Here is a 144,179-nt window from a genome sequence, read left to right as displayed (position 1 = left end):
TCAACATTTAGGAGAAATGAAATCCACTTATTAAAATATCAAATGGAACATTTACCGCTAATCCTTTTCTAATCTTATTTTTTAACCTTATATTTGTTTTCCAAATATGACCATGACTTAAAGATTAACTAGGCCATTACTAACTGTGTCACCTTAGAAAGTCTTTTAACCTCTCTGAATTTCCCATTTGTAAAATAGGAATAATCATACATCAAAATGTTGTTGGGAGTATTAAATAACATTCTACATATAAATTGTCTGGTAAATAGTCAACAATAAATAAATGATAATTATTATCATTAATTGTAAAGTTCTGTCTAGTCTCTTAATTTTGCAATTCTTTAATTCTGCAGCCTGCTAGGAAACCCAAGTCATCAGGTCAGTTTTAGTGATATTTGGGTGTATCATCACGGCATAGCCCATTTTCCTAGTTATGTTGGAAAATTTGGTGCTGTGTCTGTCCTTTGTCATGGTGCCAGTTTGTTTTATCCCAGTGCTAAGAAGAGAGGAGCAAGGTCAATAAAGTCTCTTCAATACCCTCAAGCTATTCACCATAATGAGCAATTAATTTCCACTCTTGAATGTTTTCTTATTAAGTCTTCATTGGACATGAAAATAGCATAAAATGTAAACTTGAAATGTTAGCTACTAAAAAGTCTAAATAAATATACATCTACAGGCAACATAGATTGTATCCCCTCTTTTAAATTCATATTTATAATTTTTATTTTAATGGAGATTGACGTGGCCTCGATTATTGATATTATTTAAGTAGTTTTATCGTTGTGAGAGATAATTGTCTTTAAGATACTTTAGTACAATTATATCAAACACATTTTAGCTAACTAGCTTTTACACATGGTCTAACAAAGGCAAAATTAATCACAACATGTTCCATTCTCAGTACTGCCTATCCTTTGTTCATACAACCAAGTATTTTTAAAGTTCTGTTTTATTACCGCCGTGTCTATTTAACTCAGTTGGTTAGCACATGCTGCTAATGAAGCCGAGGGCATGGGTGACATCCGTTTTCAGGCCAATTAGTTTTATTCTGTCCACAGACCATAACCCTAACCTAAGGCAAATTGTGCTAAAATTGAATGCCCTCCATTACAAGGCAGCCAGCACAGGGAAATACATGATTCTTTTGGCCCAAATGGAAAAACAATTTCGTGTCCATGTCTGTACAAGTCAAATCACTGTAGTCTTACATAAACAATGCACATTATTATTTTTTAATTATCTTTTCATGTATAAGTTCTTGCTTTTTTTTCTCAGATGCTTTTGAAACAAATTAGTTCATTGATATTCAAATCCTTTTATTTTTATTAACCTGCATATATACTCCAAATCACAGAGAGAGGAATGGTAATTCTTACTATGGGTATTCTATCTGGATTTAGAGTTACCATCTTACAAAAATAGTTTCAACTGTGATTTTATTCTCCATGAGTCCACAAATAAAAACATTATTTGAACTTTTCGGTCAGTTTCTGTTTCAGCATTAAGTTTGATTGATGACTTCTATTCATAGCAGTGGTGTGAGTTAGTTTTATGATTCCCATAGGGGTTTTGAGCCTTTAGCACCGCACACATACCTCTTACCATTAGTTAGCCCCTAAAAGTGTAGCTGAACATTTTAAAACAGCTTATAAATCATTACAATTAACAACTTTCAAACTGCCCATCCAAAGCAACTGGCTTGACATACCATCTGTTATTTTTCCTTTAAAACCCTCCAGTCTGTTTATCTAAGGCAGTCATTTAATATTTAAAATGATGTTCCTTTTTAAGGTGTGTGATGGGCTGATGAAGACAAGCTTTTGTTTTAATTATCAACAATTTCTGTGATGCGATATAATTTTTGCAGTGCTCAGGGCCCTTTACAAATCAAAAGAAATCCAACTAAAACAGTAATTAATGTCAAATGACTAGTCACAAAAGGCTCTATTTAATTAAAAAGTTCTAATCTTTGATTAAAGCTCATCACACATTCTCCTGATTGCAAACTGTTGTTTGAAAAAGAAGTGTAATTGGGTATATAGTCTGTTGTTTTTATAAAATGACACCTGCAAATTATGTAAAATGACTATGGTTTGCCTAAAAGTTGAAAATCATTCTTAAGTCATATTTTCATACTGATTGTTTTTCTCTTTTTGCCACTATAATTGGAAGCCTTGTTTTTCATTAAATAATATAGCAGCTAAAAAATAGAAAGAGTCAAGTAAATTTACCTATGATTTATTAAAAGTCTGTTAATAAGGATATTTTGGACCAACTGTATTTTTTGAAATTGAAATTAAAGAGAGTAACCTTATTCTTATAAAATCAATAGAAAAGCTGTATGAAAATGCAATTTTGGGTCAAATCATTATGGCATATTTTGTGCTTATATTTAGAAATATTTCAAAATTTAAATGATTTTTTAAAAATGCCCACATCTTTTTTTTAATACTTCTCATGTTCTAAGGCATATTGTCTTATATTGCATATTGAATCATTGATTGTTAATTTAGTTTTTTTCTATATATATGGGTTTCCACTGCACTTATTTTGTGATCATAGTGTTAGATTTAATTATAGTTCTCCTAAGTTTCAACATAGATAATGTGTTATTTTAATTAGGTCATTAAAAAATAGGTATAATCCTAAATGGACACAAAGACAAAAGCTTGTTGGCATATTTTGAGCAGTACTTAATGCCATGTTTTTTCTTTATTTTGCTGGTAAAGATCTAAACCACATGTAATCCAATAATACAATGCTTATTAAGGTTTAATATTATTGGTTGATAAATTGATCTTTAATACAGTGATTATTTTATTGTTATGGTTCAACCCACATTGTCACTGTTTTTATCCATATCCAACCAACTTTATGCCAATCTTACATACGACTTTAACCTAACCTGTGTCATTCTAACCATTTCTATTGTTCTAAATGAATGAATAAGGTGTAGGGAAGGAAGAAATTTTCCGCTACTCTTCTTAGGTTCTTCTGGCTGGCCTAAGAATTAAATTGACATGAGACAGAACAACAGAAGAAAATCAAACAAAGTTTAATAACATGTAAACATGAGAGAAGCCCAGGAAAACTGAGTAACTCACCAAAATGGCCAAAGAGATCACCTTAAATACCATCTTCTGCTAAAGACAAAAGAAAATCTTGAGAATAGTGGTTTGGGACTCAAAGGGGAGGAAGGCAATTCACATGGAGAAGGAAAAGCAAATGGTTGGTAAACAAATGTTTGCCATGACTTGCAGAGACAATGGGACATGGAGAGGACTTTGATCAAATAGGCCTTGCTAGGTTCCTCCCTGTCTACCATAGCTAGTTCATATTATACTATAGTTATCTATGGTGATAGCTACTTCCTGGAACAGACACCTTCTATCTTAAATTCTTTTAGATAGTTAGGGGAAGGTCAAATTTTCTTCCTGAGTCTTTCGTCTTAAAAATACTCAGCCCCAAATAATCCTCAATCCAAAGAGACATATTTTGGGATGGCAAATTTTGCTCCCTTACAAAGGGAAGGATTTAAGTAAAGGTAAGGAGAGGAAGATCAAAAACATTCATTCTGTGCCTAGTACTACCCTATATGTGACATTTAAGGTAGATCATTTCATTTAATCTACCAAACAAATCATCCACTATCTATACTTTAAGTAAAAACTTATTTTGTATATTTGTCATGTGGAATGTGTATAAAAATAGAATATGTAAATATTTTTTCATTATATTGATTAAAACCATATAAAATGTAACTAAAACTTTAATGGCAAGCTGTTGTGCTTATGACAATTTGGTATCTCATAAATTATTTTAATTCTAAGATCAAGCTAAGGACTAAAGAAATAGAAATGTTTTCTTGAGCCTTCATTTTAAAGCAGAATTAAGTCTTTGATTAATTATCATAACACATCTTAAACTATAGCATCAAGTCATTTATATGTATGACTTATATGAGTAAAGTAGTTTGCTAAAATTTGTGGATCTGACACTTCAATAAAAAATGGAATTAACTTAATAAGGATAATTGAAACAATAAAGCAAGTTAAAAGACATATCATAAAATTATTCCAAAATTAATCCTGTCAAGTATTTAACATATGATGTCAAAATTGATAAACTATCTGTTTAAAATGAAAATATAAATATAAATTCTTATTGAATTTTGATGACTCTCTCTTGAAAACTTAACAGACTACTATAATTCTTTTATATCCAGTAATGTAATAAATTCTCTAATTCTGGAGTTAATTTCTATCATAAGATGTATAAAAGAAAAATTCCACCAGACCTGTTAAACAGACAATGAAGACTTTATCCAAGACTGATAGGAGAGAAAGATTGAACTCAACTCCCCTGAAAAAAAAGGCAGGAGAGTTTTTAAATGCTGGAGTGAGCTAGCATAAAAGTTCTAAAAGACATTAGCAGTGAGATTTGTCCAATGTTGTTATCTGTATTTGCTAATTGTCACTTGTGGAAGTCAGACTCTATTTTCCTACAGAGACTGGAAGATAGGGGCCCTATCTTTCTAGATGATTATATTTCAACAAGATGGCTCCCAAGTTCTTGAGAAAGATATTTCTTGGTTGTAGAAGATTTACATCTCAAAGGGCCAGGGAAAGAATTTACCATTGCAAGTTTTCTAAAATAAATGCTCTAAGAAAAGGGAGATCAGGGGCCTAGAGTCAGGAAGAAGGCTGTCTGAAGTTTAGTCAAGCTGAGGGGAACATTAGGGCCATCTTGGTCAGGTGATCTGTTTCACCTTTCACTTAAAATGAACATTTTGTGAAGAGGTGGGGCATGATACTAATAATAGTTTCTTGGTTTTTCTACTGTTCACTTTCAATTCCAATGAGTCTCTCTTAATTACTAATACATCTTAAATACCAGGATTTTAAAAATATTAGGCCTCTTCCAATTGTGACTCCTACAACACCAGCACTGAACTAGATCATGTGTTATAACCACCTGTCGTAGACTCATTTAATCTTCACAACAACACCCTGAGGTAGATATTTCCATTATCTCCACTTTATAGTTGAGGAAATGGAAGTATAGAGCCATTTATAAGTAACTTGCCCAAGGTCAAACATCTAACACTTGCTTGAGCTGAGATACAAACCCAGGTAGTCCAAGAAAACAAATACATTTCTGGATTAATTGTAGAAGAATCATTCAAATGATGAAATTAGCATCAACTGTGAAAAGAATTGGGGTTTTGTCTTTGTTTTTCATCTTGGAAAACAGAAGCAGAGAACTAAACAGCACTCTTTATGCATAACTTTTTCCCCTTGTATTAATTTGACATATTGCATTAGGTCGTGTCGTGTACTTTTCCTCACAAGGTGATACATATGATGACGATGATGAAAACTGAACTTATTATTATAGGTCCCGGGCTAGGTAATTTACCTTCAATAGCTGATTTAACCCTTATATATTGTAATGAGCTATTTTTTTCCCAGTGATGTTGATTTGATTTATTTCATTAGACCAATGCCATTTACTTTTATTTTAAATCATAATAATAGTAATAATAAAAACATTTATTTGGCACTTATTACCTGTCAAGACTTGGATCAAGACTTTTATATCTATTAGCTCCTTAACTACATAAGAACATACTGGCACAGACAGAATAAGAAAATCGCCTACAGTAACATAGCAAGTAAACGGTGGAACCAGGATTTGAACTGAGGAAATCTGACTTTGTAGCCTTTACTGTGAAACACAAAGCCCAGTTGCCTCATCAAGTATTCCCAGCTTTATATTATTAGTACACAGTAAAGAAAAATAAAATAGATTCAAAAAATCATGAATCTTTTGGTTATATTAGCTAAGTAATACTTCTTGAATGCAGTTCTATCTCTGCCTTCTATTAGCACTGTGACCCTGGGAAAGTTATTTGATCTCTTTGATCCTCAGTTTCCTCTTTGAAAAATGAGAATGATAATTTCTGACATGCCTATTTCAGATGGGTATTGCATAATTAAAATAAAATAAGTATAGAAGTGTTTTATAAACTGCAAGGTAGAATACAAATTCTGGCTAATATTATATTTGTCATTATCTTTACCTCCAAATAAGTATATAAATAAATATTAGGCCACTAGACCAAGAAAGTTGCAACTTAACCCCTTATTTTCCATGGGGGAAGAAATGCTTTGTTTTGGTTTTAAGAAGTGAATAAGTGTACTCAAACATATATTTGTTAAATTAACCTATTTTTTTAAACTTTTAAAGTTTTTCCACATTTATTTCATGGGTTTTAACTCAATAAATTACATTTATTGGTGTATAAGCAAAGCATTTGATTTAGGCTGTGTTTTTCTGCTTTATCAAAGTATTTTCAGTCTCACACAGACAAACTTTTTGCAAAACAAAAGTCAAGCTTCCTAAAAATCAAGCATATAATTGATGATTGATGCATGTCTTCGTATATAAAAATACAAATTGTTAATAATCAATCTATAATTTTTCATTTGTCAGTTTGGCAATGAAGAAGAATATTTTATGATATCCACTAAAGGGACAGTATGCAGAAATAAACATTGAATACATTGTAGTGAGGTTCTAATCTACTCTTGCTTTATTTCTACAAATTTTATTTTGACAGTTTCAAATGCAAAGAATAATTGCAAGAATAGTGCAAAGAACTACCATGTACCCTTCATCCAGTAAGCCTAGGTTTGTCAGTAAAGTCCTTAGTAGTAAAAGATCCAATCCAGAATCACCATTGTAATTCGTTATGTGTCACTGTCCCAATTGGGAACAGTCCCTCAGTTTCTCTTTGACTTTCCCAAATTTGGCATGTTTGAATATTATAAGTCAATCATTTTTTAGATTGCCCTTATATCAGTTTCTTTTTGCTGCTCTAACAAATTACCACAAGGGTAGTGGCTTAACGCAACACAAATTTAGTATTTACAGTTCTGGAGGTCAGAACCAAATAGGTCTCACTGGGCTAAAATCAACGTGCCATCTGGCTGTATTTCTCCAGAGGCTCTGGAAGAGACTCTGTTTTCTTTCATTTTTGAACTAGGAGCCACTCTCATTTCCTGGTGTGTGGTCCAATTCCTCCATCTTTGAAGACAGCAACACTGAGCTGTGTTCTCATGCTACCCCTTCTCTAGTTCCCTCTCTTCTGACTCCCTTTTCCACTTATAAGAACCCTTATGATTACACTGGTACCACTGAAATAATTCAGAATAATCTCTCCAACTCAAGGTCATATGATTAGCAACCTTAATTCCATCTGGAACCTTAATTCTCCTTTGCCATGGAACCAAACATCTTGACAGATTCTGGGGATTAGAATACGGACATCTTTGGGGAGGCCGTTATTCTGATTATCACAGCCTCTCATTTTCGGTTCTTCCCCTGTTTCCTCAAGTATTTTCAGCAGGAATATTACAGATGCTGTTTCTTTTCATTACATCCCAATGAGTATCACACAATGTCTATTTGTCTCTTTATTGGTGGTGTTAACTTTAATCATGTGAGGAGAACAGATCAGCCAGGTTTTTCTACTGTGATGTTACTTATTCCCCCTTTGTAATTAATAACTCTTTTAGTGATGAGATTTTTGAAATTATGTAAATATCCCATCGTCATTCCCACTTTCAGTCAAAGCTTTTAGGATCCATTGATGTTTCGTGCCTGAACGGATGATCATTCAGAAAAGTACGAAATAATGATTTTCAACACCGTCGTTTCTTCCATATTTATTGATTGGCTTTCTAATCTAAGTAGCACTTTCTCTTCTCCTTATTCATATATTTGTATCAGTGTGTATGTGCAATTTCCTATTTTATTCAATCGGTTATAATCTACTACTGTGATTATTTTGATACACTAATGTGTCAATATGGCCAGCGGAAATGTTTTCAAGTTGGCTTTTATGTCTTTTTTACTAGATCTTTATCATTCCTTGAGCATCTCTTTACTTTCTTACAAAACAAGATTTCTCAGGCTTATCTTACTTTTTTCTCTATCCTAGCCCTAGAATCAATAATTTCTTCAAGGATTCCTGGTTCCTTATTTGGAGAGTGACATGAAAAGCAAGTGGTGACTAGGAGAGCTTATTGCTACTACATTGTCAGTCGTGCCAGGCTCTTTCAGTGGAAAAAGCCAGAAAATGTTATATGTACATGCATACACATACATCCTTATTTATTTCTATATCTATGAGTGTGTGTCGATAACCATGAGTACGTACCAGTACTCCCAATTCCACTGCAAAACTACGGAGTTCACACTACCTCTACCCAGTTCCAAATTTGTGCCTTCCTTGGTGGAGCGTGAAATATGGCTCTCATCATCTCAATCCTCTTGATGTAGCCAGTGTCCCATTGCTGCTGGGCTGCTGCACCTCTTCAGGGTGTCCCCTACACTGACTAAAGCCTGCCTAAGCCCGCCCCGGACTGCCTACTTCATTTGAGTTTGCCTAATGCATTTTTGGCAATGGAAGTAAGGAACGAAGGAGAACAATAGAGGGAAGAAAGTGGTAAATACTGGCTAAAGGAGAGGGAAGGAGAAAAAAGAGGAATAGTTTGTCCTGCTTTTGTGAGAGCAATTTGTAAAAGCCTATTGACTTTTATAACTTTTACTTAGAAATAATTCGAAACTTATAGAAAATTTGTAACAATAACAGTAGTACAAAGAGCACCTATAAATCCTTTACTAGATTTACCTTTTGGAAACACTTTGCCACATTTGCTTTTTCATTCTCTCTCTCTTTCATCTTCTCTATATGGCACATGTGTGCAAACGTGTGCATCTATGTAAGCATCTATGTATATACATATGAATCTGTGTATACACACACATTTTTTTCTTAATCATTTGAAAGTAAGTTTCATATACCTTGGCCATTTACTCCTAAATATTTTAATGTATATTTCTTCAAAATAAGAATATTGTCTTATAAAGACCCCAGTATAGTTACTGGCATCAAAAATGTAACATTGATACATTTTTTGTCTAATCAACTACATGTATTCCAATTTTATCACTTTATCTAGTAATGTCCTGTACAACATTTTTAAAATTCAGTACAGAATTCTGTCTAGGATCAGGCATTACAATTAATTGTCGTGTCTCTTTAGTCTCCTTTAATCTGAAATATTTCCACATCCTTTCTTAGTCTTTTATGAAATTGATGTTTATGAAAAATATAGTTCCTCAGTTTTTAGATGGATATATCTGTTAATATAATATGCATTTCTTTTGAGATAGATAATTAATTTCTCATAAATTAATTTCATGTGAAAAATATTTCCACACTTATATAAAAATATGTTAATAATTGTGTCAATTTCAACACGTTAAAAATAAAACCTGGAAAGCAATCTATATGCCTATTAAGAAGCAATTAGTTATATACATGATTATGTATCTACACAATGAAATCCTACATATTTATTCAAAAGCATATCTGGTATAGAAAGATGTGCTTGATTTATAATTACTGGGAGAAAAATACATTATGGAAAAGGTGATTAGTACTCTAATCACATATATACCCTTCTTATGTGGTATACCCTACCAACGCGAGAGAGTATTGCTGCTTTTATATATACTATGACTGAAACACACTTTGAAAATTTTATATTAATATTATTTTGTACTAAATAGTATATCATATCAAACACACAAATTTAGAATATTATTCAAATTATATTTTAATACTAATATAAATAATTTAAACTTCTCCTATTAAAAATTTTAGAAATTTTACTATTCAGTATTCTGACATTACATATGTATAAGAATTTTAGTGACATCTAAAAATATTATTATAACCTCAAGTATTTTATTCAGTATAAGATGTCTAATAGCAAATTCTCTTTACAAAATCAGAAAAGCAGTATCCACTTGTGTTTTGGAATATGTAAGATTATTATTAATTAATTTAAGTAATAATTTTTGGTAATATGTCTAGTATATAGTCAGATTACATGCCAAAGCTAAATGTATATGTATCAAATAACTATCTAAATAAAGCGTAAAAGTTATCTCTTGAATCAATTTTTAGACATTCAGCAGAGAAAGCCCCACGTAGAAATGTCCTCTACGCAGTCAACAGGTGTGTCAATCGCCTCCCAAATCATGCAATAGGCAGCAGAATATTGCTGCTAATTGGTATATTTTTTTTTCTAGAAGTGAAAATTCTAACCTTTTAGTTGACAGATGTTTGGGTAAAGTGCCATGTAACATTTTGAGAGCTTATCTGCACTTTTTACAGTTGTGTTTATGCTGCCACACATTCAGAAGCAAACAAGGAAAAAGTAAACAAAAGTAAAAATATGAACTAGTTAGCTGTTTATAGATAAACATATAAATCAAAAGCAAGTTAATTTCAAATATGTAAAATATTTCATAGATTAATCAAATAAAATATCAACCTAGAAAGCAATTTCTAAACATTTGGAACATTTGACAACAAATACCATTTAGGATGATCAAGAGATTAGTAATTACAAATAAATATGATTATAGTATTTTTTTTAAAACAAATTTATAATTCTTAAATGTTCACTATACCCATTTTTGTCATAATTTATCTATAAATGGACTAATACAATAATAGTGACAACTGTTCTTTAGAGTTGGCAAAATCCTTCTCAAATATCATCTGGTCCCCACAAATTTGAGAGGAAGGAACATTAGATATTTTATCAGTATTTTTGAGATGATAAAATTTAGTTGCTGGAAAGTTAACTAACTTGCCTACTGGTCTGGATGAAACCAAGATCTTCCAATAACATTTTCAACATCATTGAAGACACCTCCTATCTTGAACAACCTACTCTTGCCCCACACCAAAACTGCCAGAAACTTTTAGCACAATTAAGACTGCCAATAATCCTATGCATTTTATTATATACTATGATTATATATGCTTTGTTGAATAAATTTACTAATGCTTTTGTTGAAAATGCTAAGTCCACATAAACCAATTAGGTTTGTTTAGTTCTTGTGTCATAGATATCTTAAATCTATTAGGATGAATGATAACTGTATTCATTTGGACAGAAATGAAGTCAACTGTGAGTTTGAGTTAATCCACACTTTAATGCGAACGATAGTATTTCATTAATATGGCACTAAACTAATTGATTCACTAAAGAAACCCATCAGATATTGGACCCTACATATACAACAATATTGAAACATAGCAATTTAGTATGCCTTATCTAAAGAGTTAAGTCTTGTAAATAAATGTAGGAAGTACTAATAAATATTTTCATTTGAAATATTAAGTTACAGTATACCAAGTCAATGAGCTCTTATTTCATTTACCTATAAATTAGTTCCTCACTTTAGCATTGACTGGTTTCCCAACAATGCACTACAATAAAAAGGAATGTTAGTCATGGACTACACCAAGGACTCTGCTATTTTACTTCGGGGATAAAGTATTTACTACAAACTTTAACAACGGAAAACAAGAGAAAGTAGTTATAAGCAATGAATTGTTTCTTGTGGAACTCTAGTACTTTAAAAACCTAAGTGATCTTTATGAAAAAGAGACTTGCCCAGAGGGAGGAAGAACAAAAACAAACATGGAAATTAATATTGCTTATGTGAGAAATAGTGAAGTGATTGAAATGAAGGTATTGGCGAGAAGAAATGGTACTACTAGGTTATTTTCTTTAGCATAAATTATTATGTGTTCATAATAGAAAATTTGCAAAATTGAAGATATTAAGAAATCACCTACCACCCTGCCACTGAGACATGAATGCTTATGGTATATCCTCATAAATGCTTGATGCTCATCTCCCGGCTTCTTATTTTATGTACAAATGCGAATACACAAGTTATAAGAAAGTTCTAATATTGCATACTCTGCTTTTATTAAATACTTTTTAATGTAAATTTTTTAATATTTTCCATTTTATGCATTTTTCTTATATTAACATTTGGACAGAATACTAACATATAGCTCTTCTAAACCTTATTTATCCAATCCCTTAGTGATAGGCAGAATGCTGCCCCCAAAAATGTCCACATCCTAATCCCTGGAATCTGCAAACATGTTACAGTACGTGAAAAAAGGGACCTCACAGATGTAAATAAAGCTGTTGTTAGTGCCTGCCAAATCAATTCCAACTCCTAGTGACCCTGTGGACAGCAGAGCAGAACCTTGCCTGGTTTTTTGCACCATCCTCTCACCTTCCGATGCTCTATCAGACAATGCTCTGCTGCTCTTCATAGGGTTTTCCTGGCCAATTTTTTCAGAAGTGGGTGGTCAGGTCCTTCTTCCTTCTCTGTCTTAGTCTGGAAGCTCTGCTGAAACTGGTCCACCATGGGTGACCCCACCAGTATGCAAAATACCGATGGCATAGCTCTCAGCATCACAACAAGATGCAACACAGTCTGACCATCGACAGACGGGTAGTGTGTTTCCCTGACTTGGAAAAGAACCCGGCCATGGCAGTAAGAGCAGTGAATCTTAACCACTAGACCACCAGGGCTGGCTATAAATGAGGTTACAGACTTTAATTTAGGGAGATTCTCCTGAGTTATCTAAGTGGACCCGATCTAATAACATGAGATCTTAAAAGCAGAGAATTTTCCCCAGTGGAGGCAAAAGAGATGCAGCAGAAGGGGAATGCAGAGAGAAGCGGTTTAAGAAGGAGCCGCCTTTGCCAGTTTGAAGATGGAGAGGACAACATGACAAGGAACGCAGACAGCCTTAAAAAGCTGAGAAAATCTTGTGGCTGACAACCAGCAAGGAAATCGGACCTCATTCCTCCAGTCACACAAAACTGAATTTGGCCAACAAGCCTGGATCAAGGATGAAGGCCTTTCTTGTCTGCCTGTTCACTATTATAAATCCAGAACCTAAAATGTACATCTCATTTGCTAAATCAATGAATGAATGAATTATATTTCTGCTTTTGTAGATCGTTCTTTAATATCACTTGTACAGTTTTTTGTTGTTGTTTCTTGAGACATGAATTCATGTTTCTTGATTTGTATGAGTTACACGTTCTGTATTAAATTTGTAGTATTGTTAGGATGAGAAATTTAGAAGAGGAATCTATTTTATAAGAGGAAAGGAATGCACCAAAGTGAGTTACTAGAAATAAAAAGAATTAATTCAGTAAAATCAGGAAAACACTATATTGTTCGACTAATCCTACGGAAAGAGAAACAGAATAGGGAGAAGCAACACGCAGAACTGTGGAAATGGTCCATTACTCTGGTGCAGGACTGGAAAGAACCAAGAATACAGAAGGACTTTGAGTACACGGAGTCAAGGTTTTATTGAAGACTAAAGCACCAAGGACCAGCCACATGGCCTAGTGATTCAGTATGGCATGCTTCACTTTGGTGGCTGGGGTTTGGTTCCTGGGTATGGACCTACACCACTCGTCGGTGGCCATGTGTGGTGGCAACCCACATACAAAATGAAGGAAGATTGGCACAGATGTTAGCTTAGGGCGAATCCTCCTCACGCAAAAAGAGGTAGATTGGCAAAAGATGTTGGCTCAGGGAAAATCTTCCTCAGCAAAAAAAAAAAACGACTAAAGCACCACTCCTGGTTCCAGGGAGGAGTGTAGAATGAGTTTGTGCCACAAATGAAGTCATGAGAGGAGAAATGTGTATTACTCATAAAAACTTAAATTGAGTCCATATCCTGCAGAGCTTCTGGAGACTGTAGAACTGTGGTTTCTTCTGTGGTTTAGGCACAGTGGTTTGCCTACAAGTCAAGCAATTTAGTTTCCATACTGTCTTGCTCTTCTTCCCATCAGCATTGCTCCCTGAAAATGTGATTTGTCCTGGAAATGGTAGAAGCCCACTTTTATGCTGACCAGCGGGTTTGGGACTTGAACAAACATAACAGGCTGCTGCCATCCTGCTTTCTCTGCCCACTGGGTGCAACATACCCAGAGCAGAACTGGGGAGCATAGCTTGGAGTTAACATTTAACAATACTTTTTCATCATCCTTGAAATTCAAAAATCAAGGGACTATTTCTGTGCTGGGTTTTACATGTTGCCTGGTAATCAACGAGCTATTTTAATTAACAAACCTGGGCCTTTTTCATCCCCCCAAATTTTTTACTCATATTTTTATGGTTATAAATTTTCCTCATTCTAATTGGTTCTCTGTTTTTCATAATTTCTATTATTTATTACTATGTTCTATTAATGGATATCCTTCACCTGTCATTGTGTTTCTTTTTCTCTGATTTTGTTTACCTCTAAACTTGCCCCTTTGCTCTCAGTTATAGGAAAATAGCTAAACTTTTTCGTGTATTTCTCTAAGTTTTCTGCTATCGACTGCACCTACTGTAGTTTTGCATTTCACAGTCATGAGTTATTAAACTTTATATTATTTCCTTTTCATGGCCACCTCTTCAAGTTTCTTGGATTCACTATCTCCAAAAATATTTTTGAGAACATGAACTAGAATTTTGGAAAGACTTTCCTCTGTTTCTGAATTAATTCCATTTCACAAGAGAATAAATTCTTTGTTTCCTCCATGTGGTCCTGAAATCCTCATCTGCAGTACCTATTTTTCAGAATGATACATTTACCCTGTTTATCTTCACACTGGGAGATCATTGAAGGTAGGCAGTTTCCGTGAGAGACTGTGCAGATTTTGATCAGATCCAGACAAAAGTAAAGGCTCAGTCATCTGGTGCACTTCCCAGAACTCCTGATAAAACAAAATATGCAACCACCCTCTCCCCACAGCCTACTCTTTTGGCTTCTTCTCTTTAGGGTACATGATATTTACATTTTTCTAGATCTTTTCCTCTTATTCCCGGGAAAGTGGCTCTGGGGAGTTAAGACTTGAGAAGTTTCCTTCAATCTAGTCCAAACTCAACTATATCTATAAAATAACTTTAATTATTCAAATATATCCTTATTGTTCTTTCCAAAATAATGCACAATTTTCTTTATTTTTCTAATGATATTTTCTCTTTTTTGCTGAGGAAGATTCACCCTGAGCTAACATCCATTGCCAATCTTTCTCTTTTTTCCTTTCTTTTTTTCATGTGGGCCACTGCCACAGCATGGCCGCTAACAGACGAGTGGTGTAGGTTCATGCTTGGGATCCGAACCCAGGCTACCAAAGCAGAGAGCACCAAACTTAACCACTAGGCCACCAAGGGCTGGCCCTCTAATGATATTTTCAGTGACAATTTAGCAAGATTTGAGGGAAGGGAGGAATAAGTGACATTTACACATCACCAATTCACTTTGAAACTATGACAAGATTTTAGACTTCAGTTAATTGTAACTATTTATTTCTTTTAATGTATGTATTTAAAACCAAGTATTTCAGTTTCCTTTTCTTAAATGTTTTTATTCTTTCCCTAAACTACTCTGGGTGCTATGCTACCCAGAGTGCTCAAGATTCTTCTAATGGGGTGTCCATGGAGCACAAGGGTTTCCACAGGTTGCTTCTTCACAAATCCTCCCTTAAAAACTATGTAATATTTTAAATGTATGTTTTTATATGCAAATGTATTGGAAATAAGTTCCAAAGCATTCTGCAGATTCTTGGAAGGAGCCATGACTCAAGAGTCTAGTTATCCCTTTTAGAATATTGTTAATTTATACTTGTTCAAATGGCTGAGCCATAAAATAAACTTTTTAATCCTCACCATTTTTATGCCCTTCTCTGACTGCTCTTGTCTGCACATCAGCAGTGCCCTTTACTTCTAACTAGACAGAATTTTATGTCCATCTTTCACCAGTCAGAGTGAGAAAGATCTCTGTCTCTCAATGGACTTGTTGCTGCTAAACGCGAACAGTAAGTGAGAAGGCTGCTCCCTGGGCAATCTTTTACTTCCCTGATGGTTGTGAAATTCACTTGTATCGCGATAATTATAATCAATTAGGCTTCCCACTGCAAATGAAGCTTCTGATCAAAGTACAGGAAGCTTTTTCTTTTAAAAAATGGGTTTTTCAATTATTAAAATATATCTCATGTAGTGCAGTACATCACACAAATTCATCTCACTTCTCTTAAAAATTTAATATTAGCAGAGCAAAGCTGTTTTTTGATAATTTTCCAAAACAGAGTTACTTCAATGTTTGTACACAATGAGTATGCTAATCAAGTATATACAATTCTTACAAGTGTTCATGAAAATATTTGTACAAACTGAATTTATAGATCACCATCAAATTTATTGGAAAGGGGTTCTGTAGCATTCAGCAGATTCTTGAAAGGATCCTTGTCACAAAAGAGTTTAATTACCACTATTCCATATTGATATACCTTCAGAATATTGTTAATTTATATTTATATAAGTGGCTGAGCAGTACAATAAATTTTAAATTCTTCCTTTTCTATGTTTTTATTTGATTCCTATGCCTCAATCAAATCATTTAGAAGGTGAAAATAGATCTTCCCAACTCATCTAATTATTATAGCCAATATGTTTCAGAATTTAATCTGTTTTTCTAAGATGACTTGGCCAATATATAAATAAGCGCTCAAGCATCTACATTCTTTTTGTTTAATACCATATTTATGGTTGTCACATATCAAATGTATACTACAATAACCGCTTTTGGTGAGAAATCAAGATATATCACTCATTTACTACTCAAGTTAGACTTACGTTCTTTAATGTTTAATTAAAATATTATGTCATTTATTTCTATTTTAGTATTGGCAATTTGTAAATGACCATGGCCTTTTTTCTGCATATTCTGCTCCCATCTTTTCTAGAAACATGTGACACTGATTCAGAAACCTGTGGACGCTCTCTAAGAGTCTGAGGTTAGAAATTAGGTTTCAGTAGCTCCACAAATCAATCCAACCATGATAATTTTAAAGATGATTCATTCCAGTGATTCTCTTTATTTAACATTTAACATGATTTCAAAAACATCACTTGAGTAAGAACAGAAATAATTTTATTGGATGTGTACTTGTTTATGTATGTTTAGGGGGGAAAAACTAAACAAAAGTGCTTTACCTAAAACAAAAGTGTGCTATTTCCGGGGTGACAGACAATAGCTGTTTAACAACACTTGGTTTTCAATTCAACTGCTCCGAATTTTTAAAAGATAAGAGGAAATAATATGCCTAGCTCACTGAAAAGAGGAATTTACATAAGTAGAACATAATTATCCAAGTAAGACCTTGTCGCTGAGACTTGGGAGGGTTAATGATTATGATGATAATTAAAATACAGAGGATTTGTAGAGCACTTATTTGCTTTCTAAAGAGCTCAGTGTACTTCCCGTATATTCACGTTGATCTCTGGGAGATAGCTACATAACAGGACATTTAAATATCTCAGAATGATGGGAAGAAATGTGTGACCTGTTATAACCATAAGTGATTATAAGCTTTTGGGTTTTGCCTCACCTGAAAGGCAGGACCTCCAGTGACACGGCTTTTTGAAACATTTCAGGTCATCATAGCAAAACTGACTCTGAGGAAAGAGTGCCACCTACTGAATCAAATTTCCCAGGTTCTCTCCAAGGGCTGGTCTGGCAGCTTTAGAATTGTCCTAACAGGTTTAAACTATAAGAACTAATGGGATTTCTGCACCATGCATGAAATATTTATTATCTTTGTGTCTCCAGCTTCAGCCACTTTATCTTAACGATCTAGCAGACACATCTATAAATTAACTATTTCATTCATAAGCTTTTCATTCGTTTTAAAAAGTGGTATACAAAAATAGAACAAACCTAATTTTCTTATGAAGGAAATTTCCAAAACAAATGTCTGAATGTGTCTCTTTGTTGTGAAAGTGCCCACAAGGGGGAGCAAGCATGTAACTTCTCATGGGGCAGGAGAGTTGAGGTTTCAAAATTAGCTGAACCCTTTTATTTCTGGCTAAGTCAGTTGAAGACATAAATATGTCATTTGGAATTTATGAAGCTCAAGACAATTTTTCTCAGAATTACATTTTGCACAGTGTAATCCAACTCCCATTTTTTAATATATGCTAATCCATTGGATATAATGTAAGATATATTTTTTCATCCGACAATCCTTGTTTCTATATGGTTTCTCTCTCAAGTACTCTATACACAACACAGTTAATTTAAACCACGTGAAATAACCTTCAGTTGTAAAAATTAAATATAAAAATCTTAAGTTACCTTTTATTTTGTCTCAATACTTTAAAATAAACGTCCTGATACGTGTCACTCTTCAAAGGTTGATCACTGGCAGCTAATTTATGAATATTTCCTTCCGACTTACATACTTAAGAGTATATGTAAAATACATGGACACCAGTTGTAAATTTGTTTCATTTATTGTGTGAATTTCAAATTAATACAACTGCATGTTTTCATTGGGTTAATCCTGTAACTTTATTTTTGACTGTTCATTGGGAATGCACTTCCTATGTGCGGGAGGATGGCACATATATATGTGTATGTTATCATATGGTAACATAACATATACACATAATTCAGAAAAAACCTGACAAATATTTTTCCAAAAGCAAGATTTAATAATTTTAATAAAAATTAGAAAAAATTAATAACCAATTTAAAATACTAATTATTTATGGAGCTATTTTACACTTATTTTATTGTTACGGAGAGATTGAGTTCTTAAAAACTTTTAAAATTATAAAATATTTTCCCTGAAGCTTGAAAATTATAGTTAATTTGCTTTATTATAATTCATATTTATCATAATGGAAAAAGATATGTTTTAGTGGTTGTCCTGTTAGTAGTATGAATCTGTCATTTGTTACAAGGTAAAGCTTTGATTAAAAGTCAGCAAATGGCCAATAGCTGTGTTAGACATGAGCCGCAGATATCTGTAAAGACAATGGAAATTAGGAGAACCAGCTATGAATGAAATACTATCATTCATTTTAGTATTTAAATAGTATATGGAAACTTCTGATAATTATTATATCTAAAACAGTTTAGTTAAGTTTATTTCTGAAAATTGTCTGTTAACAGATAAAAATATTTGAAACCAGGTAGTGAAATAATGGTAAAAGTGATAGAGAAGGAAATAGAGAGAGAATTTTTCATTCATATTAACACTGACTGTGTTGAAAATATCAGCATCAAAAGCTTCTCTTAAGGGGCCAGCCCCATGGTACAGTGGTTAAGTGCCTACCCTCTGCTGCTGGCTGCCAGGGTTCAGATCCCAGGAGCGCACCGATGCACCACTTGTCAGGCCATGCTGTGGTGGCATTCCATATAAAGTGGAGGAAGATGGGCATGGATGTTAGCCCAGGGCCAGTCTTCTTCGTCAAAAAAAAAAAAGAGGAGGATTGGCATGGATGTTAGCTCAGGGCTGATCTTCCTCACAAAAAAAAAAAAAGTTTCTCTTAAGAACTGTACCTTATTGAACACGAACACAGCAAGTAGAACAAGTTTTTGAAGAATGTTATAACTGCTGCGATTATGGCTGCATGAATAAACAAATGTAGTTTTTTAATATTGTAATAAATACGAATTTTAAAGAGTCTCTAAGAGGCAAAATTAAGTAACTTAACATAAAATTTCATAAAAAAGCATCTTTAAGATTATTCCTTAATAATAATGATATTAATTCAATTATCAATTTAATGTAGCAGTATTAATCAGTCTTTATCAGTCTATAAAAACAGACCTTAATACTCCTCTGTTTGAAGCTTTTCCAACATAATGATCAATTTATTTTAAAATTCACCTAGACTAGCATAACATCTTATTAATAAATGTTATGTTTATATAAATCTTTCCAAGTACTTTTTCTCAACGAATGTGCACACATATATATTTTAATTAAACATCATGGGATCTTTGGATGTTCAATGTATGTGTAATAAAAAAGGAATAATATAATTTTGGTTTAAGGTTGAGACTGTCATTTGTCATTATAAATCATGATTATCAACCAGTCTCTCCCTGAGAAATGTGAGATTGTAGGTGTCTTTAGTTATGCACAAGACTACTCTCTTCTAGATTCCTCAACTACATCTCATGTGTCCATAGCCTACTATGGTACAAAAACCAATAGGATTTTGAACTGTTTAACCATATTTATATCCACTCTTTTTTAAAAAATTGAGCTCAATATTTTAAGCATAGTTAAAAAGAAACTCCTTATTAACTATATCATAAGTATAAAAAAATATTTGGGGAAAAAAGAACTTAGGAGATGGTTAAAAATTAGAAGTGATTATAGTTTAAAAAATTGCCTCTGACTAAAGAGAAGGCAAACAATTGGAAATATTAGTTGATTCTATTTCCTTCAAAAATAAAATAGGGATGAGACATAGGATGAAAATTAATTACTTTAGGTACATGTCAGTCTTTAACAACAGAACTCAATATGTACTACAAATAAGATGTCCGATATAGTTCTATTTTGCTCCCTTTGGCAGATGCCCTGTGGTCTTCACCATAAGCTTGGTAGTTCTCTTTCTATACACTAGGGGGAGGTATGACATAATTACTCTGGAGGGGTGGTGGGCAAGTTGATGTCTACAAAGATGTATTTCCTATCACTGTTCTCTTAGATATTGTGTTCTTCCCCTCATTTGCATAACAGCACACTTAAGGCTAATCAATAAACCGTATTACCTTTTCCTTGGAATATTTTCTTTTTTTTTTTTTGTGAGGAAGATCAGTCCTGAGCTAACATCCATGCCAATCCTCCTCTTTTTTTTTTTGCTGAGGAAGACTGGCTCTGAGCTAACATCTATTGCCAATCCTTCTCCTTTTTTTTTTTTCCCCCCAAAGCCCCAGTAGATAGTTATATGTCATAGTTGCACATCCTTCTAGTTGCTGTATGTGGGACGCGGCCTCAGCATGGCCGGAGAAGCGGTGCATTGGTGTGCGCCCGGGATCCGAACCCCGGCCACCAGTAGTGGAGTGCAGGCACTTAACCGCTAAGCCACAGAGCCGGCCCTCCTTGGAATATTTTCATTCTCTTGTTTTTGCCTTATCACAAACCTCAAGTAAGGATATTTTATGACTTTCCTTGAATTAGTGGGCAATGCAAAATAGCCATAGATTTGTCGTATTAAAAAAGTAATGATTAATAAATGTGTGTCATCACCACTCTTTCTTTAAGTTAGCTGCTGCTTTTAAAGCCTCAAAGCCTCAACTTCCGAGGTACATGTGTTGAGACAGAGGTACTAACTCCAAAGAGATGTAAAGGTGAGGTTTCACAAGGCAGCATGGTTAGGCACCCACTCAGCAAAACAATCCAGATTTCTACAAAGCTCTAACTCCCCTGTTTAGCAAAGGTATATGCGTGACAAACTACCTCTTTAGAAAATACAAAGATATTTCAGGATCTGCAAGTCTGTCTGTAAAGAGCTCCTCTTTTGAGTTTTTAAACTGTTAAAGATAGTCTCTTAAGGGAATGGTGAATGTGGATCCAGATCAGCATTCAAATTCAGACTCTAGGTTATCTCATGGAGTCCTCTGGGAAATAAATAGCTCCTTTACCTGAATCTTTTAGCAATTATCCCATCAACAATCATCAGAACTTTCTTGTAATTGCCCTGGATTTGATTTTCTTTGAATCCTGAATGATTCATGTTACAGACTTGTATGTTAGTCATTCACAATTTATAAACAGCAACTTAACTTTAGTATTTATGAATGCAATCAATACTCTAGCAATCACAACACGCACCTTTTCTATTTCTATACTTCAATTTTCTTTTTTGTTTTTAATTCTTTCCCAGAATGACGGCTCGAACACGAACAAACCAGTCCTTGCTTGCGGATGTTTGTGATAATAGTTTGGGAAGAAAGAATCTCTGAGATTAGGAACTGGAGACGGAGAAGTAAAAGAATCAGGTGCCTCTCCTCTCTCTCTCTCTCTCTCTCTCTCTCTCTCTCTCTCTCTCTCTCTCTGTGTATGTGTGTGTGTGTGGTGGTGGTGGCGTTGCTTACAAGACATGAATCCTAACAGATCTCCCACTGATCTGCCTTCACGTTTCGGTTCCGCTTCTACACATAGGAGCTTTAGCAATGTGGTTATCAACACATTTGATATTAAAGAGATAAAATTGAAATGGCCATATGGAACTGTAATAAGAAGACGGAGGTGAACAAAACACCAAAACTGTTGTGGTTGGGTGGGTGGATGTCTGTCTTACCTTAACTCTGGGCTGAGATTCGGGTGACTGAAAAGGGTAGAGCCCTAAGTATTATTTAGCCAGATTTGAGTTTTAACAAGCTACAAAGCTTGAATTGACAGCGAGCCTTTCTCCTTAAAGGAGAGGCGCTTTTCCTCTGGGGATACTCGGCCTCTCTTTCACTGGCCTTCTGTTTTTCTTCTGAAACACTTTCATAATCAAGTGGCTTTCCTTGCATGGGTGCCTGGGGACAGCTGATTTTTCTCAGAGGATAAAGAAAGTTACATATTGATTGCTGTTGCTCGCGGTGTGTTTGCACCAGCGCGGGCAGAAGCGGGCGCGCGAGCGCCCTCGCATTCACACACACTGACTGAAATACACATCACTGTCCCCCCCCGAAACACACACACTCACACACACACATATACACATCCCTCTGCATCTCATTCAGATGGGTCCAGGAGCAGGCAGAAGATTTGTGCCTCCCGTGGCATGGGTGTGTGTACGGTGCCAGTGTGTGCCTGTGTGTGTGTGTGTGTGCGGAAACCCATCCGGAAGACCGCAGCTACGTTATTTTGCAAGCACGCTGCAATTCCGATTCCTGTGTACACCAGACAAAAAATAAATAAATAAATACATCGCTGTCAAACTTTTTTCTCCTTTTAATTCTCACTTTTCCAGAGGATTACGACGGAGGAGCTCCTCCCGGTAGTTAAACACTTAGGAGCCCGGCGGCGAGGCTCTGGGCTCCTCCGGCACAGCGGAGCGCTGGGCTCAGCTAGCACCACCGGTCTCCCATCTAACTGATCTAATCAATGACTCTGAAGCAGTGGCGCTTCTGGCTCCGCCCCCGCCGGTTTCTTCTCCTCCTCCCATTGGGCGCGGGCCGAAGAGGCAGGGCCTTGCTCCTCACGCGGATTGGCTGGCAGGGAATCAGTATCAATGTTTAAGCGGCGGCGTGAGGTGAATAGAGTCAGTCAGCAAGAGGCGCTGGGGAGAGAGCAGGGACTGCGAGCCCCGCGGATGCGGCAGCGGCGGAGGGCGGCTGGGGAGACGCTACTCCAACTGTTGAATTGAATTTTCGCCTTTCATTTCCTCGGATGGGAGATGGATTTACTTGCTTTGAAATCCGCACGTCTTTCGCAGGCTGTGAGCTGATCCTCACAGGCACCAGATTGAAAGAGACCACCCGTGACAGAAAAGGAGGAAAAAAAAAAAAAAACCCTCCACAACGGACTGCACAATTAACTATGCACACCGGTGCTAGACTTTGTGAATAGAGAGCATTGACAGGAACATCGTGGACTATGATGCGGGGCTAAGCTGTGAACAGTCCCTGGAATCCTGATTGTTTTCTTTTCTTTCCAAGACTCTGAAAGATTTTGGGGTTCCTCACGCCTTAACCAAAAGGAAAGGTTTTTTTTTTTTTTAAATAAATAAATAAATAAATATACCTAGCAAAACAGACGCCTTGTTTTCCAGAGCCTCGGACTCCGGCAAACAGAGGTAGAGTAAAAGTGCTGCTGGATTCAGCTCCACCTTCCTCTTTCCCTGCTTCCCTTTCCCTTGCTTTTTCTTTTTCTCCAAAACATGAATCTGGCTTTTCTTTCTAGAGAGTGAGTCAGAGAAAGCGTTAGGAGGAAGCCGCAACTAATATCTGTGAAGGCAGGACCGTGAGGCGAGAGTGAATACGATTCGTTCCGCTGCTTCTGACTCATCGGGCAGATCGGAACACCTGCATTTCTGGATGTGTCATTCCCGTATGTCGAGGCGCCTGGAGAACCCGAAATAACGTGTAGACAGACCTGTGCCTAACATCCCCTCGCAGGTAGCTCCCCGGGGTGGGTCCCCTGGCTGGACCGCCGCGGCCGCAGCTCCTCACCCCCTGCCCTCCCCGAGTCGCCCAGAGAGACTGTGAGAGCGAGACTGCAGAATGCATCACGCCAAACCTTGATGTGTTTCTTTTATCCAGCCCACTCCTCCTACTTTAAAAAAAATTGAAGGAAAAAGAGAAACCGCACTTTATTCGCTTCAAATATTCACCACTTTTATTCCTCGCCAAGGTTTTCCTTTCTAGATGAAGAGGACTGGGAGGCAGGGCCATTGGAAGGAGATGCTGAATAGAAAGAAAAGAGAGGCACTTGACAGCCCAGCCCTGTGAATGCAGAGACTGTTTCCCTTCTAGCGAGAGACAGGGAGAGTGTGTGTGCGAGGACTGGGAGGGTGGCTCCCCCTTCTTTTTTATTCCGCCTCCCCCTCCAGCTTCAAATCTGCACATCCCACCATGAGTTGCCTGTTGATTTCCTTTCGCCTGGGAAGAAAAGCAAACTGGAATTAAACTGCATCGAGAGAAGTCCTTGCTCTCGGGGAGAGAATGGGATGGTAGCGGCGGCTACTAGCTTGGCGTAGAGAAATCACAGAGTGTGTGCTCTACGAGCAGAGGCGGAGAGATAGCTATAAATTTTCCCCCTCCCAATAGACTCACACCGCATACGCTGATCGGGCTGTAGCTTTCTTGACTTCGGGGGAGAGCCTTTTCCTAGGAAGAGAGGGAGGAGCCTGGCGGAGGGAGGAAACTACAAATCCGGACACTAGTTCTTTGCGCTGCATTTCCTCCCCTCCCTTTGGCTGCTCGGAAAGGAGAAAAAAAAAAAAAAAATACGCTTGGCTGGGAGATGCAGTCCGCCGCCGCCGCTGCCTCAGCCAGCAATGCGAGATTAGATCTCTAAATGCAGCAAAACACTGCCTGAAAACAGACCAGCCCGCGAAGCAAGCAGACATTTCACAAGGCTCCGGGAAAGCTTCAAATATATCTGACTCTCTCTTCGTTGCTCCTCATCCCCATCAATTTCATCACAGGAGAGGAGAAACAAGTAAGGATTTCACTTTCCGATCTGCCTAGAGACACACCTCCCCGCTCCCTCCCCCACCCAATGTGAAGAGTATTCGAGAGGCTACGGGCGGGAGTGGATTTGCAGCGCCCTAGCGGGAGCGAGGAAAACCAACGGATTCTTTAGCTCATTATCATCCCTCCTAGGCGCGATTTCCTTCTTATCCCCGGCCTCATCGCTCAAGTTTGAGTCGCCCGAAGTCCCGGCGGGAGAGACAAAGCCCCAGGCTCGCCCCCAGCCGCAGGGAGCCGCCGCCTTGCTCCGTGCCCCTGCAGCTCCGCTGCGCCGCTGCTTCTCGCCCAGTGCGGATGCTGTAGATCAACAGGTTCGGGGAACTTGAGCGGAATAAGGAGAGACCGCCCGGTGCCGCAGCCCAGGAGCGGAGCTAAGGAAGGACCCAAAGACTTGTGACTCCCGCGCGCACGCTGCGCCCGGGCTCCAGGCTGGCGCGCACCCATCCGCTCGCCCCTCCAGTCCGGCTCCTGCCCCCACCCCACCGGTCTGGGATGTACCTTTCCATCTGTTGCTGTTTCCTCCTATGGGCCCCTGCCCTGACGCTCAAAAACCTCAACTATTCCGTGCCGGAGGAGCAAGGGGCCGGCACAGTGATCGGCAACATCGGCAAGGATGCTCGACTGCAGCCAGGGCTTCCACCCGCAGAGCGCGGCGGCGGTGGCGGCGGCGGGCGCAGCAAGTCGGGTAGCTACCGGGTGCTGGAGAACTCGGCTCCGTACCTGCTGGACGTGGACGCCGACAGCGGGCTCCTCTACACCAAGCAGCGCATCGACCGCGAGTCCCTGTGCCGCCACAACGCCAAGTGCCAGCTGTCCCTCGAGGTGTTCGCCAACGACAAGGAGATCTGCATGATCAAGGTGGAGATCCAGGACATTAACGACAATGCGCCCTCCTTCCCCTCGGACCAGATTGAGATGGACATCTCAGAGAACGCGGCCCCCGGCACCCGCTTCCCTCTCACCAGTGCTCACGACCCCGACGCCGGCGAGAACGGGCTCCGCACCTATCTGCTCACGCGCGACGACCACGGCCTCTTCGCGCTGGACGTCAAGTCCCGTGGCGACGGCACCAAGTTCCCAGAGCTGGTTATCCAGAAGGCACTGGACCGCGAGCAGCAGAACCACCACACGCTGGTGCTGACCGCCCTGGATGGCGGCGAGCCGCCGCGCTCGGCCACCGTGCAGATCAATGTGAAGGTGATCGACTCTAACGACAACAGCCCGGTCTTCGAGGCGCCCTCCTACCTGGTGGAGCTTCCCGAGAACGCCCCGCTGGGCACCGTGGTCATTGATCTGAACGCCACCGACGCCGACGAGGGTCCCAACGGCGAAGTGCTCTACTCCTTCAGCAGCTATGTGCCCGACCGCGTGCGGGAGCTCTTCTCCATCGACCCCAAGACAGGCCTGATCCGTGTCAAGGGAAACCTGGACTATGAAGAGAATGGGATGCTGGAGATCGACGTGCAGGCCCGGGACCTGGGACCCAACCCCATCCCGGCCCACTGTAAGGTCACTGTCAAACTCATCGACCGCAACGACAACGCGCCGTCCATCGGTTTCGTCTCCGTGCGCCAGGGGGCGCTGAGCGAGGCCGCCCCGCCCGGCACCGTCATCGCCCTGGTGCGGGTGACTGACCGCGACTCCGGCAAGAACGGACAGCTGCAGTGCCGGGTCCTGGGTGGAGGGGGAACTGGCGGCGGCGGTCTGGGCGGGTCGGGAGGTTCTGTGCCCTTCAAGCTTGAGGAGAACTATGACAACTTCTACACGGTGGTGACTGACCGCCCGCTGGACCGCGAGACACAGGACGAGTATAACGTGACAATCGTGGCGCGGGACGGGGGCTCACCTCCACTCAACTCCACCAAGTCGTTCGCCGTCAAGATTCTGGACGAGAATGACAATCCGCCTCGTTTCACCAAGGGACTCTACGTGCTGCAGGTGCACGAGAATAACATCCCAGGAGAGTATCTGGGCTCGGTTCTGGCCCAGGACCCCGACTTGGGCCAAAACGGCACAGTGTCCTACTCCATCCTGCCCTCGCACATCGGCGACGTGTCCATCTACACCTATGTGTCTGTGAACCCCACTAACGGGGCCATCTACGCCCTGCGCTCCTTTAACTACGAGCAGACCAAGGCTTTTGAGTTCAAGGTGCTTGCTAAAGACTCGGGGGCGCCCGCGCATTTGGAGAGCAACGCCACTGTGAGGGTGACAGTACTAGACGTGAATGACAACGCGCCGGTGATCGTGCTGCCCACGCTGCAGAACGACACGGCTGAGCTTCAGGTACCGCGCAACGCTGGCCTGGGCTACCTGGTGAGCACCGTGCGCGCCCTTGACAGCGACTTCGGCGAGAGCGGACGCCTCACATATGAGATCGTAGACGGTAACGACGACCACCTGTTTGAAATCGATCCATCCAGCGGCGAGATCCGCACGTTGCACCCTTTCTGGGAGGACGTGACGCCTGTGGTGGAGCTGGTAGTGAAGGTGACTGACCATGGCAAGCCCACCCTGTCCGCGGTGGCCAAGCTCATCATCCGCTCGGTGAGCGGCTCCCTGCCCGAGGGGGTTCCCCGGGTGAACGGCGAGCAGCACCACTGGGACATGTCGCTGCCGCTCATCGTGACTCTCAGCACTATCTCCATCATCCTCCTAGCGGCCATGATCACCATCGCCGTCAAGTGCAAGCGCGAGAACAAGGAGATCCGCACTTACAACTGCCGCATCGCGGAGTACAGCCACCCGCAGCTGGGTGGGGGCAAGGGCAAGAAGAAGAAGATCAACAAAAATGATATCATGCTGGTGCAGAGCGAGGTGGAGGAGAGGAACGCCATGAACGTCATGAACGTGGTGAGCAGCCCCTCCCTGGCCACCTCCCCCATGTACTTCGACTACCAGACCCGCCTGCCCCTCAGCTCGCCCCGGTCGGAGGTGATGTATCTCAAACCGGCCTCCAACAACCTGACTGTCCCTCAGGGGCACGCGGGCTGCCACACCAGCTTCACTGGACAAGGGACTAATGCGAGCGAGACCCCGGCCACTCGGATGTCCATAATTCAGGTAGGAGACTTTTAGCATAACTGGGACTTCACTTGATGGCTGGTTTTGGAGCTGTCCTGAAACCTTTGAAACAGGACAAGCCACACGGCCAACAGCAGTGAGAGGGGAAATTTTTTTTTAAATGAAAATGGTTTACACTTTGCCACTGTGTGTACCACATATTCTATACATAACCCCTCCCATGTAAATGGTCCAAAATCTACAAGATGTAAATGTCCTACTTTTGTTGCATTTTTAAAGTTTATTTTTATAGGTTGAAAAATGTTAGCAATGCTCAGTATTCAAAGTTTATTTTACTTTATTTTTATTTCTTGGTCTACATTTCTTTCCATAACAAAGGATTCTCAGAATAGAAAAAAAATTGTTTTAGTTAGCTCACTCTAAAAGTTTTTAATTTCATTTTTACAAACCTGATGCCAAAAATGAAAGAAATGTACACCCAAATATTAAGAAGTTAACTACTTGAAGTACAACATAGCAACCAGTCAGAATTCCAGAGCCTAAATCAGTTAGAGCTAAGTTTTTACCCCCAAAAAAGTCAGCTTTATATTTAAAAAGTGTTTTAAAGGACGTGAATCTCGTTTATTCTTCAGCTGAAACTGCAGCGTAATGCATTGTGTAGCTTAAGCTTTGGAAATCTGTGCTCTGAAGATCTTCCAAAAGTTTGAATAAATATAGGCTCTGGATAATGACTAGTAACTATCTAGGAAAAGTTTATATTTATTTTGTCCTGTGGTTTTCCTGATCCGTTTCTTGGAGTCATTGAAGAATGAACAGAGAACATCAGAGGGTCACAGACTAATTTTGTGCTGTTGAAAACAGGAGGCAAAGTTGCACTAAAGGCATTTGTGCCAAACAGAATTCCAGGATGCATTTAGTTTGCCTACGGTGTGTTTTCAGTATATCTAAGTGATATTTAATATATATTAGACAGTATAGTTCAAAGTTATTGGTATAAGAAAAAAACTAACTGACTTAGCATGGGCATGGATTCTAACAGCAAGTGACCATACTGTGTCTAGTCACTGCCTAGTTTCTTTAATCCACTATTGAGTTGTGTCACAGAAAAACTGAATTCTTGCTTATTATGAATTCATGTTGCTACAAATTACTCTGGAATAGCAGTACTTGAAATTCAAAATTGAGTTGAACTAAAAGTGACATTTGGGAGGAAGATTAGTTTGGGGCAAATGAAAATAATTTGTTCATCATTTAATGCTTTGAAAAGCAAATACCTTTTAAAGACACTTGACTCGGTAATGGTTTTATTATTAAAATAGAGTAGTAAAATTTCATAATCTTATCCTCTCTAACGTAAGTGTAAAAGATACTAAAACTTGGCAAAATATTTTTCTTATAATAGCATAATGTCCTTGCAAACCAGACTCTTGTACTTCATGCTACTGAATACTAAAATATCAATTGTAGTATTAAAGTCCACTTTTTATAGTGTTTATTCTATACCAATAATCATGATTTTTATTTTGAGGTTTATATAAAACTAAACAAGAAATTCCTCCCTTAAAAAAATTGTGGTTTCTATGAAAGTCTTTCAGTGACTGTGTAAAACTGGTATTTATGATAATCAATTTCTTTAGAGGGAGATATGTGAAAATATATATCGATAGATCTTCTGCAGGCATTTTATAAGTACACATATATTATATACCTTTCTTATATTTTTTACCATTGACCCTTACAGAGACATCACAGAGGGTTAATGCTTAATCTTTCAGTTCAAGTGCTATGAGTTGAATTCTTATTTAGGGTCCCGTAAAAATGAAGGTGGTGCAGTAGAATTCTCAGTAAGCCTGATTCCTTGGTCAGATTAGTGAGGAACAGTCTTGGATGGAAGTATCCAGATGGTTTTGAGGGACAGGGGTGCATATTTACACCATGCTGTTCTTGAAGCTGGTCATTGCTCAAGGGATGATGGTGATGAGGATGATGATTCCTCTCATTAGCGGTAAAACTTGAGCTAAAGCAAATCGCACACACACCCGGGAAGAGAGATGGAGAAATAGTTTAGACAGAAAACAAAGGACAAACTTCATTGTCATTCCCTTTCTTCTACAATCTTAATCTATGCTATAAAGACACAGAAAAAATTAAAGTTCTTGAAATTTTTTCCAAAGTGGCTCAATTTCCCATATTGCTCCTACCCTGGAAATATCCTCAGTACAATTTGTTAAAATAGGCTCTTTTTTTTTTTTCTACTGAGTTTTTGCAATCCTATAAGGGATACTTTGTAAATTCCTAATATGTTAATTTCTTTTTAAATGTATCAGGTTTTTCTCAATACTTATTAGGGAATACTGAGTAAATTGACTACAGTGACCGTCCTTTATTCTTTCATTTTAAACTAGTGTGCTGCAAACACTTGTGCTGAAGTGACATGCTTAAATTAAAGTGTGCAGGTATCCCATAATCTTGTTTCAAGTGCGTTTATTACTGTGTGTGTTTAACACAGCCTGCTGATGAAACACACTATTAATCTCACATGTATATCTGAAGGAAGAATTTTAATCCACAGAGTGCACTTGGACTAGCAGCAACTAGGTCTGGTGTATCTTTATTTTCCAGCATCTTGTGTGCTGTTTAGAAGGTGCACAGTGTATTTCTGTTGATGGAATGAAAAGAATTTCATAATTGTTTTGAGATACACTGGTAAAGAGAGTTGATAAGAAATTGAGAAACTTTAGAATTTATGAGACATGTTTCAGCTCAAATTAAGATTTAAGTATGAAAAGATTTTGTGTGGGTCACAGAGTTTAAAATTCTAAAGTTAAGATCTGTAGGTTCTTGGGCATAAGAGTATTTCTGTTGAATATGGATGCAGAACAATCATGTAAGCTGGTGTAGAAAGAGTGGTTTGTGGGAAGAGATTTTATTTCAGGTCCTCAAGGTCCTCAGCAGAAGTAAAGTCAGTCTATGAAGTTTTTAAACAATAGAATAATCATTAAAATATCCTTAGTAGTGCGAATCATAACACAGCATTGTCAGAGTGAAATATTTTATTCATTTTAAAGCTTGAAACTGATTTTGAAAAATAAGAACAGATTTTGTGGTAGGTAAGGCAGATAGATTGTTATACAAATGTATAAAAAGCACTTTTCATAAGAGCAATTTCCATGTGAGTTATTTCATATGTTAATATGAGAATCTAAAATCAAGTAGAGATCATTACTAATTGTCACAGGTAACTGCTAATCGTGGCTTATCAAGAATTATTTGTTAAATCTCAGGGTAACTGCTCAACAGGTGTTTTCAATGTAGGCCTGGCTGAGAAGAGGCAAAGAGGCTGGGGACTTCTCACTGGTGGGAGAATTTCCAGTCTTGTTTGAACATCTGTGTTTTCAGCTTTTTTTTTTGTAGCACGACGACAAGTCATTTTAATATGCTGTCACAGAAGAAAATATATTGAGCCAGCAGAATAAGTTCTACCAAAATAAATTTTTTAAAGGAATACATTCTTACACAGTGTTTTACAGTTCAATTTTAAAAGATTCACATTAGGATTGAGTTGAGACTCTTTATGCTGGAAGAGAAAATCCTTTTTATATACATGCATGGCCTTTTCAATAAAAGGGAATTAAACACATGGTAAATACTTACACTCAATCCAAAATATATAAAAATGAGATTGAGGCATAGAAGACTAAAGTATCATAGTGTAGACAATAAATCAGTATTTTAGAATGAAAAGGTGAAAGAAAAAGAATATCTTTATGGGCAACACTATCCACTGTCTGCCTTTATTTCCACTTCTCTAATACAAGAGATTCTTGACTATAGGGACTCAGATGAGTTCCCAAGATCATGGTCTTCAAAACTTCATACTCTAGTGTGTTAGTGACTTCAGGAACAAGTACAAAGGGTGTGAACAGTTTCTTTCTTCGTTTATAATTTTGAAGATATTTTTCTGCAATGTTATTCTAAGATGGCACAATTTGGTTACTTACATGCATTCATTTCCATTAACTTTATATACATCTCTATTTATAGGTGTTATGGTGGGCTGAGTAGGAAGAGAATGTCCCTTTCTTACTGCCTCCAGGAGTGTCTTGTACACTTGTCTCTTTTTTAAAGATTTTTAGAAGATAGAAGGATTAATCCCTACTTTAAATTAACATAAGTATACAATCATAAAATATTTTTTTCTGTTTTACCGTACATTAAAAGTAGTACAAATAAACTTAAGAAGATCATCAGCCATTGAGGTGTTTTGAGTTTCTTTGGAGAAGAGTTTAAAATCCAAATTATCATCATTCTTAACATATTGTTACTTTTATTCTGTTTTGTGTGCACCCATGAAAATCAGCCCCAACGTAAATCTGTGTGCATTCTCTATTTTATAGAGAATGTTTTAATGAAAACACAAAGAGCATAATTTTTATTATGTGAACTAGAAACTTGAGAATCTTATTTTTAATATTAGTTGATATAACTACTCATACAGTAATAACTTTTTTATCTATTAGTTTTTAGTTTTCAATAGAATTTTCAAAATACGGGCTAGGTAATACTTTAATCATCCTTACACTGAGGTGATAATTCATCATTCTTTTAAAAATGTAGGAGTAAGATAATTTTTAATTTTACTTGAGTTCTATAATTTTACTTGAGTTCCATGAGTGAATTCTGTAATTTTACTTGAGTTCTATGAGTCAGTTCTATTTCAACAAGTATTATCATACAAAGTCTACACGAAGGATTTTGGAATTTTATTCTTGACATCTTCATGTTATTTAAGGCTGTGTGTGATCATGAAAGGTATCAGATCGTAGAAAAGTACGCCCTAAAATTTCTATCTCAACTGCTTGAACATACTTTTTAGTAAAAAAAAAATTTGCATGTTCTAAAACATTATCGCCTGTGACTATATTGATCAAGCCAGGCCAAAAAATAATATTAAAAAAACAAAAAAACACATTTTCCAGAAACTTTTCTCTATAAAGTTGATGTTATAATACATATTATTCACTTTTTTACAGGGCATAGATACAGGTTTACATATGAGGTTAAAATATATTAATTATTCTTGAAATAATCTCAAATATCATCTGTATTAAAGGACTAAGAAATATACATATTTTAAAAGAAAAGAAACCTTCAAAATCTCCAGATAATTATTTAATACTATTTAAAAATATAATATTTATAATTTATAGTGTTTCACTACCATTGTTAGGTTTCAAATTTTTCACTGTTATTGCTGCTTGTGTAGTATAATGCAATAGAAATATATCTATAAAAATAAAAGTAAATTAAGAAATTATTTTATGTTTTTTAAGATTAATAAAGGTTTACATGCATTTATTGCAGTGAAGGTTGGCTCTGCCTATATTTATGAAAATGTGAACAATAAAACTTCTTGGCAAAATTAAAGTATGTGCGTACATGTATATATGTCTGTATTTTCAGTATAATGTGTGTATACTCAAGCACAAATATTAGCCCATTTTTATACTTTTTTAGTTCAAAGGCAATTCTCTTTTTAAGGATGAACTCAAACCTTTATTTTTCTTTGAAAATATGTTGGAATTTGATGATTTTACTGTTTTAAAACTTCAAACATTTTGAAGTTCCTTAGAGTAGAACCAGTCATTGTAGAGCAGAGAAGAAGTTAAGGATCAGTTGGCCTTCAGTGGACAATAGGTTGGAGTTTATGCAGATTAAGAGGAAAAAAAATCTCATTCGTTTCTGATTCTTCTGGGAGGATGGTAGGACGGCTGGAGACATTGTGAGAATATGCGCTGTGAGCCTGATGATGACACAAAAGGAGGAAGATGAAGCCACTAGAACTGGGCTCATGCCGGTTAGGAAGTAAAACTTAACTCCCTTATGCTGAGAAGTCTTGCAATACACTCAATAGTGGGTAAATTCTTACAAATGCACCTGTTAATTATGATATTAGTCATTGCTCCAGAATGTATTCCCTTCAGTGATACATCTGTTTAATAAATCCCACAGGGCTTTATCTTAAAGTCATATTTTAGTAAAGCTGTTAGGGAAGGATTTTTTTTTTTTTTTTTTTGGTACTGAATTCCTTCAACCAATGACTTGTATATTTGTTAGAGAATAGCATAAAGTTCATTTTGATGTATCAATTTGAAGACAGTGTGACTTCTGCCACCCACCTACAAAACACTTTGAAAGTTCATCAGACCTATACTGATCTATTGTCAACCTATTTTAGTAAAGGAACCGTTGACAAGAATTTCCTTCAACGGCACACAGTATTTTACAGTTAGTCATAGCTTTCACTACCAGCTTTGACAGTGATATATTGCTATCCTTTGGTCTCCTGAAATAAATTATCTATAATAAAGAAGTCCTTAATGACATCAACATGTCCTGCTGTGACTAAGCAGAAGCTTGCTTGTGCTTCCTTGCTACTGCAGAAGTATAAGTTTTATATTTTTAAGGTAAAGCAAAAAAAAAAAAAAAAGAATCATAACAAAACACAGATACAAAATTGTGGCTGTGTGGGTGGCATCATTCGCTTGTATGCACCAAGTTCTTCCAGTGATAGATTGTAAAATTGGTTTCAGACAGCGTTTGAGAGAATCTATTGATATACATGTGACACGCTTCTATTTGTCTGTGCTGGTCCTAGTGACATTCTGATTACTGGTATTTGTAGGCCTTGCCCTGGATCTATTCCAGGCAGTTTTTTTGTAGTGAAATGGCTCATACAGTTCATTGAGCATCTAGCATAACTGTGCTGAATATGATTGGCACGTTTGCATATATTTATTCAAAAAATAAGGCAGTTAAACAGCATAATTACGGGAAAACGAATCATAACAATAAAAGACCATTTAAGTTAACAAGCTTTGTGATCAAAAGATAAATACAGGTTGGATAAATGAGACTTTAGCTGTAACTAATCTACATAAATAGACTTTGGTCTGATTAGAGGAATGGAATATATTAAAATAATTTAATAGTATTAGAAATGCTTTTTATTTCAGTCATTTTGAAATATTTAAAGACCTATGTTATTTTCATTATGTTTCTATTCAATGATATAGTCATGAACCATATTTATGTTGGATGAAAAATGGGCAAGGTAAAGATAAATACAATCTTATAAGCTTCTGTTTGATTCTGGAATACACGCTGCCTGGACAATATTTATTATTTTTTAAACTTGTAATGTTTTCGATTGACTCTTAATTAGTGGAACACATTAAAGGGACCATTTAAAGGACAGTTTCTTGTTTACTCTCTTTATCAGCTAGAAGCAGCCTTTGTGGAACTTGAAAGTGAGAGTATTACAATTCTATTTCAAGTTTTCAAAGCTATACATTCATAATTGTTCTGTAGATATATACTGTTTTTAAGAGACAATGGGTACATCTTTGTAAATTGCGTGATGGGGATAATGACTTTATATTCAGGAAGGTTCTAATGCTATTTTGGTAGCATATGTATTTTTAAATAACAGATTTAACTTACAATATGACTAAATAACTAATTTCTTTCCAACAACTGTGGTGCTTTAGATATATTTTCTTCAGCTTCTTTTCGTGATAACTTTTAAAAAATGTAACGTAGGCATAAGTCATAAATTGATATACTTCTTTATAATAATTCTACTTGAATCCTTAATAATCATTGCAAAGCAATGATTGGATTATATTTATACCTAAATTTTCATGTCCTCCAATCCAATAAAACTCAAATTGAAATATACAAGTATATCCTAAACTCCAATAGCTTAATTTTATAAAGCAGAAATGCAGCAAGTATTTTACTGTAGGCAGAAATGGTCACAGGAGTCCAAATACCTCTTATTTTTATAACCCGATTTTAGACTAACAATATCTTAAATAAGTTCTTAAATTTTTATTTATTTACAGTACAAGCATTTGCATCTGTTTTGAAACCTAACACTAGAGTTTTCACCGTTAAGATAGAATATTCTTTTTCAATTCACAGACTCCAATGTAAATACCTTGGCTTAAAGCCGTTCATTTTATTTTTCATACAGCATATTTTATCAAAATATACTGAGATTATTTTATGACTGAATACTCCATAGATCTTTTGCTATTTCACCAGAGCAATTGCATAAGCAGAACTGATACTTATAAATGTAATTCAGCTCTGATTACCGTGAGAAGGATTATCCAACCACAGTGTCAAGTGGCCGGTATTCGTTTTTCACTCATATCCTCATTTCGGTAGATGAGATGACAGTAAGAAATTAGAAGGTTTGAGAAATAATATGCTTAAAATCTTAGCAAAATGTACTAAGAAAAAATGTTATCACTTAGTATTTTGGAAAAAAAAGAATTAGTTTCAAAAAGGGATATTTTCTAGCTAAAATCTAATAATTGCTTACTGATACATCTTTATATAATGTATTTGTCATAAAAACTTGCTGAGCAACTTTAACAATAACTTACTTTGATTTCTGTAGTTCAGGGAAAAACAGAATATTGTCTAAATATTGATGAATTCTATTGTAATGTCTTCTTGGGGCACAAAACTCTTGCTTTCTATTTTGCTTTTGCAGTTTTGCATCTATTTTGAAATAGTTTATCCCAAGTCAACTTATGACATTAAGAATGTGAATAAGAGGAGTTATATGTCATGCAAAACAAAAGAAAAATCAATTTTCTATCTTTATTATCATTATCATTAAGATAGAATTAAAGATTACATACAATCTTACCTTTACATAGTTTCAAGGCAAGACACTTGATTGCTTTATTTTTATCATTATTTTAAGCTTTGTGTGACCTCTTGTTACTTTAATGAATTGTTTTTTTCTTAGTTTTAAACCAATGCCTAGACTCTTATTTTATTCTTGGTTGATTAAATCAGAATTTCCTGATTTAAAAACAGTTCGGTGATACAATTGACTCTTACTTGGCATTGTTTGCCTGGAGTATGCTTGTAATTTTAAAAAACAGTGAAAACATATTGATGCTAATGCATGAACCTAAGTGTAGGGTAAGATGGAGGATTATTAAGGCAAATATATAAATATATGAAAAATAGCAAACATTTTAATACAATGCATAGATTGGAAAAAAAGTCGATAACTTTGCACTTTTCGTGTTGGCAGATGCACACATGGTAGTAATTAGCAGCTAAATTTCCAGATCCTGACCTTCTAGGAAAGCTAGAATGTTACCTAGATGATAATACCTAGATGATAATAAGGCATTACCTAGATGATAATAAGGCAGGAAATAAGAGAACTATACTATTAAAAAAATTCCACTCACAGGAATTTATAAGGGTTATTGGCAAAAGCCTATTCTAGCCTATCCTATAGTGTAGCCCTAATGGCAGATGTGCCAATACCAACAAATGAAGCAATATGCCTAAGTGAAGAGAAACTAAAAGACAAGGAATACATTCAAGGAGACTTATTTTTCCTGATTTTGAGCAATAGACTTTCCACAATTTTTTTTATAATCAAGACAATTACAGAGTAATTTGGGTTAGAATGCATGCCCAGTTCCCCATCTCAAAACCCAATTTGTTACCACCTGTGGCTATTTCTATTAAAAAAAAAAAAAAGAAAGAAACATAATTACTATGAGTCTCAGCAGTCTTAGAGTAAATTTTTGCAATTACAATACCTCCCTTGGGCAGATGTGTGAAAATGGCAGATTAATTCCTGCCAGGATCTTTCTGTTCCTCTCGCATTTTTAGGTTTGGTGTCGCCTGCTTATTAGAGTGGCTCTGTTTGCTCTGGTTAAAGGTTATGTCAGTGTTTCCATAGTAAATCTCTAGAAATGAAGATCCTCAAGTCAGCCATTAAATTTTGCCTTAGGCAAAAAGTTGACATGTAACGTTTCAACAAAGGAAGAGATAATATTTTCCCACATGCTCCTCTGTTGCCTGGTTAAGTTTGAAGTAAATGGTAGTAAGACCACTGGCAGTGTTGAGAAAACAGGACTTAGATGAGCAGGTAAAAAGAAAAATGCAGTCTTTTGAACTATAAAATAATATCTAATCAGCAGAAGTCAATGGAAGTATTTTTATTCTATGCTTGATCCTAAAGCTACTTAATGTGTAAGAATTTTAAAGAGCCGTAATACAGATGTGGAGACTGATGGCTAACAGGAGATTTAACACTCGACCAATTTCCATTCATTCCTTCTTTTGGTTGTGGTCTCTAAACTCTATTCTTAATAAAGATCTCATTGATCTACACACAAAATAATGAATGTTATTAAGTCTGAACAGTTTTGAACCTCTGGATCAATATTGTAACTCGTTATTTGTAAAGTTAACTTGTCACAAAGTGGTCTAGATAGAATACTTGAGGACAGGGACCACATCCATCTTGTTTGTCACTGTAGTTGAGAGAAACTAGCATGGTTCCTAGTACATAGTAAGCACTTAAAAATATATGAATTCTTTGTAATTTCCTATGATCACTGATCAGATACGAGCTGGAGCTTGGATTCAAACCTAGAAATTACTAAGGCTAAAGTCTAAGTTATTATTTATATAAATAAACATGCTGAAATAATGACCTGCTGGTAAATAATTTATTTGAAGGTTGCATATTTTGATAATTTTTGTTTATAGTTGTTACCTTTTTAATAACTACAATGAAAATTTCTATTCAATTCTATTGATAATATTACAAGTTTATGGAAAAAAACATCTTTCATGATGTTTCAAGGTGAAAAATTCATCTTTCATCCTGTTTCTTGGTATGGTTTATAAAGTACTGAAACTATGCAATTCTGATATTATATCTATTTGTTAAGGCTTTAAAGATGACACAGCTTTAATAAATTATTAAGAAACTAATGTGATCCCTTTTTCTATATTTTAATTAAATTTAAGATGTTTGTATTTATAGAGACTTTCCATGTGAATAATTTGCTTTCCATACAATTTTTTTAATGAAATGACATTATAGATAAAGCATAAATACTAATTTTGGGATTACACTTATTTGTATTTGTTGCTATATAATTTATGATTTCATCACTTTGATATCAACTATTTGCCATCTGATAATGGGAAAAAAAAATCACCATGGGCAATTATCAAATGTATGTAGTAATAATAACCAAACTTACAAAACTTTTCTTAAAATTTCAGAATTTATCTTGTGTAGGTGGTATGAAATTTTCATGTACATATTGAGGAAAAGTAAGCTAAGCATTCATATAAACAGTATGTTGCCCATTTCAGTATTGTTATTTAAAATAATCTACAACCTGCAGTGTGGTTCAATTCATAATCGTTAATTCAATTAATAAATAATGAAAACTTTTAAAAGCTCTTAGCTGAAATAATTTACTACTTTTAAGCTATTCCAGGACTTAATTACTATTTATTTGAGTTTTAAATTTTAATTGCAAAATCCATATCTAACAATAAGGAAATTTGGTAGAATAAAGGCTTCAAGGAGAATGAGCTTTCAAGCTGTATTAAAAATTTAATTATCCCCATTTGCCAGAGTAGCTAAGATACAAAATGAAGGGAAAAAATACTAGGAAAGAGCATAGAAATATAAATTTAAGAAGTTTAGGATTCATTGTCAATTAACATTCATAAAGCAGAGAAAGACTTTCTGAAAGATTAAACTAATAGTGTTAAAATATTACATAAGATTCGACCACAAATAATAAATTCTCAAAGGGGACATTTATATCCATAATTATCTAAACATTATAGTTCAAGTTCATCTGTAAATCCACCCTGGAATATTTGGCATTTTGGGAAAGAAGGCAGCCATCAGTGCTGCTGCTCTCTCCAGATAGGATGCCCAGCTGGGTCTTGGTTTCATGTCACTCCAAGAGGCCTAAGGACCGGGAGCAAATATTCTCTCAGACAGTCGATCAGAAGGTGGGCCTGTAATATTCCATAATCTGTGAGAATTTTACTCATTTCTCTGAATGTGCTGTTTCTTGAACTATCATACATGCTTTCTTTTAAAGAATACAGCTTAGAAATCTGCTGGAAATGTGACTTCCAAACAATGTTGGTAAAATTGTGAATGTTTTGGCAACTAGAAGGATGTGCAACTATGACATACAACTATCTACTGGGGTTTTGGGGAGAGAAAAAAAAAAAAGGAGGAGGATTGGTAATAGATGTTAGCTCAGAGCCGGTCTTCCTCAGCAAAAAGAGGAGGATTAGCACAGATGTTAGCTCAGGGCTGATCTTTCTCACACACACACACACAAAAAGTGAATGTTTTGTAAATACACGTTTCCATGATTTATGTTAGCCTTCACCTAAAACCATATAATCTAAAAACATATGTCGTTTAAAAACTTAAAAAAGTTGCTTATTTGAAAAGTATCACAACACATAATTGGAGGGAAGTAAAAGGAAAGGAATTACTAATTATGTCTTATACTGACCTATTCTAATTCTTTTCTTCTTATCCTTGTCATCTGGTCTCTTTTCTGTGATATCCATTCAGAAAATATACTTTTACAGGGATACCTTAAGAACCTTGTATATTTATATCCAATGCAAATATTTTTTAAACATTTGGATATATATGTTGATGAGACCTTGGTGGTGTTTATCACCAGTTTTATGTTTACCTATTTGTACATTTGGGCCCAAGATTCATATAGTTGATTTTACATAGTGGAGCTATATAGGGGTGGGATGGATTTGAAATGAGTGAATAGTATTATGTTTAGCAGTATTAGAATGCATTTAATAGACAAGAAACTTTTGTTTCTTAAAATAAAAAGCTTCTTTGATTTCCTTGAATCTAGACTTGAGTACATATTTTGAGGTAAAATGTTGATTTTTCTTTTATATAAAAGGTATAAAATAAACCTGTCCATAGGATTCCCTCTTTCTGTTTTTCAGGCAAGAGTATGCTCTACTGAGATATAGTAGAGATAAAACCCTCCATCTGCCACTCCTGAAAATAGAAAGTTTAATTTTTTTATCTCTTGATAAACCATCTTTATTTGTTTATACCTATGCAGGTCAGAGAAATAGACTAACATATCAGTTCATAAGATAAGGAAAGGAAATTTGTAGTTAAACTTAGTCAATAAATTCCTTAAAATTATTTTCATTTGAAATTTCCTGTTGAGCCTCGGTGAACGTGAACTTTATTTTAAATACTCATCATTTCACTAGAGAAATCAAATCTCCAAGACACATCTGTTATTTAATGATACTATAGTTTGGGTTTTATTTGGCGGAAGTGTGGCATGGTAATGGAAAGGCTCTAGGAGTGGGAGAAAGAAAGGATCTCTGATTCAATATCCTCGGGTAATACGATATAAATAATTGGAAAATGGAGATATCATTTCAGTTGGTTAATTGTAATAAACCTATTATCTTGTTAGAGCATTAAGGTAGAATCAACATGTTGGGAAACAGATAAAAGGTGCACGAAAGCATTTAAAATTCAATCATTAGGTTTCATCGCACCCATCTGCTCCCAGGAAATATAACTGGAAATTTGATTCATTGACCTTTAGCTGCCATTTTGGACACTAGTTTCAAAATCTGTTTTCCAGTTGGACATTTGAAGTTAATTCGATAAGAGTTATATTCAGTACATTTTCAACCCAATTACCTTTTCGAACAAAATTTGAAAAAATAAAATCAGGCTTAATGGACAGGTGTATATTTGGCAAAGAATCAGCATAGTTATATAATGCTGGATCTGGTTAAAGCAACTAATGTTCGACTTCATTAAGGTTTCGATTAACTAGAGGGACTGCTGAACTTTTTACTGTTATTTTATGTGCTAAGTCCTGCTTCTCATTAATTATTCTCTGGGTCCGTATTACACTATATTCATACTTACAACATCCAATTACACTAAAATTACATACCATGACATAAGAAAAAGAAAGAGTATTTAGTATTTCAGGGGGTTATCGTGAATTTCAAAAATTTTGGCACCCCCCCCAACCCCTTTTGCCAACATAAGTATGATACCACTTCCTAAGATGTTTCTTATGTCTTCACTCAGAAGGGTGATATATGATAAAATTATATGCCTAACATAAGAAGTACATTATGTAAATTGATCACGATCTCTTGTCAGCATTTGCGTATTGCTCTGCTCACTAAAGTTCGTGTAAATTGGAAAAGAGTCATGATTAGACAGGTGTTTCTTCAGCCTACGAGATCAAATTTCTGAAATATTTATGTAGTGATGAGCCAGATGTACACAGCTTAACCTTATAATCCCATTTCACAGCTTTTCCAAATACTTGGAAACTTGTTAAGTATGAAGCTGATTATTTTGGCAGCATATCTCCATTAATAGGATTCAGATCTTCCTTATTTACAAGCCAGTGCTGTTAGTATAATCTAGTAATCAACAGGGAAACTGAAAAAGTAGAATCCATCTAAGGGCTAATTGACAGGGAAGCTTGTTCTAAAGCTTTTTAATGTTTTTTTATTGACTTCATAATTCCAAAACACACATGGCATGAGTGAATGATGTAAATGTTTTGGATACTATGCTGCTACAGCACTGGTGTGAAGCAGTTACTGCTCAGATTCTTCCTACTTCTATCGTAATCTTGATATAAGCCACATAAGACCATGCATCTGCCCTTTAGAAATATTCTTTTCAGCATCATTTCAATTGAAAGGCTTATTCTCATTTGACATGTGAAATTATTTTAAATGCACTCATCTTTTTTTTTTTAATGAATAGAGGCAAGCCAGAGTAATGTAATGATGTGTCATGATTTTCATTAAGCTTATTTATTGGTTCTGCAATAATAGACGGAGAACTTATTGTTATGCTTTCAGCTGGAGCTATTTATGCGCTATGCTACGAGGTGCTCCATTTCAGATTTGTGATGTTCTGTCCTCTCAAGAAAAAGGGTATCAGGATCCTTAAATCAAATTAGACTAAGGGAAGAGTTTTATACTTTGGCTTTTTTTATATTAAGTGTATAGCTTTTATAAACTACCTGACTCTGCTTGAATAAACTCAGAGAGAGGAAAAACCTGTTTTTCAAACTATGTATGATAACCTGATTCCCTGTTTTGAAAAGAAGGAAGGAGAAAGCAGGCTGTGAGCAAAGAGAACAATTCTGCTTTTTCATTTCTTTTTGCTGAAAATTATTTACTTTGTGTTTTATATATATACAAAATATATATCTATACAAAAATGTGTCTAATGCACCGATAAGAAGATATAGTATTTTTTAAAAGTATGGCATTAGGTAATCTATAAGGAAGAGTTCTTCAAGGACAATTGAGTTGTAAGTATATGAGATTTTTGGACCCTGGATTTTTTTATTCCATAGCAGATATTCCAAAGATGAAGCCACTCTACTGAGACTGTGCCTCTAGACCTGTGGAGTTGAGATTCAGGCACTGCTAGTCTAGTGCCTTTTGGATTTCAACTACTCTATATTGAACTGAAAATTTGTAGTCAGCCTCCAGGGATGAATTGGCTATATTTGACTGCAGGGCCAGTTTCTCCTTTCCTGTTCGATTTTTAGAAAGTCTATAGTTTCCCTAGAAGAGACTTTCCTCATAGTAAAAACAACTATTGCAAAATGCTGATGGCAAAAATCCAAATTTTTGCATTAAAATAATTTCAAGTTGTTTTCCAGTATATTGGTCTTTGAGCTCCTTTCTTTTTCATTTTTTGCAAAATTAAATGACTACATTTTTTTTTCTAATTTTAAGGGAAATTCTTACTAACTGCAAATATACTATTAAAAAAACATACCTAAAACAGTGGCTGGTGTATAGTACTCATTATGTACTTGTGGACTGAAATTAGAGAAAGTTGCTTTAAAAAGTTCTAATTGCTTATAATCTAGTACTCAAAGGTAGCTATTGCTAACCTTTTGTTGTTTGGATCCACAATCTCTTCTCTAATTACAAAATCCAAAGGACTCCGACCTGAACTGATTTAAGGCTGTTTTTAATCTTTATTTGTTCCACGTAATGTTAATATCACATTTTTTTACTGAAGAAATATTAATACGTTCAATTCTGAGATGCTGTACCAGTCCCTGCTGGGATGGTTAATATTTGACATATACAACAAAATATCATTCTGAAATATGGAAGAGTTAAAGATTACAAAATATGTCTGGGTGCAAAGGTTTTGAATAAGGGATTGTGAACCTGTATATCTTCCCATCCCCGTATGCGCACATGTGCATGTGCACACATGCACACAGTACTAGATTTTTTACAAAAAGTGGTATATAGTAAACATAATAAATTAAGCAGCTTTTTGCTTAAAATTATATAAATATATCATAGACATCTTTCCATGTCAATGATGTAGTATCATATTATCTTAACAACTGTGGAATTCTGGGTCAATTTAATGATATATTCATCTGATCAGTTATAGTGTGATTGGCAGATTCTTTACACTGAAATCTTATTCCCAAGGTTCTTTTAAAAAAAAAAATTAGCTTTCAGTCCAGAGAAAATTGCTTAACTCTTTTTTTCTGTTTTCTTATCAGGTTTAATAATATTTGCTACTCATAGAGCTGTCATAAGAATTAAAGATGAAATATGATTATGCATATAAAGAATATGATCAACACTACATGCTGAATAAATATTAACACATATTATTATTGTTGTTAACAGCAAATGACATGAAACATTCTGGAGCAATTAAACTTTAGGGTACTGATATGAAGACATATTCTCTGTAAAAATAATATTTCAGTTGGCCTAAATGTTAGCAATTGTATGAGAGTACAATTTTACTCCAGAGAATTTATGATTATAAAAAAGTAATTTTACTGGAATGATAATTTATTTTATTGGAAATTTCCATTTTGACCTCTCTAAACCATGATTGGTCACTTTTGTTTTAATGTTAAATAGACCTTTTAAAAAGTGACCCATTTTTGATGGACTATCTTGCAAAAATTGGTTTCTGGATATATTAAACTTCTTAAACTATGAAAATGAGCTCTGAAGTGGAAAGATGTTGTCTTCCTTAAGAACTGTGCTTTTTATGCAGGAAGACTTTGTGGGAAGAAAAGCTCACACCAGGTAGAAACTGAAGAGAAGTTTTCACAAAGGAATTATCATAAGGCAACGAATACTAGAAAGTTAGAGACATATGATAGCACTTGATTTTATTTACACTTCTTTTCATGAGAGAAAATTGAAGCACAGAAATGCTACCCAAGTACATAAACTGGCTAGGAATAGAGACCGAATGTCATCTGACTCAGAGTTGAGGGTTTTTGCTCCTACACCAGTTGGGATATCATGTTTAATATACATTTATATTGAGGTGTCTATGGAGTATGAGAACATCTTATAGCATGAATAATTGCTATTAAGTACTGCAACTTAGTTCATAGATTGCATGTTAATTTGGAAGAGAATCCTCTAAGACCTCCAAATATTAAGCATGAAAAAGTCTTCTGGGATTGATGTACAATACATGGTACAAGGTCTTTCAAATGGGAAACCAGCAGTAGTTTCAAGAGGTTCTCTAGCTTGGTCTTATATAGTGTAAATATTTCCAGATTTTGGCGACTCCAGAAGCAGCCAAGGATTCTCAGATTTGATCATAGAACTGGCTTTGATTCTTTTATTCTAATCAACATTGTCCAGTAGACCTCATTGCTTTTATTTGTATTTAATCTAATTCAGAGCTGAATAGTCATAGGAACAAAGCCATTCAAGGGGGTGTGACCTAGTGTTACAACTCTGTAGGGAACACTGATGAACAAACATTATTAGAATGAAAACGATAAATCTGTAAAATGCGTCAGACAATGATAAATAGAATAGAATAGAAAGAAAAGCACAAAACACACAAAAGCAAGGCGAATCATCAAGTACTTGCAGGTTTTTTATTTGAAAGAGTTCCAAAATTTTGAGTCAAATGAAACTTTTTCATATTACTTACTCATATTGGAACCTCCAGCTCGTCTTTCATGAGTTCCACAGGCCTCAATTTCTCCATCCACATAATAGAAATAATTATAATGGCCCCAGCTGGTGAGGTTGAAAGGAAATAATAGATTTGGAAAGGTTGAAACACAGTGACGAGATAACCCTGTAAAATGTGTGAAGAAGCACAGGAGACAAAGGACTAAGAACGGAAGAGTACTTTCCCCTGGGAAAGAACGGGTTACTCACTCTTACTCTAAGTACACTCTAGAGGAACTTGTAATACACTTCAGGAAACTTCATGCGTCTAAGTGCATTTTGTTTTCAGGTGTTCCCATGATGGTGCTGTTTCCACAGTTTTAAGAGTTTGCAATTGAATATAAACATGCTACAAATCACCTAACACTGAAATCCACTTAAAAAAATATGAACAACTTTTCAATCAGATGCCTTCCAAATGCATACTCTGTGAGGGGAATCTGTGTCCTACAGAGGATGAAAATGGCTTGTGTTTTTTTCTAAACTGTAACCTCAGTGAGCGTAGTGCATATGTGAAAATGCCCCATTAGTATTTTATCTACAGGAGTGAGTATAGTAAAAAATTTAATCATATGGTTAAGAGCTGAGACTTTGTCCTTTCAAGCCAGAAGCCGGCAGCTTTTGCTCTTTAGGGCCTGATAGTAAATATTTTAGGATTTGTGGGCCGTACGATCTCAGTCATAACTACTCAACTCTGCCGCTGAAGCATGAAAGCAGCCATAAATAACATATAAGTGAAAGACCATAGCTAAGTTCCAATAAAACTTTATTTTTAAAAACAGATAGTGGGGGGCCGGCCCCGTGGCTTTGCGGTTAAGTGCGCGCTCTGCTGCTGGCGGCCCGGGTTCGGATCCCGGGCGCGCACCAACGCACCGCTTCTCCGGCCATGCTGAGGCCGTGTCCCACATACAGCAACTAGAAGGATGTGCAACTATGACATACAGCTATCTACTGGGGCTTTGGGGGGGAAAAAAAAAGGAGGAGGATTTCCAATAGATGTTAGCTCAGATCCAGTCTTCCTCAGCAAAAAGAGGAGGATTAGCACAGATGTTAGCTCAGGGCTGATCTTCCTCACAAAAAAAAAACCAGATAGTGGCCCATGGGCCAGACTTTACCAACCACTGTTTTAAGGCATTACTAACTGTTAACAATATTTCTTAATTTTTTACCATTTGTATGTTTGTTAAAAAACTACCATGTAGGTTATAAACAGTTTCTAAAAAAATCAAAATGATTGTCTGTTACTTCAAAACTAGAAATGGAAGAGGACAGAGCTATTGTCTCAGGAGGTGATTGTCTAGATAAGATTGCTTCTTTCACTAGAGGAGAAAAATTCTTGGAATTAAAGTCCTTGCAGAAATAGAAGTACAATGATGTACACCTGAAATTTTTGCAATGTTATAAACCAATGTTACTGCAATAAAAAAACAAAAAAAAAAAATAAAAGAACTTAAATGTTCTCAACAAAAAAAAAAATAAATAAATAAAGTCCTCAAGCAAAGAAAGAGCTGGGGATGTTTGAATTAGGTATTAAGTGATCATCTGATAAAGAGCAGAGATACTTCATTTCATTTCATGCTAATGTTTAATTAAAAATATGTTAACGTTAGTAAAGACACTTAGCTTTATTTAAATTTCAGGTATGAACACCAGCCTAAAATGGACTATTTCCATTGAATCGTACATTTTATTTCTTCTTTTTTTTTTTTTTTTCTGAGGAAGATCAGCCCTGAGCTAACACCTGTTGCCAATCCTCTTCTTTTTGCCAAGGAAGAGTGGCCCTGGGATAACATCTGTGCCCATCTTCCTCTACTTTATATATGGTACACCTGCCACAGCATGGCTTGACAAGCGGTGCCTCAGTGTGTGCCTGGCATCGGAACCTGCAAACCCCGGGCTGCCGCAGTGATGCACCAGCACTTAACCACTACGCCACCAGGCCGGCCCCTGAATAATACATTTTAAATGTGATAGTTATTCTTGTATTTCAGAGAGAAAATGATAAATATTCTGGAATCTGATACGCATAACTTTGATTAATAATTTTTCCTCAAATTTAGGAATGCCTTTTCCTTTGTAACAGTATTTCTGAGGACAAGTCGTCCAAATCACATGTATGTTATCACCTAAAATTCCATAATTGTGCTCTCAACTTACTCTTTTGTTTTCAAACCAAAAATTCAAATCCAATGGGCAAATTTTTTTGGAAATTTAAGTTTTTACATAATTTTTGCTTTTTGGAAGGGGTTAGTAAATTATCTTTGAAACCCATGCAAAAAGCTGAGGACTTAAAAATTCCCCAAAAGTATTAACTAATTCCTTGTAAAATGTATTGGTTGATAAGCAGGTTGACTGAATTATTGCTTATAATTATAGAGTTAAAAATTATCTATGCCTCTCAAGAGTTAGAGGAAGGAAAAAATTAGAAAAGTGTTGCATCATTCAATTTCACCTTGAATTCCTCCTATTTTTTTTTTCTGCTATTAGGAATTGGAATGCACCTATACAGGTGATGACTTGAAAAGCTGATGCACAATCAGACAGGAGACTGATCTTGTTGATAATTTTTTCTTTCATTTGCAAAATATATCCTATTATCTAAATAATAATTGACATTACCTTCTGATTGACAATGTAATATTTTCAGGAGCAAGACGGGTGAATTATGTTTACCAAAATTATTTCATTCATAAAATTTTTAATATTAGTGTAGTGTGAAAAAATTAACTTAAGAAATGGATAACAGACATACAGTTCGGTTCATCTTTTAAATTAGTTATTTGGGAATTTTACATAAAGATTGACTAAACGTAATATCTTAAATTTCTTCTGCACTTTAAAAGGTAAGTGTTCAGAAGTGCCTATTTTGACAATATATGACTGTAATGATGGTAAGTAAACATATAGTTAAGCCTACTGCATACATTAGAATATTTAATAATAAATGGCCATTATTATCTAAATCTAGTTTAGCTCTAGGAAAAATCAAGTTACTGGAGTTATTTATAATGTTCAGCATATTAAAATAATTTTACATGGAAATACAGAAAGGTAGAAGTGCAGACTCTTTCAAAGAACTCTCGTTATTAGAGGTGATAGTAGCACTATTTTTGCTTAGTATGGAACAATTTTTAAAAGCATTTTCAAAGCAAGTTACATTAATTTATCATTTACTTATTTCTAAAAATATTGGGATGGATCATTATTTTTCTCTATTTCTCAGAGAGGCAGTACAGCAACCAACTTGTCCTGGCAGTCTCTGGCAAGTGTTATTGTTCTACAATAAATTGGGTCTATGATGGGCAACTCTATGCAAGTCACTTAGCTGGAGTTTCTCTGTTAAAAAAAGAAACGTGGACAATGACACTACTGTGTATCCTAGGACAATTGAGAAGAATGAATCATAAATATCAATAATACTGTTTTGTAGATCCTAATAAAGGACAGCATACTCCAAATCTCCTAGCACAGAATGTACACAATGACACTATTTACATACATTTAGATTCAATGCAGTATCGTTTCAAAGCACGTCTATATTAGCTAAATGAATTAGACTAAAAACTGGTTTGCATCTAAATAATTCCATTTGTAAAAATTTCCTTTTGCTTATTAGCAAGTTCCTTAAAATTAATAAAATAAGATTTTGAGGAAATGTACCTTGCAGAAGACTCAGCATTCATAGTGATAATAAGTAAAATAATGTCACCAATTTGCAGCCCTCCTTTTTCTATTTTGCTCAAGTCGAGAATTCTAGAAGTTCAGACTTGTAATGAATTTTCATTGACTATATATAAGCTTTGAGGTCTTAGTTTTTGAGGCCTGATTGCAGAGGATTTAGTTTTAGATATTCTCTCCAATGGAAAGATCCTTCCGTATTCTTAATAGAGATGGAAAGAGCATGATGGGAGGAAAGCAGAGGAGAGTCTCCCAGGATGAAATGTCTGGCTGAGAAAGAGCAAAACCAGAAAAGAAAAGAACTCCAAACTCACCTTGCCACCATCACCACTGGAAGAAAAAGGAAAGACTGGATATTGGATAGAGTTGAGATGGAGAGGCTGACTCTACTGAAGAGAATGGTTTAATTGGAGGATCTTAAAGTTAGCAATCCTGAAGTAAATTTGGATTTTTTCCAAAGACATCATTTCGTGGCATAACGCTATGCCATTGCCAATGAGAAAGTACATCTAGCATTCAGTGGCACCTTGTTGGCCTCTGAGCCCCAAGCTTCAGAAGTACATGAAGAGAATGTGCAGCCTTCTCTATTTTGTGTGCTTTCATGAATAACAAATAGCGCTCCTTACCTTTCGATTATCTCAATTTTCTTCTTTCTTGTCAAAGATGATTTTCTTCAAGATTCATAAATTACATAATTAAATTCTAGCAATAAGTTATTATTAAGGTTATCAGCGTCATTTATAAAAGAGGTAACATTTGCAAGAATTTTTAACATACAGCCACATCACTTTAAAAAAATCATCTAAGTCATCCTAATTGAGCAGTAGACTTAAAATTCTTCCCTACAGGATGTAACTGTTCTTGTCCTCTCATTTTTCTTTTCTAGTTATGCTAGTTTTTGCTAAATGTGGTACGAATTTCTCTTGTTTTTATTATGCCTTTAGTAACAAAACAGAAATGTCAACCACACTATACTTATATAAAATGTATTATTTTGAAAATCACTGATAAATATAGTTATTGCCATACTTCATGCACTTTAAAAATTCCAAAGCTGTAGGTGCTGTCAGATAACTTTATAAGTAGTGGCTTAAAATGCGGTTGCCTACTTCAGCAATGTAGAAAGAACCACACCATATATTCTGTTGAAGGCAAAGCTATCAGAAGCAATGTCGGTATGAAAAGGCTTACGTGAATTATTCACCTCTTAACACTCCTTTGTGTTCAGTCTGCTGCAAAGAGAATGCTTGTTATCAATGTGAAAAGCAGTGCCTTTGAATTAAGGGAAAAGTTCAACTTGTTTTTTGTTTTCAACCAATGGTATCAATATGTGCAATCAACCTTATGTCCCTAATTCAAAGGAATTTTCAAAATTCCACTCTCTTGTATCCCTGGATTAGGAGAACACTGATCATCTAAATATAGCTGAGCTATAAAGATGTGATTTATCACCATACGTCCCTTGTATCCCTGGATTAGGAAAACACTGATCATCTAAGTAGAACCGAGCTATAAAGATGTGATTTACAACCATACTTGCACGTCCAACCCCAAATTAGTTTGTGAGAGGTAAGTTGCTCTCTTAACAATGACTTTAAAGAGTCAAAGACATACCTTCATTTTTCTTTAATAATTCCTGTTTTAGATCAATACCTCTGGAATTAAAACTTTCTTCTTATTTGTGTTGCAAGTTTTGGGAGATCCTCTTGGTATTTGACATACCTGTCTTTACTCTCTAGTATATTACAAATTTATAAAGACACCTTTGACACAAATATATAAAGTTTATACAGATAAATGCAAAAAATATTTTAATGTTATGTATAATTATTGAGGCAAATGCTTCTAGAACCTGGCGCGAAGAGTTGCATCTTTTCTTCCTCAGTGTCTAATCTGCTGTCTGTTCCATCCAGTGTATTTTTAATTTCAAATATTGTAGTTTTTATTTTTAAAAGTTCCATTTGGGTCTTTTTTATATCATCTGTTTCTTTCTTTCAGGCTCAAAATCAAGATGAGGCAGAGAGGTGCTTAGAGCTCAAAATTTAAGGAGGCTTTTATGCTCAGGGTCATGTTTTTACATTCTTGACCGTATTTTTAATATTCTAATAGATTTTTAAGGTCCTTATTGGTTAATTTCATCATCTCTTTCATGCCTAGATCTGTTTTTATTGATTGATTTTTCTCCTAGATATGGATTATATTTTCCTGGTTTATTGCATGCCTTGTATTCCTGACAGGATCTCAGATTTTGTGAATTTTACATTGCTGAATGCTGTACTTTTTGTATTGCTTATGGTCTGAGCTAAACGTATGTTTATGGAGTGAATTTATCCATTGGGCCTCTGTCCCAAAGGTCTCCTCTTTGGTGAAGAAACTGACAAAGAAAGGAAAAAAAAAAAATCAGAAAAGCCAGAAGTTTATAAACCACTGCCTCCTGTATTTCTACATGAGAGATTCTGGAAACGCTAGAGGTGTTTGGTTTGTCAAAATTGTTCTCTCCATAGGAAATTTCCTGACTATCCCATGACTCCATAATGGGAAATATAAGATAATACTGGCAAATTAACACCAAGGTATTGCTTTTATATTTAGTTGTCGGATAGTGATTGTACTAATCACAGATTGAATTCTAGCAACATTTACTTAAATAGTATCTATGATGATGAAAACTAACCACAGAATCCAGTTTCCTAATGCTCATGTTATTCTCTCTTCCTTTTTCAGGGATACATTTGGAGAACAGCATTCTGATATTTTTTCTTAGAAATTTATTTGAAATAAGACTCAAAATGATGAGGTCTTTATTTTTCTCATCCTAGAGTTGTCTCATTTTCCAGATATCTAAGTATTGCTTTAAAATTCACCAGACTTTCATCCAGTTATCATTATTTCATGATTATTACAGTGCCGCATGTAGGATTTTAAATAATTAAAAAGTTATAACAGGAATTGTGTTATATAACTAAGAAAATTTCATATATTATCTCATATAAAACATAAAACTACACATTTCTTACACTGAAGTATTTTACACTAGCACTATCTACACATTTTAGATAGTGTTATCTTAATTTTACCACCAAAGTTGTAAAATTATTTTGCACACATTTTTTTTTTTTGCTGAGGAAGATTTGCCCTGAGCTAACATCTGTGCCAATCTTCCCCTATTTTGTATGTGGGTCACTGCCACAGCATGGCTGATGAGTGGTGTAGGTCCACGCCTGGGATCCAAACCCGCAGACCCAGGCTGCCGAAGCGGAGTGTGCTGAACTTAACCACTACACCATGGGGCCAGGCCCCTGCATACATTTTGTACAATATTTTGCATACACTTTGGTACATCTTAGATGCTAATCATTTCATATTAAATTTCTTTAGAGTCTTTAAAAGATATTCTATGAATAGAATCAATTTTAAGACGTATTTTCAAATTCAAAAACTCACCATTTCTGGGGCCCAGCCACATGGCTGAGTGGTTAAAGTTCCATGCACTCTGTTTTGGCAGCTCATATTTGCGGGTTCAGATCCCAGGCGCGGACCTACTCCACTCACCAGCCATGCTGTGGAGGTATCCCACATACAAAAAAATAGAGGAAGATTGGCACAGATGTTGGCTCAGGGCTAATCTTCCTTAAGCAAAAATAGAGCTGGATTGGCAATGGATGTTAACTCGGGGTGACTCTTCTTCAGCAAAAAACAAAAAACCCCTCACCATTTCTGAGGATGGATCCTAGTTTTTCATGATATAGCCATGTTTGTTTCCTGTATTGAAAGGAAAATCTACTCCTTTGCAATAAATGCAGTCTTAAATCTTTATTTCAAGTATTTATTTTATGGCTGGGTAAATGGGAACTGCACAGAAGAAAAACATATTTGAAAGAAATGAAAACTGAGTTAAAGAATTCATATTTAAATATTTAAAGTGACTGTCTTATAGAGCTGTTGCTTGGGTTTGCTAGTGTGGCTAAATAGATCTTTATATCCCAAATCAATTTGTAGTCTGTACAAATGAATATGGGATTTCTACACAGGTTTTAAAAGTTAGCTCAGTATAATTTTAAAAGGCCAAGTTCAGAAACACTCTTTATTGAGAATATTTAATGAAAGAACTTGTAGTTTTATAATTCTCAATGAGACAGAAGAATCCTCAGCATATATGAGATGCAGATGATCACTGTAGATATATTTTTAGGATTACCTTTTATTGGCATACAGTAAAATGAACGTTTTTTGAGTGTAGAGTTCTACGTATTTTTATTCATGTATAGCTTCATGAAACACCACCACAAACAGGATATTAAACAGTTCCATCACCCAAAAAGCTTCCTCATGCTATATCTCTATAGTCGACTTTAACCCCTGGCAACCACTGATCTGTTCTTTATCATAATAGTTTTTGCTTTTTTGAGAAGTCTTATAATTGGAATCATACAGTTTGCTACTTTTTGAGACTGGTTTCTTTCACTCAACATAATGCTTTTGAGATTCATCCAAGTTGTTGCATCAATAGTTCATTTTTTTATTGCTAAGTAGTTTTCCATTGTATGTATGAACCACAATCTGTTTATCTATTCACCTGTTGAAAGATATCTGGGCTGATTCCAGTTTTGGCAAAGAGAGTGCCTGTGAATATTCATGTACAAATATTTGTGTAAGCATAGCTTTCATTTCTTTGAGGTAAATACCAAATTGCTGGGTCAATTTGGGTCTTTTTTTTTTCTACAGATCGTGCTTTTGGTAAGATGTCTAAGAACTCTGTCTAATGCCAGGTCACAAAGATTTTTCTGCTAGGTTTTCTTCTAAAGTTTTACAGTTTTATATTTTACATTTAGATCTATGATACACTTTTTTTTTTTAACAAAGTGTGAGGTGTAGGTTGAATTTCATTTCTTTTTAATTATCCATGGAATTGCCTTTCGTAACATTCTCAAAAATCAATTGGCTGTATTTGTGTGGGCTACTTCTGAATAGTCTCTTCTGTTCCATTGATCTATGTGTCTTTTCCATTGACAATACTACTCTATCTTGATTAGTGTAGCTTCATAGTAACTGTTTTTTTTTACTGGGAAAGATTCACCCTGAGCTGACATCTGTTGCCAATCTTGCTCTCTCTTTCTTTTTTCCCTCCCCAAAGCCCTAGTACATAGTCGTATATTCTAGTTCTAAGTCTTTCTAGTTCTTCTATGTGAGCTGCAGCCACCACATGGCTACTGACAGACGAGTGGTGTGGTTCTGTGCCTGGGAATCAAACCCGGGCTGCCAAAGCAGAGTGCGCCGAATTTTAACCACCAGGTCATCAGAGCTGGCCCCATAGTAACTCTTAAAATAGGGTGGTGTAATTTTAAGTGGTGTATTCTTCTTTTTCAAAATTATTTTGGCTATTATAGTTCCTTTGTTTTTCCATATAAATTTTAGAATCCTCGTGTCTATATCAACAGAAAATCATGCTGGGAATATGAATGGAATTATGTTACATATGTAGATTATTTGAGGGGCATTGACATCTTTTCCATGTTGTGTCTTCCAACCCATAAAGATGATATATCTCTCCATTTATGTAGGTCTTCTTTGATTTATTTCATCAGTTTTTGTAATGTTCAGCATACAGATTCTGTAATTGTTTTTAAAAAATATTTATTTGCTAAGTACTTGATTTTTAGGGAACTACTATAAATGTATTGCTTTTGCAATTTTTGTTTCCAATAGTTTATTGCTAGAATATAGAAATATGATTGATTGATTTTTGTGTGGTGACCTTGAATGTGGCAACCTTGCTTAACTTATTTATTAGTTCTATGAAGTTTTGTTTGTTTGTTTTTATTTTTTTGTTTTGATTCCTTATTTTCTTCCTAAACAATAATATTACCTGTGAATACAGTAACATTGTGAAAATTTTTTTCTCTTCCTTTCCAATTTGTATGTCCTTTATTTATTTTTCTTGCCTTATTGAACTTAGTAGGATTTCAGTACAATGGTGAATGGAAGTACTGAGGGCTAGGGTGAAAGACTCACTCTGAGCTAACATCTGTTGCCAATCCTCCTCTTTTTTTCGCTTGAGGAAGACCAGCCCTGAGCTAACATCTGTGCCAATATGCCTCCATTTTGTATGTGGTGCATCTCCACAGCATGGGTAGAGAGTGGAGTAGGTCCACGCCTGGGATGTGAACTTGAGAACCCAGGCCACAGAAGCAGAGCACGAGGAACTTTAACCACTTGGCCATGGGGCTGGGCCCATAAGTTGCTTTTCTTTTGTAGATGCTCTTCTCTACAGTTGAGGAAGTTTCCTTCTACTCCTATTTTGCTGAGAATTTTTGTCATTAATAGATATTGAATTTTGTCAAATGCTTGATATATTTTTAAAATTTCTATTTTTACTATTTTAATAGTATCAATATCTTTTATAAATTTATTACAATTTGCTGAGTACTAGTAGAGAATTGCATAAAGGCAAATAATCAAAGAAACCATTCACATCATGCAGACTTTATCCACTTTGTGTGTTTGTTTACTTGATTACTTGTTTATTTCTTTGTGTTTTCTGTACAAATGAAAGTTAAGAATATCTAAATTTTTATCTTCATCAAACAAAATAACAAGAAACAAAACATCAAACTAGGAGAGCATACTCAGTTTTATGTTATTTCTGATCTGTTATGAGCAAATAACAAAAACATCAAAGCCCTTGTCTTTTTATCCTGACCTTAGAATACATAAAAAAGATCATCATATCTAAAGTGTCTACTTTAGAACTTTTCTGTAACTACCCACCAATTCAGGGTACTCTTTTTATAATAATAAATAAATGGCTTTTATATTTTAAAAATAATAGTTAAGTCACTGCATTCAAGTTGCGTTTGATGGGAACACATTCTAGTGATTAGTTTGTATGGAAGAAGATAAAGTTTTCAGGAGTTATGAATATTCATATTTAATTACTTTGCTGAGACCTAAAAAGCTACAAGTGTCTGACTTCAAATTTTTCTTTCTTCCTAGACTTAAAAATTAAGATTTATAAATATACAAGGTGGAAGTCAATTTTTAGAGTACAGTGTTGGAAAACATCTGAAATCTCTTCTACTTCTAACTACTTCTAAATTAAATGATGCTGTGATATATATGGGCTTTTTTCTCTAGTTGACATTTTTCTATGCAAATACTGTTATTTTACATTCAGATTATTTTAAATGAGTTTTCAGACACCTTTGGAGCCTGAATAATGAAAATGTTATTTTCTATATTAAAACCAGTGTGATTTTTATACTGAATTAGTTATATGTTTATTAAAGGCCAAATGACTATTTCACTATGGTAATTATAAATGCACACACAATCTCTCACATTCTTACCTATTAGTGGATGAATGCAACATTATTAGTAAAACTTCTGATTATCTGCTACTGATTAAGTTATAAACTTTTAAAATTGTAGTTTGTGAAATTTACAATAATAAATCAAGTTCTTTCTATTTTTTTTTTTACATGACTTTTTACCTCTTTCCACCCTCATTCCTCCTCCTTCATAGATGTTTTTGTTTCTCTCGTCCTCCTTTTTTTTCCTCTATTTTTTTCTTGCCTTTTTCCCTGCTTTTATTTTTCTTCTCTTTCTTTCCCTTCCAAAATCCCTTCTTTTCTAATTTCCTCTTGTTTTTCTATTTTCATCAAAACAGTATTTGGTATCAACACCATTGCTCAGTGTTCATCTAACTCTCTGATACATACACACACACACACACACACACACATGCGTGCACATGCATATAATTTAAAAACAGCTCTTCACTCAATGGGAAAATGTATTTTATTTCTTATTTAAGTCTTTAATTTTATTAGAATTGCTTAGAACTTTAATAATATGCAAACATTTTTAGATACTGTCCTTATCAGAACAGGTGACAAAAAGTTTTCCTAATCTCTTTGTGTCTAACTGAATAGGGATCCACATCTTATGAGGCTCCACCTGATTAAAGCCATTAAAATCACAAGACTACTTATATTAGTACTTATATTTTCTAACTAAAGTTTCCACTTCTACTTTTCATTTTACTTTCTCCTTAATACCCAGGATTCTGTTTTTCTTGGTGTTCTAAGTGTTTTAAGATGCTCATTCTTAGCTTTTAACTGACAGCAATAGTGGGATGGACATATGTTTTTGACCATTTCAAAAGATGGACTAGTTTTATTAAAATGTGGAGTTTCTAAGTAATTATAGTTTTAAAAATTAGCAAAATTCTTTTGCAAACATTTTTGCCCTTGGTGTTAGTTACTACTATTATTTTTACTAGAAGATCAAGTTATCCTTAAAAATTGATAATTTGTCATTATGGAAACCAAAATGAAGGTGCTTCACAGAATCTAGAAACTATTACAACATGCTAATGAAAAATGTCTGTTACCAACTACTAGGTTAAGAGGATTAGGAGTAAGAAATTAATCTCCCTTGTTTACCTTTATCTTTGCATTTAATATGATAAAGGTCATTTGAACAACAAAAAAGAAATTATAGATTAAGAAATTTGTGAGGGTGTTTCCGTCCACAAACTTTTAACAGATGGTGAAACTTAGATAATACTCGAAGCTATTACTCTTAACATGCCTTTTTTTTTTTCCAGTAATAGTTTAAAAAGTCAAATAATTTAAATTAATATATGGGAAGTAAAAAGAGTACTGTTAGTTCAAATTAGCCTTATTTATAAAGAAAACACACCTTGCACTACATTAAGCCTTACCTTGGGCCCTCTGCTTCATGAAGTGCATGCTCCTCTGTCACCGATACGTGCATGCTGGGTGATCTTGTACAAACCCATAGCTCCTTCGGAGCACAATGGTGTGATATGAAGTGATGCAGAAAACAGGAGAACCTTTGTCGCTGAGTCAGCTGCAAGAAGCAGTAACGTGTATGAATGTACAGTATAGGGAGATCTATGAAAGATCCAGTCTCTTTCGCCCAAAAGACTTTGTTCTATGATACAAGGAGAATTCAGTTCTTTTTGGCAGACCTCCACGTCAGTTTGGAAAGCAGTAAAAACAACCACAAAAACAAGCCTAGTTTCTCAATGTCTTTACTCTCAGTGTTTAAAGTAACATTTATTTCTCATTTTTATTTTACTTTGTTTTTAATAACCCTTTCCTCTGTATGGTTTGAGTACAGTTTCCATAGTAGGGATGCAGATGAGAATGAATTATAGAGATGGGTTCAACCATATGTACCATGCTGTATTTGTTATTGGCAAAATTTGAAGGAAAGGCCCTGTATTTTTTAATTTAGGAGTGGATGACTTTAAATGATATTATTTCAAGGAGGGCATAGAATCCCAGCAGATGATGTAATTATGTTTAAAAATGAGTATTATTAAATAATTCACACTTTTAATATGGAGAAATTAGGTCATTTTTCCACTCCTCCCACAAATATTCAATGTTGGTATCTCAGTAATGAAACAACACAGACAGTGTTATCCATCCTGGTACTAACAGAGAACGCCAGTTATGACAGGCTCATTGTTTACTTTAACAGGTAATTTGTGGACCGGAATCATTTAATTGTTCTGAGTACATAATTACATGTCAGCAATTTCCAATTTAATTAAAATGCACAAATCTGAAGATTAAGGGAATTTTTGAATTATTAATCATTTTTCCACTAGGAAATCTTGTTGCTCTGCAGGAGATTTGTCCAGTGTACAACTATACGTATTTTTTTCCTTCTCTTTCGCAGACAGACAATTTTCCCGCAGAGCCCAATTACATGGGCAGCAGGCAGCAGTTTGTTCAAAGGTAAGGCCTATTAAATAACTTTCTCAGCTTCCCCATTTGCATTCGTGTCAAAATTGCTTTGCAAGAGACTACACTTCAGATTCAAACTTGTAGAGACAACAGTTTCTCTTCTTTTTCTTTATATGTATTTCAGTAGTTCCACGTTTAAGGATCCAGAAAGAGCCAGCCTGAGAGACAGTGGGCACGGGGACAGTGATCAGGCTGACAGTGACCAAGACACTAACAAAGGCTCCTGCTGTGACATGTCTGTTAGGGAGGCACTCAAGATGAAAACTACTTCAACTAAAAGCCAACCACTTGAACAAGGTGAGTGAAGCCTTCCAATGTTTACAAAGTGTAAATCATTATCAACCTATTAGTTCTAGAGTTGCACGTTATCGTGGTGAAATGGAACGTTGATAATGTATCAAAATAAATAGCAAATCCCAAGATTGTCCCAGACAAAAAGCAACTATTCACTACTTCCGTAACAACAGAAAAAGGAAGGCCATGGATATTAGTCCGTAATCTTCTTAAAATGAGAACTTGACCAAAGTCACTAGATTGTTTTTATCTTTATGGATATTTCCTAACCTTTCCTATGTTGCATTTTACTAACAAGGAAAACATGGCATATACTAGCTAGATATGCATATCTTAATATACTAATTTACAGCATTAAAATTAGTAAATTCAACACTTTTAGGTGAAATAAAAACTTGATTGCAATTTTATAGTTCTTAGCAGTGTTGGTTTATTATTAGTGTGAATTTTAGCTTCAAAGTAGTTTTTCAAGAATCAAATAACAGCTAAGTCAGAGTTTGGCTCCTTTTGATTTATATCTAAGTCTTCATGGATGTCCAATAAACATGAACTTGTTTACCCTGATAGAGATGAAAAAGAAATACTTCTTAATAAATACATATATTTTTTTCTAAATGTCTACCTTCAATTTATTCGTTTGAGATGGCTTTTTATTAATTTTGATGTTTTTATTGTTCCAAATACAACGGAATATTTGCTAATGATTCACCCAAAGAGAATTGAGCTACTTGTACATTTAAAGACTTAGACACTGTGCATAGGTTTTTTTTATGTCCAATTATAATAGAAAGAACTGCTGTATAAATCAGATTTCAGAATTAGAAATGCATGTTATATTACTTAATGTTAGTTTTCAAAATAGTAGTATTTAAGCATATTTAATATTTATTGTTTTAGGTATTTTAATGAGAAACTATATTTAGACTATATAGACATAGTCATTTATTCTTCTAAATCATTTACTGATTGATAATTCATAGAAAGTAAATTTTTACCTGTGGTACAGTCTGTCCTGTCACACATACATCACCAGATATAATGCTTATTAATTTCTCTAATCATGTTGAAATTTCAGTACAAACATACATACATACATATATATACCTTCAATACAGAAATAAGTATATATATTCGGTTTAATATATATATATATACCACTATTTCTGCACTGAATATAATTATGCTGGATTTATTTTAAGGTTGACTTCCCAAAATGCCTTCTTTTCTAAGTAACAAGTGCCAAATATACCACAGCAACTTTCAGTGTAACAATGCAATATTGTTTTTTAAATTATTTTTAACAAAAGCTATTTGAATACTTATCTAATATTCACAGCTCCTGCAAATTTGAATGTTTACTTGAAGTGACTTGAATGGTCTTGATGGGTTTTGACTACATGATATTATAATATGTGAATCTTTTTGACACATTTTAAATAATAGGTTGTTGGATCTTGATATGTGAATGCATAGCTTAACATAGACTCATCTATGTGTGTGAATGACAGTGATTGACAGATAATTCATTGGCTACTATTTGTAAAGCTGCATAGAGTAAGTAAAGAGTTTGCATTTATTGTTATATCTTCATGAGAAACTTCATTAATCCAAAAAAAAAATAAAAATAACTTGCTGCTCACACTAACTTTAATTTCTTTCTATCCACTAACTGAGCAATGTATTTGATGGGAATGAAGAAAGACCCCTATAGAAAGAGGAAGTGGTTTCATTTATGTCAGAAAATGTAATTTTATTATAAAAAGCTGTTTTTTCAATTTTGATATCAAAAAGTAATATCTTAGAAAGGTGGCTATTCTTAAACGAACAAATATTTGGCACATACAGTATTTTAATTAATATTGCATGTAGAATAATTACTAGTCTAAGAGTGAGAATACCAATAGGAAATGTCTCCTGTAAAACATGTAGTTTTTACACATCCTTATTAATAAATATGGGAAAGTGATTGTGAATCTGAAAGCCACACTTAGGCAATCTGTGAATTATATAGGAGAGAGACTGACTTCTACTTTAAAAAATGATTTTGAAGGATTAGCTAAAATAGTATTTTGTTGATTGATTGGTTATTAATTTGATTCATTAATTCATTTATTTAATAAATATCTATTAAATGCTTTCAATATGTAAGGAAAATTAGATTCTTCAGGAACATCAAAAATAAATTTGACTTGGAGCCTGCCTTCAAGAAACTGTATGTAACTAATAGAAATGGGAGATGTCTCTGTTTCTCTCTCTCTCCTCTCTCAATTACCTCTATCTGTCATCTATTTGTCTCCCTATCTATCCGTATCTACCTCCCAACTATCTCTCTCTCTCCATCATCTACAATCATCTTTTGGCTTTCTTTTATTTCTCTTCCTTCCTTTCTTTCCTCTGTCTATGCATCACTGTTTATATCTATCTATCCACCTGTCTAGATTCAGAGAAGGAGACTAGCATTTATTGAGTTCTTACTACTTACAATAAACTGTAGTAGCTTCATTTCAACATTAGCTTAGTTAATCTGCAAACAGTAAAACAGTTATCATTTTTATCTTACATATAAAAAAATTGAGCTTATGTGAAGTGTATTAACCTGAACAGCAGGTTGGAGTTTTATCCTAGGTCTAGTTACGGCCCAAACTTGTGTCTTTTCTACACAACTTTGTCTCCAAATGGGAGAATTTACTCAAAGAGACATTCTGATGCATTGTGGTAACTAGACATCAAATAAACATTGAAGAGCAAGTTAAAACCTGAGTTCATGCCTGCGAACCTCAAGGGAGAACATCAAAATAGCTCATATGCATTGAATGAATTATTCAGTAATTAAAAGTTATTATCCTATGTAGTTTGTATTGCATGTATAGGTAGGTAAGTACTGTTACTCTCACATTTAATAGATGTTAAGAAACTTTCTAAATGTTCTGCAGCTATAAATAGTGAAGTCAGCCTTAGAAATAAAATAACATGCCTTCAGAGCCCGCCCTCTTAACCAATGCTTTATACTATTCATCTAATGAATGGCTTACTCAGAAATAATTTTAAAATGTTTGAAGAAGCAATCAGCCATTGTCTTGGTCAATGTACTCTGTTAATTTATTTGAAAAGCATCATGAGGCAACACCAAATTAAGTCAATGCACAACTGTAAAGAATAATTTTCTTTACAGATGAAAGATGATGACAGCTGTATTCAAATAATTATCTCATGTCAGATTTTAAATATTAACACTTAATTTTTAATACTTTTAAAAATCTCCTAAAAAGCAAAAGTAAATTTCCTCTTAAGAGAAAGAAACTAGAAGATAAAGAAATATGTTTATCAGTCTTTTTCTTTTCCTAAAAATTTGTAATAGTACCTTAACAGATTTCAATTAAAAATCAGTAGCCTATTATATTTTACAATTTTTGTATTAGTTTAGTTGGCTTCTTTCCCTGTTTCAACTATCTCTATTAAGAAAAATAATGTTCTATCTCTAAATTGAAATATTTCTTTAACTTAGAAATTAAAATCAATTTCAAAAAAATCTTCACATATTCAATGGAACTTTCTATGGCAATAATGGTTTTCCTTTGCAAATGACTTAGGCCTTTTGAAATTTTATTTTGTTAGCTCAAAGGTCACTTTTTTTCTTCTCTTTTGTGCAGTTAGATTTTTTCCATTTGTTCTGTTCCTGATGTTTGTGTATTTTTGCTACCATCAGTTTAATCATCCGAAATATACAGCCCTAGTATATGTTGCCCATTATTTTAGCACAAATATTTGAAAGAGTTCAGTAGTTAGTTGAAGGTGTGCTGTACTGCACTACAGCTGAAGATCGCTTTAAGGTACTATATGTTAATAAACTCTCCAATAGAAAGAGGTTATTTTAGTTTCCCTTAGTGTGATTAAAAAAGAAATCTCAAAGAATGTACTTAGTTTCTTTCTGTTAAATTGCATTTTTGTGCCCTGCCTCTCTATCTGTCAATTAGATTTTCTCCATACTCCTGTCATCAAATTTTGTAGGTAAATAGGTAGATAGATAGATAAAACAATCCAAATATTTTAGAATTTATACGGTACCATAGTAGCACATTACTTAGTTAGAAAGTCAAATATATGTATATTTATTTATTTATTTATTTATTTATTTATTTATTTATTTATTTATTTATTTTTGTGAGGAAGATCAGCCCTGAGCTAACATCCGTGCTAATCCTCCTCTTTTTTTTGCTGAGGAAGACCGGCTCTGAGCTAACATCTATTGCCAATCCTCCTCCTTTTTTTCCCCAAAGCCCCAGTAGATAGTTGTATGTCATAGTTGCACATCCTTCTAGTTGCTGTATGTGGGACGCGGCCACGCTGAGGCCGGAGAAGCGGTGCGTTGGTGTGCGCCCAGGATCCGAACCTGGGCCACCAGCAGCGGAGCGCACGCACTTAACCGCTCAAAGTTAACCGCTCAAAGCCCTCAAACATATTTATATGTCTATCTAATAAGCCATTGTTTATCAGAAAATGACACAGTAAGTTGATCAAAACACAGTTGATCCTATTTTACTGATTTTATATTTTGGAATAAAAAAAACTGATTTACATCAAGAACTAGTAAAAATACATATAATGTTATTCTGTAAAGAAGAGTCACAAACAATTTTATAAAGAATAAAACGCTTTCAAAATTTTTTGAAGGTTACTTACTTTTTATGCCTCAGAATATTATTCATACTTTGACTTCTTTAAGGAAATACTGTACCTTTGAATTTCTATCCACTACAAGCCCTGTAAAGTATTTTGATTATTAGCAATAACTGTTTCTTCCTTAAAAAGATTTAATAAGCTTTCCCTAAAACTCAATAGTCTCTATTGATTCCCAAACAATAAACGTGCTGTTTTCATAAATGCTGACTGGTGATTTCTCTGAGATCCTTATTGATAACTCAGTGACTGTTCTCAGTTTTCCAAGGATAATCAGTCTTCTGCTATCTTTACAACTGACTGGAACCAAGTTCTTGAATTGAAGCATGAAGTGAGTGGAATAGCACTGTACATGGCAAGTGTTGACACCTGTGCCAGGATTGCAGTGGAAACGTCACCGTCATGGCATCTGACACCCCTGTTGGATGGCCAGCTATCGGTCTCTTCCCCTGTAACTGGATTCTAGGACTTTTTTGAGCCTCAGGAGTTGCTCCATTCAAATTCTTTCTCATTTTTCATTTTATTTAATTGCTTTATAATCTTTTTTTTTTCCTATTCAACTCTGTGGCTCCACTATCCTCTTTCTCCTGCTAGAAAATCTGACTTCTTAAATTACATTCTGGGTTCAAAATATTTCACAATGGAATCCCTGATTAACATTTAATAAAAATAAAATCAGGGAGCTGGCTTGGTGGTGCAGCGGTTAAGTTCCTGCTATCTGCTTTGGTGGGCCAGGGTTCACAGGTTCGGATCCAGGGCATGCACCAACGCACCGCTTGTCAGGCCGTGTTGTGGTGGTGTCCCATATAAAGCAGAGGAAGATGGGCACAGATGTTAGCCCAGGGCCAATCTTCCTCAACAAAAAAGAGGAGGATTGGCATCAGATGTTAGCTCATGGCTGATCTTCCTCACACACACACAAAATGAATAAAATAAAATAAAATCAGTAAAAAGTTGAGAATAATAGAAATACCAAATAAGCCAGCTTTGCTCCAGTGAGTTCAGTTTTAAAACTAAATTACATTCTTAAGAGTTGTCTTCCTAGAGGAACTTCCCAGAGGACATTCTAGCAAACTACAAAAACTAAAGCTAATGGATTTTTGTTGTTGTTCCTTTTTTTCTTTAAGTCAGTGCTTGAATTTTGCTTGTGGACCCCATATTCAAAACAGGATTAGGCTAGTTTAAATGACTACAGTATTTGTTATATGATTTACAACTTTGGCGAGGCTCTGAGCCCCATTCTTTCAAATCATCTTCCTTAATTCACTGCTTAATGACTGCAATTTCACTATGTTTCTAATTATGTCTGGAAAGGTAATAGTTTAAGGTTTTCACTACCTACTCTTAACTATGAAGGAGCTATTTCAAAAAAGCAGTAGCTGGAAAATGGGAAGATAGAGATTGAGGCTCTTGTTCACTGGCGTGAGGATGGAACCCCACACATTCAGGAATTGGGAGGAGGTTATTGAGAAAGAGGATTAGGACGCTGAACACAAACTTGACCTACTTTGCAGTTTCCCCTAGAACTGACCCTCCGTAGAAAAGTACTAGGATAGTACTTTTATATCCTCAAGCTTCCATTCTGTTTTCTATTCTGCATTATGGTGACTGCAGTTCTCACCCTTCTAATTTAGCAATGTCTTTTCCCAGACCCTCCCATAACAGGCAACAGCAAGTCCACTTCTACATAAGCAAGAAGATGAAGGTGATGACTATGTCCATCCTCTCAGCAGCCATCTGGCAAGCTCTGAAAATAATTTTTAAAAGAAATGCTGCTATAAAGTTATTAATAGTAAATTTGTCTTAGGAAGGAACTGGAAAATTACTGCCATATGTGGGGGACGCGAAAGAACTCTTGGATATTTAATGCCAGAAAGAAATCATTTACTCATTTTTTTTTTTGAGGAAGATTGGCCCTGAGCTAACATCTGTTGCCAATCTGCCTCCTTTTTTCCTTTTTTCTCCCCAAAGCCCCAGTAGATAGTTGTATGTCATAGTTGTACATCCTTCTAGTTGCTCGATGTGAGACACCACTTCAGCATGGCTTGATGAGTGGTGTGTAGGTCTGCGCTCAGGATCTGAACTAGTGAACCCTGGGCTGCCAAAGCAGAATGTGTGAACTGAACCTCCATGCCACTGGGCGGGCCCCTGTTTGCGAATTTTTAAAAGCACTGCTGCTTTACGATTCACACATGTGGCATTTATAAAACTGTATTATTTGTCAAGAACTCATATTATTTTCAAGCCCTGTTTTTATTAGACTGTGTGTATCTAAAAGCAGCTTAATATCAATTTCTCCACCATCCTGTGCTATCTCTTAGAACTTTCAGAATTCCTCTGGTCTTACATATTACTGGATAAAATATTCCCAAACTGTGAGCAGCTTCAGTTTATTTTTGCTTACCAAACTTTGAAACTGTCCCACAGTTCATCTAACTTTAAAAGTTTCCATGACATCTCTTTTTCTTGTGTGCAAACATTTGCTTCTAGAATCCAGCAGCTGGTATCATGAAAATAGACAGATTTTATCACCCTCACATTTGTTGCTCATTGTAAAGCCTCTCTAACAAGTGTTGCATGATTTACTATAGTCTCAATGTGACTTTGAGATTCTCTTGCTTTTAGTAAGCACAGTAAGGACTTTTGCTAAGACATTTCAGTTAGGGAATGTTGGGACAGTATTTCCCAAACTTTCAAAACTCATTTTGCTTCGTACTGTGGGCAGGGGCACCCTCCTCGGCCTTAGAATTATTGTGTCTCTCAAATACTCCCCCAAAACCAGAGGATTTCACTTTTTGTAGTTTCTTATAATGACAATATTTTTTTCATTTTTATAAGTAAAATTCTATACTAATATTACACACACTTTTATGAAAGTAGGAGTATGTCCACAAACTATGAAAATCTAGAATGGTTATGAGCTCATCTGTTAATTAAGAACTATAAGAAAATAATGTTAATAGGCCTAAAACTTCTCCTAACAATTTTCTATTTCATTTTAATAACATATTCTAATATTGCATGTTTTCTGTTCTTTTGAAAGCCATATTACAAAGCATTAGAGTAAGGAGAATCCTTGTAGTATAACTCCCCTATTTTGTAGGTGAGAAAACAGACAGATTAAGTGACTTCCATAGAGTCTTCAAGTTTGTGGCAGAGGTAGTACTAGCTTTAGGTTTATAATTTTCTGTCTAGAGGTTTTTCCATCCTTCTATGCCATTCCTGTAACTAATAGAGATCTCAAAGTCTGCATGTAGGTACTTCAGAGTTGTCATCACACTTTATTTCCTTATTAATCTGAAGATGTCAGCAGCCATGCTTGAGAGCTCGATTCTTGATTCTTTCATATATATTGAATAAATTTTTCATATATTCATATATTTTATATATAATGAATAAAAGCTCCTAAAGGTCAATAAAATGCATCATTCCAGATATTGGACATTGACACTACTGTGTTATTTGTCACCAAGCACAAGGATGTATATATTTCTTCAATCTGGGCACAATACCTACATCTCTCCTAACTGTGGGTCCCTGATATTTTTTAGTGTACTAAGGAATGGTGTTTCCAGGAGGGATTTTCGTTCATTCATTCAATCACTTGTTTTTTCTTTTAATAAACAACTGTGCCAGGGATACAAAGATGAACTAAAGCACGGGGTAGGTCCTCAAGGAGCTCACACTGTAGTAAGAGAATTTGACGCACAAACTATGAGGTTGGTGCAGTGAGAGATATGTTCCGAGTGTTAATGCTCACAGTTGGGGAATATTTTATCCAGTAATATGTAAAAAAACTCTGCCCAGATTTGGGCAACCAAAGAAAATTCCTGGAGAAGGCATCTGAGTTGACCCTTCAGAAAATGTTTAGCTCGCTTGGCAGAGTGAAGTTGGGGGAGGGAAGATGACAGGGCACTCTCAGAAATGCAGATGAAATGAAGCAGTGCGTGGCAAGTTGCTTTTAGATGCATGTAAGTCGTGATGTGTGAGGCTAAGAATGGCGAGTATGAGACTGGGGAGGTGAGTAGAAGCCCAATGATGGGATGACTGATAGGGAACCCTTGGAGGTTCAGGAAGTAACAGTTCAAACTCTCATTTTAAAGAGATAATTTTTATGGCAGTGACTCAGGAGATGGGGATACCATTAGGACTCTGGAGAAGTAATCCAAGGCAAGGCAAAATGAGGCGCAGAGTAGTTAAGAGGTAGCAGAAATAGAACAAAGCGAGAGATTAAAAACTTTTTTTAGTATATGCTACTACTTTTATGATTATAATGAATTGCTTAGTACTCATTTGAAATTGATTTTGATATAACAGTTTCTAAAGGAAAAAAATCATTTGATGCCCAAGTAAATGGGATATCACTTGAATTATTTAATGCCTTTAAGTAAGTTTTTTATGTAATATATACCACATAGATTAAATAAACACTTAAATATTTGAAACTTATAGCATTTTCTCTAAATGACCAGTGCTTATTTGTATACCGGAATTGGCTTAATAAAGAAACTTTACCATTCAAAGATGCTAGGGGGGGACAACACTTCAGTTAACCAGATCTTCGAGAGGACTTTCAGAGAGCAGTGAGGTAGTATAAAAGTTGGTATGATAATGAATCTTAGGATTATGACTTGGGTAACCTAGTTCAGTTTGCTGAAGTGGTGAAGATAGGGTGAGATCACCATGGGAGAACATTTGGGAAGTAAAAAGAAGAGCTTAGATGAGTATCAGAAGAGGCGACTGGAAATTAAAGTTTGGCAATCGGAGGAGAGGTCAGAAGGTATAAATTTGGAAGCCACTGATATAGGATCATACTTAAAGTAAATTGATGAGAAAGATTATTGGGAGAAAAGAGAATAGGGTCCAGGACAGAATCCTGCAGAACACAACATTTAGAAGTTGAGACGAGGAAGAGTCCAATCATTGTTCAACTTGCTAAGAAACATATTCACGTTCTGTGACATTCCAAAATCTGGAGACCCCCTAGATGAGTTATTTGACTGAAGCCTAGAGTTTTTATATTTCATTTCCAGCCAATATAATTGAGAGCCAAATTAAATCAATTCATTAAGTAAAGCTGGATAATGCTGTTTTTGTTTAAAACAAAATAATACTGAGCTGGTTCTATTTTATGGTTCACAAACTAGTTCTGTAAACAGTCCTAAATACATGATCTGGCATCACTGGCATAAATGTATAACTTCCAAAGCTCACTATTTTGAAGGAAGAAACATTCACTAGGAATCATATACTTTTAATTTTTAATGTAATTCAGTAACTCTTTGCATAATATCTATTATGTGTATGGCATTATCTTAGGTGCTATGTTGAATATTTGTTCAATAAATATTTGTTCAGTTTCTGGTATGCGCCAAGCACTTCTCCACGTGAGGAGAATTGAGTAGGTAGCGATACAAATATTCCTGCTCACAAGGAGCTTACAGTCGAGTGAAGGTGAAATTCTCAAGTGAACACTCTTGAGACTCATGAAAGCCATTTCTACAGAACTTATAGTGTAAAAATATAATAAAATGTAGAAAATAATGTACTATTGATTATGTATAAATAAAAGGGTCTGAGAGTTTCAAAAGGAGGGATAGAATACTGAGTCATTCAAGGAAGACTTGAAATTTGAGCTAAGACTTAAGGAATGAACAGTCTTTACTTTGAGAGATAGAAGAAACACAACAAATACATAATCACAATCATGGGACATGGAAAGTGTATATAATACTTGGAGGAAAATGAATAATTCAGTGTGTCCAGAGGAGAATGGACAAAAGGAAGAACAAAAGATGCCATAAAACAGGAAAGAGGTGGTCACTAATGAAGAGAGGAAGCAGGAAGCCACAGTGTCTTGGTAGCCAAAGACAGACAGGAAGAAACATGTTGATTCTTTAGAGAAATTCAAGAAAATGAGACTCAAGGAATGCCTATGCTCTCTGATAACTGACAGGTCACTCTTGATTTCCAGGAGAGGAGTTATGATGGAGTAATGAAAAAAGAAAAGAGATTTCAAAAAGATATACCAGGGAAGTATGGTTAGGAATTGGAGACAGCAATTTCCCTGTTATTTCAAAAAGACTACCAGATAATGGAATAAGAGAAAAAAAGAGGGAAAAGTAGCTAAGGAAGATAGTATTATGGATGAAGCTAAGGAAGATAGTATTATGGATGAAAATGCTTTACTTATTCAAGGTAATTAAGTATCAATATATTGAGGCAAATGATCCAATTAGAAGGAATTATTGAAGGATTAGACTAGATAGAGGATATTCCTTGGAGTATAATGGGGATGCTAACTTTAAAGATAAACTCTTTTTCTGTAAAGGAAAGAAAGGAGAAATAAATTTGAAAAGGTAAATAGCAATGTAGAGATAAAGGGAAAATAATTATAGGGACCTCATAATAGGTGGCTCCAATCTTCTCTATAAACTTCTCTATAAAATTCATCAATCTCCTTATTTCTCTTAAGGACTTACGTAAATGACGCTCAGATTTGTGAAGAGCCAGAGAGCTTAGGAAATTACTGAGTTATTCTACGATAAGGTGCACATCTGTCAAAAACAGATATGACCATCATTTCATATTTATAATTATTAAAAACAAGAAATAGGAACCTATAATATAGCGAACCAAATATATTAACATATTCAAGTTAACTCCTATACTTTTCAGTTTCATAACTCGCAGGAATTTTTGAAAGCTGGTATTTTGATATGTAGTCCTACAATCCAGATATTGTCTAGAATTAAGAATTTTTCAGATTTTAGAAAGGTGATGTAATGCATATACCATATATTATGTAACATCCGCACTGGGATCTGTGCCAGTACTCACAATCAAACACATTAACAATTTTGTAGTGAAAAGTCAGAATAGTCACACTACATGGAATAAATGAATAATATAAATAGCCCATGTCAATTCAAGTCAGTTTTTACCACCATGTAACAAAATAACTTCCAGATTTGAAATTTTTTTAGATTTCAAAATTACGGACAAGGACTTATATTTAATTTGCATGCTGGGCTTTTGCTTTCTTAAATTCTTGACAACTAATTATACTGATGATGATTCCAATAGTAACATAATGAAAAAAAATATTATCTACCATCTAGAGAAATTATTTAATTCAGTTTCTTACTAAATCATAATAGAAATGTGCAATTGGGATCTTGCTTCAGAACAAATATAGAAAAAATAGTCTATCATCCCTGTAATACTTTTAATGTGATAAATATTTACTTTGGGAAGCTAAAAAGTAATCCTGGAACATTTAAATGTTTAATCACATCATAAGCTCATTTTGGGTAGTACTTTTAGGATTTTCAGACAGATAACAAATACACCCTTACCTCAATACAGGGTATATTTTTGAAACAAAATACATATTTCATGGAGATTGATTTGTCTGCCTTGGATTTTATTTTCTTTGAGGTTTTGAAAATTCAAATTGAGGGATGAAATTGTTTTGTTTTGTTTCTGTCCTGAGTCATTTCCTTCCTAATTTTAATTACTGTGTTTATTACATAATATCCTTTATATAGACATCTGACCTTCTACCCCTACAAGCTAACATTTTTAAAGACTTTTAAGAGAAGGATGACAAGAAAACTTTAGAAAATTTTAATACATGCAGAATGACTTCGTGAAGTACACAAGCTCTACTCTACACTGTTGGAAAACAATAGACAATAGATTGAATCTTAAGTAAATAGGATATCTGATAGTTTTTTTTTTTTTTAGGTCATAGAATTATATTTTGATTCTTGCTCAGGAGCAGATCTCATTGCCATTAATTAAGACATGTATAAATTAATTCAATAAATATTATTTCAGCACTCATGTATATGACACTCTGCCTTGAAGGTATTTAGTCTTTGAGGATGTCGGTCCTCTCTACATCTAGCTGTAATTCCAGTAGTTAAATACTGTGATATATGTATAAATAAAATTAAATCTGCTAGAGAAATGAAAAGGGAACTACTTCACAAATTAGATGTGCATTTAATAGAGTCTTGAAAGTAGAGTAGGACTGCAAGATACAGGGTGAATTGAATATTTGAAGCTGGGATAATAGCACGATCAAAGATTTAGAGATGTGGCAAGTCATAGTATAATCCATGAATAGCAAATAAATAGAAATATTTTTATTGGAATATGGGGTGTAGAGTTATAATGGAGAGAAATTGGACCAAATGAATGGGTTAAGGTCAGATTATGAAAGACCCTGAAGGCTCTACTAAGGAGTTTGAATCTGATTCTATAGGCCATTAAAAACTTTATTTTGAGTAGAGTTACTGATCAGATTTTTGTTTCAGAATGATCAATCAATAATAGGCCAGAGTAGAGTTGGAAATGCAAGGAGCTCAATGGCCAAACTGATCATTCATCAAGTTTCAAAAGGTCAGGGGCTTGTTTAATATTTTCTAATTTTTGTATATCATAATGTCTTGTAATTTAATTGCTGTGCCCAAGAGTTTTTATTGAAATCATTCTGAGCAATAAATATAACTCAAAAGAAAGATTACTCAAATCAAATTACCATCTATTTATATTTGTCCATATTGATCAAAGTTGATTTTCCCTTTCATTTTTATTTTACAGCAGAGCTGACAACACTACCTTAAATATAAATACTAACAAAACCATTAAAAGATTATAAATATATGACCAACTATGTGAACTTATTCAATCAGATAACAAAAGATCAGCTAGTAGTAACAGGGAATTAAAAAGAAAAAGAAAACATTTATTGAACATCTACTATATGTCAAGCACTGCACCAAGCACTTTTAAACAAATTTGTCTCATGGCAAGCTGATGAGATGGCTTTAACCTTTAAGAGATGAAAAATCTGATCATCAGAGAACTAGAGTAACTTGCCCATGGTTGATGCCCTTAGCGATGGAGCATTTGTCTGTCTCATGACATGTCTGTGCTCTTTCCACTCTAGTTCCTTTTGCTTATTTACAGTCTTCAATAATAATGTGCAAAGGAGAGTTCCCAGGGCAGTTATACTAGTATTTCTAAGCTGAAAATAGGGTATCTTTCTTTTGAAAGTAGAGTTAAATCTGATTCTTTACGCCTAAGTGTGTAGAGTTATGAAAGTTCTTAAATACCACATACAGTCATCTGAGGAATTGCCCTGATTGTACTATTCTTGTTATTATTATTTTGATTATGCAGCAGCATCTAGTACTGAGACTATTGTTTTTTGGTTCTTGTGTAGACTAGTTGCCTTTACCTAGAATAACCTTTATTTCATTGGTACAGATTCTGTAGTTGACTCTCGTCAATCTTATTTAAAATGGACAAAAAGCACAAAACTTTCCATGTGAGCACATTGATACCATTTCAAAAATAATTTAATTTCCATATACTCCTAAAAGTCACCTTCCTAAATGAAGGTTAACTTAGTAATATGTAATCACTGGTAAAAATAGCATACAAGGCAATTTTAGATATATGTTTCACCTCCCCATTCATTGTCTCTTAAGTTTGACAAAATTGTACTTCTGCTATTTTTGAGCAATAAATAAAATAAGTTTTGTTTTTTAAATGCTTCATATATTAAGCTTTAGCATTAGTGTTATTTTTAGAACTATGACAGACTACTCAGAGATATCTGTCATGTACACAAATTTTATTCTGCTCTATTTTTAATGTATATATAAATTTATATAATTTGAAAGACACTGTAGCCCGGGTATATTCTTAAGATATTTCACAGTTCTCCAGGCATTTGATCAAAGTTTTTGTACAATTAAAATAGAGCAAAAAAAAATTGAATAAATTCCATTTACCTCGTTTTTTTCCTCCATTCCTAACCTGCCAGCACTTTCTATCCACTTTCTCAAGTCCTCCCCAGCCAGCTCCCTTCTAATCTCAGTAAAAGGTAGCACCATCTACCTAGTCACTCCAGTCAGAATAAAGGAACTCCTCTTATTTCCTTTCTCTTCCTTGTCCCAGCATGTAGCATTAGGTTCTATTGTTACCACCAGCCAATTCTACTTGATATTTCTTCGTTCACTTACCTCCTGTATTTTTACCCACTGGAGGCTACCTCTCTTTCTCACCACAACACCCTCTTTGGTCACCTGCTTCCCTTGATGTCCTGTTTGAGATATAAATTCAATGATTTCACTCCAATTAAAACCCATTAGTGGCCTTCACAGAGTACTTGAAAAACAAATCTGGACTTTTAACTTTGGCCTTTAAATCCTCCTCTTGTGTCACTCTCCACATCAGCTGTAGAAGTCTTTCCTTCAGTTTCTTCTTTTCTTTCTCAAGAAAGAGGCTTCTTCTAGAGAGACCTTTTTTGCACCAGCTTGTCTCCCTCAGTAGTCTGCATGCTCCATGTGCGAAGAAGATACTTCCTTTATTCTCCAAGGTATCCCCAATGTTTAGTTAAAAGAAAAGAGGGGGTTATTAAGGACCAGAACCACAGATTAAGAAGAAGATTTTAGAGAACTTGAAGTTATTGTGTAAAATTAAAGGATCTTGATCTGGTAAATGACATGATATTGAATTAATCTTTAGGGAAGCTGGCTCTGTTGCAGTTGGAAACAAATCCAACAAGCACTGAATGACTTTAAAGAACTGAATTACGCACATTTACTTAAATTATCTCATTTAACATGCACGATTTTCAGTAATTGTATAAGATAGACATTGCCATTTCCATTCTGAGTAGAAGAAATGACGAATCTGAGGTCATCGATTTTTCATGTGGCTGAGCCAAAATTTTAGCCTAGGGTATCTGATTCTAATTTCATGGGTCTTTTTAACATTTTACAGTGGCAATAACCCTCATGGAAAATAACAAAGTTCTAACCAGTCTAGATGATAGTGAAAATAAGAGGCAGTCATTGGGATGACAATATTTGGAGAATAAAGACCTGAACATCTTGGTAGGGAGTAAGAGAGAGTCATCAAATTTTTCAATATTTAAAACTTCCATCAGGTCTTAACAACACTGTTGGGCTGTTGAATAGCATTAGCTGGCTAAAGCAATGCACAGAGAAAGCATATGGTGCAATAGGAATGGGTGAAAAGAGAAATGGGACAATGCAAAAAGTGAGTACAATCTATTTGAAATATCCGACTGCAGACACTCAGAATACACTGTAATATTGCGGGAAAGATGGGTAAATTGGGTTAGCTTTTGAGTGTCTATTACTAATATTGGACTATAAAGTGTATACAGAAATTAGAGCCGGTGGATAAACTGACACGTTCAGGAAGATAGTAAATCAAATTGCTACTATGAAACACAGGCGACAAATCAGTAAAATGAAATCTTATCTGGTGAGTAAATGCAATATAGAACTTTAGGTGAGGCAGGTAAAGATTCCACAGGGCTCAGAAGTGGTCCTTCATATTACTGGATCCAGAAGCCACATTTACAATGAAATAATTAAGTTTGAATACCCAGAAAGTAGTGTTCATTTATTTGTGAAATACTGATACAGTTGATACATGTACTGATTTTAAAAACCATCAATTTAGATAAGTCCATCTAAAGTGATAGAGGAGTGGTGAAAATGAAAAATTTTTCAAAAAGGGTAATAGGTAACACTAAGAAAAGGAATAGCAGGAAAGTGCTCATTTATTGAACAATTTCTAAAGAGAAGGATAGTGGACCTCTTCAGGGCAAGATGTGACATCTCCTTGAGTTTATACTTTAGAAGAACATATTTTTAAAATAATAAAGATTAAAGAAGCAACACTCTAGAAGCCAAAGTTTTCTAGATTTCTTCCTTACTTTTTACTGAGGATACCAATGCTATGTTTCTGCTCCCTCTTTTCTTCTAAAAATAACGACATTTTAAAAAACTAGGCTTCTTAAAACTCCAGAGGTTAGGAAATACATCTCCTACTAGATTTGTTTTTATGAGACATAACTTTGACTTTCTATATTTGATTACTAAACCTATTTTCTGTTTTATACACACACATATATGTATGAAAACATACATGAGTTTGTGTATGCATATATGGTTATCTTCAAAATTTGAGTGGCAAAAGCTTTTTAAATTTTTTTTCATTGCATTTAGCCTACCTCCACTAGAATATCTTTAACTTCTCAAATATATTGTAGTTGTGCCTGGAAGTTATACCAGATTACTAGAGACTCGTCCTTGAAGTCACAACAGTATAAACAATATATAATCATGTATTTTCTCATAAATATATTAGCACAAGAGTATTCAAAACCCCTTAACAACCTATGTATTTTTGTGTTCACATGACAATATTTTATTAACCATCATTTAAAAGAACTTTGAATGTTGAAAAGAATGAAAGAAGCAGCTTTTTAAAAGTCATGGGGCAAGTTGTTTTAGGTTATGAGTAATATGTTTTTATGAATAGAGGTTATATATTTTGCCTAATTAGTTTTTGGAACTGTGTGTTATGAATATAAATATGTACATTCATTTAAGTATATTTATTACTTACATATCATCAGTTCATTTGAACACTCTGGATACATTTGTTGATACCATCAATGTTTGTGTGATACGCCAAATCATTTTCTTTAGATGTAACAAATTTTTCTTGGATATCAGTTCAATAATGTTAAACTATTCAAATTAACTTTAATAGTACAGCACAGTCATTAACTCTATCTGGGGGGACCTATCTGCATCATGAATTATTTTAAAAAGAAGTCAGATTTCTGTTTTGCTTTGATTCAAAGACATGCTGAAATTCAAATTGAATCAATATATGCTGCCATATAAATCCTTATTAAGATCTTGAAAGATGAATAGATATGATAGATAGTAGTTAGTATGTTATTTATAATTTGCTTCGAATTTATTTGAGGGAGATTAAAAGTAGTTTGTTCTCTTAGTACTATAAGTATCCCTTTATAATTATGTTTATGCTCTTAATGTGCAATATTTAATAAAAATATTGGACAAGGTAAAAAATCTAGCTAGTAACAATTATACTGATGGATAAAACATTCTGATGCTTCAAAATGTTATACATTCTTTTCTATCTCATCAAATATAGTTTTCATTAAATGATTCAACATTTACTTGTGCCAGACACTGTTTAAGGCACTAAGAAATGGAATTATGCACAAAATAAACCCAAGTCCTGATCTCTTGTAGTTTACCCCAGTAGATGTTTGTGTTATTCAAAGCTCTTGGAACAATATCTAATTTGACTTTTTGTTAGTGAAGCATATCAGTCTGAGAAACACACCTTAGGTCTACCGTGTAAAAATCAACAAATACGTGAGAGTTAACTTTAAAAATTGGGTGGGGTAAAAATTTACCTTATCTGCAGCTGTGGATGTTGTAGGATGGAATTTTTACCCCCTTCATATAGATAAAAATATTGAGGGATGATATCTTACATGAAATCTTTGAACATAAAGCAGACATAAGGTAAAAACTAAGTAAATCTGAATAAAGTATGGACTTTAGTTAATAATAATGTACCAATATTGGTTCACTAATTGTGACAAATGTACTTTATGAGTGTAAGATGTTAATAATAGGGCCAATTGGGTGTGAGGTACATGGAACTCTCTGTAGTATCCTTTCAATTTTTCGGTAAATCTAAAACTAGTCTAAAATTTAAAAGATTATTTATTTATTTATTTATTTATTTATTTATTTATTTATTTATTTATTTATTTATTTATTTATTTATTTATTTATTTATTTTGAGGAAAATTGACTCTGAGCTACCATCCATGCCAATCCTCCTCTTTTTGCTGAGAAAGACTGGCCCTGAGCTAACATCTATTACCAATCCTCCTCCTTTTTTTTTCCCCCCTTTTCTCCCCAAAGCCCCAGCAGACAGTTACATGCCATAGTTGCACATCCCTCCAGTTGCTGCATGTGGGACGCAGCCTCAGCATGGCTGGACAAGCCACTCACGGGTGCACACCTGGGATGCGAACCCGGGCCACCAGTAGCGGAGCGCGTGCACCCATCCGTTAAACCACAGGGCGGCCCCCTAAAAGTTTATTTCAAAAATTATTAACTTTGGCAGAAAAAAAATTGAGGAGAGCAAATTGTGCAGAACTTTAGATGTTAACTTCAGAATCTGAGCATTTTTAATGATCAGTAGGAAGCTATTGAAAATGCACAGGCAAGAGTATAATATAATTAATGCACTCATTTAGGGAAACTTTTTCTATGACTGCACAGACAAATTGTAGGAATGGAAAGCGGCATCAAGGAGACCAATCTGATTCAATAACTTCCATATAAAGTGATAAAGACCAGAATTCATGTGATGGTCAGTGTGAATGGAGAGATAAAGATTTGACACAGTACAAATGAGTAACAGTATTTGGTAATTTATTGGATATGAAGTCTATTGGAGAAACAAAGTCTGGGTGATTTAGAAAAGCGATTTATAACATAATATACTAGATATAGAATAGGAAAGTAATATATAATTTTAGATTTAGAAACTACAGTTGCTGTTGGTGTTAAATTAGATAGGGTAAAAGGAGATATATTTGAGTTCCCAAGGCCAATTGAGTTAATCATTTCCTCCAGGAATGTCCTATGATTAAATAATTTGAAACTTTTTGAGCAGTGAACAAGGGATGTTTGGAATTTCTGAGCCTAGAATGTCACTATGGTCTGTTTCACAATCTTTTTGTTACAATGATTGTCTTATTTGAAATATTAATATTTTTATCATAAGTGTATAGTGAGCCATACCCTCTTAATGCATAAGCTAAGAATTAGGAGTAAAATGGGAAAATTTCCAGCTGCCAGACTATCACTTAATCAGTAATCTTTACTATGTATTCAGAATATTAATTAATGGTTATAATAGAAGTTTAAAAATGGCACATTGCTGCAATTCCAAATTCATCTGATAAAATGAAATTTTAGGTAGTTAAGTTTTATTTCATTCTCATTTACATTTCTACTTTTGATAATTAAAAGTAATTTTATGTTCTGTATTTCACAAGTGGAAAATAAATTACTTCTGAAACTTATAAAGACCGGTAAATGGTTGGAATTATCAAATTGGAAAGTGACCCACAAAACACCATTAATGACTTGAGAGAGAGAACTGAAACATTCCTACTGTGTGGAACAGTCCCCTTGATGTCAATGGAGGTTCCTAGAATAGGAATTTGTAGGCAATTTGAAGTGTTCAAATTAGAAATACCTGTTAGATTAAACACAATCTTAATTGGATTTAAATTTATATTTTATAGATTTTACCGACTCTTTAGGGTCATTCTTATTAAAAAAAACAACTCTTCATTTAAAAAAAATTCTAAAATTACGTCATTGAAAGAATAGCTATGAAGTAGTTCTCTGGGTGGGGGAGTGGGGACTCACGTTCATTGTTGATCTGTACAGTGCTTTTCATTTGGATTCAGTAAAGTCTGACAAAATTTTATGATTAAAATGGATAAAAGATGTGTACATTTGACCCCAGATTTTACCATGAATACCTGAAAAGAATAATGGAATTTTTGTCCATACAAGAGGATGGATACCACAAACTTTCCTGTGATGAACATTAACTGTTCTCTCATACCTTACTATGTCTAAGGCTGAAGCTATGGAGGAAGCTCTCTCAGGGGAGCAAAGTCCTGGAACATGATGGATTATTTTCTCCCATCAGGTGCAAATATTTTCAGGATGGTTGGAATCCTGTGAGAACATTTGGTCAGGATACGTGGAGAGAGACTGTTCATTTAGATTACTCCTAGTGCAATGAGGTACAAACGTCTTTGGAAAGTTTTCCTCCACTGAATAAGCTTAATCCAATCATCCTCTTACCCCTACCCTATTTTCTCTGAAATCTTTAGAGGTTATGGGCTTTTCTCTTCAGATAGTTAGATAGTCAGTGCATTTAAAAATTCTTTGGGAAAAGTTATGTGTGTATATAGCAAGTACAATAAAATATCCATTTTTATACTAATCAACACATACTAATGCAATTAAAAATTTTTTTTGGTCAGAAAAAAGCAAAGTTAATGACTATTACATCTGAGGCTGTTCTTTCCCCTTAATTCAACATTTATTTTTGTTTTTGTTTTTTTTACACATGTGTATTGACACATGTATCAGCTACAGTTGCATGAGTATTTGCAGAAATACCATATATTAAATAAAATTGCTTTAGTGTATTATGAAATACACAGAAGTCAAAACTTTCACATCATGGTAGCACATGTTACATCAGGAATTAGTAGACTCAGTTCAGTATTGGAACTGAGTAGTAATACTAGTTGCGTATCTATATCTTTGGCTGTGACCTTAACTTGCTGAGTCTTAAATGCCTTATCCATAAGTGAAGGGACCAAACTAGATTATCTCTAATATGCTTCACCACCTTATAATGCTCTATATATACAGATATATGGAAACTGAAAAGTTTTGCCATCATAAGACTGATTTGGCAGCCTCTACTAGAATTCTACCAATTATTTTCTCAGTATAGAAAAAGCTTTGATTAAGTCTCCATGGGTAATATCAGTAACTAAGAATTTGTTAGAGAGGGAATTCATTTGTGCTGTTCCAAATGTTCAGCAATTCTGCTGTTGCTAGTGATAAGGATAATGATGATATATTAATAATTAAAAATATTTCTGAGCAATAAAGTTCATTCACTCAACATTTTTTTACGCGTGCCTACAATAAGCCAGATACATTGTAGAAAGTATAGACAGGAGTCCTCACGGAGAGTATGGCATTCTAGTCAATGTATGAAGGCAGTGAGGAACTACAGCCAGGTAGCTCCCTGGGGAAGACAGTTCCAAACAGAGAGAATGACCAGTGCAGTCTCTGCTTGTCTGGCATGTTGAATAAAAAGCATGAAGTCCAGCATGGCTGGTCCAGCATGGCTGAGGCAGAGGAGGTGAGATTGAGGTAGAAGGAGGTGTTAGATAGGGAAGGCAGAAGGTGGTAGTTGGATAGTATATGACCATATAGTCATAGAAAATGGAAAGGACTCAATTTCTAGTTATCATCTTATTGATGATGCTTGTGATCTCTTTATTGAAGGAATCATCTAAATAGGGTTCTCTTACAGTAAAATACCAAACTTTCAAGGGAATTGTGGATTATAATCAAACCTGCTGAGAGAGAACCTTTGTAAACATGTTTGCATGTTTCCTCATTAGGTGTCTTTGAATGTATCTGTGTGTATGCATATATATATACACATACATATGTGTGTATGTATATATATATATATATATATATATATATCACAATTGGATTTATCCCAAAAATATAATTTGTGCACTTCCCTTAACAGTTAGCATTATATCTTAAGCAAATCTCTCATCCCTAAATTTCTTCAAAAACATTAGTCTTATTCAACTCACTATTCAAATTCAGTATTCAAAACTGTGCTTGAAGAATTTTTTATTGAAGCATGCCTCTATTTTGGGAAAATTACATATACTACACATATACATATTTCATAATTATTTTAATAAATAATGGCCTATTCTAATTACTCTTACAGACAATATACTGTTGAAGATATCTTTTACAATAATATATCTTACTATTTCCTTAAGAAGCAATCCTAGGAGCACAATTACTGTTTTAAAGAATGTGAATATTTTTAAAGGTTCTTGATAAAAGCTAAAACTCCAAAGGAATTTAAATTAGAATTAATAGGCTATAGACTCCTTAAAATTTTCACATGCAAAACCAGGCTAGTATCCATAATATTCATACAGAAATATTCTTAAGAAGGAAATATAATTGGTTTTTCATATTTCATATTTAATTAGGTTTCAGAAATCATGTATGAAAAAACAATTATTTTAATTTTTAGACCAGCACCCTAACCACTTTCATGCTGGGTTTTTATTATATTGTTGACATTATTTGGGCAAAAATGTTTTCACAAATTAGTTTTAAGATTTACTATAATATTAGTTTAACATAATAAAGAGTTTAGAAAATTGTGTTCAAAGGTTCTTTATTCAATTAGAACGTAAAGAGATCATTTAACGAAACAAGAGAGTTCAGTTTTTAGATAGAGCAGTTTAGAAAACCTAAAATTATTACCACAATATTCACGAAGGTATATACCTTGTTTTATCAAATTATGCAACTGAAACTGAATGGAAAAGGTGAAAATGAGCAAAATCATGAATTTTTACCAGGTGAAAGAATGTATTTAGTATGTACTTATGATCAGAAAATATGACTTCTGAATAAAACTGAAAATTTTCATGGGTAGAAAAAAAGACAATTCAGTGCATGAGCCATAATACAAATCCTTTATAGTATCATTTATGTGTGATGATGTGTGATGTGTAAATTGTGTAGTCTTTACCTTGTGCCAGGTACAATATTCAAAATAATCTAACAACAGCATGTTCACTAATTGCATTATTCTAACTAGCTATATTGTATGCCCTTCATTTGACAGTCTAACTATATAACCTTTAAAATGGTATCCCTTGTGATTTTAAAATGCAGCATCAACATTTTGGCAGAATCATTTTGCAAGCATTTAAGTTACATGCATTTGAGTTAAAAATTACATCTTCTGAAAAATGCAATATTTTCTTTTCATCTGCTCTTGGTGATTGGAAGTTTAATAAGTTAATAATTCTTTGGCTACTATTTACCAATTCATTTGTCAAAAGTATTTCCCTGAATTGAGTATGAAGAAATCATGGACAAATATTTAATTGTTTCAGCCAAAATTCTATTAAGTGAAAAAAATAGAGAAATGAAGCAAACTTTTTTTCAGTTTAAATGAATTTCATTCACTCATTAATTCATAACCATTTTAATAGCACTTAATGAGAATATTTAGTAAGATAACCATATGATTTATTATCCAAAAGGGCTCATTCTTTAGGGTGACAGGGACACTTTTAATACTTTCATTGAAACAGATTTTTCAGGGCAAATTAGAACCTATGGTCAGCCTAATATATAGGGATTTTTAAAATAATGGATAAACAGCGATTGTGCAGGAAAACCAAAATATAAGTACAATGAAGAGATAAAAAGTGAACAGTAAAAATTAGCATTGTTCTGTTTGGCTCCTCTGTGATTAGTTTTTAATGTTAAAGCTTTTAACATTTGCATTTTAATTTTTAAAAAGAATGCAAGCTATTTTTGTTACTCATACATGTATTATGTGTACACATCAATTAAAGGTTTAATAGCTTTACAAATAGCTTTATATATCTCCCTGCAGTATTTAGAAGGGGAAATGGGTGGTTTGAAAGGGAATCTATGAGAAAGAAAATTATTTAAATTTAATTCATAGATAAAATGGCCTATCTAGAATAATTTTAGTTGCTACCGAAGTGAAAGCATGTCATCCTTACATATTTTGCCTTTGCCCGAGTCAATAAACATATTAATATTATGCCAACTAATAAAGGTAATTTATTTTTAAATTAAAGCCAAACCTATATTTGAATGCATATCAGACTATGTCTTTCTATTTTGAATGTATACTAGAGCTTATTAAATTTTAATACAAGTAAACCAATTTAAGGTGACTTATGATTTAATAAATGCCGGTGAGAACAGGAAGTTAAAAGGCTTATAAAATTCAGGAAGATAATTTCAACTTGAGAATGTTTCATGGTGCAGACTGATAAAATTTTCTCTTGCCGTTTCTTTTCGTCCTTTATTTTCTAGTATCCAGGCATTGGTATTTAGCATTTTCATGCTTTGAATAACTGTTCCATGCTTATTACTAAATTGTCTGCAATTTTATGGATAAGTAAATGAAAGATTCTCCATTTCTCAGCCATGCCCAGGAAGCATACTGGCAATCTTCATTTCCATACATCAATTGAATGTTATTTTAAGTAGCTGCTCTCTTGATTTATCAACAGTTAATTATATCTGTATTAGTTTACTTTTACTTTTCACTTTTTTAATATTATAATATGTTTTGAGATTAACTGGGCTGATATTTGGCAATCTTATTTACATTGAAATAAGACTTTTAAAGCCTTTTATTAAAATGAGTTAAGATATACCATAAATTAGTTCAGCTACTTCTATAGCAAGTCAAATATTATATGTAATATAAAAGACTTACATCTGGGAATTCTAAAATGCTATATATGTTTCATATCCATTATTGGAACACATCTCTAAAAGTGGCAATATTAGATGAACTAATATAATCTCATTCGCTTAGTCTAGATCATTACTTTTCTTTCTTTCTTTCTATTTTCTTTTCTTTTTTAGCCCCCTTTTCAATCCATCCTTTTCAAAAAGGAGGAAGAAATTGTTTAATTTTTCCAGCTCAGCTTGTAATAGTGAATCTCATTTTCAACAATGACCATTTCAATTAAAAAACAAGCATATATATTTGGCAGTAAGATGATCTATATGATATAGTCTTTGAATTTATATGAACTTCTTTTATAATCAAATTATTTTATGTCCATTTCTCTCGTAAATAAACAAATATACCTTTAAGAGGTTTAAGAATTTCTTCAATGAAGAAAAGAGACATTGGAGTGTCTCAGCTTTCTCATAGCCAAAAAAGAAACCATGATGTCGCTTGCGTTGGAGGATACAATTCCTGACTCCTCTTCTCAAGGGAAGTGCCTGTTGTCAGTACTTCCATTTAAGATATTTTCACAATTTTCAAATACCAAGACAGCTGGTGTTCTTGAAGTAGGAAAGGTGAACACTTGAATGCAGATCAACATTTTTTCTATTGCAATGTAATAACACATGGTGAATTGCAGTAGTATTTGAAGTATAAATTTTAAAAAAGGAGCCTGATATGTAAATATCAGAGGTAAATCAAGGAGTTAGGACACAAAATATATTTTCTCAAACAATACTCAAATTTTTAGATTCAGATCTACTAAAAAATTTTGCATTGCTTTTTCGTATTTTATTTTTTAAAGTTTCAGCGTATTATTAGAGGAATTGCAGGTAGATCAGAGTGGAGGTGGATCCTATATATTTTATTTGGCAATGGTGAATGAAGTCAAATTGCTTAAAATCATTTGGATATTATTATTTCAAATATTATGGTGGGGGACACAATAATTCAACATTGATGGATGCTTTATTTTTTAATTTTCAGCTACACAGAAATAGCCTTTTAAAAGAAGGGTTAAATTATTATACACAGCACTTCACTCCAGTCAAATGGTAGTTTTCTTAATTATATAGGGCTTTTTATGTTACTTTTTTCACATTTTATGATCTTTTATTGTCTTTGGAGGGTATACACATTGTCAGAAAAAAACTAACAAAGTTTTATAAATCTCTGATTTAAGAAGAAAATCTAAAAACTCTTAAGTTTTTAGAGTTTCATATCCTATATTCTTTTTATAACACTTGAAGCCATGTCTTCAGAGAACAATTAAAGTCAAAGTAGTTTGTAAGAATACTTTCAAGTTATAAAGTCGATACATAAATTTTAGAGATCATATTGCAACTTTCATTGAGGTATTTTTTTAAGGCAAACCACATAAAAAATGGCATATCAGAAAGGTCCAGATAATTGATGGCAACACATCTTGGATATTTTATAGCCAAGTTTTATCTTTTCTTTCTGGATCAAGTTAGATGCAGAATGAAATCAATCCTATCCTGATGTGGCAAAAGTTGAATCTGGGCTCCGTTATCAAGATTTGAAAGCTAGAAGTAGGTAAACCCATCCAAGTGTATGAGTCTTATGCTATGTTTTTTCAGCCAAAGGTGTTTGTTGTTAAAAATGCCTGATGGAGAGGAGTTGTATCTGCAATAGTTTTTGGAACACAATGTAATTGCTACATTATAATAGCTACCTTTTTATCTGTAAAATTATGTCAGCAATGCCTTGCATAACTCGCCATAGAGAGCAATTGTTAGAATCCAATAAGTAATGAATGTGAAAAGGTTTCAATGAGAATGAAGGACTATCCTCCTGTTCAGTCATCCTCTTACATGCAGGGATCTATCCTGTGGAAGTACATGTTCAGTATTAGGAAAAGAGTTAAGAAGCATTAGCTAACTTAGAAGTTAGAGGCAGAGTTTTAACCTTCAAAGTGAAATCTGTATGAATTCACTTATTGTTGAATAAACACACCTAATACTAGTTTCGGTCTCTAAAACAAACTATATGAAGGTAAATTTTACCTTTTTTTTTTCACTATCCTGAAGTGAAGTCTCTTCTCTTGAGATCAGCACTTGATTATTTAAAAAAATTTAACTTTGTTTTGTTTTGTTTTAGTTTCCTGCAAACCAAAAAACGATCGTAGTATAATATGGTAGTATAATTGTTCCATTTTAGTAGAGTCTATTTTTTTCCCCAGTCCTGAGAGAGATCCTATGTAGGCCATTGCCAGATGTATCATCCTAGAGTATATTAATCAAGGATCTGAATCAGGATGGCAACTCCTGTGTGTCCAAAGAGCTGGGTCAGGATGTTTCAATAATTCCCTGATGAGGAGTAGAAAGATATTGGCCTTTTGTGCTATTTGGACTTTAGTGTTTTGTATTTTATTAACCACTCGACTGCTGCTCAGTGTACCTGCTAAGTAGGACGCACTTTTATTCCAGTAAGTGAAAGTCTTATTGTCCAAATGAATATAATTTTTATACGTTTCCCATTGCCTGCAAGAAATGAAATCAACCATGTTTTTCCTTTCCAAGTAAATTAAAATCAAGTGTATGGAAAAGAAGGGAAAGTTGAAAAAAAGTCCACTTTTTTTCCATGTAGACTACCTGGTATAGAACAGTGGCTCCAAGTATGTTGATAATTTACATCTTAAAAAATTAAGTAATTCTCAAAAAGGAGGGACATGATCATGTTTAGTTTGTTTGTAAATTATTGGCTCTTATTCACCAATTCTTGCTTAATTCCTCAGTTTTGAGATGCTGCCAGAAACAGGGCTTTTATATAAAAACATACAAGATAAAATTGAGATTGCAAATTAGAAAGAAAGAGAAAAGAAAGAAAGAGAGAGGGAGGGAAGGAAAGAGGAAGGAAGGAAGGAAGGAAGGAGAGTGAAAGAGAGGGAAAGTGGGGGAGGGAGGGAGGGAGACGAAGGAGGGGAAAAGATTGGTTTCTAAAGGTAAATTATATCTTCAGCAGAAATTGTATTTACTTCCATTATTTCGACGAAAATCAATCCATTTTTAAGTTGTAGTCTGCTGATTATCATTTTTCCCCAAAACACTAAGCTTTTTTGAAGTAAAGTTAATTTTGGATAGGAAAATTAGGCCAAATTTAAGAATTATGGAACGGTGCAGTGCAATATGTATCTGCCATTTACCACATCTCTCCTTTGTATCTAATCCTTTACATCATCATTGTCCTCACAGATAAAAACCTGTGTAATTTAGATTATAGCTCAGCAATTATTCTTGTGCATTGTCTGCTCTATCTAAGGGATCTTGTTGTTTCATGTAGAAGTAGACGTGATGCAGAAAACCTGGGTTCTGGTTTACCACTTATCCCTTTAATTCTGGATTTCAGGATCCTCTTTCGAAACCCAGAACTCATAACACCTGCCTCATCTTCTTTGAAATGAAGTTCAAGTGTATTGATATATGTGAACACAATGTGTAAACTCTATAACTCTATGCATATATGATATAACATTTGTTTTTAACAAGAAGTAGGAGTAGACGGTTGATCTTTATATTTTATTTTTAATTAATCCCTTGATTTTCCAAACCGTTATTTTTAACTTTCAAATGACAACATTTTATGAAAATACTGTCTTGATTCTGGAATACAAAGGGAAAACTGCAGTTGGTATAAAATTATTTTAATCTTTAGTTTTACACAGCCAAATTCTTCTTATTTTGTAAATCTTCAAAAAAGAGGCTTTAAAATTTCATATAAACTAATTGTATTTAGCCCTAACACTTTAAGAAAGAAAACCATATTAAAACTCTATTAAATGAATAGAGAAATACATTAAAATAGAATATTGATAGAAAATATCAATATTACTTCAAACAGATTATTTTAGCAAAGGAGAAATGCAGATATATAGTTTTATGCAAACAAAAAAATGAGGAAAATAATTGGATGGTTTTTAAATGCCTTAGAATTAACTCTTTGCACTCTATCTTAAAACTGTATCCAGCAAAATATATTACATATTTCAAAACATTAGTAGTGAGATTAAAATTTATTTTTATCATTTACACTGGATAAAAGAAGTTAGTGGTTCTCTTTTCTAAGCAAGGTATGAGATTTTACACATTTTGAGTATTAACAATAGAGATTAGAAAGGAATTATAAATTGAAGTTCACAATGAGGGAAAAATCGTTTTTCCTTCTAAATGGCAGTGAAACTGCTCAAGTTTTTATCTGTGTTAGTAGAAGAAAGGAGTCAAATATGAAGGTTGGCAGTGCTTTTATCTACTTAAATTCCTCCCACATACACAGTTGATTGACACTCTCAACAAACTGATAATTGCCCACTTGATTTGTTTTAAATAATTCTTAATTTTTGGGGGATTTTTAAGTAGACTTGAAGAAATCATTAGGAAATACTTGAATCAAATGGAAATGTTTGTGTGCTTTTTTGTCTTTTATCTTTTATTTACTTGTTATTAAAACTTTACTTTTTTAGAGCAATAATTGCTTTTTTTTAGGTAGGAGCTCCATCTTTTATGGAGACAGTCTTCTGTTCATTTAGGCACCTGCGTACGTTTTCAGATGTGCCTCTCTCCATAGAGCTGTATGCGTGTGTTTTCATGAAGTTGAAAACTCCATGAATTCAGGCTGGTTTTCTACTCTTTCTAGACTTCATGGCTATACAAAGTAGTTCTTATTTATTAAGAAAATAAAATGATTTTTATGCATATTAGCTATATTGCAGAACAGGGATTTAGCAAATTTTTGCATGTGTTTCATGCTAGAAATTTAAGATGACTTTATTCCTGAAGAGACACTAGTTTTTTTAAGCTATCCTTTTAGATTTATGTTAATATGTTTAACATCTACTGTACACAACTGATACAGAAAAAAAAAATGCAAAGATCTTGCCAAATAAGCAAAATAGGGAAAATGATGTTAACATGAATAGCTCTGTTATCACGTGATCTGCTATTTAGGTTTATTATAACATGTTTCTACCAAAAGTGAACTGTGAACCTCCTGTTACCAAATCATACCACTTGGATAAGAATGACTGTCTTTATATACTTTGTATATAGAGTCAAAATTCAGATCTTCTAGAATTTATTTTTAAAGATCATAGAATACTAATAATGAACTAAAACATAGAGTCTACATGTTTAGCATCCTCATGCTACAGCTCAAAACAAAAGTGATTTTTTTTTTTAAGGCTACAGATAAAATTGGAAAGAAGGTCAGAACCAAAACAGAACCAAAACTCCACATCCGGTGTACTTCAAATTAAATGAATTTAAATTATTTTTATTATATGAAATTGAATAGATCATAATTCTACTTTGGGTTTCTGTCATTGTTTCAAATATATTCAAATATACTTTAGTATCCTAGATATTCTTTAGTTCCTTCTATGGATAATCAAGTCATAGCTGTGGGGCAGCTGAACTCAATGACAGTGAGCATCCATAACCTGGATAAGGCAGTAAAATGTATATTTTGGTATAACAGTGTACAGAGATTTCATCAAGTGGATTTTTACCTTGACTTTATGTATTTTGTGGCATTGTAGACTTATAAAATATTCTGAATTGATTGAAATGACTGCATTTTTGTATATAAATACAGAAAATATATAGAGGGATACATATAGGTGGAGAAGAGGGTTTTTTTGTTTATTTTTTTAGTAACACAAAATCCTCCATTCATAGGCTTATTTTAAGTGCCATTACTGGACACATTCATGGGAACAAACTTTTCTTGTTGTCCTGATGGAGAAATTGAGACTACAGAGCAGAAAGCTGCATAGTCACAGTTTTGGAGTAAAATCAGTGTTCAAATATTGATCTCCAGTGGTTTCTAAAGATCATACTGCTTTCTCTTAATATTCCTGAGAAACAGAGGCTGATTATAGAGTTCAAGCAATTATTCATGTTTGTGTCACTGAAAACACAGAAGAGCAGCATATTGTGTTTTTCACAATTTCAAGTACTAATTTCGAGCACTCTTTAGTGAAATGAATTTACCTCTTTTACAGACATCATTGAACAATGTGACTCCCTCAAAAAATATTCTACCATATTGTTTCTTACTCTGAAGCTGATTCATTCAGGCCATAGAGATATAATAATCAGAGAAGTTGTCTTGTATAATGGCCTTGAACACTGCCAAAGCCGGCTTTCAGAGCTCAAGAACTCAAATGAGCAGTCACCTTCATGTTATGTAGCACATATTTATGAGGAAAAAATAAGTAATCTTTGGCAACTTGTGGAAAATCAGAATAAAATATACCTGCTAACTATTTCATATCAACAACTGAAAGGAAAAAAAAAATTATTAGAGAAGCCTTGACATCTTGTTTTCCCCCATTCTGATTCAGTTCTATGTAAACAGAGCTCCATTTTGACAACTGTTTAGCTCTAGGCACCGATTTGAAGTATTAGAGATAATGGCAGATTTATTAGATTAACTTTTGCCCGGATCTTTTAGTGTCCTAGATAATTACTAGCCGTGGTACATCTGAATGGTTTCGGCTTGTATTACTGTGATGTGTACATTCCCTTGTAGGCATTGATGTTGTGTCAAGAGAGATATTAGAAGGCCTATATTTAGTTATGTTTCATTGATTTGTGTTTTTAAGGTTTGTGTGTGTGTATGAAATAATTCATATCTCTGGTATATTTCTTCCCCAAATTTAAAAAAAAAAGTGAAAATTCTTTTCTATTAATTTCCTGAATTTTTAAGAGACTATTCTCTCAGCTATCTTTCTAATTTTAATTATTGATCTTTCATTCTTTGATTGCTAAAGTGAGCACCGCCAGAATCCCTTCATCAAATTTGCACATTATATTTCTCCCTTCTGTTTTGTATGATTAATTCACATAGTCTCTTTGCATACTTGCATTTTCATTCGGATCTAATGCCTTCTTATCCTTTTATTTTTATATGTCGTTTTTTACTAGCTGCTTTATCTATTAGATTTTTTATAAGGCATGTTTTTGTTACTACTTTTTTTATTTTGTGAGGAAGATCAGCCCTGAACTAACATCCGATGCCAATCTTCGTTTTTTTTGCTGAGGAAGATTGGCCCTGAGCTAACATCCATGCCCATCTTCCTCTACTTTATATGGGACACTGCCATAGCATGGCTTGACAAGTGGCGCCTCGGTCTGCGCACCTGGGATCTGAACCTGCGAACCCTGGGTCGCCAAAGCTGAGCACACACACTTAACCACTGCGCCACTGGGCTGGCCCCCTGTTACTACTTTTTATAACTCTTAATTTGGTTTAAAGGTTTTTGATTAACTTAATACTTTATATGGATTTCCCTAACATTCCCCTATTTTTGTTCATGGTGGTGTCTATTGTTTCTCACAAAAGCAGTAAACATTTTCTACTGCATTTTTCTATGAACACAGATGAAACATATTTTAGTTCAGTCAGTAAATGTACAATTGTTTTCCAATTCTAAAGGGTAAAAATTCATATTATTTTCTTCAAAAAATTTTAAGATTATTGATCCCAAATGACATTTTTATGTTTTATTTTCTAAATGGCCTTTTCAGAACAAATCAAAGGATGCTAAACTTGATCTTTCTTTACTTTCTGGGTAGATTGTCATTTGTCATAGTTTATTCAGAAAAATCTGTCTACACCTGTTGTCCAGGCATAATTATTAATAGTGGCCACTAGCACTTTCAAAAATACCCTTGTTTGGACAATACATTATATGATCACCCTGTTATGGGTGACTACAACAAAACAACATAAAAAGAAAAATATGGAGATATAGTGTGGGAAGACAACTGTAGTTGGGATCAGGAGAATAATTCTTGTTTTGCCACTATTTTGAACTTCAATTTTCTTACCTGGAAAATAAAGATATTTTATGGAGTGATCTCTAGACTTCCTCTCATCCCTAAAATATAAATATTCACACATAATTATTTCTCCTTTGAGATTCAAACTACATGACTATTGTGTATGCATATAAACAAATTGCAAGAAAAGAAGCTTAGATGGATATACTTGATTTAAGAGATGGTCTGATTGTAGACTTCAACATTTGCTTTCGTTTATTTGAAGCTATGTTGATATTGTCCAAATATCTCTTGAAAAATATAAAATAAATTTATTAGTATAACATCATTCTGTATCTGAGCTGTCAGTCATACACATGGAAACCTGAACTAGGCCCCAAGAAAAGTTAAGGCCAAGCAATTCTGAAAATAGGGTTCTTTCCACAATGTTCAATTAAAAGTTAAATGAGATAAACTTTTTTTGTGTCACCATTTCTTTTAATGTCAATGAGCCATATATAAATAATGAATATATGGCCAAACTAAAAATAAACCTCCTTTATTATTCTCTTCCAATATTAAGATCTGATGGAAAAGAATTGTTAAAAATGGAATTTAGTTTACAAAAAAATCAAAGAAAGACAAAAGTTAGCATCACTTTTTATAGTTTATCAAATTACCTTGTCACAGCATTACTTTTTCTCTTTTGACTCCCTGATTTTTGTTACATAAATTGTAGAACTCGAGGGTGGAAAAAGAACTTGTATGGTAGACATGGGACATGTGTTCTAACTTCCAATCTGCTTCTTGTGTGCAGCTCAGGTCAAAGTCTTTTACCTTGCTGGTATTTCTCAAATTTTTCCACGAAAGGATCCCTAGCGGCAGAGGATAGTTAATGCATAGTTTTGAGTCTTCTAACAACTGTTAGAAATACCCATACTTTGCTTTCTGTTTTATAATATTTGTTTTAACAGAGAAGTAATGATTTAAATTATTTTCTGTCTAGTAATTTTCTTCTTCAGAAAAACCTGTCTTGTCTATTTTTAGTTTTGTGTATCTTGCGTATTTTGGTTTTCTGTATCTGTAACATACCTTCCTTTTAGAGAAACACAGAGACAGATCATCATTGGCTCTGGAATTCTGATTCCATTCATGACAAAAATGACCTAGAGGGAAAAAAATCCTATATTTATGACCTTTTCACCTCAACTGTAGATTTATCCCAAGAGATTATGTGTATTACTCATTATATGCTTAAACTTGGTGTGAGAGGTATTATACTGAGCGTATCAAAAATAACAATAACTGTATGTTTTGCTTTGTGATGCTAAAACATAGAGTCCCAAAATGAATGGCTTTCCCTTGCAAGAGGCTCCGCATTGAAGCTGTTTGTGTCCACATTGTATTGTACTTTCCTTGACTTGTCCATCCTGCCCTAGCTTTATAGTAATAGTAGCATTCATTGAGTCATTTTCGTGAACTGCTCTAAGTGCTTTGCATGCATCTGCTCCTTTAATCCCCCACTTAGCCTATGAGGATACCCCCATTTTACAGATGAGGCAGGGAAAGCATATAGAAGTTAAGAGATTTGACCCAGAACACACATAATGAGACTTTAGATGCAGCTATAGGATTTGCCAAATTGACGCTCTGCCCTTCCCCAATTGTCCAACTGCCACACATTATATTTGTAACAGTCCAGCTCTAGAGATTGAAATTTTCAACTCCCCAAACAGAGGAGGTAGCTAGAGTCAAAGAATGGCATGGCTACTCTCTTACGGCCTCCATTGTGCTCTCTGAGTACTGAAAGAGCTCGGCAGTATAATATGCAGTTGTGCATAACAGGACAGGCAGTCGCTGACTTATAATGACCCACATATGTAGGACACTCTCCCTTCCTTATTGTCTTTGCCACATTGTGAACCCCTTCTGCTCACTGTGCCATCAAAAAGCGGGAAAAGGAAACTGCTATTAGAAGCAGGCACAGCTCGGGATGCTGGCAGGCTCCCATGTGACACTGGCCTTTCTGTGTCTCTGCAAGAGTGTGTATGTACGTGTGTGTGCAGGTACACATGTGCATTTGTGTTCTGTCTTGATTATTTTTTTGTATCACCAGTTTACATCTATTAAAATTTCACAAACCAGACAGTTAACTAGTTTTGTAAAGGTTCCCATTTTTGTAAAAACATAGTCTTTTTGGTCAAGAAGTTCATTAAAAAGTTTATAAAAGGTGCCTTATTTTTCTCTAAATTTTAAGAGAGTTATAGGTTTATTAAGTCACATGAATTTGGATATAATTTAATCAGCTTGATTTTAGGTATGACGTACACCAGGTACAAACTGCTTGGTGTGAAATAAAATTTTCTTGAGAGAAGAAAAGTTTGTAGGTAATTTGGGGGTATAGTGAACTCATGAGGGGAGTAAATTAGCCAAAGTGATATTTCCCAATTGGGAAAATAAAGGAAGTCTAATAAATTTAGGGATGGGAGAAAGAGTGTTAAGTGGATGTAAGATAAGGAAAGGAGAGCAAAGGAGATTGGAGTGAAACAAACTTTTTGTTCCGTATATCTTCGTAGAATCACTTCTGTGGCTCGGAAGGAGGGAGCTAGCTGTTTCTCTCCCACTTCCTATTATGTTTTACTGTTCCCTGTTGCTAGGACTTCAGATTAAAGCCAGAGTTAGAATTCATAGCACTATAGTTCAGCTACTCTAGGAGTTTAGTAGGTTTTTGTAAACTAAACTAAGAATCTCTGTGACTTTTTTATGTAGTAAAATACATTTTCAATTCCCAAAGTCAGAATAATGAATAAACTTTCAGAACATAACTCATTTGTAATTGTGGAATATATATAAGCTCAATATTTTTGATTGCATGGATGTACACTAGTGATGTTTGCTTTCTGTCATAATAAGAATGTTGACTCATCTTTTTCTTTTTACTGTCATTGTTACTGTTTTTAAGTTAGGGAAATTCACAGAGAAATTTTCAGATAAGATTTATTTCTATCTTAGCTGGATATTTTAATGCTCTTCGATACCTGTTCTCTGATTTCAAGACTAAAATGAATGAGAATTCAGCTAAGTAGGTTTGTAATCTCTGAAATTTAATGACAACATGGCCTGTACCTGTCAGTGTGCTATTTTGTTTTGACATCAAAGTAGTATGGATTAAATGATTTCCCTCTTCTCTGTAGCCATTGTCAAGGATAATGATGATTACATGGCTTATTATGCCTTCATGACTCTTTGGTAGGCATTATGGATTACAAAATCTGCTCACTAAAGCAGTTTGGTAGTCAGCAGAAATTTTGTGGAAAACCCAAAGTGTATGGAGCATTTCTTTCTCTTTCATTATAATTCTGATAATATAAATTAGTTTTTAAAATCTAGCTTTGTATTATTTTTCTGGATCAGCATAATGATTGAGAGCCAAATATCAGGAAAAAATTAATTTAATAGCTATTCCCTATTGTAAAGCCTGGCTTGGTGATTCAAATCGCTACTAAGGACCCCCTGAAACCTAAGATGTGAGTATGGTACTTAGAAGACATTATTTGAAACAAAGTGACAGGGGTAATTTGCTCTGCTACAATAAAGCATGCATTGATTTTTCATTTACAGCAACTGAAATAACATCGTGTGTACAATATCACAAAACAATGAGATATATTCTTGCATTCGTGTGTAAGATACTGATGTCAGTTTTTACACACTGCTAGATGCAATCACTGTGAGAGATACTATATAACTTGGATGGATTGATTTTTAGGCTTTGCACTTGGAAAGGGCACATGAATACTCTAGCAGGGTTTTTTTTTTTTCATTCCTAAGTAGTTTCTTAACAGACTGGTTGTGAGATTTGGCTCAATTTGTTTTTAGAGCTATATGACATTTAGTCTTCTCCTCTCCCAAAACACTTATTTTCTTTCATGAAGTAGCGTACTGCTATAGACCGAATGTTTGTGTCCCTCCAAAATTCATATGTTGAGACCTAATCCCCAAAGTGATGGTATTTGGAGGTAGAGCCTGTGGGAGGTGATCAGGTCATGAGGATGGAGCCCTCACGAATGGGATTAGTGCTCTAATAAAAGAGGCCCCCTTCCACCATGTGAGAACGCAGGGTAAAAATAGCCTTCCAGGAATAAGGAAGCAGGTTCTCTCCAGACACTGAATCTGCAGGTGCCTTGATCTTGAACATTTTGTCAGCCTCCAGAACTGTGAGCAATAAATTTCTGATGTTTATAAGCACCCAGTCTATGGTAGTTTGTTATAGCAGCATAAATGGACTAAAACAAGTGTCTTACACAAAAAAGATGATTTAATATAAATAAATTGGGACGCAAAGCCCAAAAGAAACACAATGTGTGTACTAAATTAACTTAATAAGAAATGCCTTTGTGAATAACGCATATAACTATTGCTAATGTACAGTATATTTTGGTGAAATTTAACATCATATTTCTTAAGGGAAATATATTTCTGCCTTATTTTTTCCATTTAAATAAAAAATGTAGTCAAATACCTCCCAATAAATATATAAAAATTGAATATTTTAACGTTTATATATTCATTTTCCAAAGAAGTAGAAAAATTTATTAATATATGCTTTGAGATAATGCTGAGTATCTGTGAATTTGAATCAATCTGTCCATGCTATCCATAGTAAGTTTCTAACTAAAAACATGCATGTGTTTGAAGCCATATTTACAAATATGGAGATATATTTTCTCCTTACAAGAAACTCTCTCTTTTTTATTGTTAATCCAAATACTCATGCACATATGTGTACATTCAATACAGTCACACATTTTATTTAATAGCCCGCTGATATACATGGAAATTTTAAGCAGAGTTGCCATGCAGACAGTACCAAAAATGTGATTGGTACACATAAAAATCAAGTCATACAAACTGAAAAGAGAAGTCTTAGCAATCTTAGAAATTAAGCACAAAGAACTATTCATTTACAGGCATTTTAAGAAAATATTCTATTTCAAAGTATTTGGTAAGATTTGGAACAATCTTACACACACACACACACACACACACCTTTTTCCTCGGTGATTTCAGTTCAGTCTTATACTCGGCAACATCAATGTTACTGGCATATGTACTTATATCTTATGCCAAATTTAGTTTATTTATGAACCATAATATAGAAGACAACATTTTAATTTAGTTATATCAATCAATCTTGTTTTACTTTTCTAGACTCTACTTTTTAATTGGTCCCATTGTCATTCCCGACAGCAATTTTTTTGTATTCTGGGTATTTATATTTTTAAGTTTTTTTTTTTTTGACAGTCTGTATTAGTTTCCTAGGGCTACTATAACAAAATACAACTAACTGGGTGGCTTAAGAAAAAGCAGAAATTTATTGTCTCAGTTCCAGTGACTAGAAGTCCAAAATCAAGGTATCCACAGGGCCATGCTCTCTTACAGCTCTAGGAGAGGATCCTTCCTTGCCTAATCCCAGCTTCTGGTGGCTGCCAGCAATCCTAGACCCATCACTCCCATCTCTGCTCCATGGTCCTGTGGCGTTCTCCTTGTATGACTGTCTCTGTGTCTCTTGTTTCTCTTCTTATAAGGACACCAGTCATTAGATTAGGACCCATCCTAATATTAACTGCCTTCATCTTACATAATTAAATCTGAAAAGACCCTATTTCCATTGTCACGTTCTGATTTTCTGGGTGAACATAAATTTTGGGGAGACACTATTCAACCCAGTCTACCCTCTGGCCCCCCCAAATTCACATTTGTAACATTTATAAAATCCATTCACCCACTTCCAAAATCATCCAAATATCTTAACCCTTTCCAGCTTGAACTCTAAGTTCCAAATCTCCTCTAAATACCAACTCAGAAAGTCTACAGTCTCTGCATCGACATCAGGTGTGGGTGAAACTCTGGGTATGGTCCATCCAGGGGCAACATTCCTTTCCTTTCACAGACCTGTCAAACTAGGAAACAAGTCACCTGCTTCCAAAATACAATGGTGGAACTGGCATAGGATAGACATTCCATTCTGAAAGGGAGAAAATGGAAGGAATAAAGAGGTTACTAGTCTAAAGGAAGTTGGCAGTGCAGCAGGGCAAATTCCAGTGGGTTTCAAGGCCTGAAAGTAATCCTCTGTGTCTTAATAATCTGCCTTTAAGTCCTCTTGACCCTCCGGGGAAGTAGCCTACTCTTTGTGGTCCCTGTATCTGTGGCTGTACCCTTGGAATCATTTTCCCTTCATTTGTCCTATCTCTGCCACTTTCAGTCCAAGTTAACCGTGTTCCTGCTAGTATAAAATTCTCAAAAATTTGTTTTCTGTGGATGTTGAGGCCATCCATACCATTAGACAAAACTGTCCTCCACAGATCCTTCCTTGATAACCCCGTCTCCAATCCTGACTCGGCTTGAGATGGTTGGTTGGATCCATACATCACATGGCTAATCTTTATAGCAAATGACTGTCCAGTCACAACCCTGTCCTTGTTTCCAGAGCATACCATCTAGATAGGCAGAAACTTTTCCAAATCAAGCTGGTTCTTTTTTGCTTAAAAGTTCATTCCTCAATTAATCTCTTTCCTCTCACATTTTGTTATAACCAGCAAAGAGACATCGGGCCACACCCACCACACTTTGCTTAGAAATCTCTTCTGCTGTATATCCGAGTTTATCACTTACGAGTTCTACTTTTTCCACTCAACACTTTGGCCGAGTTTTCTGCCAGTTTCTAATAGCGATTGCCTTCCAGTGTCCCATAGCATTTCTGTATGGGACCTCATGAGAAACACCTTCACCATTTATTTCTGTCTACGTTCTGTTCATAATGATATAACCATATATGTATCCTCTAAGATGATAGAAGCTTTCTCTACAGCTCTCTTCACTTCTGTCTGAGCCCTCATCAGAATTACCTTTAATGTTCTTATTTCTTCCAGTAGTCTCCTCAAGGCAATCCAGGCTTTTATAAACCATGCATCTCAAAATTCTTCCAGTTTCTACTCATTACCCAATTCCAAAGTCACTTCCACATTTTTAAGTATTTGTTACAGTAGCATGTTACTTCCTGGTTCCAAAATCAGTATTGGCTTCCTAAGACTGTCATAACAAAATACCATAAACTGGATGGCTTGAAATAACAGAAATTTATTCTCTCACAGTTCTGGATGTTAAAAGTCCAAAATAAGGGTATCGGCAGGGCCGTGCACTCTGATGGCTCTAGAGGAGGATTCTTCCTTGCCTCTATCTAGATTCTGGTGGTTGCCAGCAATCCTAGAGACGACACTCCAATCTCTCATTCCATCTTCACATGGCATTCTTTCTGTGTGACTCTCTGTGTCTCAATTTTCTCTTCTTATAAGGACACCAGACTTTGGATTAGGGCCCACTCTAATCCTGTATGACCTCATCTTAAGTAATTACATTTGCAAGGACCGTATTTCCAAATAAGGTCGTATTTTGATGTTCCAGGTGGACATGAATATTGAGGGGACAGTATCTAACCCAGTGCACAGCCTATACCTGTTGTTTCTTCTTTGGATGAGATATATTTTTCTGAATAAAGGAGTTCTATCCCTTATGTGACTCTGGTTATATGATTTAAAAAATATATGACATATTTTCAATAAATCTAAAATATGTTACATATTGCTTACAGAGTTTGGATTATTGTCAAGTGAATGTAAATGTCTTTTAAATAGTAAAATGGTGAGTGAATTAAAAAAAGTGCAATTTCTGGTGGGAATGAAAATTTAAGAAAATTGTATCAAATGCAAAAAAGACAAACGAGTCTGGTAACAAAATAAGAGCAAATGAACGTTGTAGACTATAAACTTTTCCTCGTACATCTTTGACAAGAACTAGATTGCCTCTTCAGAATTTTAAATTGAACATAGTAACAAGGTGACTTACAGATTAATTATTTTCTTTCCCGTAAACAAATATTCTGTATTCCCTTTGTTAAATATCACAATAGGCATCATTTAAACATGTGCATGAGGCAGACTTATTTTCAGGTGTTTCCATCTGTTGTGGGAATATACTATAAGAATAGGAGAGAAAGATACACAAATTAAACACGAAGCTAGGGGAAAAAAGAAAAAAAAATGAAAGAAACATCTGCAGGGCAACAGTGTGAAAAAATGTTTGAGCTGCCTGTTATTAACTACTCAACCTGTTTTACATTGGAATCCTGCATAATTACATTCCAGGGGAGGGGCAAACAACAGATGTTGAATAAAAATTGAAAATAAGAAAATGAGACTATTTAAAAAATAAAGCTACTTTTGCTCACCGACAAGCATATTTTTGGCAGAACCTTTAGACAGCAATTGATTTCTTATATTCACTGCACATTTCAATAACATTAACGCAAACAAAGTGTTCTTTCTTTTTTTTAGTCTAAGAAATTGATCAATTATGCACATCCATAGTATACCTGTTAGAGGTTCAAAAAAGGAAAACAAAAACAAAAAAAGACAGCATTTTCTTAATTTCATATTACATAAATATTTCCTGCCAGGTAAAAAAGAGTATAAATTGTTACAGAAATATATATATATATATTGTCATTACTAAAGTCAATAAGCTTTTAAAAATTGAAGGTTTCTAGGTGACTGAGTAACAAACTAAATTACAAATATTCTGTTGTTTTAAGTTCTAGATAGTATACATTGTATAACTAACATTAAGATGCAGTAAAAATTTTTATTAAAACCCTGCTCTTTACGGATATTAAAAAATAGACAGTTTGCAACTTTAATCTTGGTGGCTTGCTTGTTTACATCTTCTACCTAGCCACCTTGGCAGAAAAGTATTTCTTTTATTTAGCATAAATGAATCCATTGTCATCACGAGAGTATTTTTCCCATTGACCTGGGCATTCGTATAGTTACTTTGCACTGTTTCTATCTCATCTAAACTGAATACACCAAAAAATAATTTTCTTCCAATAAAACTAAGTCTTATGTATCTGGGGAAATACCAATGACCATATCTTTTAGGGACTGGCCAATCTAAATAATTTTAATATTAAAATTGAAATCAATAAAAAAAGATTCGTGATTCAATTGGCCCTTTTTACCCACTTGGTTTTTCTATTTGTTAACTAAAAATATTTTATTTTTCAAGCATTCCCGACTTTGCTTTCCTTTGCTATCCTCACCCTACACACCATCACAAGTAGACTTCAGTCTGTTGATCAGCTTCCTCCAGGTGAGCAATTTCTTCATCTGCTAGCTTTCTTCTCTGTGATCTGAATTTTACTTGTTAGATGATGGCACTCATAAGACTATACACACATAAATGTTATATTTATATATATATATACACGCATATATATGTGCAGAACTTGTAGACTTTCCTTCTTTAAAGGAAAATAGCATAGTAAGTAAGTAATTTATCCTATTATATCTGCATTGGTACTATTAGTATTTCAGGAAAAGCTGTGTAAAATTAAGGGCTGAAAAGAGAATCTAAATATTCATTTATATCGGGGTTTTTCATATTTATTATTCTTAAGTAAATTTAAGTGGTCCAATTCTTAATTATTTGATATAAAAACCTACCACTTATACTAATTCCACATTGGAGATAATGTAGAAAATGGGAAGGAAGAAACTGATAGAATAAAAAGTGGTCTGGTATAGAGAGGGGGATTGATTATTTTCCTTGAATGTTAGTCGTGGGTGTAGATCAAGCTGCTTCACTTTACAGCCTGAGGAAGAACTGTGTTTCACCTGAGAAACTGGATCTCCAAATTCTTCTTTCTTTTCGAACAGACAATTACATTCCATATTAGATAAGTGTTATTTTGTGGAAATATATTAAAGGCTTCTTTACATGTTACTTTGTACAATCTTTACATATCACCCTAATATAGATTCCTAAAGGCAGAGCAAAACCATATAAATTTTACAACAGCTAATGGAGCTCACTATTAAAATCCCCTGAACTCAATAAATGTTACCAACTATTTTAATCTCTAAGTATGCTCTAAATATGTGACTCAGATAATCTCGGAAAAAACCTTAACGTTGGAAATAGCTGGACAGATTAAGTGAAAAGCAGGAAGGAGTGTCTGTCCTAGGCAAAATTTCAGCTCACCACCTTATAGTTTTCTATGTCTGGATTGCATATAGTCCACGTCTTTGAGGCATTTGAATGCTTTTGAGAGATTTGATTGGTTTCTGAGTAGTTTAATCTCTGGTTTCTGAGTAGTTTAATCTCTACATAAGGGAAATAAACCAGTGGAGAAAATTATTATATCAGATTGTTGCTATGCTTGAAAACTATACACGTATGTTACAGCAATCTAACAATCACTGTTATATTTATTTGTGTTGCATTAGTCATGCCAGAAAAAGAGAAGAGGTTGCATTATTTTCTATATGTAAATGAGTGGAAATTGGAGAGAAAATGCAAGCAAAGGTCTTAAACAGATAGCATGATTTTAGCGGTTGAGGTAGGAAGTTAGACAACATGCCTGCGTGCACATACACACACACACACACCTATCTAAAATATTCCTTGTTACCCTTAAATAGTTGTGGTTTCACATTCACTAAATTATAATCAATTCAGAAAGAGTTTTATTTTTCAATTCTGTAAAGATTAAACTCAAAGATAACATTTATACCAATAAAGCATTTTAGCTTTTAGAATGTAAATTTCTATACATTATTTTATTATTTCTTAAAAATCTCTTTCTCTTGATCTGACATCCATTTTCTGCTCTTGTACATGTACCTGCTCCCTGGTGCCTATGCATATGTGTACATGTACACACCTGTGCTTTGCCATGGCCGTCTACCAACTTGAAACACAGAGCAATCTGGGAGCGGTGACTGAGCACCAGGAAAACCAGAAGCTGTTATTAGGTGGATTAGGCCTTTATTTTTATATCTACTAAATGGTTCTAGAAGATTTTTACCCTTAGGCAAGGCTCCTTCTGCTCATTTCCATCTGGTATAGGAATGTGATTTTTTTCTCACGTGTACAAAGGGTGCATACGTAAGGGTATGCATGCTTGTTTTTTAGTTGTATTTTTTTGTTGATAGTTATCTGACATATTTGAAGTTATCATTTCAAACTTAATATTTTCTTCACGTAAAGTATCAAGATAGTGAAGCTTGTGAATATTTTCCAGTAACATACAGGCTATAATAAAACTCTTGAGTTTAGAACTCAATTATTGGAGCCTACTGAATATAATATTTTTCTATTTTTGTACATATATATTTCTTTATTGTTATACTAGAATTTTTATGTGTAATATAATAATTTTATGTATGTTATAAAATAATCAGAATAACTGTATCTTTTTCTTTTTGTTTAAATCACTATTATTTCCCAAATATATAGTTCATACAGATACAACCCTTATGTTTATGGGTAATAAGTAAATCAATGAGTTATATATGTTAGACTGTGTACTTTTTAAATAAATGCCTAATCTCACAACGCATCATTTATATTTTGCATTTTATGCAAAATTATGTGCAGATATACATGGTTTTAATAATAAAACAACCGTACCCAATAGATAAGACATTTCTATTTCCCAAGTACTTCTTACAATAATTTTTCCATTATGTAATAATATTTAGCACAATGACCATATTTACAATAATAATTAGCTAGATAATTTTCTTTTGTGATCATGTATTTTTATCAGTTCAATGAATAAACATTAAAATAAGTATTTTATTTGAAATTTGCCAAATCAAATAGTTAAATTCCATTCCATTTCTGAGTGGAACTTGTATTTTAATACTGGATAACTTTAGATCAAGTAAAAAACTCACCTCCACCTAAAAAATTAAAATAAGTTGCCTAAAAATTTAAGGTTAAAGTGACACTTTCTCAAATTCAAGTAGTTCTCTCTTTTGAGTAGACTCAAATGCCGGTTTCACATTCTTCAATTGACTTGAGTAATTACAACATTCTAAAGAAATTTTAGTGTTCAGTTATGCTACCATTTTCTGAAAGATTACAAAGAGATTTGCTGTAAAAGGAAGTGTAAAAATTTGACTCGTTAGAATTTAAGTTTATTTTTCTTTAATGATAGAATTGCCTAAAGAATTTATTTGGAACAGATTATGGAGGGCTTTGAACCCCAAACTGAGTAGTTCAGATTATAACCTTTTTCAGTAATGACCATGGGGGTCATTAAGCAGCTACTTAAAAATAGCGTGGGCAGCACAAAGGATCACCTCTTTCTAAAATTGAGCAGACATAGTTTTAAAGGGAAAAACTCAAATATAGCATGCCTGAATTAAAAAAAGACTTTCTCAGTGAATTCTCCCTGTGATGTCAAAATGAATTTCCTTTTAGATTAGATTTAGATTACAAGTCTGAAAACAAAACAAGTTCTCATATATTTATATTTATTTTTCTGTTATTTTTACTCATGGGGAGTGCATTTCACTTTTATCATCTGTTCTTTGCTCCAGGTATGGTTAATTATCAATTAAATCACAGAAAGTACTCTCCTAGATAAGAAAGTATTTAAAACACCACTGTAGACACCTTTTGATGTATATACTGCATTAAGTATGGATAGACTTTCATAGCCTTTAGAAACACATTTTTACCTTTGCTTTGATTCAAGGATAGCCTTCTCCAGTAGCTTTTTGACCTTCGATTTGATTACAGAGCAGGGTGATCCAGAGGGCCACATCTCCTATCTTTCTATATGTGAGTTTACCAACCTCTTTTCCCAATATCTTCATTGCTTCAGTGTGTTTTAATGATTACAAAATATTAAAGCTGTTACTAGAAAAATGGCTTGTCATTGCCAGTAAATTCCATTATAAGAAACACTTCTGTATATTTACTCTAGAATATGGATATTGAGTGTATTGATTTTGCTTAAATTTTCATTCTTGGGATGACCAATCATACAGAATAAAAAACATCAGCTTCCAATAAACTTACAGCTCACTAAAGGTAATAAGAACAGAATGGTTTTAGGGAAGTAATTCCAAGAACAGGCTTTATTTAAAATGTCAATTATCTTTCCTTTCCTACTCTTTATATATTTTTAAATTATCTATAATCAGAGAATAATAGTAGCAATAATAGTGGTGGTATTAGCAGCTGGGTTGTAGGAGTTGTTGTTTTAGTAAGATCAAGGCCAAAATGTTTAGGCTCAAATGACCTGTATTTTATTCTAAAGTTACCTTTGGGATACTATCATTTTAACAGTTCTTTCAGAAAGACTTCATTTCACAGGAAGCATTTTTTGGTGAAAATACATAGTTATTATAATGCATATGCATACATGCATGCACATCGAAGACCTTTAGCTTCAGTTAATTTTTTAATTATTGTAATATAAGTAATTTTTGTAGAAATTATTTATGGAGATGTATGGTTTCATATATATTTCCCACTGCTTTAAATCTTAAAAGAAAACATCTTTCGTATTACTTTTTTCTTTAAAAATATTCTTAAAATACTGATCGTAGCAAGGCACCCATCTGTTCTTTTGGAACCAGGTCCGTCTAATTTCAGGTAACTTAATTGAAACTTTCTGTCTCTAGAGTAGAGTTCTATGAATTTAATGAATAGCTTTTGGAGACTAGAATGTCATTAAAAACATAGAAATATTAAAATCTTTCGTAAAAATCTATCTTCTGGGACTCCCAAATCCTATTGGCAGGCGTTGATTACTAAATAAGAAGCAGAAGATTAGCCGCTTACGAATTAACTCTGTTTTCTGAGAACGCTAAAAATGATACCCGATCCTGTTTGTTTGTCTCTAGCAATTGAAAACAAACAAGTGCGAGAGACAAGATGAACAACGGATTTAAAGCAGTAAATAGATGTATATCCCAGCAGAAATCAGATAGCAGGCGTGAGAGAAAAACACTAATAAGACTATCTTGCTTGCTTCTTACAAAGAGTTTGGCTTAATAGGCATGTTTTCATTGACCTTCCGTAGAGGATTACCACTTTGCTAGGAGGATGACTTGAATTTTCGATGCATTCATCCATTCCATCAAAAATGATGTTACCATCAGAGATGGGGTTAGCTTACAAAGGCAATAACAGCTTGAGGAAAACATCCTCTCTAAAGATGAAGAAGAGTAGCGTATTTAAATAGTCTTGGGTCTGAAATTCACAGTATTAAGTTGCTAGAATTTTAAATTTGTCCTTGTAAACCAAACAGCTTTTACTAACTATTGCATGCCAGAGCATAGGTTTCTCACTGCATATAAATCAGGTTCTTTTGGAAGCTGCATTAACCCTTTCAAGACTCTAAAATTACAAGGACTTATTAATTAATTCATATGTTGATGATAGCTTCAGATAAAGTATAAGATACGGTGGCAGCTAACTTAAAAGCAAGGAACTGGCACATTTGACATGACAATGCCATAGAGTCAAAAAAGGACAAAAGGAGAAACCTAGGAGAGAAGAAAGAAACTTATAGATGCTGAGGTGTAGGTTTTCAGGATACTAACTGTTTTCCATAATTTAAAATTATAAAGAGGTGATTATTTAAATATAAGCTACAATTTCAATAGGAGAGTCACTGGCTTAAAAAATTCACTAAGGGGAAAATATTCCGACCTCCATGTTTCGGTGGATATATGTCAGGCAGGATTTATTTATCTTATTTAAAATGGTACCCTCAATAATAGAGAACCTTGGATTTTTTTTATAAGCATAGTATTTAACAGACAGATCTGAATTTACACTAAATACTGTATATCTCATAGCAAAAGAGAGCTATTATGTATAACTTCGTTTAGGTCCTGGGATCATTCTGAAAAGTGATGTTACAGCCTCATAAATGAATGGCTTTGGATTGAGTAATTTGTAAGGAGTAGTCACTCCTATTATAGATTACCAACATTTGATACCTTTTTAATTTAATCTTTGTTTACATCAATGACAGCATTCTGTTCAAATTCAGAAGTGTGAATATTATGTTCTGTGTACTCAAGGAATAAAGCATGAAAGAATATACCATGGTATCAGTGTCTTGATCTCAAAAGGTATAAGGATCTCAATGAGGCAAAAAGATTAAAAAATAATGAGTTAGGCAGCAATGCTAGGATACATAATTCAGTGGGGAAATGGTGGCATTATCTTCGTCCAAAATAGAAATGCTTATTTTGGAGAACATTTTCAGGAATTCTCTGTAATTATTTATTCTTGAATATCCAGAATCAATTTTGAAAGGTTTCTGAGAGTCAACATTTACCTTATTTGTGGCCATTCTCCTTGCCTTGTAGGAGTATTTATTAACTCTCTCCTAGATACCTATAAGGATCTTCTTTCTTCCAGACTTTCCCTTTTCTGACTTTCTAAAAGAATCCTTTAATCTTTCAGATATGTGATCATATGCAATCTTATGGCTGGTTAATAATAATAACAAATTAGAGAAAGAGGGAAGAGAGAGAAAGTAGATGTAGGAAGGTGATGTAGTTTTCTAGTGCAGAATTATGAAAAGACAAGATTTATACTGTTAATATAAAATACCAGTTGAATGAACATACATGTCTTTAGTTTAGGAGAAGTGGGATGAGACGCAAGCAGAATGGAGGTGCATTAGGGTCGGAATGACTTTGCCAGTGAATCGTGCCCAGGCCTATTGTGCTCTGTTGGAGATATCCTGGTCCGGGCCAAAACTCTAGATATCTGTTTCCAGAAGTGATGCTGATTTGAATGCTACTTGCCCTGTGCTCCTATGTTCATAAATGTTGTCCAATACTTTTTGTAATCAAGCATCTAAATATTTCAAGAATCTTCTGAGATATACAATAAACTGCTCAGATCTATATTAGTGCTCCATTGCCTGCTAGATTAAATTTGGTCTTTTACTTGGAGCTTTTCTATTTTCTTTTAAATCCTAGCCAATTTTCCCTACGTTATTATTTTATTTTTTGGCATTGCAATGTACATCCTTTGACTTATAAAGCTGGTTTCTTACTCTCCTGTGAAATGCCCACTCCTATGTGGTGATTGTTTCACTTTCTAATCTCCTCACCTGGATCACCTTCTCCCTGCTCTCCACTATTTGTTGAAACCCTGATCATCCTTTGAATTGCAGATTAAGCGCCACTTTTGTACAAAGCCTTTCATTTTATTACCGTCTGTGCTTTTCTCTATATTTCTGTTGCTTGACATTGGTATGACATAGTTTAAAATGTAATTGATCATGAATTATTTCCCCATGATGGTTTCAAATCTAGTTTCTAGTTTCCAGTCAAGGTGTGAACTCCTTGATGAAGAGATATAGTCTTATAGACTGGAGAATTTTAGAGGTGGATAGACATAGGTATATTTACCACAAACATTTACTTGACGTAACACCTGTTCTACAACATTCTTATTCAACATTCCTTTGCTTGAAACCTTCCAATGCCTAGGCGCAAAGTTGGTGTTTCATTCATTCTTACCTTACGAATGATTGAGTATAACTTCTTTAAACTAACTGCTAAACTACAACCATCTACACGTCTAATGCACCCGCTGAATTTGAGCTGTCTTTACTCTGGTGGGGCATTTGAGTTGGATTGTTTTTCCTTGAGAGGTTCTGTCAGAGTCATTTACTTGGAAAAAAAAAATATAAAAACTTGCTCCACTAGTATAGCATCAAGCTTCAGAGCCAGTTCTCCTGAGTACCTCTTAAGAAAGAGATGGTCCCATTTATCTGTGCCTTCACTTCCAAGCATGAGCTGCTGCCCCACGTGATGGCTGTGCCTACAGTATGGAATTGGGGGAGGTGGGTGGCTAAATTTTGAATGTTAATCTCAGAGCAGTGTGCCATGGGACACAATTATATTTGTGCCATAGATTCCCAAAGCATGGTTTAGATTTTCATTTGTTTATATTCCTGGTGCTTCCATATCAAATTTCCTCATATCCTTTGGCTTTCATTCTTTAACATAAGTTTCCATTTAATTTGTTTTCTTCATTTCAGAGCGTTATCTATGTGTTGTTAATATATATGCCAGAAAATTCACTCTGGTAGACATGCTATTATGTCCAAAGGGTCACAACCACTTAAAACCAAAACTGAAGGTGTGCAGGTGCCCTGAATAGTAAGTGCAGATGCTCCAAGTGCTCCAGATATGCAGCTGCAATTGAAGTCAGTTGAAAATGATATAGGCCAGTGGTTTCTGGTGTCTGAATGCAGCCACGGCAATATGTTCAGGAGCATCGTGTGCTGCAGGTGCTTGCTAGAAGACTAGTACTTCAAAGCTGCCATGCTTTGACTATTTGATAGTATTATAATAACTTCACTTCAAAATATGCTCTCTGCCTATCAAAAGCAGATAGAATGGCTTTTCACAATGGAGGTAAAATCTGGAAGCCAGATTGGCGGTGCATCCACTTAAAAATACACACAATTCTCTCTTAGTATTTTTATTATGTGAATTACGTTTCTAAATTCTGATTCCTTATAGCCAATTATTAGGAAATAATTTAAGTTCCTGGAGTTCTATACCTAGTGTTTCATCATTATATCACTGCCAACATTTGAACAGGCATCCTCATGAAATGAGCAAATGAGCATATGGTAACAAGATACATGATCCTCCTTACATTAAAAAATAAAAGAAGTGAAAACATATTCCACATCTGTGTATTGGTGTATCAGTTACTTGATTAGTAAAACGACACAGATCCCCATGCACAAGTAAGAAACATGAGAAATACAATGCAGTAGACGAAAGATCATTTAGCTAAAATATTAAGTGATTGGTTCTCCGATGCCACATTTTTCCTTATTCTTCCCTGCTTAAGAGATATACTAATCTTATTAAAAATTTTGCTAAAATTAAGCCTGGTAGTTATGTGAACACTAGCAGAAAAAAAAAGCATGTGATAAAACTGTAATATTAGAATATTCCTTTCTTTATTCTGACACAAGGAATAAAAGTTTTGAGATAACTTTCCAGCACTGTCTCTAGAAATAATATTGAAAGTGAAATTTTTACCCCTCTCATAGAGTGAAATCAGAAAGTTTATTTTTAACTAATATCCTAGTAACTGGGACGTAGAAATTATAAATGGAAATGATTTGAATGAATATACATTGTTACGGTGCCATTTATATGGAATGACTCACCCAATCATCATAAGTGTAAGGGGTTATAGGATGGTAAAGGGAAGTAAATGAATAATAATCAATATTGCCAAAAAAAAAAAAGAGAACTGTTTATGTTAGAAAAGTGTCAGGATGTTGCAAATTATGTTAATTTACTGAAAGAAAAATTTTATTACTGGTTTGTTGGACTGTATTCTGACAAGATTTCTATTTTAGTACTGATATTGTTTCTCTCGTATGTTAGAATATGTTTGGATAAATTGTAATGTGTTGTGCTCATACAGAAGTGTGTGTGCCTGTGTGAAATTGTGTGAGTGTGCTGAAGAAAGAAAAAGATGGTAAAAGCAAGCTGTTGTTATACTATTAAAACTTTTCAGTAGAAAACTGGTACTCGTGAACTGCCAGTCTAAGGTCTTGGCTTGTCATTGTTTGCTGGTAGATAGTCTGTGATGGACGCCTAGTTTAGATTCTGTGGAGTTAATCTGCAGAACACTTGTGTCAGCCATAAATAGAGATTCGTGTCTGCTCTCTGCTTTTCCAGACACCTAATTAGGTGTTATGAAAGCTTACGTTGGTGAAAGAAGGTAAATTAGAAATAAAAAAGAAAAATGAGAACAAATAAAAAGTGGACTTCCATTTATAGAGTTGTCTACTTGGAAACAACTCTAATTTTAAGATGCTGTTAGAAACAGTAGCAACCACTGCACTAACAGAAGAGCACTATTCCTATTTAAAGCTATTTACAAAGCAGAAATAAAACCATTTTGTTGACAGTCATAACTCAGAGAAAACTCTGTCTCAGATATCCTTCCCTCATGGCCACAGCACTTTAGAACTTCCTCGTTGATGCCCTGACTTACAGATTTGGTTTTTCAGATTTCTAAGACATAGACATTTATTTATTCTTTATAAAAAATTAAATCAGATGTGTATCTGAAACTTATTCTAGAAACTATATGCATGTTTTCAGATGTACAAATATGTGGTCTTCTGAGGCAGCAGGCAAGTTTGAAACTAAGAGGAGGAAATCCTTTTATGTTTTCTAATATTTCCCTAAGTGGTAACAAATTAGCTACCAAGTATCTCTCTTTGAGTGGCACGGTATAGTGCTTTGAAGATGGGAAAATAAGCTTAACTGCTGATTTGTGATAAATTCCTGCTTGAAAGTGAGACAGATTAGAATACAGAGATAGATTTACTCTGAAGTAAGAAATTTTATGGACTGGTTCCTCGACGTGTTTCCTCTGCAGTGAACACCACTGAGTCATAACATGCAAGGATTTTTCCTCTGACTTTTCTCAAAATAACTATGTTCAACAGAGGCCCCCTTAATCTTTGTTAATCCTTGCTGGCTTAAATAGTGTTTTGGCTTCAAGTTTTAATCTTACACAAAGTAATTGTTAGCACCTTTTACCCATCGTTGAAATGGCTTTTCACTCCTAAAGATGTATAGTAACATCACATTAAAATCACATTGTAAACGTTAAGGTAATCTTTATGGAAGATTGCTAAAGTCCAATAATTTAAGGGCAGATAATTTGATGTTTTACCTAAATATTTTTTTCCTCACATAGTGTAACTTCCACCGTGACAGTGCCTTTGAAGGTATATTTTGGCACAAAACGATTCCTTGACTAATCTCTCTAAGATTAAGTTATTAAACTGCTTAGTCTAGGTTAAAAAAAAAGAGAGGGAGCTTTCAGATATGTCAGCCAATATGAATATGCAGATTTCAGACATCATTATGTCTAAATCAGTGTGAATAATATAAAAATTCTAAAATCAGAGGTAGTCAAGTTGTTGATCCAAGCACAGATTTCAGACCCACAGTAGTAGGGCAAAGGGAAAGATCAAAATGTTGTTTATTGGAGATGTTAAAGAGATTTATACATATACATGTACATTATCTGTAAAAATATGTTTATATATGTTTATATATATTTATGTTATCCCTTATATTATGAATCTAGAACTTTCCTGTGCATTTTATTGATTCATTTTATTTCTCTTATGGCAATTACTGAAGGTTAATTTTCAGGAATGCATTGGATATGCATTTGAGTTTTTAAATTTTGTTTTGACTATACGTGGAGAAAGCTCTAGTTTATCACACAAACACATAGAAATAAAGATCTGTAGACGTGTGGGTGTATGGTTTATGGTGCAGCTGAACTGCAAGTACCATAGTCGTTTGAATGACTTTATATCTTTTGCAGAAATTATCACACAAATTAAGATGTAAAATTTAACTAGCGAAGATGACTGAGTTTAGATCCCTCCTTTTGGATGCTTGTGTAATAGATGTAGCTATAGGAGTATAGAAAATGATTCTTAATACTAAACGAGTATTTAAATTTATCTGATAGTCATATGATCCTTCAGGGAATCATTTAAAAATTAAAAATTAAACACTATAAACTTTCCCTATAGGCAGAACTGCCCTGAATTCCAGCTGTTGAACTTTAGAATTGTTTTCTCTTTGCAACATAAACGTGCTTATCTCTCAGTTTCTCTCATCTGCACACCATTTGGATTATGTCATCTTTCTTGGCAAAGGGCACATTCTGTGAAAGGGTAATCATGTTATATTGAGGAAAGGGTGAAAATGATGGTAAATAATTTCTTTGTTATCCCAGATTGGACCAGAAGAAAAAAAACGAATGTTGGATCAATTATTTTTGCTTTGATTTCTTCTGTCCAGGGTTTCTGAATTTGTTTTCTGATACAAATGTCTAATCTATGCAAATAGTGGCTGTTTGTATAATTTGCTTCTTTTTAATTTCTATAGCTTATAATTCAACATATCTATTCTGGATCCATTTTCCCTGAGGTACAGAAAGAAGTTTGATTATCCAGCTTTATAGCTCTGGGACTTGAGAAAATACTCCACACTATTATTCTTTATTATAAACACTTAGTTTATTGAGGGGATTTTAAAAATACATACTGGGAGACACAGATGGCAGAAATCCTACCAATACAACTCCCCTTTTCTTAAAACCATCTCCCATCCCTCCTCCCTCTCTGCTTCCCTCTCTCCAGTCATGTAGCTTTCCTTCTCTCTTTTCTCTTCTATTTTTTTCATTTTGTCAATTTTTTTTTTTTTTTTGTCTAGCTAGTCATTCGTTATATACTACCTATGTCTTTTTCATGTACCTAGCTGTTTATCCATTTATTTGTGTTACTTCAGAAATAATTCCACTCTCCCATAAATCCTTATTTGACTCTTGGCAGTTATAGTTCACTTTGTGCTCACAGTTTCTGCTGCTTGTACAAAAGTGTCATTCGATTTTCTTTGCTGTCTGTGAACTGCTGCCATCAAAATTGCAGTCTAATCTCTAGGTGAACAGCTTATAATGTATCATAATCAATACTCCAAATTTGCTCCCTAGGATGTGACATAAAGAAGTCGAGCAAAACGCTGCAGATTTTCAGCAGTGAAGTGCAAACAGTCATTCTATGTTGATGGTTTCAAATTCAAGGTCAATTTACACTTTCATACATCTGCATTATTCTCTCTTTCACTCTCTTCTTAAATTCATATTGAATTTATTCAGTGCTAGGCTATCCAAATTGCTGAAATGGAGGGCCAGTCAATATTGGAATAGAAAACTATGTGAGCATATTTCAAAGAGAGTGTATGGGTTGTAAATGAATTTTTTAAAAATCACAAGTCTATAAGATAAAAAAGTACTACCGAGTGAAATAGGTAGTAAAGTTTTCTACTGTCTTTTTGAAAGATAAAATTGATTGAATGAAATGATACATATTATTTTTTTCTCACAGTTACTGACACAGATAGAGAGGTAATATTATGATTCCCATTCAGAATAAGTAAAGGAAACGGATACCTGACATTAAACTTTTCTGATATCCTTTTTGGTTTTTTAATCTCTGCTGTACTTTAAATCCATACAGGAAGCCTTCCTAGAAAATTTTATATGCCTAGCTTCTGCTGCTGCTGTTGGGCCCATCTGTCAACAACCTTTCAACTCACAGATAGTACGTATTTGAGTCTGTGGGTGGCTAGCTCAGTTTGAGAGTACATTTCAGAATTCTTGCCTGCATTACATAATAAACTTAACATATTTCATTCCCTCATAGGTAAATACATTTTTTAAAACATGACAAATTTAAAATAGAGGCAAATTATCTATATACTTTTTTAACATTTCACAAGTGTGAATGATACATGCTATGAAATACCACAATATTTTCTTTCTGTCAAGACACCATTTTGATTCCTTTCTAAAAACTTTTAGTCTCATAGGAAATTATTTTATCCTAAAACCTTTCAAGCTAAAATAGGTTGTGGTTTATTTTTTCTTTTTGGATAAGGAATTATTTATGTGTTTTAAATATAAATTCAGATTTTATATATGAGTTTAAAAAGTAACTGTATAAATTTATTAATGCTATTAAATTCGCTGCTTTCTGTTTTAAATATCTTTCCTGTGGACTTTTTTCCTTGCACAGGACACTCTAAATCTGTAGAGATCCTCTTGCATCAATTAAAAGGCAGTCCCAAGGGTTCCTAAATGTGTAGGGAATTCTATTCCCACCACATAGATGTAATTGTAAATATCCTCTCCTGAAAAAAAAAAAGAGTCCCTGATTTAAAAAAGGATCATTAAACATAAGGGGAACAACCATTTGTAGACGAAAGGGACAACTGGGAAGATGTAGTTCAAAGTTATAGTTTAAAATATTGGGGTCATAGAAGTATGCAGCTGTTGTCACAATGAAGGAATTTTCTTTCATATTTTCTTGTTCAGCATCTTTGAAATAGGGATCATTAAATAATGCTTTATTTAAATTCTCTATATGCCTATTGACAAGAAGAAGCAAAACTTCTCACAGAAAGCATTATCTTTTAAAATAGGAAATCATGATTTGTCATTCATTCTCAACTGTATCTGTTGACTAAATCCATTTTCGCCTACTTACACCAAAAACAAAATCTGAAGTGAAGAAAACTGAGTACATGATCCATACACATATCTAATAAAATAGGAATGTGCACTTTTTGACAAGCTTATTCAGAACACATTCTGATAGAAAATTCCATTTGGTACTCTCAGTAGGAAAAGTAGGCTTTTAAAGGAAACCTTTTATTTCATGACTATCACCAAAATAACAATTACAAGAAAAATAGGGATAAAGCATGAAAAAAAAGCAGCTTAGGACTTGTCATGGAAGTTTGAAATCCAGTTTTTGCCCTGTTATTTGATTTGAAAAATTAATCCTGGTAATCCTTTTTGATGTTCACTGTTTCCAGGATGAGTTATACAGAACAAAGACTAACTGATATACCCAGAAGATTAGCTTACAGTGATGTTGTATTCTACTGGGAATGATTCTCCAATGGCCACTTTATACTTTTTCCCGGGCTATGGGAATTCGTTAATATCTAGAGAATAGACTTAAATAAAACCATTGTCTCAACCAGCAGGTTTACGCAACCATCCTGAAATGTTTTAATTATTGTTTTCTTTTCCTTTTTAATTAAGAGACCAGAGGTCAAGCAAGCCCACTGAGAGCCGATCGCAGCCTCAGTAGAAATTTAAAGGAAACCTTAATGATTGGATTTGCTGTTTTCTCTTTTGTTTTGCAGAACCAGAAGAGTGTGTTAATTGCACAGATGAATGCCGAGTGCTTGGTCATTCTGACAGGTGTTGGATGCCACAGTTCCCTGCAGCCAATCAAGCTGAAAATGCAGATTACCGCACAAATCTCTTTGTACCCACAGTTGAAGCTAATGTTGAGACTGAGACTTACGAAACTGTGAATCCCACTGGGAAAAAGACTTTTTGTACATTTGGAAAAGACAAGCGAGAGCACACTATTCTCATTGCCAATGTTAAACCTTATTTAAAAGCCAAACGTGCCCTGAGCCCTCTCCTCCAAGAGGTCCCCTCAGCATCAAGCAGCCCAACCAAGGCATGCATTGAGCCTTGCACCTCAACAAAAGGCTCTCTGGATGGTTGCGAAGCAAAACCAGGAGCCCTGGCAGAAGCAAGTAGCCAGTACTTGCCCAATGACAGTCAGTATCTGTCGCCCAGTAAGAAACCAAGAGACCCTTCCTTCATAGCTTCTGATCAGATGGCAAGGGTCTTCGCGGATGTGCATTCTAGAGCCAGCCGGGATTCCAGTGAGATGGGTGCTGTTCTCGAGCAGCTTGACCACCCCAACAGGGATCTGGGCAGAGAGTCGGTGGATGCAGAGGAAGTCGTGAGAGAAATTGATAAGCTTTTGCAGGACTGCCGGGGAAATGACCCTGTGGCTGTGAGAAAATGAAAAAAAAAAAAAAAAAAAGGCATTGGCATTTTCTTGTCTCTTCTGTTGATTTAAAAATGATCCCTCCTGGTGACAACCCATTTTACAGGGATGAAGAAAGACCAATGCTGCTTTAAGGCTTTTAGTGACCATCTGAAGTGCCCACAAGTATGTTCTTTTCACTGCTGTTTCTTTTTCAGAGATAACAATGGTTTTGTTTTGACCAAACTTATATTAGGACAGAATTAATAATGCTCAAAGAGAAAAGAAAAAAAGAAGAAGGAGAGAAGAAAAAGGAGGATGAGGAGGCGAGTTACCTTTTGACAATCTGTTAGGAAGGTATGCAGTGTGAGAATTGAAGTATTTCTGATCGCTCTAAGACTGTCCTCCGTGATTGATGCTGACTTAACTGTTTATCTATAAACCCCATACAAAGCAGGGTCATAATTTGTGATCTGTGGTGGATTTCTAGCAGTCATCATAGGCTTCTACTGAAAGTCCCAAAAAGACCTTGCAGTAGTCCAAGCTACACCAAACATTAACACATATTTGTGGTAAACATTTCTGTATAAAGTTACCTGCCACACATAAACACAAAGAACATTCCATATCATTAGTCGAAAAAATTTTAAAAACTTGGTCATTTGTAAGACACCTCATGTCGTATAAAAGTTAAATGTAAAAAGATAAAGTCCATTTTGTCCTGCACACACGTAGACTAATTCACTTCATGAGTGGAGAAGAAAATTTAAAGTGTTTAAATGCCGCGTTAGCATTTTAGTGTCCAACAAACATATAAATAATGATGGCTATGTTTTAAATTTGGTTTAGAAAAGTTCTGAAAAAATAGTTTCCATTGAGTGATAATATTCAGAGAAAATTGACATGATTAATATGTTTTATTCATTGGTGGACACTAAAATAGCTCAGGAAAGTGAAAATGTCTTAGACATACACAAATCACGTGACCATTTAAATGTGCAAATGTAAGAAGATTCAATGTGTTTACATCAAATGACATATTTTTATTGATTTATTGCAGATTCAGTGCATATGAGCCAAATTGTTGAGTGTATAAGAGCTATATTGTGTATTTTATTAAATTAATATATAGTTGTGTTGCAAAAATATTTGGGCTTATATTGTAAATGGCAAGTGTTGCCTCGGTAGCTGTCGAACTCTATGAGTTTTGTTTTTTCCTGCTTCCTTTTCCCCATGGAGTGTGGGAAGCAGTGCCTCAGAGCAAAGTCTCTTGTTTAATGTATAGTCTACCAAGTACTACAGTACATAATCTGTTCAAAATGTGTTTGAGTGAGCTGATGGAGCTAACTGAAAGGTCAAAAAATACATCCGTCAGTCATGGTTATGTGCAAGTCCTTGTAGAAGCTTTTATTAAAGTCATGCTAAATCACAAGAATTACATTTGTACTAATATCTGAAACTTTTTCATGTTTTTTCAATAACATACAGCTTCTGCCCATGTAGATATCATGCTGTTGATTGGTTCTCAAAAGTATCTTAAGTGGTTCAAGATGTGCGTTCCCATTATATTTCAGAACCATGAACAATGCTTTCATGCATGTGTGGTACCAGCACTGGTTACTTACATTGTGTAGTGTTTTTCAAGAGGTCTGGGTCTTAAAATGTTTTTCCTTTTTCTCAATGCTTTTCTGCTTCTTTATACTGGCGTCCTTTGAGAACAATACACCTTCTACTCCTTCATTTGGTCACACCTTTTCTTGTGACATTTAGCAAGTTTCAAACTTACTTCCATATGAGGCTAGGAAACCTCGAATTTCAGGAATTGGGAAAAATAAAATTAGCACTTGCAGAAGTAACAGCAGATGGGAAAATGCCTTGATTGACATTTTCCTTCAGCATTTCAATTTTTTGGCATTTTACAGCTTCATGACAAACAGTTTCCAGCCCATACCTTAGAAAATGTGGTGCTGAGTTAAATAAAGGCTGTTTGTGCACTGGAGCAGAAAAATGCGTTATTTACAAACTGGTGGAGAATTCTGTGCCTTCTTTTCTGGCCACCAAGCCAGTGTAGAAACAGCATAAATGTCATAACATCCTTATATCAAAAAACACAAACAAAAGCAAAAACAAGTATTGAACTGAATTAAGTTTTGTAATTTTAAACCTCAAAAAAATTCAACTGAAAATATTTCCATCAAATGCCGTCAAGATTTTAGACTGTACCTCGTTTGCAAAACTGCTTCGAAAGGGAAGAGTGGACATCTCCCATCAGCCTTATTCTCTTGAGAACTGTATTTGGTTCCTAGTAACAGCCTTTCCAAAGCTCTACTCTTGGTTTTTATTATTTGTAAATGTTTAAATTAGCAAAGAAGGGATCTTGTACATGTGAAACCTAATTGACTCTCTATATTTTGGACAATTTATGTAACTGAAATGTGTTGTCTCTGTTATATGATGTTATTTTTTGCCAGGAGACTACAGGTTGATTTAGCTTGATAGCTGAAATTTGATGGAAAACTGATTTCCATTTAGTCTTACCAAGTGTTGCCCCTCTCTTACTAGACGGATAGCCACTTAGTAAAAATCTAAGGCAGTATGTAAGTGAAATCAACCAAGAGAGTAGGATTTATTTTTAAAAACATTCTTAACACTGAGTAACCAGTTGTTCAATTTATTATATGAAGACATTAAAACACTATAAGATTTTAAGAATTGGTTGTGCCAATGTGTGAGGGATTTATCTTTAGGCTCTCTGTCACCAGTGATTTACTAGTGTTAGCTGTTTAACACATTATCTGTATTTAGTAGAGATTACTTATTTACAAGTTGGTGGTAATTCAGCAGTCAGGACTCGAAGCTTTTATGGTTGAGTTGAGGGAATTTCGCTTTTGTTCACTTGGCTGGCAACTGCCTTTATCACAGACCTCTGGTGCTTGGCTTCCATGGAAGTCTACGAGATGCCAAAATCACCCCTTTGGGGAGCAACTTGATCTAAGGGGTGATGCATGATCAAACAGTGATATTTCAAGGGGTTTCAGCATAATTCAGAGTACAAAAAAATTGTCTTAATTCACATCCTCCAAATACTAACCCCTCAGAAAAATCCCACACATTCAAAATGAATAGTTTGATAATACTTTATCTTTTAGGTCCTTAAGTAACTGAAGTCAAGCACAGAAAAAGAATTTATAGAAATTTTCATAAGAAAGTCAAAGCTCTAAAAATTGTTTACTGATGAACTCAAAAAAATCAGTAACAAAACAGTCTTTTCATTAAATGTTAATAACGAAAGATTTTTTCATGAAAGCTAAAAGTAGTGAGAATCAGTGTTAGTTATAACTATGCCAAAGTAAACATTAAAGAGACATATCATGTAATTTCAAAGAATGCTTTCATTTTATTTCTTAACCTGACATACTTAACGTTATTGCAGGCAATATACAAAGATTGGCTCACTATTCCATAAGTTAATTGAATTCCTGGTTGGGAAATTGACTTGTTTTGTTTTCCTAAATTAGCTGAGATCTTGTAAAACATGACTTCCCTTTAAAGGATCTAGGCACTGCTCAATTTAAAAAATGACACCATAAAAAAAAATAGTCATGTATTAAGAGAGCAGTATGCTTTATTAGAACCAGGTTAAAAGCTGTTTGTTGCCTAATGGAGTAGAAGTTGCTGAGGTCAACAAGTAGACTGATATCTGGCATAATATATGCCCACTCATTATTGTCTAATTATATTCTTTTGACAACAGACAGCATTTATCAGGCATTAACTCAAATGAGAGTTTTGGCTATCAAGATATGTTGATTCAAAACATAATTGAAAGAGACCTGATTAAAGTCTGACTTTCTTGGCCCCAGTGTTTTGCAGGTTGGCTATTCCCATTTATCAGCCCCATTACTCCATAAAGTTCTTAGCTGCACCAAGTGATTGGTGAACAAGGACAACAACAACAAAAGCAGCATACATTGTATGGATTTATCTCAATGCTATTGTTTAATGGCTGTGTTCAATGTGACCTATCTGGAAAATGAGGACTCCGAATAAAAAGCTATTACTAATAGTGGCATTGCCTTCCCTTGAATTCATTAACACACAAGTGATGTGTTACACACTGCATACCACAGGGACCCTGAAATTATTTTGGAAAGCAACTGTGGCATCACAACGGTTTTTGCTAGTTATTTGTTTCCTAGTTAAATAAGGTTTTTAAAAAATTTATTTAACAATAATGTCACTAGCTTCTCAATGGGAATGGGTTAACGATATTTCCAATAGCTTAGATAAGTGGGCTAGTCAAATAATCACCATGGAGTCATAGCCTAATCATACTTGTGGCTTTTAATACTTAGAATTGGTTTGAAGATAGTTTGGTACAAGATCCTAAAGGACTTCTTCATAAAAGTCATCTTTATAAGCCCTCTCATAGTCCTACATGACTGATGAAAACACATATTTTTAAATAGCATTTTAAAGTAAATACATGTTTACCATGGCTTCTTAAAATAATGAGCCTCTCTTTCTACTCAATCAACAAACATCTACCGAATTCCCACTGTGTGTTTGCCCTGGGCTACTATGTCCCAGGAGTAAACAGTAAACACGGATAGTGCCTGGGTCACAGTCTGGTGGGAGAAACAAATTGGTAAGTTCTAATACACACTCCTCTTTATAAATTGGGTTTGTTTGTTTGCATTTTTCCTCAGTTACTTCACACATCCCACATTTCTGCCATCTCACTCTCAGTGAGTGGCATCTCTTAAATTACAAACTTACATAATATTCTGCCCATTTAGATTCTTTTTTAATTTTACTTTTCTTCTGACAGTATAGCAGATATCAAGAAGAGTGCATTGTTTTTCCATATTGAAGAAGATCTTTATGACTTAGACCTATTGGGATAGACTAAATGGCTTATCTATTCATTCTTTTGCTCATTGCTTTGTTAACTTGTCTATTTCTTTTCACTGAGCACCACTTAGGTGTCAGGTGCTCTACAAGGATCCTAAGATATGAAGAACTAAGCCAAGTATATTCTGCCCTCAGGGTACTTATAGTTTGTGCCTAGGTGATATACACTAACATGGGAACTGACTTATGTTGCCTTGACGCTATTACCTTTCTATAATGAAAATAACTTCACTTTTAAGAATAGCAAAAGCCTTATGCCTACCATACCATTCACTGCTTTCAAGTGTAAGAGTAGAGCAACCTGTTAATTGACTCACCTGAACCATCTGACCAGGGTTGAGGGAGCACCGAGTTATTCCAATGAAGAACCCTACCTGGCCACACTGCAATTAGGAGGAAGTCATGATGGGTCATATATTACAGGCTTCCTGCATGTCATTAAAGCCCCTCAAATTATGTTTTTTTAGGTAGTTATGTCTGCAAGATATAATTATTTGACAATCATAGAGAACAATTCTTTGTAGGATGTGCAGAGAACAAATGATTAAAGGTCACTATAGCATCAATACAGAACATAGAAATAGATTAGCAAGTCAATAGGCCATCTTCAATCTCTTTATAACATGCTTGTGGAGATCGTTTCACGTGGTTCACCAAGGAAGTATATCATTTTCTGTTCATTTTAGACTATCATTTAGACATTTTACACTACTAAACTGGACACTCATTGTACATTAGGGATTCAATTCTCAGTATTTTTTAAAAAGGATGCAGCTTCTTTTACTGATCCCCCTTTTTAATATTTCAGAAAGTTATCAAGAAATAACTTAGTTTTTTCAAACTATTTTAAATAGTAATGAGTATCTCACATACAAGGATTGAAACAGAGAGGGAAGATTTCAGAGAGCTTTTGTGTATCACACAGGTTGACTTACCACCCATTAGATCAAGATAAGTATTCTACTTTTTGCCTTACAAATGAAATATTTTACTTCAAGAGGAACAACTTATTATTTGTTCCACTCCTTTTTTCTTATACACGTTAGGTATAGCATTTTAATAAACTAAATTCGATTATGATTTATATTTAAAAATATAGTTTCCTGGGGCCGGCCCCCTGGCTTAGTGGTTGGGTGTGTGCGCTCCACTACTGGCGGCCCGGGTTCGGATCCCGGGCACTCACTGACGCTGCTTGTCCAGCCATGCTGAGGCCGCGTCCCACATACAGCAACTAGAAGGATGTGCAACTATGACACACAACTATCTACTGGGGCTTTGGGGAGAAAAAGGAGAAGGATTGGCAATAGATGTTAGCCCAGGGCCGGTCTTCCTCAGCAAAAAGAGGAGGATTGGCATGGATGTTAGCTCAGGGCTGATCTTCCTCACACAAAAAAAAAAAAAAAGTCTAGTTTCCTGAAGTTACATTACTCAAATTATTTCATGATATTTTTCAAAGATTGTTTAAAAACAAACAACCAAATTTGGAAACTTCTTTCTGTTCACCTTATATAGATTATCATTATGTTTTGTTGAAAATATAGTGTTCAGCACTGCTTATATGAAAATCCTACGTACTTCCTTAGAGGTTTACAGTATCAGGCAGACTGACTAAAAGAATAATTATACAAACCTAAATTAATACTGATAAGTTCTGTTTATAGAGAATTTTCCAATTTACAGAGCATGTTCACAAATTTACAAGACAGAATTAAGAATTCTGAAGCTCAAAGAGGTAAATGGACTTATCCAAGGTCAATTAGCTAGGAAGCCTTAAGCCTACACTTAAAGTAAATTCCAGTTCCTTCACTTGTTCTGGATTTTGTGAATTCTGCAATCTTGCCCTATTCAATATCTTGCCTCTCTGGGATCTAAAATCTATCATCTGAAAAAATTAAATAATGCCAGTAATATGCCTTCTCCTTTATATTGAAAGTCACATCATATAATTTAGATTATCTCTATGTTAATAGTTCATGACATTATTGAATGATTTGAAAAGCAGAGAATAGGGTTTCTTGCAGTCTCCAAGAAAATGAAAAGACACCTTAAGAATGGTTCTTCTCTTAAGATTGCCCTCTATTTTTTATTGCCATCTATAAAGATGTTTCACAATGTTGGTGGTATGTTCTCCAAAATATTCCAGAAGAATATAATGGAACATAAGTTTATCCTTAAATTTGGTATATTCTCACCAGGAAGCAAAATCATACAGACTTTATTGAATTCCTTTAGATCATGAAGTTTTGCATGTACTAAATTGGTGGGATTACAAATTGACTTCTTAGAAATAATTACCTAAACTCTAGTAACGTTGAAGAGACACAAAATATTACATCCATACCTAAATTATTACATACAAACCTAAATTAATACTGATAAGTTCTTATTATTAATCCATACCTATGGATTAATATACACATATAAAGGCATGAGAGTCAAATATTCAAAAGCCAGTATCACAAGATAAAGGAGAGAGGGGAGTTAAGCAGTAACAATATGGCTCAGGGATGAACAGTGCAGTTTATTATTTATGACTTGCCTCATCCACATTGGATAGCACATTATAGCATTGCCTTCTTCAATAATCAGATGAACAAGAGGGATTGCGGTTGCTATCGAAGTCATTTTCAGGCTGGTTAATCAAAAGTGAGGTTGTTCTGATTCTGCCTGAATTTTACTGTGTAAAACATTGTTTAATATCTCTCTTTACAATTTTCAGAAAACCAACCTTATTCCCAAAAGATCCAGAAATAAATTTTAATGTCCCTTTTAACATTAATTAGCTATTTTGTGTTTTGTAACTCTAAATTCAAATAGATGGGATGTGTATTCATTTATTTGTTTTATTATCTCCCAAATATCTCAGTACAACCTCTTTAGCAATATTAAATCATATTTTGATATTATTCTCCCTTACTATTGCAGTTGAAAGACTGTCTTCAATATAATAATTTGCTTTAGGATAAGATTTTTAAACTTTTATTTTACCCTTTCCCCTTTAAAATCTGATTTTTGTTTATATCTGTTTATAATATTAAACATTCTATATGTATCTACTAAGTATAGATGTGACTTGCATGTGACTATTCTCTTATTTGCATCTTCATTTCATAATTTCTGTCAATATCATTAGTATGTACTTTCTCATCTATTTATTTTTCCATTCAATATGTTCATACACATATATATATATCCATATGTCTTCATGTTTATGGATCAATTATGGAAGTAGTGGTCTCATGCAATTATGAAATCAGGTAGAAAATATCAGAACTGCTTTTATTAACTATAGGAAAACTAACAACATTTTTTAGATGTAACCTACATGGAGTGTTAAAGTTGACAAAGTGCATAATAAAATATAATAGGTATACAAGGTAGTAAATAGGTTAGAATGCAGGATCTTAGTTAAAATCTGTATGCAAGAGTGCCTAGCTACTTCATTGAAAGGTTGAAAAAGTGATAGAAAGGGAATCATCTTGCTCTATTATTACTAGTTCCTATACATTAGGAAATCCTCATTTTGATACCTCGTCGTGTGAAATGTTTGGCTTTGATTGAAGATAAGCCCCTTACCTCTGAGATTATGTGTTTGTGATTTCTCAATCTGCATTTCTTCCCCAAACACCTCTCAAATTCAACTATTATACATATTTCATCATTTCTTTCCTTTTGTTTTTTTTTTGTTTGTTTTTTTTTAAGATTTTATTTATTTATTTTTTCCCCCCAAAGCCCCAGTAGATAGCTGTGTGTCATAGCTGCACATCCTTCTAGTTGCTGTATGTGGGACGCGGCCTCAGCATGGCCGGAGAAGCAGCGCGTCGGTGCGCGCCCGGGATCCGAACCCGGGTCGCCAGCAGTGGAGCGCGCTCACTCAACCACCAAGCCACGGGGCCGGCCCTTTCCTTTTGGATAACTGCTCAAATTTGCTCTCTGCTCATAATCTAGAGGAGGAAAGGAAGTCAATGAATGGGTCAGATCTGGCTTCTCTAGTGATTTTCCTTCCTGAGAATGTGACATCTCAATTCAATTCAACACTACTTTATGGAGGCTGTGTTGTATTTTTTAATACAATGGAGCATACAGATATGAACAAAATGCAGTCTCTGTCTCTATAGAATTTAACATATACTGGGAAATGAGGATATGTACACAAATACGGTTTGTAGCTGGCACTATGAGAAAAACGCAAGTTGCAGTGGGCAAAAAAAAAGTAGAGCAAGTGCTTTCAGCTGAGGAAATGAGAAGTTGGGGAGGGAATCAGTAACAGCTTCTTGGAAAAAGCGTCATTTGAATTGTGCATTTAAGGTGGGACAGGATTTTGGCAGCGGAGATGTACAGGAAATGCATTCTGGAAGAAGAGTGAGGCAGTGTGTGCAAAAAGATTTAAATACAGTCAGAATATTTTCTGATTAGAAAGTTAGAAAGGGTTGGAAAGGTGGGTTAGTTCCACTTGGGAATTGTATCGAATGCTGAGCTTAAGGGGTGTCACATGAACGCCTATTCCAAGAAAGAAGAGACTCGAGGACACCTGTGTTAGGCTCACTAGCTGGGAGAGCTCTGTGAAAGCCTTGCGAAGCTGAATGTGAATTCAGGAAAATAACACTAGGACAGCTTGCTGCTGCCTGGTGATCCATTCTTTATAAGATTCTGTCTAATAGCACCTTGTTCTTGGGTTGAGTCCAGCTACCTAGAGGCAATGCCAACTTTGCTGAATCTTGCAATTCTCAGCTTCAAGCCCTCAGCAGAGTATTTATGTATATGTTTCCCACTTCCCAGAAATAATGCTTCCTTTGAAATCTGTAATCACGTTTGAAGATTTGGGAGGCAAAGAGAGACAGAAGAGAAAGGAGAAGATCAAGAGTGTGGATGATTTTCATCCCTGGAAAAGTGGGTTTTTTAACATTCCCAGATTCTCCAAGCATCTCCTAGTATCTGCTGTGTGAATTGTTAGGCAGAATAATTCCATCCCTAACAATTTTTTGTCTGGGTCCACTGTCCCAGGAACCCCTCAGCTGATATAGGTGTCCTATCTTAGTGCTTCCTTAATGTTCTATGCATATCAGTAGAAGGGCTCATAATTATTGATTATTTAGGCACTGAAATAGAGAATAATAACCTAAGATTAGTGGTTGCCAACTGAGGGCAATTTTGCCACGCAGGGATATTTGGTAGATGTGGGGACAATTTTTGTTGTCAAGAGGTGGGGAAGTTGGGTGGCTACCGGCATCTAGTAGCTACTAAACATCCTTCAATGCACAGTACAGCATCCTCCCCAAAAAAGGTTTATCCCGTCAAAAATGTCAGTAATGCTCAGGATTGAGAAATCCTGCCTTAGAGAGAAAGGATATAGTTAAGCAAAGAGGAGTGAACAACATTGGGCTTTGGATAATGGGCATTGACTATTAAATGGATTGACATGTTTTCTTCCAGATTTTCACGTGGAGTCCTGGAAATTCTTCTAAATTATTTAGCACAAGAATTTGTCTCCAACTTCTTGTGGGTATATTCTGCTCTGGAGATTGGCAGTGCCAGTGTCTTCCTGCAGCTGAGAATATTATCTCAAACTCTGATCAGTACCAATAACACATACAATACAAGACTCTCCATCAAGTGAAAGAGAAAGGTGTTGCTTGGGTTGGGTGTTTACTCTTCCTGAAGTGGTCTAAAGTTGATTCCCTAAGAAGTGCAGGTAAAACAAAATTCCCCGGCTATAAAGAGAGGGAAAAGAGTCTGCCTCTGGGATTATCTTGAGGGTCTAGTCTACTTTGCCTTAGAGGTCAATTGGCATGATCAACTTATCCCCTAACCTCGAGTTACCTGTCCTTAACGTGTATGGGGACTCAGTCTCCACCATGACATTGGGAGTTTGTGGGGGCCAGGTAGAAAAGGCGATGATGGTAGGGACATGGCAGATCAAGGCATGGCAACATTCAAGCAGAGGCTAAGTGACCATAAATGTGCCTAGAGGCTATAGAATGAATGTCTCTATTGATCTCTTAGGCACCTTTCTACCATAAATACTGATTTTAATTCTTTCAAAGTAATATGCGGAATGCCAAAAAATGTCAGATTGACTTTCTAAATGAGGTGAGGGGAAGGTGAGTGCAAATGGTTTCTTAAAAGTTTTATTTCTCTTGACACATATTCTGTTTTACCCGTCTGTAATGCAGGGTGGGTGGTTCCAATGCACATTTTATGAATTTGAACTTGAAATGACTCTGGTTTAAAAATAATAATGGTAATGTGTTAAAAGGGTGACAGGAACTCCAGTGGCAAAGTTGAAAGTCTGCACATTGACAGGCTAATTAATATAAATAGTAATTACCATAGCCAAACCACATTTGAGATTTTATTTGGTATAACTTGACTAAATATGCACTAAGTGTGTTAAAATACAGTTATTATACACTATAGTGAATGCTGGTGTTACCAACAGACCAGGAACACTTTGAAATGCATTCGAGGGCAGAAAGGAAAACCACAGCCGCAGACTCAAACGTTCTCCTTCCAGTGGGGCCTCAGTCACCTCCCCAGCACATACTTAAACGTGCTGGGTTTTATTTATGCTGGAATCTTTCTATATTAAAAAGCAATACAATTGCTAAAATACCACCACGGTTCAAGCTAATTTACTTCCTAATGGTCTATTTGCATAGTGGAATTTGTATTTTATTTCACAGCAAATGTTATAAGTCCACCTGCCCTATTTTAGATAAAACACCAAAACTAAGGAAGACAATAGAAACAGTTAAAGAAGAGAATGAATATAAGAAACTTCTCATCTACCCACCCCCACTTGGCAACACTGAGCCCAGAAGCTGGGAGAGGGCATGAAAAACCCCAATACTTTCTACCCTCATGACTAGTGCACTGGCTTTCTGTTTCAATCTTCTCTTTCTGTGTCTTTACTGTTGAAGTTCAATGAAGGTAATTTCCACAGGTGAAGCTGAGCCATGCAAAGTTCATTGTGTGGGTATATCCATTTTGAGAAATGTTAAAGACAAGTGAGAAGTTACAGGCAGACATGGAATGTCTCACCGAACTTCAACATCACTCCTGGTTGTCAGACGTTTATTGGCCTCAGACAGACGATGGTGCAAACTATGGGTCACAGCCTAATATAACAAAGCATTGCTTTCTGACCTCCTTCTGTGATCAAGAGCATGAAATTTGGGGATATATTTTCCCTTTTTGTTGAAGCACATGCATCATTATATACATAAGCATTTTTTTTCATGCTTCAAGGTTCAAATCCTAGGGTGACAGCTGCCATTTTAAAGGTGACTCATTACAGTCATTTAGAGAGTCCCCTAGCAGATGGATAGGACTTTGTTTCCCAGGGAACATTGACAGGTTACAATTCTCAACAGCTTTTAATCATTTCAACAAACTTATACACATCTGTCAATTACCCTATTCTGTAAAGTTAATAATACAGCAATCTGAGGTGACAAAGGGCTAGATTTTTAAAAAATTTTATTCTCATAACTTTTTTACACAAAGAAAAGAAAATGTAGGTCAAAATATAGTTGAAAGTTTATTTTTTTATCCATAGGAAAAGATTCCTTTTATTTTCAATAATAAATTTCATATTTATGTTATTATTCAAAAGAATTATTAGATGCTTCATAAGTAAAAGCATTAGAGACAAAACTATGAAAATATAGAGAATAAAACAGAAAAAAATAAAAGTACACACAAAGTCATTTTTCTCTGAAAACTTTAATCATTGCACAATAAAGGTTCTCAAATGAATGGAATGGGAAGTATTTTCAGGAACGGAGTTACAGAGAGGAAGTAGAGTATAGTAGTTAAAGTCATAGGCTATGCAGCTGAACTCCCTCAATTAGAGCCACGACTCGCACCCATCACTCTCTAGCATGTAACTTTATAGCAGGAATGGGCAAACTATGGCCTTTGGGCCAAATCCAACCCCCAGCCTAGTTTTGTAAATTAAGATTTGTTGGAAGCCTGTCACACTAATTCATTTACATATTGTCTATGGCTGTTTTCCAGTATAACAGCAGAGTTGAGTAGTTAGGACAAAACTACATGGCCCGCAAAGCAGAAAATATTTACTATCTAGCCTTTTACAGAGGAAATTTGCCAGCCCCTGCATTAGTATAACTACTATATACTTCAATTTCTCCATCTGTAAAATGTGAATGAGTAATTAACCTCTAAGGTAATTGTAAGGAATAAATGAGATAATACACAAAAAGCTTCAATGCCTTTGGGGGACACAGTCAACTCTTGATGAATGCTATCCATTATTGCAAACGGACTCTTCTCAGTAAGATAAAAAATCTATCCACACATAACCACAATACATAATTCAAAATCTTATTGAAGGTCTTGGTCAGACAAATTATTCCAAAGCAAAACACAACAAAACAACAATAATAGCAAAACAGTTCAAGAGTTTACTCAGTTTATGGTAGTTTCCCAGCCATTAGGAGCCACTATATTCCTTTCACATTAATAGCTAATAAGTCACTTAACGTACTTACCACTATTTCACCAGAACCCTGGACGCCTTTACCTTGTTTGCCACTAGCTTGTAGAAGTATGTAGTCCATGGTCAAATGCTTCTCAGTAAAGTTAAACAAGTGGCAGCTGGCACCATACAGCTCTGTTATAATGAAAACATGAGGTGGCTGCCATTACACAGTCCTGCACTAATGAGAACAGTAGGAGGCTAGCATTACAATGGTCTAATGAAAACAGGAAATGGCTGGCATTAAATTGGTATAATAAAAACAGGAGGTGGCTAGCATTATACTGGTGGAATAAATAAATTAAGAGATGTCAGGCCTCCCCAATCTCATCTCCATTATCTATGACCATGGTACCCGCAATTTAGACCAGATCCACTCAAAGTCAAACCAGCGTTGGATAAAAACAAGATTTTTTGTACTGTGCTTCAAAAGTTTCTTCTGTTTCAATTTGTGTTTTCCTTAGGCCAATGCAAGCATGTTGTAAAATAACGATATAATTTACACTGAAATCTTTTTTTCCCAGTAATTCCAAAAAAAGCAACATTATTTCCGACTCAGAAGAAGATTGGCTGGAATAAGAGCCAACAATTCAAAAAGAGTTTCTAATTTGGTCCTTGCCTTTTCCTCTCCTTTCTCTGCTAAGTATCCAACAGTGACTAAATAATCAGAGTTGCATAAAACACACTAAAAAGGAACACAGAAAGGAAATAAAATGCTATAGAGAAAAAAAATTAAGCGCAGAATCAATCATTTAACTAATGGACTTTTTCTCTGAACAAAAGGTCAGGGTTTCTCACACATGGGTTGATTTTTTTTTTTTTAATTATTAGTCTAGATAGAAGACTCTTGTGTAGATCTCTCAGATAATAGATTTACAAGAATCTTATGTTTTATTGTAACTCACAGAGCCAGCTGTGTCTGATTCATCCTCGTCTTTTTAATCTGGGCTGAAAACAGAGCAAGTTGGCACAGTTCACTTTCAGTACATTAAGACAGCACATTAATCCTCTCTATCTCTCAACGGCTCCAACTCCCATTTTTAAAAATCTATATTAGTAAATTTTTTTACACATAAAAATACATACTATATATATTTACAAATGACTTCAAACAAGAACGACGCCAAAAGTACTTCTATGAAAAGGGTCGTGTTTCTACAGGTTTACATAAGCTGAAATCTTTAGCTTCCCAAAGTAGAAAACAAAGAAACATTCTGGTTAGGTGCCCAGGTGCTAAAACAGCAGTATGATTTGAATACGGCAAAAATACTGACAGTCAAATAAAATTTTTTAATCTAGTTTTATACATTGACATTTAGTTTCCTTTGCTCCACAATTTTTATTAGTCTTCTCTAAGACTTCTGAATTAGCTTAATGAACAAATCCAAATTTCTGGATACATTTCTATCTAGTATATACTAAAGAAGCAAGTAAGTAGAGGGGGAAAATAATCTTGCGCTATTCCTATCATATTTTTACATTTGTGTAAGATTAGTTCTTTCTTCTTGAATATGCCTTTATAAGAAATGACCAAAATTGATATTATTAAAGTTTAAATGAGGAATCATGGACAAAAAAATTCAATTAACATTCCTTATTCATTTTTTTTCAAAGAGGTGGAATTTATAATGTAAAAGAAGTAATTCTGTCAGGTTTAAAGCCAGAATTAAATCTGTGATGCACTGAACGATAATACATGTGCTGCATAAAATCTGTTGCTGGGTTTGCATGGGATTCACAGACATGGCTTAATCGAGACACAAAGTGATGTGTGCCATGCATTCAAAATTAGCATCTGGCCTGGTGCCACTAAATTTGGCATCCCAAGAACTGATTCTATCCTCTGCCAAGTTTCTACAGGGGCTAGACTCACTGAATTCTGAATCACAGCCTCTAATTTCCCCTTCAATAGACTCTCTTTGAATTGTGAGACCAGAGAAACTTGCAAGTGAGCATAAAAATTGAACGTGAAATATAGAACTCTCCAAAGAAGAACACTCTTGGTAATAGATGGATACAGAACATGAAATATTTTCAATTAATCAATTGTAATATAGACTGCTTACTAGCCGTTCACCCTCCATTCAATTTGGTTGTTTCTTACGCAAACAGAGAGCACACCATAGACTTCCTGTACTGCCAAACCCCAAAGAAATACTTGAGAGCTTATGAATTTTGCATACCATAAATTTACTTGACAGGTCTCATCACATTGTAAGCAATACTTTTTATTAGCCAACTTCGTGGAAGAAATAGCATTTTGCCCTAATATCAAACTAACCAATTCTGTCATGGTTGGCATCTTTATTTCATTATTAACTACATCAGTCAATACCACCTGGTGTAATTGAGTTCTGTTATGTAACTCAGTTGTTAAAAGTATGGATTTTTTTTTCAAAGTCAAATCAACAGGCAGAAAAGAATACTGTTTTAATGGAATTTTAGAAAAATACATATCACCATTGCAACTATTTCTGATTTAAAATAAAAAATTGACCTTTCCTCAGATTATGCTCAAAATCATTTATAATTGTGTTCCACTGATTTGATTATACATGATTTCAGCTTTGTGTGGCATACACAACCTATGAAACCAAGTACCTGGAAATTACAAGATCACAAATGAACGAGGTGGTAAATGTGGGAAGAATTTGAAAAGACTTGCTTAGAATTGAAAAGAAGGGAGGGTAAAAATGAATGGGGAAGAGACAATTTAATAGAAGAAAGAGAAATAGTTCTTTATTTTGAATTCTTTAAGAAAAATAGCTCCAAAGAAAAAGCTTAGTAAGTCTTCTTGGAGGTCAATAAAATTATTTTTAAATAAGTAGAAAAGATGCTAAGGGAGGGAAAATTTAAGGAAAAAATTGCTAGTGTTTAGTTTCCTTTTCTAGTAAAGCTCATTAAAACACTTTTAAATGCCTATATAAAATAATGGCAGAGGATTAAGTGAAGTTTCCATAGGCAAAGTCAGCATTATTTAAAAAAAATCAGGATCTAATCTGGAAACAGCAACTTAATTTCTGTTTTCCCCAAATCCTGAAACCTAACACCTGTTCCATTGTGTTTTCCAAAGGAAAGTAAAATATTCTCATAATCTTATGCAGAAAGAACAAAATTCCCATAAGAAATTCTTGTATTTTTGGCACACCTGAACTTTTAGGATTCCAGAAGAAGATATCTTGGTAACAGTTTGCATTGGAGAAATTTATATGGGACTTGACAGAAAAAAGAAAAATTAAATGAAAGATTTTTTAACCCAAATACGAAATGTAATATAACCATGCACTTTCAGTAGTATTTTACAAATGTATATCAAGTATTAAAAAATAACCTTCTGGGGCTGCCTGGTGGCGTAGTGGTTCAGTTCGCATGCTCCACTTCTGCGGCCCGGGGTTCCCGAGTATGGATCCTGGGCCTGGACCTACACACCGCTCATCAAGCCATGCTGTGGCAGCATCCCATATACAAAGTAGAGGAAGATGGGCACAGATGTTAGCTCAGGGACCATCTTCCTCAGCAAAAAGAGGAAGACTGGTAACAGATGTTAGCTCAGGGCCAATCTTCCTCACTGAAATAAATAAATAAATAAATAATACCCTTCTGAAAATGTAAAATATAATTTGGAATTAAGAGACGCATATTTTTAGTAATATTTCTACTCAATAAAAGTAGTCCTTTTAATTTCTTTTAAGACCAAATTATCCTTACAGAAAAATAAATGTCTCAATGCGTATGTGTCTGCAAGATCAGTCCCAAAATTTCCAAAAAAAACAAAAAAGACCGCCTGAGAAAACCAATATTTCCCTATATATTCCCCTTTAATTCTTACAACGCTCTCATCTCTGTCAAACAAAAATCGTTTAGGCATTACTGAACATTGTGGGAGGGGAGGAGAGGATTGTGTCACCAGGTAGAATCAGAGCTCCACACCCCACCTGACAAAGACAGACCCAGCACGTTACTGCACTTTTAAATATCCACTGGTAGACTCTACTGAATACTTTGACAACATTAAGTCATTGACTACAAAGCCTATATACTCTCTCTCATCAAATGTTAGATTCTTTGCTATTTTTCTTTATCCCATTTCAGTTTCCTGGCTCAGGCTTTTCTTAGGAAACTATGCCCGCTCAATTCTCATTACTATTTCATTTCAGAGATCTCAAGAACAATAGCTAAATTTGAGATGCAGTTCACAACTTAATATTAAGTACTCGATATTTAAATGAATCTACATTTGGGAGATCAGTTGGGGGTGGAGATGTTACGTTCAATGCTGGATCTCCCAGTAGTAGACTATGCCCATGTTAAGAACATTGGCAAAGCAGTGGTATAAAAACGAAGAAAAAGTTTTAAAGTGATTTTCATATTTGACATTTTTTAAAGGATCAAACTGATTACAGGGAGATTAAATAATTATTGGATCTCCTCACAAATATGTTCTGTTTTCAGAATATTTTTATTTTGAATTACATATAAAGGAGTGTGATGTTTAATCTTACGTGTCAATTCCGTATATCTATCTATCCATCTGTCTATCTATGTATCTATGTATTTATCTATCTATCTGTCTATATCCTACTGGTTCTGTTTTTCTGGAGAACTCTAACTAAAGCAAGTGGTTTACCATAACATTGTCACTGCTTAGGGCCAATTTTTTTTTTTTTTTTTTTTGTGAGGGAGATCAGCCCTGAGCTAACATCCATGCTAATCCTCCCCTTTTTGCTGAGGAAGACTGGCTCTGAGCTAACATCTATTGCCAATCCTCCTCCTTTTTTTTCCTTCCCCAAAGCCCCAGTGGATAGTTGTATGTCATAGTTGCACATCCTTCTAGTTGCTGTATGTGGGACGCGGCCTCAGCATGGCCGGAGAAGCGGTGCGTCAGTGCACACCCGGGATCTGAACCCCGGCCGCCAGTAGCAGAGCACACACACTTAACCGCTAAGCCACCAGGCCGGCCCAGGGCCAATTATTTTAATGGTAGTTTTGGTTTAGAACAGTCAAGGACCATGTTGGGAAATGTAACCTGAATTAATTTTGCATCCAAGGCATGTATAAGTTGATTCTCCCAAACATCTTCATCAAGAGTTGTCGCTGGAAGCAGGGCCCACCCAGTGGTGTAATGGTTAAGCTTGCAAACTCTGCTTCGGCGGCCTGGGCTTCACTGGTTCAGACCCCAAGCATGGACCTACACACCGCTTATCAGGCCATGCTGTGGCAGGTGTCCCATGTATAAAGTAGAGGAAGATGGGCACGGATGTTAGCCCAGGGCCAATCTTCCTCAGCAAAAAGAGGAGGATTGGCAACAGATGTTAGCTCAGGGTTAATCTTCCTCACAAAAAAAAAAAAATTTGGTGGAAAGAATGGAATTATAGGAAATGGAAGCAGCACATACAAAACCTGGATGCCTGAAAGATCATGACTTGTTTAGAAAATTATATTAATAGGAAACTTTATACTGCAATGATTGACTGCTGTGAAAAGTATCAGTCCCTTGAATGATTTCTTGGTGAGCATGGTAGAGAGGAAGATTTCTCCATATTTCGTTAGAGCACCTCTATTTCCTTAAAGGAAAACATATTTAAAAGTCTTCATTTATTAAAAAATTATTTGTGATATTATGTTAGTTCATTGTGTACAAGAATAAATACGAAACTAAATATAAATCCCATACATTGATAGTTCTTAACCAAAAAAAGTAAAATAAATTTACAAATTATATATAAAGAGGAATACAAATCCAATAAAACTCAAATTAGTCACAATTAATTTAAGATAGTGAATGACTGTGTTTTGTTGAAACTATATTGTCACTTCAAACATGGATACGAATATGGCTCAATGCTGTTTTTAGGGACTGAGTGCAGGTGGTTTCAAGTTTGGCCTTGCTAAACTACTGTGCATCTTATAATGACACAAACCTCCTACCACTTATCTCTTTGTGACCCAGTGTAAAACATTTATTAGAACATATACCCTGATGTCTTTTGAATGAATGCTTCATTTACATATTAATTCTGTCTCGATTCTTTTCTCTTTAGCCTGCTGCAATAAACATAGTGATATATAGGTCTGGATTTAATAACTAAATTTTTCTGTGATTTTAAAAATGAAAACCTACACTTTGACAGCTCTGGTAGAAAATATTCTGACAGTCAAGGATATGGCTGCATATCCCAGAGAGCATATGGGTCCCAAGTGAGAGAAACTATTATAGAAGGACTTTTTTATTGTGGTCATTTTATTATCCTGAGGTTATTTTAGTCCAAATTCTTTTTGTTCTCATTATCCTATTCTTCATAATATTTTCTCCAAAAGATAAGCATTAAACTGTGAGATACAATAGAATGTGCCATAGAAATATAATGAAATACATGATCCAGCTTTAGCAATCGTATTTGATTTCATGAATATAAGCAGAGTTGATGGCCTTATCCACAATTCAGTTGAAAAAAGCATATCAGTGCCATCCAGGGAATCGCCACAACATGAGAAGGAGTTCAGGTGAAGTGATAATCTTCCAAACAGAGAAAGGTCAATGGCATTAGGCACTGCTTAACAAATCTTTATATTTCTTCATTTTGGCAAAGTTCCTAACAAGGAAGCAAGAAGTGGCATTGAAGTGTCTTATTCTTACCTAGATGAGCCCTTAAAATGTAATTTACTGTTGCTCTCAATTACTATATATTCCACAAGTGTTGACTATTTTTGGCTTACAGCAGCCTTACAGGCAAATGATGATGAATGAATATCATGATCTGTTCTGTTTTAACAGATATCTAGTGTTAAAGCAAAACAAGATACTTAGACTATTCTGTATGACTCCCACACAAAGTTTTAATAAAATGCCACAGCAATGTGCTAAAACTAGAGTGAAAGAGTTATTCCAAGAAAACAGATATTTTTCCAAGGAAATAAGTGATTCCTTCAAAAAGAAGTGATAATTTGGCATGTTTTCCAAATGTGCTATTTGTATTAATTATCCCAATTCTAGATGGTCGTACTTCATATTGTTAGGAAACTTGGTAACTAGCAATGAATTCAAATGTCCTGAGCGTGGCAAGCATTCCCCAGTTACACTTTGATGGAAAGTACTTTTTATGAAGTTATGTCCTATGTGCCACATATATCTCATAATATATGTGTGTGTATATATATTGTCTGTTTAAGGCCTACATGGTAGCCAAAAGCAAAGCAAAAAAACAAAGCAAAAACTAACTAAAAAACATTGGCAAGGAAGACGATACATATGGATGTGGGTGGCAGTGTTTGAACAACAGATCTGGTCGTCCCTAAGGGAACATTTTAGGAAAAAAAAATATTTATACCAACTAGTGCATTTTATTACACTAAGTGAGAGTTTCTACCAAATATTTGTATGCTATTGAAATCATAACCTTTGTCATTGTTGGCTTAGTGTCACTGGGTCTCATTTGTGAGACAGAATTTTAGATGTTGCATTGTTCTCTGTTTGCTCTTCACATTTTAAATTTTGTGTCTCTTGCAAAGAATTAGTTTAAAAATACTGAGTTTATATTATTTATGTATATTGAACAATGTGAATATCTATATTTATTTCTTTCACCAGGTCCATTACTTGGGCTAGAAGCAATCAAGCAGAATGAATATATTTGAGATTCATTGTGTAATAAGCCCTAAAATGCTCTTTTCTTTTCTTTTATTATCATCGAAAAGTTTCTCCACTTCAAATATAAGAGATATAATTAGAGATCATTTATTAAGAGCACAGGCTTTGAAATCAGAAGGATATATGTGCAAATTTACTTCAAACTCTTGCAAACTGAGTAAACTTGGCAATTTATTTAAATTATCTGTTACAGTTTTTCCTTTGTATGATTATGCCTACTTCATTAGGTTATTGTGAAGATAAAATTGATAATGTTTATGATATAATATACATACAACACAGTTCCTGGTTCATGACAATTTCTTTTTAAACAGTAGTGCTGATTATTAAGAAATTCCTTCATTATTGAAGTTACTTCCAAACAAAAAACATTTATTGAGCTTTAAAGAAATATGCTAGATCCTGCGTAAAATAAAAAGATGACAAATGTATGAGAATCTTAGCTATATAATAAGTGAACATAGAAGTACTAAGGAAGGTAAAAAGAGACACTTTGTTTCAATTAAGTTAGCCTATTTTAACCTACTTAATTTTAAAAATAAATACTTTGTTATATATTATTATCATTATCTCTTTTTTAATGGGTAAGAGTACTGAAACCTACACATGTTAATCCACACAAGATTCTAACAAAGGCCCAGTTTTGAAATATGTGCCTTCTCACCAATATGTTACCTTTGTCTGGGTGACTTCCACACAAGGGGCTGGGGAACATCTTCATGTTTTAAAGGATATACTCTTCAAACTAGACCATCGTGAGATTAAATGGGTAGGAAGATGGAAGAAAATTGTAGAAGGGAACACCAAGAGCAAAGACACATATGGCTGATATTTCACAGATTATTTGGAAGATATTTCATACTTTACTATATTGGGAGGTACACTCACGTGATTGGAATATGGACTACGGAAGAATGAACTAGAATGTGATGTTCAGATTGTACTAGATTTGGATGACCTTGAAAGCTTTGTTATGAGTTTGTACTTCATACCAAAGATGATCATGAAATGTTTTTGAAACTGCCCATCAGGCACATAATGTGCAATAGAGTAACAATTAGAGTGAATTGGTGAGGCAGTTGTCCTGATAAGAAATTATAATGACTTGAACAGTTCTTTACAGATATCAAAGTACTTTCCCAAATCTCATGATGTTGCTTCCTACTTCATAAGAAAATTGGAGCAACCAAAAGAGAAAATAGTGCACGCACTCACACACTTTGCCTCCTTCACTGTCACCATGGATGAGCCCTCAGTTCTCCCATTTCTGCTCCAATTTTCCTTTTCTCAGGGACTTCACGCAATTCTTGTCACTCTCTTCTGAATTATCAATAGTTACCTCTCTGTTGAGCATTGCGATTAGCAAACAAATGTGCTGTTATTTATAAACACAAACATATACAAACACATTTCTCCTGATCCCCCTTCCCCCACCAGCTATTGCATATTTTGTTGTTGGTGTTGCTCCCACTTACCATGCAAGTCCTTGAACAAATTGTCTATAGTCTGTCTCCAATTCTTCTCCTCTCATTCTTTCTGAAGTCCAATCCCATCAGGCTTTTTCTCCCATCTCTCATTCCTATGACATTGCTCTCGGCAAGGTTGCTGAATCCAAGGTTGAATTCCAGGTTGTTAAATACAATAGTCAATTGCATAAGCAGCATTTCATGCAGTTGATCACTCTTCCTTTTTCATTGATACATTCCCTTACATGGATTCCAGGACTCGCTTGGTTTTCTCTCTGACACTGAGTGATCCTTCAGTATCATTGCTGACTTCCACTTTTCCCCATAAACTCTTAACTTTAGGGCACCTCAGAATTCAGTCTTTGGATCATTTCTCTTCTGTACCTATATGCATTCTTTCAGTGGTCTCCTCTGGTCTCATGGCTTTAGTCAATGTGCAAATGATTCCTAAATTTACAGCTGTAGCCTCGACCTCTCTCTCTCCATTCCAGTTCCATATATCCAGCTCCTTCCTCGATATCTCTACTTGCTAAGTCTAATTGATATTTTAAACTCAATATATCCAAAAATTGAACTCTGATCTCCACAATTAAATAATCAGAAAAATAATCATTTGCTACTTGCAAAATTTCAACAGAGATCTTGTGGTCATAACCTTAATTGAGTGATCAAACTTAGCATCACTAACAGTAGGACAATCTGACATCATGTGCCCCTTGATACATACAATATAAAGGACCCAGAATTATGTATGCTATATTCTTACCAAAAAAAATTTTTTTTTAATTTAAACCAAGATCTCAGAGCTAACATTCACTTTACAGAAAATTCCAGAGATAGAGGAATAAATTCAGTGAAGCCGTAAGGAAACAATCAGGCAAATTCAGAATACGGGATATTTAAAGGTGACTGGCCTTGTCTCTTTAAAATTCAATATCCTGCTTAAAAAAAAAGAAAATTTAGTGAGCATGTTCTGTCAAAAAGAGGCTAAAGAGACAAAATAATAAAATGCAATGTGATTATGTTTTGGATTTGATGTGTATTTATGATTAAATGTTAAGACGTCTGCAATTTATTTTTAAAAGATTCAAGATAGATATTAAGGAAATTAGATAAAATGTTAATTACTGGATCTAGGGATATGGGTGTTTAATACACTTATCTGAAATTTTCTGTCTCAAAATTTTTTAATTTCATAGTGGGAGGAAAAAGATTAGACAGTTAAGAAGCCTGGAGACAAGAAACAAGGGTAGTCAAACAATGTAAACCATGACTTGGAGTTACTTAGTACCTGAATTCCCATGTGCTATAAAAGCTCCTCTTGTAGTTATTTCGCGAATAAGAAAATTTTCTCCTTCTTCTTTACAGAAACCAGTAACCTTGGGAACTTTCATGCAAAGACAAAAAGAGTTGTAATTTCTGCTTCAGAAATGGATTTTAGAGAAAAGTAAATTGAGTAAGAAAAGAACTTGGTAAATAAAAACAGTTTACTATTTAACAAAATACCTGTATTATTCACTTTCCCTAAAAAATAAATCTTCTCAAGGAATTTGGAGAAACATAAAGGAAGTATATTTATGCCATTAAAGTGGTGATTTATAAATGAACATGAGGTGCTAATGCTTTCCAGGGTATTGAAAATAATTGGTTTTTTTGAATCAACTTTCATAGCATTTACAGTTTATGAAATGGTTTTACACACATATTTGTTGGAATAGGAAACACAGACATGATGATGTATGTGCTTAAAGTGTAGTAATCTTGTAATATGAAATGTTTGTCCTCACAACCCTCCTGCTGTCTGTGTATCTCTGCCCTAGAACTTCTATTTCTCTAATATTATGATATAATATAAAATAGCAAATGTTAAGTAAAGGCTTACTATATATTAGGCACTAAGTGCTTTATCATTTTTCAACTCTTTATTCCTCACAACATTCCTATGTAGTTATATATTATTATTACTTTAATTGCATTGATGAGTAAACTGAAGTTCAGAGCTTTCATAACTTACTCAAGGATATTCAAATAGTTAGGGTGAAACCACAATTCAAATCTACCCAGTGAAACTGTGGAGGTCATATTCCTGACCACTCTGTATTACTACCTCTGTGGAAGGAGAGGCAATATAAGATTAGACTAATGCAAATAAAAGGAGAAATGATAAATAAGATGGCAAATTTTGGATGTTGGAACAGACTCTGATCAGATTCTCTGCTTGAAGTGACAAAACTGGAGACTAGAGACAAAGCTGGAGAATTAAGTAGAGTAACTCAAGGACGGTGTAACTGAGCCCTCTGAGCTTGAGTGGGAGAGCTGCAATACCCAGTACCATGTTGTTACTTTCTAACGTGAATGACTACCGTGTCATGTACACAAAAATGGGTATTGTGGTCACTCCACATCAAAAGACTAAATTCATCTGACCTGGTAGGCCTGAGGACCTTGGAGGCAGTCTTTAAACTAACTGGAGCAGTTGGCAGCCATCTTGCTTAATTTAACAGCAGGAGTAAAACAGAATTATACAGTTCAGGGGAGCCTTCCCCAAATTTTTATTTCTCACAGCCTCTGGATTTTGCATTTGAAATTGAGATTTGGAATTGTGTTACTTTAAGATTAGTTGTAAAGTAGAGTGGAAATCCTCTACTTTACCCTCCTTTCTTTCACTAAGGTAAATATAACACACAGTAAGGTCCACCAAGAGACAATTAACTTTTTCTGTCTCTTAATATTATGACCTGAATGTAGAAAGCCAGTCTGAATAGATCAGGATTATCAGGCTACCTTTCTTCAGTAACAGAACGTGTGTTTGCTATTTAGGATTTTGCCGTAATCACTTCATCTTCACTTTGCCTGTGTAGACACAGCCAGCAGTAACTTTTATGGGGTGTGAAATTAAGCAAACTGGAACTAATTGAAGTGGTGTTAGTCAACACTGTACTCAGATTGAATAAAGGAAGATTAATATTGGCTCAGGTAATAATTAAAATATACATCTCATTCCAGATAATCTCATCCTCAAAGTAATCAATGTGTTCTCTGTCATGAGGCATGGAGCAAATATGTTTATATATGTGTGTATGTGTACATATATATGTATGTATCTATCATCTATCTTTCTATAGATATGCATGCATATGTGTGTAAATATATTATCTAAGTATCTGACTACACCATAAGCTTATAGCACTATAGAGGAAAAGTATAGCCTAGTGTTGAGTATGGCTTTTGTGTCAGACAGATTTGTGTTCAAATCTTAACTGTGTGACTTTTGGCAACTCATTGCCTGCAAAATAAAGATAGTAATACCTATTTCAGAGCTGCAATAATGACCATAAAGCACTTAATACAATGCCTGGACAGACTATGAACTCAATAAATGGTGCCATATTAAAGAAACAAAGTAGAGACTCAGTCAAATAAAACATGTAAACATATCTATAAAAATATATTCAGTTACTCTACCTATCATACTGCATTTCCTCATTCCTTGTCAGGGTATGCACAGGCCAATCTAGCAATTCTCAATGGGTGACCATTTTTCCTCCCAAGGGACATTTGGCAATGTCATTTTGGATTGTCGTCATGACTTGGGGGAGGGGGGTTGCTACTTGTATCTAGTGGGTAGAGGACAGAGATGGTGCTCAATATGCAACAATGCACACTACAGCTGCACACATCAAATAATTCCTGGTCCAAAATGTCAATAGTGTAGATATTGAGAAATCCTGGGCTAATCCCATTGTATTTGGAATTTATGATGATCATATTTTAGCATCAATCAATAATTCGATATTTATTGACTATCTACCATATGTCAGACTGAGTATTGACCACACAGTGTTTAGTAGAAGGCAGCACCTTTTTCCTCGTGGTGATTACAGTTTAGTCTCTCTTCCATCCTCAAATGTCCTTTCTACCAGGTTATAGCCATCTTTTCAGAACTTCCACAAAACCATTTGTGACCTCTCCAATCTTCGCTAGTCTCTTTTCCAAACATCTACAGTACTATTGGTCTACATCACACTTTAGTACCTACTCATATACCATCAAGGATTGTTCACTAATTATCTCATGTGCACCAATTTTATCTCCACAAAACATCTTAATTAGGAATCACAGCAATTTTCCAAAATCCTTATTTGCTGATTAATTTACATAGTAAGTATGAATTCTTCCTTTATGCCTTTAGATGTGCAAAAATGTAACTTTATTTTTTCTCTAACTGAAATAAATTTTTATAAGGAGCCATTTTACCTGGTAATGAAAACTTCATGTCACCAATTCAGAATAAATTCAATTTCTTGAGAGTTTCCCCAGCTGTTTCAGGGTAAATTTGATCAATGGCAGCTCCGCACCTTCCCACCTTCTCCCTCGTCTAGGAGCTCGTCTAGGTTCTGAGATATTTATGTGACCTGGTTGGGGATGGGTGGAGCAGATGTGTGAACACCTCGTGGTTTTGTTATCTCGGCTGAAAGGACATGGTCTGCTAGTTCAGGCCACATTCGGGCACAAAAAAGAGAGGGCTCTCCTTGTTCCCCATTAAGGAGCAGAGATTCCATGATGCTGCCCTATACCTGCCTTCTCTTATACTCTACTCTCCCAGGCCGTGGTTACCCCTTCACCATGGTTAGTGGACACATGATCTCTTCTCAGGGGCACTCCTGAGCACCTACCTACATAATTTTACCTTCCCCTTCGATTCTCTATTTGAAATGATTTTCAAATGGCTTATATGTGTCATATGTTTGTGTGGGGAGCAGGGAGTAGAGAAAAGGAGATTGGTAGCAAATATTTGCTCTGACTATTTCCTAGTATTTTCCTCCACATGAAATGCCACTTTTGAAACTTCTGTCTTTTCTTATACCTGAAGTGCCACTTTTGAAGTCTAAAGTCCAAAAATGTATGTATTCACTTTAGGGTCTGCTTTAACAGCCCACCTCTAGGGAACGGAGAGAGCCTAGAGTAATCAGAAGTGCAGGAAAAATCAGATCTTCAAATACTCCACGAAGCCCCTTGCAGCATGTAGAACACAATGGAGCAACTCTCTCATAGCTACCCCCACTGCCAGCCCTCTCCCCATTACTCACGCAATTTGTTTCCATGTTTCACCTCTGGAGTTTTCTGTATGCCTAGAATTTTCAGTTTGTCTTCCTCT

General features: G+C 34.7%; 1 protein-coding gene across 1 annotated transcript; it reads left to right on the top strand.

Moving 5' to 3' along the window:
* Positions 1 to 23,054: 23,054 nt before the first annotated feature.
* On the top strand, positions 23,055 to 120,543 carry PCDH17 (protocadherin 17). Its single transcript, XM_004433605.3, has 4 exons — positions 23,055 to 28,024; positions 59,288 to 59,346; positions 59,480 to 59,652; positions 115,850 to 120,543. The coding sequence occupies exons 1-4, from the start codon at positions 25,454 to 25,456 to the stop codon at positions 116,530 to 116,532; spliced, it is 3,486 nt and encodes a 1,161-aa protein (XP_004433662.1). The 5' UTR covers positions 23,055 to 25,453; the 3' UTR covers positions 116,533 to 120,543.
* The last annotated feature ends 23,636 nt before the right edge of the window (positions 120,544 to 144,179 follow it).

The sequence above is a fragment of the Ceratotherium simum genome, chromosome 10 (assembly GCF_057802395.1).
Source record: "Ceratotherium simum simum isolate JZ-2026a chromosome 10, ASM5780239v1, whole genome shotgun sequence".
Lineage (NCBI taxonomy): Eukaryota > Metazoa > Chordata > Mammalia > Perissodactyla > Rhinocerotidae > Ceratotherium > Ceratotherium simum.
This window is presented reverse-complemented; position numbering and strand designations above follow the sequence as displayed.

What these genes read in the sequence shown, in the direction of transcription:
- PCDH17 (XM_004433605.3), top strand. Translation starts at nt 25,454, where the DNA reads ATGTACCTTTCCATCTGTTGCTGTTTCCTCCTATGGGCCCCTGCCCTG. An exon ending in AGGCAGCAGTTTGTTCAAAG is followed by an intron (nt 59,347 to 59,479) that starts GTAAGGCCTATT and finishes TATGTATTTCAG; the next exon opens with TAGTTCCACGTTTAAGGATC. An exon ending in AAGCCAACCACTTGAACAAG is followed by an intron (nt 59,653 to 115,849) that starts GTGAGTGAAGCC and finishes TTTGTTTTGCAG; the next exon opens with AACCAGAAGAGTGTGTTAAT.